This window comes from Dasypus novemcinctus, chromosome 12 (assembly GCF_030445035.2).
Source record: "Dasypus novemcinctus isolate mDasNov1 chromosome 12, mDasNov1.1.hap2, whole genome shotgun sequence".
Classification (NCBI taxonomy): Eukaryota; Metazoa; Chordata; class Mammalia; order Cingulata; family Dasypodidae; genus Dasypus; species Dasypus novemcinctus.
In genome coordinates this window covers 2,871,859-3,016,037 of record NC_080684.1, presented here as the reverse complement: position 1 = coordinate 3,016,037, position 144,179 = coordinate 2,871,859, and the positions used below count along the sequence as shown (strand labels likewise).

Genomic DNA, 144,179 nt, shown 5'->3' with positions numbered 1-144,179 from the left:
GCATCCTGCCATGTTGCATGCCAAGCTCCATATTCTGGTTGCACATCTTTTCTTGTGAGATTGTTAATAAAATTCTTTTCTCCTCCATAATCAGGTGAGCATTTATTCTCTTACAGTTACAGTTTTCTTTCTAACACCAGCAGTGAACTCAGGAGACTCTGGGTCATGTCTACTACCTTTCTTGCCCCAAACTGGCTGGATTAGCACTCTTGGGATAGCTTTTGTTTTCTTAACATTTTGTAGCTACATAATGAAATTTCATTTACCAATGTGGACATTCCATTTGGGGATTTGAACTTATTTATTTCTAACATCATATTGTTACACATTTCCCAATTTCTATGATTTGGCAATAAATATCCTCAACTTGTGCAGTTTTGGTCTGTGTGCATGGAATACACTGCCAGGTTTTAAAGTTTTGGGTTCAAAGAATATGTGCATTATAAAGTAATTCACATTCTTTTATTGTCCTTTAAATTACTGTACAAATGCAACTTCTTCCAGAGTTACACAGGAGTAAAATGGATTCACTTTAATGCCTTTGCCCTGAATTGTGACTGTTGTGGCAGCAGAGAGAAGTCAGTGATCATGGTATTGAAGGCCAGGACATGAGAATTCTCTGAGAAGGAAGATTTATTATGATTAGCCATGCCCAGTAGACTTCTGTCCAAAAAAACAAGCCTTGAACAAGAGTTTCAGACCCTTTGTATACAAAGGATTTAGGAGCATGGATCAAGCAGCACTTTTGGTGCAAAAAAAGACTTTCTTTGTTAGTTTTTCAGGGTTTGTTTGGATACCAGGTAAGCTTGAATTAACATACCGCCCACATTCTGTCTGGATGTAAGCTTGAATACACATGTAGTCTACATCCTTCCTGAATACACAAAGCCTGTAGAGTCTATGTCACTTAATTGGCTTTCCAGAAACTAGGCAAACTTGGATACAGAAACAGATAAGTTTGAATACACGCACAGGCCAATACACACACAGACCATATTATTCCCTCCTTTGATGCCTGCTTAAATTTGTTAAGCTTTGGCATCACTATTTTCAGAGTCATGAGGTGGGTGGCTGTCTGTGTTTTTACCACATCATTTATTAAAGCATGTACTTTAGCTATTATTAAGGGGAGGAGGCACAGAATTATGATGAGAGCATAGGAGGAGTTCCAGTTGCTCATTGCTTTGACTGCCCATTTTTTTTCACCAATTTTTTCAGGAGGGTTCAATGATAAAATCCTTGGGGGAGGGAAACGGACTTTGGCCCAGTGGTTAGGGCGTCCGTCTACCACATGGGAGGTCTGCGGTTCAAGCCCCGGGCCTCCTTGACCTGTGTGGAGCTGGCCCATGCGCAGTGCTGATGTGCTCAAGGAGTGCCGTGCCACACAGGGGTGTCCCCCGCGTAGGGGAGCCCCATGCGCAAGGAGTGCACCCATAAGGAGAGCTGCCCAGCGCGAAGGAGGGAGCAGCCTGCCGAGGAATGGTGCCGCCCACACTTCCCGTGCCGCTGACGGCAACAGAAGCGGACAAAGAAACAAGACGCAGCAAAAAGACACAGTAAACAGACAACCGGGGGGGGGGGGATTAAATAAATAAAAATAAATCTTTAAAAAAAAAATCCTTGGGGGAATAATTGGGGTCCCACCTGGCCTCAGGAGGAAGTCCCCTTCTGAGCAGCAGAATCTTGGGGAGGGTCTTCCTGCAGCCATCCTGGGGGCCATTGATGTCCATGTGGACTCCTTGCCAGGTTTCAGATCCAGCCACCAATTTTTTATCTTACTAGCCTGCTGTATTTTCTTTTTCAGAGAGTTTACACCTTTAAGTTTGAAGGGATGTTGAAAGGAGATGATCTTTCTCTTCTGTACCTATACCCTGCTGGTTAGGGGCAGTAGGCTCTACCTGACAAGGTGTAAAACTTCTCTTGCTATTTTATCTCAGTTGGGGGAGGATGGATCTGGCATCCTGGGCAAAGATGTATACAGTTTTGTTATGGCTAAGATATTGATTCTGGAAGAAATAAAACTTCATTAGAATTTTGAGAATATATGGTTTCATTAAGAGGACACTGGACTACTGAAGTAGCAAAGGCTAGGTGCTTGCAAAGGTTGAATTTTTCAAAATTGATGGGAAACAGTCCTTTCCTTTGAGTTATTTTAAGCTTTTGGTTAACTCTAGAAATTGTAATAGACAATGGAGTTAGGTATAATTTGCCAAGCAGTTCTCTTTTCAGTTAAGCTATATATGAAAACAGTTAAGGTATTTTATAAAGTGATTTGGTTTGTTTTGCCTTCAGCAATAGGCATTTGGGCTAGAGCTAGAGGGTATACCTGACTTTGACATAGACACTACTTAGCCTTTTCTTTGAAGAAGAAGAAGAATGCCAGTGACAGCATTCATGTATTTTGTTAGGTGCTTCTGGTGAACTGGCACATTTTTGGTCAGCTTGATTCATTCAAGATTAGTGCACCAAGCTGGACATTCTTTTAACTTTAATAGCTGTGGGAGTGATCAGAACTACAGAGTAAAGTTCTTTACATTTTTGGCTTTAATTAATTTCCAGTAATTTTTGTTTTGACTATTTTTACTAGGCTCTGTTTTTGAAAACCCACTTGGCTAAGCTGGTTAAGAGTTTTAAGGCAGAAGTGGAGAAGAGGGCCCTCAGGATCTGACTTTGGGCCCTCTACTAGTAGTAGTGCGGCTGGGTTGAGAGTCTGACATACTCTTATCTGCACTTCAGGGGTCTCTAGCAATTGAGCCTGGTATTTAATTAACAAGCTGCCTGTAAGCCACTGGTGGCCTCTGGCTTCAAGCATGTCTTTCACCTGGTGTGGGGTGAAGACTGTAAGAGGTTGCCCCCAAGTTAGTTTGGTGGTCCTTTCAATTAAAAGAGCTGTTGGCCTCACTGTTTTCAGGCAAGGTGGCCATTCCTTTATCTTATAGACATGCCCATTAACTACTCAGAAAATTAAGTTTATGAGGACTTTTAACATGTTCAATGTCCTTCTGCATTAGATTTAATAGAAATATTACCATAATCACCAGACATATATTTAGAATAGAATATAGGTGCAATACTTAATACTAATTAATGTACTACTCAATGCATACATTTCTCTTTGAGCTGCAATTAATAGCTTCAAGGTTCAGGTTTGCAATACCATACATGTTATCTCTCCATGGAGCAAGCTATAATACCAATTGTGTTTAAATTCTACTTACAGTACTCTAGTATTCACTGCTCCACTTAGTATGATCTTCACAGAAGCTGCAGCACCATTGACCCTAGAGAGAAGCTACAAAAGTATTTTCCAGTATTCCACCAGCCTGGTGCACAGTGCTCTTTGGCACAATGAAACAGTGCTAGTTTGGAGGTGATATCCATTGTACATTTGGCTGTACCAAGCCATTGTTGGCTGCTGCATGAGTTTGAAACTGCAACATAGTTTCCATCAACTTTAGGAGAAAAACCAGAGATGTAGTAGATACCTTTATTGGTTTAGGGGTCAGTGACCAACCTAGTCAATAACTCATATGGAGAGACAACCTGCAGTGTATTGAAGGCCTGGTTTGAATGCACAAGAGAGTTTGACAATGCTGAAGTCTATCTCTTGATTTTTATACACTTTTTAAACATTTTTAATGCAATGTGTTACATAGCAAATGAAGTTTTTATTACTTTGCTTTTTCTACACTTTTACCAGGAAGACATTAATTAGAAGGTATTTTACTTTAGCAGTAGAGAAAAAAACTACTTTTTCCATTTTTAAAATGAAAACTGAAGATTCCCAATGTAATCAAGGTAACGTTTCATTACCACCACTAGAATATGCACACTGAGGTGATTTTCAGACAGGTTTTATTGCAATAAAGTAACTTCTTGCCATTAATATCAATTTAGGTTTTTAGTTAATAATGGCTTCTTAGAACTAGCCATTTAAATGCTTCAGTTTAGAAGACACTTCTACAGACTCTTTATAATTAACCACAACCACATAGACTGATTAGTTTACCTTAGATTACATTTAGAAACTGAAAGATTTTACTTTATACATTTAAGAGAGGGCAGATCTACATTTCTTTAACTTAATTTCATTAGATATGAACTTATAATTTTTATCATTTTAAAGATTTAATACAGATAATGTTAATTTATTAGCTTGATATTTTAGAAACCAAAGAGATAACACCCAAGCTAAATAAATTGAAATTGTTATAGTTTATACAAAGAATGTTTTTTCATGTCTTTACAGGAGGCTAAATCCCTTTTTAATACAAACTGATTTTTAATTCCTTCTGTTTAGAAGAGTTTTAATCTGTTACACCTAGCCTCTCCCTCAGAGCTCTTGCAAAGAGAAGGCCCTGGGGGCTGGGTAGGTTAAAGAGCTCAGGAAAATCCTTTTCCCCTTTTCAATTGTTGTTATATTTAGATTTTTATATGACTTTTTTGTCCTTTTTTTAGCCTAATTGGGCTTTAGGAATATTCCTTACATATATAACTGCATATTTATTTATTTTTAACAATTTAATAGAGTTCTTTTAAGAATTATTTGTTAATTTGATATTATCATCCCAAAGTATGAAGATACACATTGAGCAAATAAGCAGACATGAATAGTTTCACAGAGAAACACAACCTAGTTACTTAAAACTTCCATTCTTTTACAAAACAAATTTAACTGTAAAACAACATTTGAAAGATTTCCCAGAAGGCTTTTTCTAATTTGCACTATGACCATGCAATTTTGCACAAGAATTTTGTCTTAATTAATGGCTTATAACCAAAATGCCCCCAAGTCTCTAATACAATTTGTTTCAGAACTTTATATTTTACTTTGACTTTTAGCAGACTTTGGAAGAGCAAGACTAATTATATGTACATTCACTGAAGCTATTAAAGCCTCAGGGGAACTGGTTTCTCTCATGAATTGCTACTGTTAGGAACCCTGACGGTCAAGACAGGAGTTTTCTTTTACTTCCCAGTCCTTGGAGATAACAGGACTCTGGTGGCTGCTGGACTGGAAGAAGGATGTCCAACCTTGAGGGTTAAGAATTCCACCAGGCAGCAATTTAGTCCACACTTGGAGCCACAAGAGAAAGCAGGGTTACTAATACCAGTAGAACAGGAGACAGGGATGTCTCAAATTTGCTTTTCCTGAGCCCTAGAAGGAGAAGTTGTTAAGAAATAACCATAAGTAGAGGCAAGGGGTGAGACCAGACTTGCAGTAACCATAAACAAAGGCAAACTCAGTTTATAACTGCTATCACAATAGCTGAAGTTTAAGAACTAGGTGAAGCTTGCTATAAAATAACCATAATTAAAGGTAAGTTTAAGTTATAATTACCATTACTATAGCAAGCACAAGATAGACTTGAAGTAGCTATAAACAAAAGTAAATTGGTTTGAGATTATCATTACAATAGCTGAAATCTAGGCCACATTTACTCAGTTATAATTTCAGTTCTTCTGCTGTTTTATATATAAAGGCATTTATACAATGATCTTAACTCTTAGTTTCTAGAAAGTTTTCACTTAAAGTCAATTTGGGCACCTTTATTTTTTAACTAAGCAATTAAAACAATTTTATTAGTAACTACTTTGTGAAGTTTTTCTGTTTTTTCAGCATTAAATAAATTTCATGTGTGATTTATGCATTAGATTCACTAGCAAGACAGTACTGACTTTAAAGATTTATTTTTAGATTACCTTTCACTGTTATTCAATTTTTAATAGGTGAATTCCAAATCTGATTTCCTAGGCATAAACTGACAAAGTTAAAAGCAGATTTTAAAGTTGAACACAGAGTTAAGCACAGATTAAAACAGAAGAGAAAATTCTACACCTTTACCATTTCTAGGAACTCTTTGCTTTTAATTGATGGCATATGATCTCTTTTTATCTTGATCACTATTCACACCTTTTATAGGCACAACCAAGTTTACACTAATGAAAGGTCAATGTTTATTTTCTTATTTCTTTAAGGAGATATGATATAAAGTTTCTTTTTTAAAAAGGATTTATTTTTTATTTATTTCTTTCCCCTTCCCCTCCGCCCAGTTGTCTGCTTTCTGTGTCCATTTGCTGTGTGTTCTTCTGTGACCACTTCTATCCTTATCAGCAGCACTGGGAATCTGTGTTTCTTTTTGTTGCATCATCTTGTTGTGTTAGCTCTCTGTGTGTGTAGTGCCATTCTTGGGCAGGCTGCACCTTCTTTCACACTGGCCAGCTCTCCTTATGGGGCACACTCCTTGCGTGTGGGGCTCCCCTATGTGGGGGACACCCCTGTGTGGCACGGCACTCCTTGCATGCATCAGCACTGCACATGGGCCAGCTCCACACACAAGTCAGGAGGCCCAGGGTTTGAACTGCCAACCTCCCATGTGGTAGGCAGATGCTCTATCCATTGGACCAAGTCTGCGTCCTGTTATAAAGTTTCTGGGCTTTAAATCTATCTGTTCTCTTTTTTTAAGCTGGTTTAACTGGAATTCAGGGTTTTAAACCAAGACTGCTCTGTGGCCATGTGGGCCAGCAGTAGGTAGAATTTCCTGATTCCTGAGAAGAAACTCTTATGGGGTGTTTGCTGGTATGCCAGAAACCATGTTTATTATTTTAGGAATAATGAAGAAGCACCTTTTTTAGTCAACTGACCTAGCATCCCAGAGTCCTAACTTGACCAAACTTTACCATTTTACATAATTTAATATTACCATTCAGAGGTATGAAAATATATACTGGCACTGAACAAATGGACAAACACAAAAAGATTTATGGCACACAGACAGAAACATAAAGTCATTAGTTTGACTCATAATTCTTACTCTTTTGGTATGGTTGTTTCCAAGCTTTCCATCATTTCATATTTTTTATTTTTATTGCTTGTAAGATTTTTGACTGGAGCTAAGGGGACTCACATAGCATTAATTCACAACCTTTGAGGAAGTGTCATGTTTTCAGACACCTAAGCTATGGGAGGGGGGTATCTTTCTTTAAAGCATATCAGGGGGAACTGAGTTACAGTTTGTTAATTATTGCAAACTTAGTGAGGGGGAACCTCTAACAGGACTCTTTGCCTACACTTGCTGTCTACAAAACTAGCTCAATTACAGTCCAGCATTAAAATTTAAAGGCCTACTGTGGGCCAAACTTCTCCACCACTCAATTTATATTCGGACCAAGCTTTATCACAAAAAACAATCCAAGATCTTCCAAATTTAGACTGATTCTTCAGGATGCTTCCCACTGGGATACTGATGAAGGAGTGGGACTTTAACCCATGAAACCTCTCTCACTATTGCCAAACCTCACTACTTTAGTGAAGGTAAACCAAAAATTAATTTGCTGTAGCCAAAACCAAACAGCAGGTCAGTATAAAGCCCTAACTTGGAGGAAAAGCCCCAGAGGGTGCCTTCACTTCCCTTGACCAGATGAAGTCACTACAGAACCACAGATTAGGACTCCACTCTTGCCCTGCAGAAGTATGTTTTTGCATCTCGAAAAAGCCCCAGAGGGTGCCTTCACTTCCCTTGACCAGATGAAGTCACTACAGAACCACAGATTAGGACTCCACTCTTGCCCTGCAGAAGTATGTTTTTGCATCTCACTCAGTTTCCACAGTTACATGCACACAGCCACCTGCTTTTCTTTCCTGTTCAGACCTAGAGAAGACCACTTCCCCCTGAACTTCCTGGGAGTACTAGGGTCCTCTCAGGAGTTGACCAGTCTCCCCTTCTAACATTTACAGTTAGGTATCTTCTACACTATGCCCCAGGGGACTTACCCATCTGGCATATGGAGTTCTTTTGTTTCATCCTCAGGGTTTCTTCTAAACCCTTCAGTGTCTCTGGTTTCTTCCAGGAGGGCTCTGGTTGAGTCCACAACCTCTTTCTGGACTAAAGGGGTCCAGGAGCACCCAGGGCTGGGGTTCACCTAGGCCCTCCCAGCTTCCTCAGAGGCATCCAGGAGGGGCAACCAAATGTTGCCAACTCTGGTCTTCACAGCCATCCCAGACAAGCCCCCAGAAATGTTGTGGCAGCAGAGAGAAGTCAGTGGTTGTGGTATTGAAGTCCAGGACGTGAGGATTCTCTGAGAAGGAAGATTTATTACAACCAGCCAGTTCTGGCAGGCTTCTGTCCAAAAAACCGAGCCCTGAGCAAGATTTCCAAGTCCTTTTTATGCAGAAGATTTAGGAGCAGGAGTCAAGCAGTGCTATTGGCATGAATAGGACTTTCTTTGTTAGTTTCTTAGGGTTTGTTTGGATACCAGGTAAGCTTGAATTAGCATACCACCCACATTCCATCTGGATGTTAGCTCAAATACATATTCAGTCTATGTCCTACCTGAATACATAAAGCCTATAGAGTCTATGCCACTTAATTGGCTTTCCAGAAATGAGACAAACTTGGATACAGAATTAGATAAGTTTGAATACACACACAGGCCAATACATGCACAGCCCATATTATTACAGTTTCTTCTGCCAGCTTCTCCATTGGCAAATAACTCCACCATTCCCTAATTTTCTACTGATATATGTGTGTTTTTAGGGAAAAAAATTAATAAAAAATTGACAGGAACTTTTTATGAGTTCTTATTTTCTTTTTTAATTAGTCCTCAAATGCACAGCCCTGTATTGCAGATTAATCATAATCCTCAATTCATGACTATAGTACAGTCACTTTTGAGTGTTGCAGAGTTAATTTAGACTTTTGACAATTAGATGGCATTAACAGAGAATTTATTTGTTGGCACTTGAACAGGCTGCCAGAGAGGGACAATTCTCCCCAAAACTGTACCCTCTGGCTGCTGCAAGGGACCATCAGAAAGGGAGGTGGGCAATGGGAGTGGAGGATTAGCACTCAACATGGTGGGGTGTCTTGGAGCCAGAGGTTTCCTAGGCATAGACTTTATAACAGGATTTTACATTTTCTATGACTACAGTATTGGAAGCAGTTTGGTGCAGTATGCAAAACAGATCAGCTCTAAATGCATAAGAAATAATTATTTGGGCTATTTTTAAACCAATAGGATGTGTAAAGATTTGAATTTCACTTAGGGATGGGTTTGGGAGGGGCTAAACTGCCCCAGGCTGCTGTGAAGTACTGAATAACACACAGTACAAACACAGGGGCCATCTTTGGCTCAGTTATATACCAATTAAACCCTTCCATCATGGTCTTGCCTCTTTATTTCTCTGCTCACAATCTCTCACTTTGAAATAATGTATGAGGCACCTGTGAGCTCTCCAACTGAAAAAAATCTAGGTTCTTGAACTTGTTTAGTTAACAACTTCAAATACACAGGCATAGGATATCTAATCCCTATGTTTAATTTTTCTCATTTCTGCCCTATTCATAAACTGATTTTTCTTGTTCATGCTTCATCTGACTTTTTTCTCTCTTTGAAACTATCCCAGTCATTATCTCAAACCTTTCTCTCCTTGCATTACTTTCCTATCTAACTCCAAGAAATGAAGTTGGAGAATGGAATTTATTATTTTTTATTTTTTTCCCTTTATTTTTTTAATGTTATATTTAAAAATATAAGAGGTCCCCATATACCCCCCACCTCACTCACACCACCCCTCCCACATCAACAACCTCTTTCATCATCATGGCACATACAATGCATTTGGTGAATACATTCTGGTGCACTGCTGTACCACATGGATAATGGTTTACATTGTAGTTTACGCTGTCCCCCAGTCCATCCAGTGGGCCAAGGCAGGATATACACTGTCCAGCATCTGTCCCTGTAGTACCACCCAGGACAACTCCAAGTCATGAAAATGCCCCCACATCATATTTCTTCTTCCCTCTCCCTACCGTCAGCAGCTTCCGTGGCCACTTTCTCCATATCAATGCCACAATTCCTTCCATTACTAATCACAATAGTTCCATGTAGAATATCAGTAAGTCCACTCTAATCCATACTCTATTCCTCCATCCTGTGGACCCTGGGATGGTTATGTCCACTCCACCTCTATATCGAGAGGGGGCTTAGATTCCACATGGATAATGGATGCAAGTCTTCTTCTTGCAGTTGTAGGCACTCTTGGCTCCCTGGTGTGGTGGTTGACCTTCTTCATCTCCCTGTTAGATGGCCAGAGTAAGTCCAATAAACCAGAGGGTAGGAGTTGCAAGTCTGTTGAGACTTGGGGCCTGGCTGTCACATGGACAGTCCAGAGATTCAGGTCTCCTGAGTAAACACCAATCCCAGCACCAACCACAGGTCCAGTAAAAGTGACAGAAGATGCATGTGTAGAAAGATCATATCTGAGTCCAACTCCATCACACTCAGAAACACAAACTCCAAAGTAGGGCCAACTGACATGGCACTGAACTCCTGAGCCATCTGCCATGACCATAGAACCTGTAGGTCTCCGTAGCCCTCAGGAGAACCAGTACCTGGGGCTGTAACTACTTTGGCTGTCTCAGGGACCCTGCTGAGGCATGCATAAGAGCAACCCATCTGATGACCTCCTGACTCTTTTTTGGAGACTCATAGCCATTAAACTCATTTGTCCTTTCCATTTTCCCCTCTTATTCAAGGCGAAAAAGCAGTTTTTAACACCTGATATTACATGTAAGCTGAGATATTCTGCTGATCTGAATTGACCCTTTTATTCAAGGTCTTTTCCTAGTTACATCATCAGTTGGTGCTTGGTAGTAATCCCTTGGCACCAGGGAGGCTAATTTCTAGGAGTCATGTCCCATGCTGGGGGAAGGCAATGCATTTGCATGCTGAGTTTGGCTTAGAGAGTGGCCACATTTGAGCAACATGAAGGCTCTAAGGAGGTAACTCTTAGGCACCCTGCAGCTCTAGGTCTAGTTCATACTTCAGGCACACAGGCTCATAAGCATAGTCATCAGTATCAAGGGCTCATTGTTGGACCATCCTTCTTTATTGATCTTTGCCATTACGCTCGGGGGATTGTTTTTGTTCCATTGCGGAATGTGATAAAGCTCCCTTGGCTCGAATCTCAGCACCCCCTCAGTTGTCATTTTTAATTGTGACTACTATGAAAATATCCAAATATGCTTATGTACCCTGTATACATGCCCTGGAGAACTCCAAAAAAGGATGTAGGCACTGAGGAGGAAATGAAAGAAATTGCCTTACCACTATACATACAGGGTAACACCTATTGCAGTGAGGAAAGGCAAAATGTCAAAAACAAATCTTTTTCATTTTTTTCATTTTTTGATACTCCGATTTATTTTTTCTTTATTTTTCTAAATTAGTATGTATTCTATATCTAACCTTTAAACCCATCACTATATTCCACTTTATTATTAATGGAACTTGGCAACATATTAGGCTTCATTTTTGAAGAAGTTTTGGACCACAGAGAGGTTCATCTATGGCAAGGGAGGAACACTTGTGTGGGGTGTTATTGATGGGGGAGAATGAAATTTAAATTGCAGTTCCCTGTGCTTCTCTAGGTAAGCCTAGACATCACTTAAGGAGTTCATTACAATGTACATTCAGGCAGCCCTCCTCAAGCAATTATGATTCAGTAGGCCTGGGGTGGCCCAAGGTAATTTGCATTTCAAACAGGCTTCTTTGAGAAGCACTAGTAGACAATACATGTAGACCAGATGATTCTGTATTTTGTAATTGTCATTTATACATGTTCCACTAATTTTAACATTTTTTCCTTTGAAGTAATTTACTTGTGGTTATCATGAGCAGACATGTTTTGTGTTGGATTATGACTATTTTTTTCCTTTTAAATACCTAATTTGTTTTTGCCAGAATTTTGTTGATAATTTTAAAAGAAATGCTAATCCAATGTATTACTAGGACTGCACTTAACTTCTTCTGATTTAAATCATAATTCTGTCAATCTAAGGAGACAGTCATTGCTAAGTTGTGTCATTATTTTATATATCTCTAAAAAAGATAATTGCTATTTAATAAACAATGCCAATATGGGAAGAAATAACTAATTTTAAGATACAATATATACTTATTTCAGAGATATTAAAATGAGAAAAAAACATTCATCTCAGATTTGGTTAAAGTCAGGTATACCTTTGTTTTCTCTTTTATTTCAGCTCCAGCATCATTTTATTTACCTTCTGAACATAGCATAGAATTTAGAGCTGTAATTTTTTATCCTATTAATATATTTTTCCTTTCTCAGAGTGCTCAATACACTGAATTGATTTTGGAAGTTGGAAAATCCCCTTTCCCACATCTCCAGTTACTATCAGTAACATTTTTCATAAACACTTTTAGTTTCATGCCCCATCTTTTAGTTCTCTCCATAGAGGTTGAGTGAATTTTCTGGTTGTAAATTTGAGAGGGGATCTGCACATGAAAAGTTCCATGTCTCCCCTTCCACCCTCTTTTTGTAATCCAGCTGCCATTTAATGTACACTTTCTACCGTTCTTGCCTCTCATGGTCTGCATCATAGACATACCAGTATAATTTGGGGAAGTCTAAGGTTATACAGCTCTGCCTGTGACTGAATGGGTATAGGCAGAAATGCAATTTTAAAATTCATTGTTAGGAAACCGATTGTTGTTGTAAATAGAAGGCCATCTTTGAATCCACTTTTTAGTGTATGTGTGATTTTCCTGTTTCCCAGCTTTCCAACCCTTAAGTTCAAAACAGCCAACCTAAATACTGAGTTGGGTATTCTACTACTTACTTTTATTTTTTAATTTTTATTTATTAATTAATTAAAGTTAATAGATCACAAGGAATGTTACATTAAAAAACATAAAAAACAAAAAACATAAGGGTTTCCCATATAACCCACTCCCCACCTCCCACATCAATTTGTAAATTGTATTTTTGAAGATATATACATCACAAAAAGTTACATTAAAAAATATGAGGCTCCAGCATGCCCCCCACCCCATCCCACTCCTCCCACACCACCAAGTACTTACTTTTAATTAGTTTTATTTTATGAATATGTAGCTATGTCCATTAATGTTTTCTCTTTATAAAATATAACCATGATCTAGGCAGTCTTTTGAACATTTTTGTCCCTCTGAGTATTATATTGCTAAAATGCTGCCATGCTTCTGAACATTGTTGTAGTTTATTTTATTTTGTGAAAAAATATTCCATACTGTGATGTGCCATAGTTGATTTCATCCCCTTCCTATTAAAGGTCATTGGTCCTTCTTCCCAACCAGGATTTTGTTCTGGGAACAGTAAAGATCTGAACTTTCTCTTACATGTTTCCTATTATACACTTTCGGGTGTACACTTTGGAATGGAACTGCTAGGTTTTGAGATATTTGAAATGCAGCTTCATAAAATAAATTTTCAGGTTCTAACGATTTATATTCTCAATGGCAATACATTAAAAAATTCTAAAGATTCACATATTGTCCAAAACTTGGTACTGGCAGATATTTTAACTCTTGTCCATTGAGTAGGTGAAAATTAGTATCTACTGGAGTTAAAAATCAGAAGCATAGCTAAAGTGGAGATGTTATTACAAAACTGGCATTTGCTGTGACTAAGATTTTGCAGACACTGTAAACCGTCATTTGTTCCACTTAAAATGGGACCTGCTGTTGCAGAGAAATCACATCCATGGCTCTATCTGCACTCCTGTTAGGTTAAGAAATAGCATCTAAGGCTAACCAGGACATGTTCTGCTTAAACCCAGGACTTGTTAAGATGAGGCAATTGCCCGCACCGCTAAAAAAAGTGCCATGATTGAGTGGTAATGCAGGGGTTCTTAACAAGGGGTCCATGAGCTTGAATTGAAATTTTAAAAAAACATTATTCTTGTGGGGATGTATTGCTGTGGATGTGGTATATTTAGTAAATAATACACTGTACAGCGTGGACTTAGTAAGGGGTCCATGTTTTTCACCTGACTGGCAAAGAGGTCTGTGGAACAAAAAAGGTTAAGAACCCCATATGGTACTAAACTTTGCAATCCAATGACTAAGTAATTGCAGGGCTGTGTAAACTACCCACCCTCCACATCTCTAATATAAGAACCTGTAATCTGCACTGTGTTCAGAATCCTGCAATTTTACCACAAAGTAAAAGCAAAGGTTGATATTCCAGGTAGTCCTATGACTGTTAGTAACATTCATGAGTTTAAAATACTTTCAAATACTATCCCAAAATCAAAGATACTTTAAAAGAAGTAAAAAAATGTACTGAAAATACTTTATAAATATATAGGGATACAATGTAAATTAAATAAAGGAAACTTGTGTGCATAAATATGTATCTGAAATTTAACACAAACCTTTCATGTAAGAGATATGTAAAGCAATAATATGAAAAATAAGTTGAACAAGATTAATAAATATATTTTGTCGCAGTGTGGGCTCGCCCGGAGGGCCGCTGCAGGGGCGGTGTGGGCTCGGGCGGAGGGCTGCAACACACGGAGGGGCCTTCCGAGAAGGCGCTCCGGGGCCGGCAAGGTGCGGAGGATGCGCGGTAGGAAGAAGACTACCGAGGAGACCAGGATCTGTGCGCAAGTCTGATTTATTCAGGAAGTACAGCGGTTAATATAGGGCGAAGATGGGGGAGGGGCAGGGGGCATGGCCGGGGGCGGCAGACGGCTGATAGGTTCGTGCAGGGGTGCATCACTGGTTGCGGGCAGAAGACGGGGTAGCCAGGGTTCTCCGCGGTAGTGAGGCGGGGCTGTCATGGCACGGCGGTGGCCCTCAGGGGAGAGGCGGGGTTAGGCCACCGAGGGGGAAGCGGGTGCAGCTGGGCAGAGGGGCGGGCAGTACACCCGAACCCCAAGCGGAGGGCCTTAACGCCCGTTCCCGCCACCCGGGTCCGACTCGCACCGGCGCCTGGAGACGAGCTGACCCTTGCTGTTGCCGCGCTCCCACACGGTGCCACCCTACAATATTTCTTAAAAGCAAAGAAATAAAAAATAATTTTGACAAAATTCTTAGAATAATTTCATTTCTCAAAACTGAAAAGGATAACAATATTAAAATGGGCTGTGATTGACACAAGCCACATATCATAAAGCTGAGTGGTGACAAATTCAAGCATATTGGTATCAATAATCAAATTTAATAAAATATTTGAAAACAATAAAATAAAATTCTGAAATGCGAATAGAACAAAAACAAAACACATAGCACACATCAATCTTAGCAAAACATACCAAAAGAAATCCAAAAGTAAACAAACCATACTGATCATTAGATCTTCAAAGAAAAATATGCAAACACTGCTTAACTGTGCAATCATATAATTATCATATAAATATTGATAAATTAAACTATAAGGTAACTAATGAAATAATCAACAGAATTTGGGCTGTTTACCTGGAATTGGAAAGTTGGAAAGGTGGGATTCAGGAAAATCACACACATACTAAAAACTAAATTGCTGAATAGACCTTATATTTACACCAGGAACGGATTTGTTAAAACTGAACAGCAGAGAGTGGATGTGGCTCAAGCAGTTGGTGCCTGCTGATCACATGTGAGGTCCTGGGTTCAGTTCCCAGGGCCTCCTAAAGAAGACAAGCAAGGCAATGAGCTGACACAGTGGGTTGGTGTGGTGAGCTGCTGCAACAAGATGATACAACAAAGACACAATGAGAAAATACAAAGAAACAAAAACAAGTGGGAGTAGAGGTAGCTCAAGTAATTGGATGCTTCCCTCCCACATGGGAGGTCCTGAGTTCAGTTCACAGTGCCTCCTAAAAACTAAAAAACAAAGGAAGATGGGGCACACAATGAGCAGAAAGCAAGGGCAAACAACAAGGCGGGGGGAGAAATAAAAAATAAAATAAGGCTTAAAAAAAAAGAATGGGAGGAGGTAGAGGCGACTCAGGTGATTGGGCCCCTGTCTACCATATGGGAGGCTCTGAGTTTGATTCCCAGGGCCTCCTGGTGAAGGTAAGCTGGTCCAAGACACCACAGAACACTGACAGCCCATGCTGCTACGGAGAGCTGAGAGCAGACAGCAAGTGCAAACAACAAGGGGGAGGGGCAATAAATAAATGAAGTAAAATAAATAAATCTTTTAAAAAATGGCAAATTTACTTGTACGAATCTACCCATGGGCAGAGTTGATTTCAAATCTCCCCAATGTAAAATGAGATTGATACATCTAGGAAATGCAGCACATGGAAAAGCAAACACACTTGAAAGCGTACTTAAGTTCACTTTAGAACAACAGATAGATTGAGAGGTTGTGAACTTTTCATGTCTAGAATTCTCAAACTCTACAATCAGATAATTCACTCAATCTCTATGGAAAGAATGAAAAGATAAGGAAAGAATGAAAAGATAAGGGAAGAATCTAAAAATATTTACAGGAATATTGCAACTTTATAGAAAATGGAAAAATGGGGAAGATGATTTTTCTCATTTACACAATGATTTCAAAGTATGGAGGTATTCTGTGAAGGGAAAATACAATCTTATTGTTAGGTTAAAAATAAAGCTCTAAGTTCTACACTATTTTCACTTGGTAAATAAAATAAAATGACACTAGGGTTAAAAGAAAAGAGTGGACAAAGATATATCTAAATTTAGTCAATGCTAAGATGATTCTCATTTTAACATTTCTGAAATAATATATATCTCGAAATAGTTTTTTAGCATGGTGGTATAGTTTAATTAGCAGCCATTTTCTTTTTTTTGTGATACATCTTACAATGATTGGCTTCTTAGGTGGAAGGAATTAGGATCCTAGGCAAATATTAAGCAAATAAAGTTCAGTGTAGCTCTGCTGGTTCATCCACCTTGGCCTCTCTTTAAAGACTACCCAGAAAAATTCTCGAAGAACTAAGGTTATTTGAGAGGAGATTAAGAGTCATAACTCAGCATAAAATATATGTCTGATCATCATAGCCTTGAGAAAATTAATTCAAAGGAAAAATGATAAAATTAATGGAAACATGAAAAATTACAGAATTAAGAATCATCTGGCCTATGTAATTTTATACTAGTGCTACTCAAAAGGTCTGCAACATTAGCACAACTTGGTTCTCTATAACGAAATGCAAAGATATCTGCCCTACCCAGATTTATTGACTCAGAATACCTGGGATTGAATACCTGAATCTACATTGTAATAAAGCTTTTAAGGGGAATTAAAATTTAAGGAAATTTAAATTTAAATTCCAGTGTTCTAAGTTCATTCTTTGCTGACAGTGAGGAAAATAATTCAAAGACAAAACCATTTGGGATTACAACTGAGGAGGATAATAAGAACAGAGTGGGGGAAGCGGACTTGGCCCAGTGGTTAGGGCGTCACTCTACCACACGGGAGGTCTGCGATTCAAACCCCAGGCATCCTTGACCCATGTGGAGCTGGCCCATGCGCAGTGCTGATGCGCTCAAGGAGTGCCCTGCCCCGCAGGGGTGTCCCCCGCATAGGGGAGCCCCATGCGCAAGGAGGGCACCTCGTAAGGAGAGCTGCCCAGCGCGAAAGAAAGTGCAGCCTGCCCAGGAATGGCACCACACACATGGAGAGATGACACAAGATGATGCAACAAAAACAACCACAGATTCCCGTGCAGCTGACAAAAAAACAACAGGCTAAAGGGTTTTTCTGAGAAAACAGACCACATCCTATCAAGTTTCAGTTAAGTAACACTGATGATAAACCAGTTCACTCCAGTAACTATATCTATATAGATGAGCATACCATATTAATCAATGTTTATCTGTTTCCTGCATGGAAAATTTGTTTGTAAGACTGTCCTATGTAATAAGGAGCTTTCATGATCCCCTACATGCCTTTATAAGAAGCTGTTATCAAGATGGCTTTTGAAACTCACTTCTCACAGGTCAGTAAAGGAAACAAGGGCAGGCTGCTGGTCAGAACACAGCCACGAGCCCTGCCTAGAAAGCCTATGTGGAGAGGCAGCTGCTTGAGAACAAAGCCGTAACCATTACAGCACAAAAGCCCACCAAGACCCTGATCCTGAGGTCCCATTTGAAACTCCCAGGTTCAAAAGAAGCCCTGGATAACTTCAAACAGATAGGCCCCCCATGGGTTCCCAGAAAGCTGACACTTGAAGGTAGAAAGGCAAACAATTAAGATAGCTCAGCTATTGAGCTCCCTCCTTAATGTGGGGAAAGGGGAGAAGGAAAGGCTTTAAAAGCCCTACCTGGGGCCCCACATTATGCGTCTCACCCTCTAGCATGCCTGCGCGCGTGTCTCAGGTGTGTACTATCTCATTTCTTGTTTCCTAATAAACTCCTTATTCCCTTGCATCCCCTATGGCATGTCCTTAAATTCCTTTATGTGACACAGCTAACCTAGGAGGCTAGAGTGCTCCTGCAACACCTCTTTGAGAGGTCCCTGCTCTAGCAATTTCTCCTTCAAAAAACCTGCATCTTTTATTATATAGGTGAGTTTTATCTGTTAATAAAGGGAATAGGGAGTATTTAGCAATGTAGAATTTGACAGAAAGCACTGCTGGGATTAAGGGTTAGGGCATTCAATTTAAACAAACCTTAGTTTTTAATCCCTTTCCCACAACTTCTTTCTTCATGTGTAACTTTGGAAGATAGCTGAGGTAATTCTATATGCCACACTTTTCAGTTGAGAACTAACAAGATTAAGTATAAGGTACAAAAGACATTGTGCCTGTCAGAAATAACGTTTGCATACAGACTAAACAATATTTTTTCTTATTTTTAGAACATTTTACTAAATTTTTTATTTCCCCAACTTCTGTCCTCAATTCTCCAGATGCAAAGTTGAATTTAAACTCAGAAACTATGAAGAAAAAAAGCCTGACACACTTAATATATAAAAAGTTAAATGTATCAAATTTTCACCCCAAAAGTATCCAATATAAATTAAGAGTTGAAAGGCAAAGAAAAATCATGGAATATTTAGTATTGTTGACAAAGTGCAATTTCTATAAATATGAAGAGTTTCTTCAAAGCAAAAGCAAAGATAAGCTTGGCCTCAATAATGTCAAAGACCTGCAAATTAAAACAATGAGATATAAGTGTGACTGAAATATTAGAAAATGTTAAGTATTTTTACTAAAACTCAAGTTGGTAAAAAAGCCTCCCAAATGCTGCTGGTGGAAATGAACTTGATTGTATCTTTGGAAATATAATGTAACATTAACATTTTAAATATAAACACCTTTCTGACCCAGGAATTCCACTTCTAAGAACTTTCCTACAGAATCCTTCCTAGAAACAAGAAATTGTATTAGGAAAAAACTGTGTTCTTTAGTAATGGGTGGTAAAAATAAATGATCTTCTCAATAGAAACTATGTAGCCTTTAGAAATAAAAAGAAACATATTACCTGGAGAAGATGTTTTTAAAGCATATTAAAAGTAAATCCTTGTAATCCCATTCTAAGAGGTAGACATTGTTAAAGGTTTGAAATATATGAGTGTGTGTTGTGCGTGTGCATATTTGTGAAAACAGTGGTTACTTCACAGAAGTGGAGTTATGAAGATGTCTAAGTAAATGCAATTGGTTTTTAAATTTTGTAATTTCTTTGGAAAAATTTATAATCTGAAAAAAAACTACAAAGCAAAATAAAAAAGCAAACTTATGTCCCTCATGTTTTTGTTCACTTTTTTTTTTGCTTTTGTAATAGGAATTTATTAGGTTAAAAGTTTACAGTTCTGGGGCAGTGAAGTAAGCGAGTCAAAGTATCACCAGGAGTTGCCTACATCCCAAGCTGCAGCTGCTGGCAATCAGGCATATGGTGAGGTCTGCTGTCTCTCCCCTCTTCCAGGCCTTGTTGCTTTTAGCTGTGGGCTGCTCAGTCTGTAGCTTTTCTTTCCAAGGTTCACTGATTTCAGCTTCTGGAGGCTTCTCTTTGTCTCTGTGGCTTTTTTCAGTATCTGTGACATTTTATTCCTTCATTTATATAGGACTCCAGTAAAAGGATTAAGACCCACCCTGGATCACACAATCTAATCAAAGGCTCTCAACTGAAGTAATTTAATCCTACAGTAGGTTTATACATACAGGAATGGATTAACTGGAAGGACAGGATTTTCTGGGGTCCACAAAAGCGTTAAACTGCCACATCCAGCAGTACTGCTTCTAAGTATATACACAAGAGAGTCAAAAGCAGGGAATCAGGTACCTGCACACTAATGTGCACAGCAGCATTATTCACAACTGTCAAAAGGTGGAAAGATGAACAAGGAAAAAGTGTCTGTGAGAAGAGGGTGGGGAAAGGAGGGAAAAGCTTCTGAGAGAGCTATCCTTCAACCACCAAAAAAAAAAAAAAAGTCTTACATTGTAAAACTAAGACTTAAGAGGTATAAGCAAATTAAGGAGAAACATGATGGCAAAGACCAGAGGATATAGTTAAGAGCTGACAGTGGCTGCTTCCTTTTTTTCACACAAATCTTTTAAAGCAAGTGGATGTACTGCTTTGAGAAAAACTTTTTTTAAGGCGGTACAGGGGATTGAACCCAGGACCTCATACATGTAAAGCAGGTGCTCAACCACTGAGCTACACCTGCTCTGCAACTTTTTTTTTTTAAATATTTATTTATTTTTTTTTCTTTTTGCTTTGTGTTTTATTTTTTTTTAATTTTTTAATTTTTTATTGACTTTGTAATAATATTACATTAAAAATATATATGTGAGGTCCCATTCAACCCCCCCCACCCCCCCTCTCCCCCCCCCCAACAACACTCGTTCCCATCATCATGACACATCCATTGGATTTGGTAAGTACATCTTTGGGCACCTCTGCACCTCATATACATTGGTTCACATCATGGCCCATACTCTCCTCTATTCCATCATGTAGGCCCTGTGAGGATTTACAATGTCCGGTGATTACCTCTGAAGCACCATCCAGGGCAGCTCCATGTCCCGAAGACACCTCCACCTCTCATCTCTTCCTGCCTTTCCCCATACCCTTTGTCCATTATGTGTATTTATTTATTATTATTATTTTTTAATTACATTAAAAAAAATATATGAGGTCCCATTCAACCCCACCGCCCCCGCCCCCCACTCCCCCCACAGCAACACTCTCTCCCATCATCGTGATACATCCATTGCACCTGGTAAGTTCATCTCTGAGCATCACTGCACCCCATAGTCAATGGTCCACATCATAGCCCAGACTCTCTCACGTTCCATCCAGTGGGCCCTGGGGGGATCTACAGTGTCCCGTAATTGTCCGTGAAGCACTATCCAGGACAACTCCACGTCCCGAAAACGCCTCCACATCTCATCTCTTCCTCCCGTTCCCCACACCCAGCAGCCCCCATGGCTACCGTTCCCACACCCATTTCACATTTCCTCTGTGGACATTGGATTGGTTGTGTCCATTGCACACCTATGTCAAGTGAGGGCTTAGATTCCACATGGGTACTGGATGCACTCTTCCCGCTTCTAGTTGTAGACACTCTAGGCTCCATGTTGTGGTGGTTGACCTTCTTCAACTCCATGTTAGCTGAGTGGAGTAAGTCCAATAAGTCAAAGTGTAGGAGCTGAAGTCTGTTGAGGCTCTGGGCCTGGGTGTCATATTATCAGTCCAGAGATTCAAATCCCCTACATATATCTTAAACTCAGCACCAACTACAATTCCAATAAAGTAGCATGCAAGTCTTGTGAAAAGAGATCCCCTCTGAGTCCATTTCCATCACGCAGAAACACCAGCTCCAAAGAAGGGCCATCTGTCATGGCAGTGAACCCCTTCTGCCATGACCATAGAACCCGTGGGTCTCTAACCCTCAAAAGAACCAATACCTGGGGTTGTATCTACCTTATCTGTCTCTTAGACTCTGTTCAGTTGTACATAGGGGTATTCCTTCTGACAACCTCCAGACTCTTTTTTAGAGACTCACAGCCTTATAATCTCATTTCTCCTTTCCATTTCCCCCTTACATTAGGTCAAACCGCTTCCCGAAGTCATGTTATTATATGTAGACAGGTATATTCTGCTGTTCCGCATTGAATCTTTAATTCAAGGTCATTTTCTAGTTGCTTCTTCAGCTGGTATGTGGTAGTGATCCCTCGGTGCCAGGGAGGCTCATCCCCGGGTGTCGTGTCCCACGCTGGGGGGAATGCATCACATCTACACGCTGAGTTTGGCTGTGAGAGTGGCCACATTTGAGTAACATGAAGGCTGTCAGGAGGAAACCCCCAGGCACAATGGTACTCTAGGCCTTGTTCTTATTGCAGGTGCATAGGCTCAAAAGTGTAGCCATTAGTATCAAGAGCCCACTGTTGGGCCCTCCTTCCTTCCTGGTTCTTGCCGTTGCACCTGGAGGATTGCCGCTGCTCTCCCAGGGCCCACAACAGTGACCCCCCGGCCAGGAGCCCAGTACCCCCCCAGCTGTTGTTTTTAATTGTTTCCACTATGAGTATATATAGACATTACCATATACCCTGGGCATATGCCCTGTATAACTCCCTGTCAACCATATATATCCTGTCAATAACATCCCATATCAGTATTCCTCCGCTGCCATTGTTGAACCACTCTGTGATCCAAAACTTCCCGTAAAGTGAATCCCAACATAATGTCAGCTTCAGAAGAGTCTTAGATCACCAAAATTCATATATACAATATACAGTATTTCCCCAGATCCACCATAAAACCTTTTCCCTTGCACAGCAATAATCTTTTAACTTATTCATATCATATTTCCTGAAACTGATGTACAGATTCCGAAACTATAGTTTTCAAACAAGGTAACATTTGTGCTTACTATGTGGTCCATACTTTAGGTTGTACAGTTTTCTAAATTTTTTAGTTATCCTATGTTTTGTCTTATGGTTTTCATTATTAGTCTGTCGTCCCCTATATGTTTTTGGTGTAATATTAGCTGTTTTATATTCATCCTCGTGTACTCTCACATAACTCCTCTTTTGCCCCCTTATTTACCTTTGTTCTATCCATTGCACGTCCATTTTCCCCTCCCCTTAGGGCCCATATGCCTGCCAATCTAATGCCCTGGGAGCCGTCCTTTCTCACGAGAGATACAGTTCTCTCTATTCGACGGCATTAGTCTTCCCCAGGATATGGGTCCACCCCACCCAATGGTAGAACCCACCTTGGCAAAATGAGCCTTCAGCTATTCCCTCCGGAGTCCGTCCCGCATCAGACCATACCCCCTGAGCGTCCTAACCAGGTGACCCTCCTATTTATACTTTGATACGTTTTACTCAACATTTAGTTCTCAACGAACTTCTGGCACTCTCCCATGTTTGTATGTTGCCCCTCCCTCCCACCTATTTCTTGGACCATATTACCCCTCTTCCCATCCCCAGCCCCCCTCAAACCCAGAAAACCCCACCCGAAGGTAACCCCTTGCCCCCATTTTGTCCCTTCTTTGTGCTCATACTTACCCCCAGCTCATCACAGATTCCACCCCTACAGACATTAACTCACATCCTTCCTCCACCCCCCGATTTCCAGTAAGCCACTTTTCCAGACTCTAGCTCTCTGAGGCAGTTAACTTATTTCATATCATTGAGGTCATATAGTATTTGTCCTTCAATGCCTGGGTTGCTTCACTTAACATAAGATTCTCAAGGTTCATCCATGTTATCACATGCGATTGTAGTGTATTGGTTCTTACAGCTGAGTAGTATTCCATTGTGTGTATATACCACATTTTATTGATCCACTCATCTGTTGATGGACTTTTGGATTGATTCCAACTTTTGGCGATGGTGAACAATGCTGCTATGAACATTGGTGTACATATATCGGTTTGTGTCCTTGTTTTCAGATCTGATGGGTATATACCCAGCAGTGGTATTGCTGGGTCATATGGCAAATCTATGGATAATTTTTTGAGAAACTGCCAGACTGTCCTCCAGAATGGTTGGATCCTTCTGCATTCCCACCAGCAATGGATGAGTGTTCCCCTTTCTTCACATCCTCTCCAGCATTTGTATTCTACTGTTTTTTTCATGGCTGCCAATCTTATGGGAGTAAGATGGTATCTCATTGTAGTTTTGATTTGTATTTCCCTGATAGCTAGGGATTTGGAGCATTTTTTCATGTGCTTTTTAGCCATTTGTATTTCTTCTTTGGAGAAGTGTCTGTTTAAATCTTTTTCCCATTTTTTAAATGGGTTGTTTATCTTTTTGTTTTCGAGATATATGAGTTCTTTATATATGCAAGTTATAAGTCTCTTATCAGATATATGGTTGCCAAATATTTTCTCCCATTGTGTGGGTTCCCTTTTTACTTTCTTGACAAACTCCTTTGAGGTGCAGAAGGCTTTAATTTTGAGGTAGTCCCATTTATCTATTTGTTCTTTTGCTGCTCGTGCTTTTGGTGTGATATTCATGAAGCCATTTCCTATTACAAGGTCCTGTAGATGTTTCCCTACACTGCTTTCTAAGGTCTTTATGGTCTTGGCTCTTATATTTAGGTCTTTGATCCATCTAGAGTTGATCTTTGTATAAGGTGTGAGATGGTAATCCTCTTTCATTCTTCTACATATGGCTATCCAGTTCTCCAGGCACCATTTGTTGAATAGGCCATTCTCTCCCAGTTGAGAGGGTTTGGTGGCTTTATCGAATATTATATGGCTATATACATGAGGTTCTATATCTGAACTTTCAATTTGATTCCATTGGTCTGTGTGTCTCTCCTTATGCCAGTACCATGCTGTTTTCACTACTGTAGCTTTGTAGTATGTTTTGAAGTCAAGAAGTGTGATTCCTCCTATTTCGTTTTTCTTTTTCAATATGTCTTTGGCTATTCGGGGCCTCTTTTTATTCCAAATAAATTTCATAGTTAGTTTTTCTAGTTCCTTAAAGAAGGCTGTGTTGATTTTTATTGGGATTGCATTGAACGTGTAGATCAGTTTTGGTAGGATAGACATCTTAATAATATTCAGTCTTCCTATCCATGAACAGGGAATATTCTTCCATTTATTTAGGTCTTCTTTGATTTCCTTGAACAATCTTGTATAGTTCTCGATGTATAAGTTTTTTACCTCTTTAGTTAAATTTATTCCTAAGTATTTGATTTTTTTATTTACTATTGTGAATGGTATTTGTTTCTTGATTTCCTCCTGATCTTGCTCATTATTGGTGTATAGAAATGCTACTGATTTTTGCGCATTGATCTTATAACCTGCGACTTTGCTAAACTCATTTATGAGTTCTAGGAGCTTTGTTGAAGATCTCTCAGGGTTTTCTATACATAGGATCATGTCATCTGCAAATAATGAAATTTTGACTTCTTCCCTTCCAATTTGAATGCCTTTTATATCTGGTTCTTGTCTCAGTGCTCGAGCCAGTACTTCCAAGACAATGTTAAATAGGAGCGGAGACAATGGGCATCCTTGCCTTGTTCCTGATTTTAGAGGGAAGGATTTCAGGACTTCGCCATTGTAAACAATGTTGGCTTTAGGTTTTTCATATATACTCTTTATCATGTTCAAAAAGTTTCCTTGTATTCCGATCTTTTGAAGTGTTTTTATCAGGAAGGGGTGCTGTATTTTGTCAAATGCCTTTTCTGCATCTATAGATATAATCATGTGGTTTTTTTCTCTCAATCTGTTTATATGGTGTATTACATTGATTGATTTTCTTATGTTGAACCATCCTTGCATACCTGGGATAAATCCCACTTGGTCATGGTGTATAATTCGTTTAATGTGTTGTTGAATACGATTAGCAAGTATTTTGTTAAGTATTTTTGCGTCTAGGTTCATTAGAGAAATTGGTCTGTAATTTTCCTTTCTTGTGGTGTCTTTGTTTGGCTTTGGTACTAGGGTAATGTTGGCATCATAGAAGGAATTAGGCAGTGTTCCTTCTGTTTTGATTTTTTGGAATAGTTTCAACAGGATTGGTGTTAGTTCTTTCCGGAATGTTTTGTAGAATTCACCTGTGAAGCCGTCTGGCCCTGGGCTCTTCTTAGTTGGGAGATTTTTAATGACTGATTCTATCTCTTTGCTTGTGATTGGTTTGGTAAGATCATCAATTTCTTCTTTCGTCAGTATGGGCTGCTTATGTATTTCTAGGGATCTGTCCATTTCCTCTAAATTGTCATTTTTGTTGGAATATAGTTTTTCAAAGTATCCTCTTATGATAGTCTTTATTTCTGTGGGGTCAGTGGTGATATCACCTTTCTCATTTCTTATTTTGTGTATTTGCATCTTTTCTCTTTTTTTCTTTGTTAGTCTCGCTAAAGGTTTGCCAATTTTGTTGATCTTCTCAAAAAACCAGCTCTTGGTCCTGTTTATTTTTTCAAGTGCTTTCTTATTTTCTATTTCATTTAGTTCTGCTCTTATCTTTGTTATTTCCTTCCTTCTTCTTCCTGTTGGGTTACTTTGTTGTTGTTTTTCTAATTCCTTCAAATGTGCGGTTAATTCTTCAATTTCTGCTCTTTCTTCTTTTTTGATATATGAATTTATGGCTATAAATTTCCCTCTCAGTACCACTTTTGCTGCATCCCATAAATTTTGGTATGTTGTGTTACCATTATCATTTGTTTCAAGGTAGTCATTGATTTCTTTTGAGATTTCCTCTTTGACCCACTGTTTTTCTAAGAGTGTGCTGTTTAATTTCCAAATTGTCGTGTGAAGTCTGGGTCTCTGTCCCTTGCAAATTTCCAGCTTGACTCCACTGTGGTCAGAGATATTGTTTTGTATGATTTCGATCTTTCTGAATTCATTAAGCCTTTCTTTGTGGCCTAGCATATGGTCAATCTTGGAGAATGTTCCATGTGCGCTTGAGAAAAATGTATATCCTGCTGTGTTTGGGTGTAATGATCTATATATGTCTATTAGATCCAGCTCTTCTAATATACTGTTCAAATGTTTTGTTTCTTTAGTGATTCTCTTTTGAGATGTTCTGTCCAGAGTTGATAGTGGTGTATTAAAATCCCCCACTATAATTGTAGATGCATCTATTCTTTCACTTAGTTTTTCCAGCGTTTGCCTCACATATTTAGAGGCGCCCTTGTTAGGAGCATAAATATTTATGATTGTTCGATCTTCTTGACAAATTGTCCCTTTCACTAAAATATAGTATCCTTCTTTGTCTCTCACAATTGTTTCACATTTAAAGTCTATTTTGTCTGATATTAATATAGCTACTCCTGCCTTTTTTTGGTTGTTGTTTGCTTGTATGATTGTTTTCCAGCCATTCACTTTCAACCTCCATGAGTCTCTGGGTCTAAGATGTGTCTCTTGTAGGCAGCATATAGATGGGTCGTATTTCCTTATCCAGTGTCCCAGTCTGAATCTTTTGATAGGTGAGTTTAATCCGTTGACATTCAGTGTTATTACGTTTAGAGAGTTATTTATGGTAGCCATATTTTGGTTGGATTTGTGTTTGTTATATTTTGTTTGTATTATTTTATTTTCCCCTTCTATTTTTGTCTTTCTTGTTGCTTTTACACTCTCCTCCATCTCTGACTGTCCTCTTTTTTCCTTTCTTCCTGCAGAATTCCCTTAAGAATTTCTTGAAGGGGAGGTTTCTTGTTGATATACTCTTTCAGTTTCTGTTTATCTGTGAATATTTTGAACTCTCCATCATGTTTGAATGCTAGTTTAGTTGGATAGAGTATTCTTGGTTGGAGATTTTTTTCCTTTAGTACCTTGACTATATCATACCACTGCCTTCTTGCCTCCATCGTTTCAGATGAGAAATCAGCACTTAATCTTATGGAGTTTCCCTTGTATGTGATGGTTTTCTTTTCTCTTGCTGCTTTTAGAATTTTTTCTTTGTCTTGAGCATTGGATAATTTGACAAGTATATGTCTTGGGGTGGGCCTGTTGGGGTTTATGACCAGTGGAGTGCGCTGTGCTTCTTGGATATGTACATCTGTCTCTTTCAGTAGATTTGGGAAGTTTTCATTCATTATTTCCTGCAACACTCCTTCTGACCCCTTTCCCTTCTCTTCTCCTTCTGGAATGCCTATAATATGTATGTTTGAGCGTTTTGCGTTATCATTCAGGTCCCTAAGTCCTATCTGGATTTTTTCTACCTTTTTATTGACCACTTCTACTATCTGTTTGATTTCCAATGCACTGTCTTCCACATCACTAATTCTCTGCTCTGCCTCTTCTAGTCTGCTGATATTTGCTGCAAGTGTATTTTTGATTTCTTGAATTGTGGTGTTCATTTCCATCATATCTGTTATTTTTTTGCGCATGTCTGCAATTTCCCCTCCAAGTGTTGTCTTCACGCTGTTAACCTCTTTCATTACTTCATCAAATTTGTCGGTGATAAATGTTCTGAGATCTTTCATTGCTTGTGCGAAGTCCTGCCCCCCTTCCTGATTTTCAGTTTGTTGATTGGATTCAGCCATGTTTTCCTGATTACTGGTTTGGTTTGTAGATTTTTGTTGCTGTCTTGTCAACATTTTTTCTTGACGGGTTTAATCAGTTCCTTAGCTTCTTTGTCTAGTCTTGGAGATTAATTAGCTGTTGTTTTTGCGTAAGTGTTATATCTTCTCTTTGTCACTTTGTTCTTCTTATTCCAATTTCTTATTGCTAGTTAAGCTCACTTTAAAGGAAAGTATTAGTGCTGGGGAAAGTCAATTGTGTAAGGAAGGAAAAAGTGTGAAGTAGTATTGGTGATATATGTTTACAAAGCAACAATATGAGTTCTGGGAGGATGGAGGTTAGATCATGTAAATTGTGTAGAGTTATAGTAGTAGGAAAGTACCTATAATGAGGTAGACGACTGAATATGGGAGGAATGTGGTACGTACTAAGAGGCTATTGTTTTCGTGGGAGAGGGAAAGAGAAAAGAAAGGTAATAGTTTCAGGGACGAATACCAGATGGAAAACTAAACAAAGGTATTAGAAATTAAGAGTTAGACACTTTGTGGATCAAAGAAAGGGAGATGGAATATAGGAGAGATAGCAGATGGTGGAGGATATCAAGTTGTAGGGGAAAGGGGATAGTGTAGATAGGCTAAATCTATTCACAGAGAAATGAGGCAGTGGAGGGTGAGGAAACCCAGCAAATGTGAGGTATTTCCTGTAGGACCTATTGTATTGTTAAGGTAAAATAGTATAAGAAGAATATTGGGGACAAGAAAGAGAGGATTGAAAAAAAAAAAAAGAACAACAAGAACAACAACAACAACAAAAAATAAAAAATAAAAATAAAATAAAAAAAAAAAAACAAAGAACAGAAACCCCGCCGCCAGGCTCGGCTGGGCTCAGCTGGGCTCCGGTCCCCCGCCCGCCGCCCGCCGCGGCTCGGCTGGGCTCGGCTGAGCTCGGCTCTCCCGCCTGCCGCCCGCCGCGGCACGGCTAGGCTCGGCTGGGCTTGTCTCCTTCGCCCGCCGCGGCACGGCTAGGCTCGGCTGGGCTTGTCTCCTTCGCCCGCCGCCCACCGCGGCACAGCGCGGCTCAGCTCTCCCGCCCGCCGCCCGCCGCGGTGCTAGCTGCCTCGGCTCCGCCTACCCAAGGAGGGAGTCCTCCACACGTAGCTGGGATCTCCGTGTATATTTCACAGATGGATCCTCTCTGTTACCTTCCCTCCAAATCGATGTCCAGACACCTCCGGACCAGGAAAAATCCCGAAACAGCCGGTCCCAAAGAGTCTCCGACGCCTCCCAGCCGATTCCCCCCAGGAGCTAGTAACCGGGAAGTTCACTCAGCCGCCATCTTGCCTCCCCCTCCTGAAAAGTCCCAAATTATATCTTATAGACCAGTCCTTTCCGTTACCTTCCCACCAAATCGATGTCCAGACACTTCCTGCCCTGAAAAAATCCTGAAAAAGCCTGGTCCCGGAGAACCTCCAGCTGTGCCCAGCTGCCTCTTCCCAGGAGAGACGGCAAGGCAAGCTCACTCAGCCACCATCTTGCCGGAAGTCGGACTGCAACTTTTTTTTAAACCACCAATAAAGTTAATGCTAAGGATCAGAGGGAGCAAATATACTTCAGGGATATTAAGCATCAACTTGTTTTTAATCAGTAAATATTGAGTGTCTACTACTTACCAGGAGCAACACACCAGATGCAATGAATAGTAAGAGTAAATAAGGCATGGTCCCTGCCTCAAGGAGCTAACATTTCCACATCGTAAAGTGCATCTCAGGTATTCAGATAACAGAAGTAAATCTACCACTCTGAATTTCTCACTTTTTGTATATAAGTAATGATCACATGACATAGGAAAACTACCAGTCAAAATGATAAACTGGAATTTTAGAACTCATAGAAACCTTTGGTATCAGTTGTAAAAAACCTCATTTAAGAGAAAAGAAATGGAAGGAGTGGCAATTTGTGCCTGAACACACCTGTTCTTATTTCAAGTTTGGTGCTTTTCCCATTATCAGGCTTTTCACAAAACAATACTCAGTAGATATTTATTTTGCAAATATCAACCAACTCCTGTGACATACCTGTGCAGTTGTTTCCTGCTGGACAAGGGCCTTATAATTTATACCCTGTTGAGATAAGCATGTACCCTATTTACCTCATCCTTCTCTGTGATAAACCACAGAGATCAGGATCATCAAAGTGCTGACTTTGCAAAAGCTTCATGCCTTTGGTCTTAAAGGCAATGAGGGTTACAAGCTGTCCGGCATCTGCCTGCCAGGACCTTACTTCCCTCGCACTTCCATTCTTCAGTGTTCCTAAACTGCTGGAAAGTACTTAGCTCCTTAAATACAAGCCCAGCACCTCAGTGTGTAAATGAATTTGTTTTTTATATGGCCATAGCCTGCATCCTTGATCTTGGCTATTTTCCAGACACCAGCACTAACCAGAAGGGGAACAAAGTACAGACTTGAGAGATACCATTTTCCCAGCTAACAAATATCCTGCTATTCCAACCATGAACATATTCTGAGGAGTACAGTGTGCCAGGTACCATACTGGGTATAAGGATATAAATACAAAAAAAGTCTCTGCCCATCAGGTATGACTTGGAAACTATGAAACAATGTGCTTCCCAGTAAATAATATTAGGCATATTGGGAGCACTAGTGTTCACGATACCTGAAAGGCACCATGGTATTAAGCCCTTTTCACCAGCACCAAATTTTTAAAGTGCTGGTTGTTCAATTTATTACATGAAAAAAATCCCCCCAATTTTAGTAATTACTAAGGACTATATTCTTCTGCCACACTAGCCAATCTTGTGGTGGACTGGGTAGTTTGAAAGTTCCTTTGCAGTTTAAAAAGTTTGCTTTTTAAAATTATCTGAAAGTCTTACAATAAGCTTAATTTTTAAATCCAGGAATACTTCCTTTCTCCCTGAAGAACCAATAACATTTTGACACTTCAACAATCAGATTTATATACCCAATAAAATTTTTAAAAAGTAATACAGTGGAGACATCTTTTACAATGCCTCTTAAAGTAGGTCTTTTTTTTAATGTGAATTTTTTCCTTTAATGTGTTGTGAATTCCATCAAATATAGTCATAAGTATTGTTTTTACTACTTATGCTATTGATCACCTCTATTATATTGGACAAATAATTTTATAGACATTTCAAATGTACTGTGACTACCTCTACCATAATTTCACTTAAGTCAGGTTTTCTATGTTGCCAATGTTAGCATTTTTCAGGAATATATGGGTATAGTATATCAGACAACCTTCTGGCCCTGTTGAGCCCTGTTCTCCCCTCATCAGGATGTGATTGTAGGCAAGCCAAAACATCAGAAGCTTGAGTCCACGTCCATTAAATTTAGACATTACAACTGTCCTACCTATCTCACAGGGTTCCTGGACAGATCGACCAGGTCATTATATGTTAAAATTTGTTTGAAAACTATGAAGTACTATAAAATGACAGTTACAGATAAGTCAGGAGAATTAACCATCAAAGTAATGATTTCAAATTCATGCCTATAACCAAAAGTTTTAAAATGAAACAGCTAAATGTAAAGTAATCAGTTAAGCAACTGAAGGCTATTACACACACTGTGAGCCTAGTCTACTAAGTCTAATCTTTGGAAGGACTAAATTCATGTTAGGGGGGGAAAATTTGAGTTAAGATATTTGTTAGTGTTTATACAAATAAGCTATAATCACTAATTCAGAAATAAGAGAGCACTTTACTCCCATCAAGAGGCATTTTTCAATAGGACTGCATTTGAATAAGAACTCCATTACAAATAGAATATATACCTTAACACAAGAAAGCAAAGAAGGAATATTTTATATTATACAGAACAGATATTCAGTAGGTTTAACAAGATGATCTCCCCCACCAACCAAATACTCATTTTTTATATTTATTAGAAATGATGCAGTCAGTCCAGTATATGCCAGTCATCATGTGGTTTTAACATTTAGCAGTGTGACACACAGCCTGACTGTTTCCAAAGGGATATGTGCTATAATCTTCATTTCAGAGGAGCAGAAACAGTTGAATTACTGTCTGCTTTTTAATGTTTCAACTAACCATTCCATTGCCTCATCAAGGCCAGTGCTTTGGTGGCTGAAGCTTTGAATAGTTGCCATTTTGGGTCCTTCAGGGCAGGTAACCCAAGTGAATTTGCCATCTCTGAGGGAGTCACGGCCTGTTCCATGTCCTGCTTATTTGCAAAAACCACTAAAACTGCTTTTCTCAGCTCTTCTTCCTCCAACATGGCAACTAAACTCTGATTTGGAAATGCCAATTGGGTCTTAGTCACAACTGCCTGCTCCATAAACAACTGCATCTGTGTTTGAATAATAACATCACCAGTACGGCCTGATACTTGTCTGTCCTCCTGAATCCCCAGACTTGGAATTCAGGGTTTTGGTACATTACCGTTTCAACATTAAATCCAGTGGTAGGAACAGTAGTAACAACTTCTCCAATCTGTATCTGTATAAAATTGTGTTTTTTCCTGCTCCATCTAATCCCAAAATTAAAACCCTCATTTCCCAGGTTCCAAACAGGCTGGAAAAAATACTTGAGAAAAAGCACCCACGATGAAGCGCCGGCACGCCCCCGCCTCCGGGTCCAGCCTCGCCGTCGCCACCCGCGGCTCTCCTCGGCCTCCTGCTCCTGCTCGGTAGTGGTTTCCTTGCACACCCAGTCCACCAGCAGTTTCCACGTTGTGAGCGACGTGGCAGGCAAGAGCCAGAACGTCACGACTCCCTCACGTTTTCAATTTCACCTTTTTTTACTTTCAGTCTTTCTTTTGGAAATTATTATTTTCATGGAGTGCAATTTTTTTGAACAGTTATTTAAAAAATATTTTGAAGTCACAAAAAATAAAAATTTTAGTAATATTTTATTTGTGGAACTTGACTACAAGTGTGAAAAATACAAAACTTTCAAATGAATAAAAAGACAAGTAAAATGGCAGAATACAGTCACGATTTTACACTGATCCGTCTGTTCTAACCATTCTTCATGACAGGTAAAATGCAAAGAGAGAAAACTCACAGGATATGTGGACTAAAAACCAAGAAAAACTGTTTAATCTACTGGAAACAGAACACATACACAAAACACTGAACAAAGCTGAAGATGAGAATCTGCTGAGTTGTGGATCCAGAAAGAGGCAGCAGGAAGTGTAAAGTCATTTTCTGAGAGATATTGAGATTATAACTGCTTCTCATAACGCATTTTGAAATGTAGTCCCTTTAATCTAAACCTAACCTATTTTCACTATTTCTAAGTGAGTTTTTCTAGGCAAGACAATAATATAATATAGCACACTTTCAACATCCAGTTCCATCAATCTATGGGCAAATGTTTTGAGTTCTGTACACTATTTCACTATTTACTTAAGTGCACAAGTATTCTCAGTCTACTTAGCTGGGCTCTACTACTAAACATAACTTATGGAGCACCCAAGGATTAACTATTTCACATTATAATCACTCTCAGGATATGACTCAGAGCTACCTTTTCACTTGTGACACTGCTTGTGTCAGTCAGTGCTCTACCATAAAGGAGATGCCCAGTATGAAGGGATAATTGAGAAGAGTTTAATGAAGTGGCTATTTAGAACATTGTGGGCAGGTGAAAGCAAATGAACAAAGTGTGGGGAGCACTCCAGAACTGGCACCAGAAGGGAGCATCACTACCCCAGATCAGAAGTGGCAAGACAACGTGGCATTGTGGGCCACCCCACACCACCTTTGGCGTTAGTAAAGTAATTCAGTCAAAGTGAGACCCAACTGAGACAGAGATAGTGGACAACATTGCCTACCTCACTCTCCTTCAGCTCTCTGACCTGTTACAGGTGCCTACGTGTGGCTGAGAAGCCAGTGGGCAAAGTGAGTCCTCCTGTGCAGGGCATAGAGCTCAAGATCTGGGGCAGAGAGCAGGGCTAGAAGGTGATGAATGGATCTGGAGGGGCAAACTGCCATTATCTCATTATGTCCCCTGTGGATTGACTTAGAGGAAATTTTCCTGGGACCCACACTGAAGGATCAAAAATGTTGAAGCACAGTTCCTCTGAGTGCTGAGTGAAGAAAATAATTATATGCAAATACAAAGGTTATTAGAGATATACCAATTTTTTATTTGTATAAAAATAGGGATATGTATTAATAATATGTATATATGCTAATATATGTAGGCAATATCTGATAAAATATAAATCAAACTGTGGAAGTTTACTTGAATAACATGGGTCTTTCAGTTTATAAGAAATTTCTGTTTTTAAATTTTACAAGAAATCTGCATTCATTTTTACATGATTTAATGTAACTGAAATCATTTTATTATTTGTTCTTCAGCTTCAAACTCTTTTCTTTTTATTGACATTTATCATTCATACATAAACATACATAAACCACAGGTTAAGTAAAAGTTGTGCACCTATAAAACAAACATGCATATCATCATACAGGGCTCCCATACTTTACCCCATCACCAACTTGCATTGATGTGAAACAATTGTTACAAACTATATAAAAGCATCATCGAAACATTACTACTAACAATAGCCGATATCTTACATTTGGTATATTTCTCCCTCAACCCACTCAGTTATTAAAACCCTGTATTAGAATAATACCCTTTTTTATTTCATGACAGAATGTTCTCATATTCTGTTAAGCACAGTCCATCTTCCACCATAGGGTTCACTGTGTTATACAGTCCCTGTTTGTACAATCCATTCAAAATGTACACTCACTGACTCTCATATTCATCAGAGTTATGCTGTCATTACCTCAATTTTATAACACTCCATTGCTCCAAAAGGAAAAATCCCATACCCCAATGTTCTGCTAAATAAAATGCTTTGCTAATGCTTTGCTGTATACACATGTAAATAGATTGATATGATGACTTCATTAACTCAAGCATAGGAAAGCAAGACAGAGACATTTATTTTTTATTAAACTTCTATTAATAACTGGGAAAATATGAAATAAGCAAAGGATTGTCTACAAACAGGGGTCCAAATGCTGGATCATAATCTATCAAACCCTGCCCAAAGTCAATATTGGTGTTGGCCACATGCATATAGATATAAGCTCACTGAACCAGAGGATGCACCAGCTTACCTGGCCCATGTCCAGCCGGAGTCCTAACTGGATACAATATAAATATATATCTAGTTAGTAAACTTTTGTTAATAATTGAAAGAACCTGAAATAAGTAAAGGATGTTTATAAACAGGCATCCAAATGCCATATCACAATCCCTCATGATAAACATACATATACATAAAGGCTCACCAAACCAGGGAATACACCAACTTGCCTAGCTCACATCCGGCCAGAGTGACTAGAGTCCCAGTTGCTTGTCATATATATATACATCTTTTTACTGGTTATGTTATTCTTGTTTCTCACTCTAGTTGTGTGAGAAACAAGAATAACATAACCAGTAAAAAGATTAAATCAGTATTGAACAAAGTCCCAAAGCGACAGAAAATAGAACAGTTTTACATACAAACTCACCAACATATGAATCACAGCTGGGAAGTCCTGAATCATCTCAATTGAAAACAATACCTGTACAGAGCACCATCTCCCAGGGTGGGACTTCAACTGGCCTGACCAAGAACTGTTCCTTTTATTGAGCTCTTAATCAATGACATCGATAAACAGATGCCAATTTGTGAGTACTGTGTCAATTCCCAAGGAAGTGGCCAGCCCCCACAGGAAGGAACACAACACTTGCTAGGCAGTACTTTCCAAGGTCCATGCGTCAGTCCACAAGAAAGTGGCCAGCTTTCCTAAAGAGGAACACAGTACTTCTGGGGATGTACCCTATCTGTTCTTATTTGTTACAAAACATTCCCCAATGTGCCCACTGTTCTAGCTCTCATTATTCCTCCTGAAATATGAAAAGTGCTGACCAGCAAGGCATTGGTTCGTTGATTAACACAGCTTCCTGTATGATGTTTCACTTTTAGATTTGAACAATACTCACTGAAGTTTTTCCCAGGATTGTTCAACCTTAAAACAAGAGATTTTTATAGATATTGCACAATATACATTTACGTGTCACAAGTATCAAATCACTTAATAATGTGTTGCATTATTAAAGTTCTAATTAGTATTCAAGCAGTCTGCATATAATCCATAACTACAGTAGATTATACAATAAACAATAACACGACTACCACTAGCAGACATTCAGTGAATAGACTTAGGTACAGGCAGCAAATTATTATTACTCCCCCTTTCTGGACTGTGGGGCAGCTGGCACTTTAACTCATAATATCAATGCCTGCATTGGTTTTGCTGCCAGCATCTTTTTTTTTTTTTTTAATTATTTGCTTCTCTTTATTTTTTCTTTTTTGAAGATTTATTTATTTTTTTATTTCTCTCCCCTTCCCCCCTCCCCTGGTTATCTGTGTCTATTTGCTGCATCTTCTCTGTCCGCTTCTGTTGTTGTCAGTGGCACGTGACTCTGTGTTTCTTTTGTTGTGTCATCTTGTTGTGTCAGTTCTCCGTGTGTGTGGCACCATTCCTGGGCAGGCTGCCCTTTCTTTCGTGCTGGGTGGCTCTCCTTACGGGGTGCACTCCTTGCGCGTGGGGCTCCCCTACCTGGGAGACACCCCTGTGTGGCACGGCACTCCTTGCGCGCATCAGCGCTGCACATGGGCCAGCTCCACATGGGTCAAGGAGGCCCGGGGTTTGAACCGCGGACCTCCCATGTGGTAGACGGACGCCCTAACCACTGGGTCAAGTCCGCCGCCTGCTGCTAGCATCTTAACTGGACCTGGGGATGCAACTCACAGTGCTGAATTTAAACTCGGTCCTTCATTGTAAGGATTCATTTTATAGGCAGAAAATAATAGCTGGCTGGTTACAAGGGTCCCAATGCAGTGTCTGCAGCAGTGAAAGCATACCTTGCCCCTTCCAAGAGCAGGAGGGGACTTACATTGCAGTTATTGGAGTGAGCATGAAGGACACTTATGGGTGATGTCCATGAGCTGTTGGAGAGTGACAGGCAGTTGGAATTGCTGGCCTAGGAACCACAAGGTATGGTGTCCATGATGTTCACCTTTCCAGTGGAGTCATTCTTCTGCTTCTCAGGTCTCAGTGTTACGGCTCTGGATCTTCATGAGGGCATCTGCCTCAGCGGTCCTGAGAGGGGTGTTAGAGGAATGGGCAGGGACATGACAGAGAGTTACTTGTTGCTGCTGATAGGGATGGCAGCCTTCAGAGTGACTGGACACTATTGGTTAAGACTTTCGCTTGCAGCAGGACTTCATATGTTAACACAATTGCTTTTTTTTTTTTTTTTCATCATCATGAGACATTCATTGCATTTGGTGAATACCACTGCACCTCATGGTCAATAGTCCACATCACAGCCCACTCTCTCCCACAGTCCACCCAGTGGGCCATGGGAGGACATACAATGTCCAGTAACTGTCCCTGCAGCACCACCCAGGACAACTCCAACCCCCAAAAGTGCCCCCACATCACATCTCTTTCTCCCACTCCCTACCACCAGCAGGCACCATGACCACTTTCTCCACACCAATGCCACATTTTCTTCGATTACTAATTACAATAATTCATGAATAGAATATCAGTAAGCCCACTCTAAACCATACTCTATTCCTCCATCCTGTGGACCTTAGAATGGTTGTGTCCACTCCACATCTATATCAAGAGGGGGCTTAGATTCCACATGGATGCTGGATGCAATTCTCCTGCTTTCAGTTGTAGGCACTCTTAGCACCCTGGTGTGGTGGTTGACCATCTTCTCCTCCATGTTAGCTGAGTGGGGTAAGTCCAATAAACCAGAGTGTAGGAGTCGCAGGTCTGTTGAGGCTCAGGGCCTGGCTATCACATGGTCAGTCCAGAGATTCAGGTCCCCTAGGTATACATTAAACCCCAGCACCAACTACAGTTCTGGTAAAAGTAACAGGAGAGACTTGTGGACAAAATTCACATCTAAGTCCAGCCCCATCACACAGAAACACAAATTCCAAAGTAGGGCCAACTGGGATGGCACTGAACTCCATCTGCCATGACCATAGAAACTGTGGGTCTCTGTAGCCCTCAGAAGAACCAATACCTGGGGTTGTATCTACTTTATCTGTCTCTGGGACTCTGCTGAGGTGTGCATAAGGGCAACCCCTCTGATAACCTCCCAGCTCTTTTTGGAGACTCATAGCCATATAAACTCATTTGTCCTTTCCATTTCCCCCTTTTATTCAGGTCAAAAAGCATTTTTAACTCCTGGTATTATATGTAGACTGAGATATTCTGCTGGTCTGAGTTTACCCTTTTATTCAAGGTCATTTTCTAGCTACATCATCAGCTGGTACTTGGTAGTAATCCTTTGGTGCCAGGGAGGTTCATCCCTGGGAGTCATGTCCCACACTGGGGGAAAGGCAACACATTTACTTGCTGAGTTTGGCTTCAAGACTGGCCACATTTGAGCAAATGGAGGCTCTCAGGAGGTAACTCTTAGGCACCCTGCAGCTCTAGGCCTTGTTCTTATTTCAGGTGCTCAGGCTCACAAGCATAGTCATTAGTATCAAGGGCTCATTGTTGGACCTTCCTTCTTTTTTGGTCTTTGCCATTGCACTTGGGGGTTGTTGCTGTTTCTTTAGGGACTGTGATAGAGCTCCCCTGGTTAGGAACTCAGCACTCCCTCAGTTGTAAACGTAAATTTCATGTCTCCTGGGCCTCACAGAATATAAAGAGAGGATGTGGTATTCTGTGCTGGCATTGCTGTGCAGGACTGGAGGCCAGCCTAACCTTCCCCTAACTCCTGTGTGACTTTGGTTCTGTCATGGGAGCTTGAACAAGTACTTCTTTCTCTATGAAGCTGAGACACTCGACTGAGGCAAGTTGGGACATCCAGCCCCCATTGCCCCTGGCTTAGGTTTCCAAGGAACACCATGGGCCCTGTGAAGACACAATTCTTTCCATTCCAGAGAAATTTCAGTGCTTCATCTGTGAAAGAAATTCTCTGTTTCATTTACAGGTACTCTACATCAGAGATATCCAACTGTCCTTATGTCAGATAGTTTTCTCCTGTTGCCAAATGTCTTTTCTATAATTGCTCTAATTTGCTTGGCTCTATCTTTTATCTGTGTTACTGTGATTTTCCCAAAATTTCCTCTACACTAATTTGACTTCCAGCTATGTCTATTATGCTGTAAACTATGGATTAGTTTTGTGATACTCCTGTATCAGTCCTCATAGTTAATCACCATTTCTATGTCATTTTGTTGTTCTATACCCAGGTCCTGAAATCCTTCACACAGAGTTACCCTTTAAAGCTGAATCCTTTCTTCTTGTACTTCCTGAAACTGAGGTCTTTGGGGGTGGGAAGCATTTGTGGAGGGGCCTTGCTTCCCTGTGATTGACTTTCACTGGAGGTGAAATTTTGTGCAGTTTCACATGATGCTTCCCCATGTGGGTGAATTTTTCCTTGTCATTCTCAGCCATCTATGGACACTGAGTCTTTTTTCATCCCAGGAAAGCCTTGGTTATTGACTCTTTCAGTCTACCTCATCACCTTTCCCTCTCTCCCCTTCTCCAAAAACTCTAATCGTACTTATTTTGGAGATTAATGTCATATTGTATATATATGATCCAAGACACTGAAAAGTGTAGAGAATAATAAAAACACATTGTGATTCTGTAGAGATTGCTGTATGTACTCCAGAGATCTGGAACCTGCAAGAAAAAAGTTCCTGAAGTTAATCCATTCTTACAGCTATGAGTCCATTGTAAATAGGAAAGAACTTTTGATGAGATCACTTCAGTTAATGTGTGACTGTTCTCAATAAGGATGAGTCTTAATCCTATTACTGGAGTTCTCTATAAAGAGAATGGAGGAGAGAGAGAGAGAGAGAGAGAGAGAGAGAGAGAGAGAGAGAGAGGGAGGGAGGGAGGGGGAGGGAGGGAGGGAGGGAGAGAGAGAGAGAGGGAGGGAGGGAGGGAGGGAGGGGGGAGAGAGAGAGAGAGAGATTCAGCTACTAGAAGCACCTGTCATTCCCAGGCAGTCTTCCATCCAAGTACTAACCAGACCCAAGCCAGCTTAGCTTCTGAGATGAAAGGACATCCGTCACATTCAGGGTGGTAGTGCAGAAAATGGAGTTTGCTACAGCTTGGACCTTGAAAAGCCTGTGCTAGACTGTGCTACAGGGCCTTGCCCAGCTTCAAGGGCTGTAGGATTCCTGTGCCTGGTTCTGGGATGACTGTCATGGCTCACCACCACCAGATACCTGGGCACTCCAGCTGCTATGGTACACCTCCCACTTGGCTTGTGCCCACACAGTGGGGTGACAGCAGCACTTGGAAGGCAGACCAGGTGGTGAGCCTGCCCTTGCAGTGTCCAGGTATGCACCTGGAGAACCAGAGGCCAAGGACTACAAAGTGTTCTGGGCACTCCACCAGGTGCATTCCAAAGAGGAGGGCCTCTGCTTTCCTTCCAACATCCCACCAGGTTGGGCATGCTCAGGAGGTGTGCCCAAAAGCCCTCAGTGCTGACCCATCCTGCCCAGCCCAGCTTGATCCCTGGAAATTCCCCAACCTACCAACAACCATGCACACCCCCTTTCCCAGTCCATGCTTGTCCCACATCCACCCCTCCTGGGACCCAGACTTTCCAAACCATCCAACCAGAACCACTAGCTTTCCTACTGGCTCCCCTCTTGCCCTTCCTTGCAAGTCATTGGGCTGCCAGGTTCATCCAGCAGGCTTGACTGAGAACACCAGTATAAGGAGGAAGCCCAAATTCTTGCTTTCTGCCCAGCTCTCAGGAATGTCTCTTCTCTAGTGAGCTAAGTCTTGACTGTACCCTTGCCCATCCTCCCATTGAGTGTACCCCTCCCACCTGGCATTTGACCACAGATGAGTCAGTGGCACTTCTGCTATTATCCAGCTTCATATGAGTGCAGCATCTGTTCAGTACCTGGCTTAGTCCTCAGCCCTCAAAGCCAACCTGGGAACCACCCAACACAGAAAGCTGATCCTTGCCCAGAGCACTGGAGATGCTAGAGTCATGGCTGAATCCTTTCTTCTTGTACTTCAGGTCCTGCCTGGCAACTTCATACAATAAAAAATATTCTCCATTAGGGCCATCCACTCAACTCAGCAGTTAGAGCCAAATTGGGAATCTGATCCATTCTGCTATGACTGGAAACCCCAATCAATGGTTGAGATGGAGCCTGGCAAGTCCTGGCCTTGGAGGCAGGCCATCTGGATGCATCATCACCTGGGGAGAGATTTCCTCAGAGCTAGGAACTGGGATCAGCTTTTTGGACAGGTAGATCATGTGGGATGTGGGTAGAGAAGTTGGATTCCATGAGCTGGGGCTCAGGCAGAGGCCACTTGGTGTGGTTGTCAGAGCCTCCACTCACACCTCCTGGGCCTTTGCTGTCTGTGGACAGGTTTCCTCCAAAAGGCCTTGGCAGCACAGAGCTAAGGGATTGGTGGTGGGGTTAGGGGCAGATGCTGACCCACCACCCCCACTGCCATCCCACCAGGATTGTTTCCTGGCTTCTTCACATTGGAGTCCTACAGCCCTATGCCTTTGCAATTTTTCTTGCAACTGTGTCTCAACTTTCCCACAGGTATTTACCCAAATACAACAGATGGTGTTGACAATGTTGTTTAGGATAAGCACAGCTGTTTCCAATAGAAGTTTCCACCAGATCTGGTGTCACAAAGGAGAAAAACATCTCAGTGAGGTGTCTTATTGCAAATGCATAAGCAAGAAATTGGAGGAATTTTCCAAAAACCAGTTCAATGTGAGAATGGGAACTAAGGGTTTTATAGGCAAAAGAAAAGGAAAATGGGATAGGTGAGGAAAAAAGTTAAAAAAAAGAAAAAAATAACATGAGAAACAAGTGATGCTTCTAGGGGTTTTGTGAGGAAGATATGTGAAAATTCTCAGTTCTCCATTGTCTCGAGCATATTAAACTTGCACTTGGTTTCAGTGGCTGAAAAAACCCAGTTTAGATATTATGTGGGAGCCTGTATGTAAGGTTGTCATGAATCCTCAATCAAACATTCAAGGATATCAAGCTTTTCTTGAGGGGAGGGTCTCTTTTGAAGGTTACAAATTTACAGAGTACTCCTGACACCATTCTGTCTGGTTTTGCTTTGAGACATTATCTTATTCCTGTAAACTAACCTGAGAAATTCTGGTTAATATCCTTCAGGAAACTAAGTGCAATGAGTAAACATAAAATTAGATGAATGGAAAATCAGCTCAATTAGTGTATTAGAATTTTCAGAACTGCTTAAGTGAAGAATTTTTAGTAAGTATATTTTCCAGCTATCAATATCAAAAACAAGTGCTTGTCCAATGAATATATAATCAAGTTTGGCAATGCTGTCATCTAAAAGAAGTTTAGATAATGAATCTAATGCTTGGTGCTGTACAGCTCTAGCTCTAGCAGTTGATTCAGTAGTTTGCCTCTTGTGATTGGTAGATTTCTAAAAATATTTCCATTTGTTTTAACCTCAAGCCAAGGAAGCAACAATCTGCCCAAAGAGGCAAACCCAGAATAATGAACTCCCTGGATAAATCCTTTTCTTTGTCTGATGTATTTTGTGAGGACTAGTCCATTAAGAAATTTCAGATTCATTATAAACTCCTAAAGTTGCTATAAAAAGACCAAATACACATTGCCCCGACCTTTACCAGCTATTAAGAGTTAAGGCATATACATTATCAAGGCCCCACAATTTTTATAGGAAGGAAAAATGCCTTTAAAAAATCAAGAAAAAATATTCATGTAATCTATCTGCAGGAAAGTCATTTCTAATATCATGTCATCAGTAAGCATCACGGAGTGACACTTAGTTCCCCAGATACCTGGGGATGGAATAAATTAGAAATTCAGTACAATCTACTAACTGTAATGCTTGTAGGGATTAAAAGTTAGAGCAGTAAAAATCTGTGATAGTTTGAATTTAGGGAAAAATTAACTGAATGTAAAACTCTAAACTGATTTCTTATCAAAAGATAACTGCATATGGGAACCTCTTATGTTCTTTAATGTAATGTTTTGTGTGATCTATTAACTTTGAAAAAGATAATATAAAAATTAAATTAAATCTAAAAAATATATTAACTAAAGTGTTTTAAGTATTTCAACAAATCTACTGGTACAAAATGTGTTTTCATAGTTTCATTTGTATAGTTTTGCTATATTACACAGAAAAAAACAAGGAATAATAGTAAAATATTTACCAACATTAATGTTCTCTGTTCTATTTTCATGTTAATTCTAATTAAACCTGGATAACCACATTAAAAAAAAGACAACTCATAAACATGGCTCACATACATAAATTGAAACATCTTGAATCTCAAAATTGATCAGATAGCTCTGCAAATGGGATGCTGTAATAAAACAAATCTGCATGTATGGAGAATAATGTGTATATAAAAGTAACATGGGGGGAAACGGACTTTGGCCCAGTGGTTAGGGCGTCCGTCTACCATATGGGAGGTCCGCGGTTCAAACCCCGGGCCTCCTTGACCCGTGTGGAGCTGGCCATGCGCAGTGCTGATGCGCGCAAGGAGTGCCGTGCCACGCAAGGGTGTCCCCCGCGTGGGGGAGCCCCACGCGCAAGGAGTGCGCCCATGAGGAGAGCCGCCCAGCGTGAAAAGAAAAGTGCAGCCTGCCCAGGAATGGCGCCGCCCACACTTCCCGTGCCGCTGACGACAACAGAAGCGGACAAAGAAACAAGACGCAGCAAATAGACACCAAGAACAGACAACCAGGGGAGGGGGGGAAATTAAATAAATAAATAAATCTTTAAAAAAAAAAAAAAAAAAAAAAAAGTAACATGGGAAAGATTTTAATTGGAGACTATGACTAGAGGATTAGTTTAGAATTCATATGTAGGGAAATGAAGACTTTCATATATATGAATGAATATTTGACATTCTCTCATCTAATTCCCCACAGCAGAGATCTCACACCCAAACCAATTCCTTTAAATGCAATTATTTGCAAGAAGATTCCACTTAGAGATACACAGTGACTCAACATGCATTAACTGACATGACAAAGAAACCATATTTCAGCAAATTACTTGGAAAATCTTCAGTGATGAGTCATCTTTTGATCACCACAAGTAGAATCATACTAGAAATAAACCATATGAATGCCATAGAAGCTCTATAGCCTTTATTAAAATCTCAGTCCACAGACAATATAATGAAACTCATTTCAGAGAGAAACCATGTGAATTACTTCTATGTGGGAAAGTTTTCATTAATTTTTTTCTCCTTAGGCAATAAAAGGTAACTCCAAGAGGACAGAAGCCCTATGAATGTCATCTATTTGGAGAAGCCTTCAGACAATATTCTTTTCTTGGACAACATGAAAGAACTAACCCTGGAGAGAAAGTCTTTGAATGCCATCTAGGAGAGAATACCTTCATTCATAGTTCTGCCCTCAGTCAACATGGAAGAACTCACACTGGAGAGAAAACCCATGAATGTCATCTATGTGGGACAGGCTTCCTTCACTGCTCTTTGCTTAAAGAACTTGAGAATGCACATTGAGAGAAATCCTAAAAATGTAATCTGTGTGGGAAAGCTTTCACTCATAGTTCTGCCCTCATGTAACATAAGAGAATTCACACTGGATAGAGACAGTAAGCATATATCACCTAAATGGGAAAATAACAATTTTTCCAACCTGAAACAACATGAGATTGTACAAACTGAAGAGAAATCCTGTGAAGGCATCAATGTGAGAAAGCCTTTAGTCAATATTCTGACCTTACATAGAATGGGAGAACTCACACCACAAATGTTTTGAATATGAAAGAGACTTCAGCTATAGATTTAACCTTTAAGCACACCAGAAAACTCACATACTGAAGAAACACTAAGTTTGCCATCAATGTGGAAGTGCCTTTATTCATCAGTATTCCTTAAGATAATCTAAGGAAATTCATAAGGGAGAGAATCCATATGAATGCCCTCTATGAAGCAAAGCCCTTAGAAGATGGTCTGATCATGTGCCATGTGAGAGAACTCACTATATAAATCTAATGGAAGTGGAGTGTTGGAGAAATCAAATGTGAGAAATTCTTTGTACTCAAAATGAGAATGCCTTCATTTGTAATTTAAATAAAATAAGTGAACTCCACAGGAATGAAACACTTGGTCTCTAATCACTGTGCAACATCATTCAGACAAACACAAGATTTGATGTGCTAAAGAAAACTCAGTTTAGGAATAACTATGAAAACACGAAGTAAGAGAGATATGTCTTTACTAGGAGGGTGAAACCCCTTGGGGGTGTTCCGGAAAATTCATACTGAAGAATGTGTTCAATGGGAAATCATTCGTTCAGTGATTTGAGAGCTTGTAGGCATCAGTTTTATTTAGTCTCTGTGAGAACTATTGTTTGAGGAATTGGAGCAAATGATTGGTATCTTAGGGTTCAGTTATGGAGGGCAGTGGTAGAAAAGGTACAGTTTTGGGAATAGGAGAATATCTAAAGCTTTTTCATTGGGAGTCTTCTAAGGTAAGTGAATATGGTTCTGTGGTTCCCTCTAACTGCTCAGTGACATACATTTCTTTGGGTCAGTGATTAAATATCTGAAGAATAGGACCAGATGTGGTTGCTTTTTTCCTGACCTTAGAGGAAGCAATACTTCATTTCAGTGACTAGAATCTTTGTAAGTGGGTGAGAGAATCCTGCAGTTAGTAGAACAATGAGCAAAGCAGAGGTCTAGATAGTTCTACTTGCCCCTTGCTAATGGCCCAATATGGATTATCAGTCGGAATCCACTGCAAAGATTATCTTGTTCAAAATAAAATAGGTAACAGGTTCTAAAAAAAATCTACAAGGCCCATAGGCAGTGCCAATATGATGTTCCAGATGTGGAAATTCACTCCTTAATTTTGGAAAACTTATAACTCAAAGTATCTCTATATAAGCAGAATATATACAATATAAAAACATTTTAGCTAACTTCATACATAATACTACTGTTTTCCTATGAAAATTGGGACCACTAGAAATATTTCTGTTCTCACCACTACACCTCATATTTTATTAGATATTGAAAGATGGAAGTCTTTACCCTAAATAGAGACCAAGAAAAGGATGTCATCTCTCATCAATTTTGTTATATATCCATATAATGGTGGATTTAGTGTAATAAGTCAAAGAGTAGAAAGAAAAATCAGAAAACTTGAAAAACTTTTAAAAAAAGATTTATATTATTTATTTCTCCCCCCCACCCTGTTCCCCTTGTTGTCTGTTCTCTGTGTCTATTCACTGTGTGTTCTTCTGTGTCTGCTTGTATTCTCATTGGGTGGCTCTGGGACCCCATCCTGGGACCTTCCAGAGAGGAAGAGAGGTGATTATTCTCTTGCACCACCTCAACTCTCTGTTCTGCTACATCTTATTTTCTCTCCTCTGTGTCTCTTGCTGTGCCAGCTCTTCACATCAGCTGGCACCCCTGTGTGAGCCAGCTTTCCCTGGACCTCCTATATGGTAGATGGGAGCCCAATTGATTTCCCAGAAAACTGTTTTTGATTGCAGATGACATGATTGGGTATATAGAAACCACTACTAAATTCACAAAAAATTAGAGGTAATTAATAACTTTACTAAGGTCACAGTGTCAAAAGTTAAAATAAACTTCAATTTCTATATACTAGAAAGTTAATGAGAGAGGTACTCCATGTTCCTGGGACCATAATTTCATGTCTGAATATCCCTTTCTAGTTCAGTTGTCAATCCACCCAGTAGCAGAAGAACTCATGGGAAATTTAGTTATTTCATGGATGTCACTGAAGGTAAGTTCATTGTCCTTGTCCTACAGGCAGGGATCATCCTCACCCTCTCTCTCACCAAGATCTCCATTCTTATTGGATGTGCAAAGCATCTTGATGCATCTTTCATTGTCTATGTCATTCCTATGATGTCTATCATGATAGAGCCCTTGCCCTGCACATCAACATGAGTAACATAGATAATGCCTTTTTTTCCAATTTAGATGCCTTTTATTTCTTTTCTCTTTTTTAATTTTTTTTAATATTACATTAAAAAAATATGAGGTCTCCTTGTACCCACTACTCCCCCCATAGCAACATTCTCCTCCATCATCATGACACATTCATTGCATTTGGTGAATACATCTCTGAGCATCGCTGCACCTCATGGTCAATGGTCCACATCATAGCCCACACTCTGATAATGCTTTTTACAATGCCCGTTGTCCCCTTGCCACACTTGAGAGCTTTTGATTCTACAATCATGTCCTGTCCATGTTTCTGACATGAATTTTTTTCTGACTCCCACCATGAAGCAGTAAACAGGTACTTTGGGGTGCTTCTGTCCAAGTGTTCCAGGTTAAGCAGATCACCCATTGTTCAGCCTACTGGGGACTTTTTCCCCAGTGCCATAGGTGGTTTATTGTCTTTCTGAGGTGAGGTAAACAGCAGCTCCTGCCCAATGGATGCCAAATGGCTTTACCTTGGCTTATCCATCAGTGAACCAGCACCTGGTGGTCATCCTTGATTCAGGGCCATCTGGATTCCAGTGCAGGGTGGAAAAGCCTTTATCTCATATTACAACATGATCATTGTTGAGGGATGCTTTTGCTGCCACTTCATGCAAGTATGTTATTTTGGAGGCCCACCCAAACAGTCTTTAATTTACTACTTCCATTTGATGATACTCTGTCATTGGGCACAGCCTGGATTAGTGTCCTGGATTAGTGTTCAGAATATGAAGGGGATTTATAGACTTAGGAGGATCTAAGAGCTCTTGGTAATCATTATCCTTTCCATGTCCACCACGGTCCAATAGCACACCAGAAGTTGCCATTCGAAGGACTTAGTTCTGAGTTGTGTCTGGGAACTTTCAGACCTAAAAGCATATAGCTCTGCTTTCCATATGACCAAATATAGAAGTACAAGGGTGATACCAACATGTGGAAAATGCTGGCACCAATATGTAAGTAGCCAAAAAAACCACTGGGCTTTTTTGGAGGTGGGTGACTTTATGTAGTAATTTCTCCTGTACTGGCTTAGGGATCCAGTGTTAGCCTGAGCTGATATACTACTGAAGAAATTGACCTGCAGGACTGGGCCTTGCAACTTGTTAGAATTTATGGCCCAATTAAATTATTCTATCTCAGTTAGCAATGCATGCACTACCTAGGAAGTTTGTTCCTCACACTGGTCCACCAATATGAAAGCATCAATATAATGGAGTACCAGGAGTTATTTATAGGGGTAGCTTACTCAAGTCCTGTCACACATATTGGTGGCAGATAGTGGGTGAGTTTAAATACTCATGTGACAGTTCAGTGAAGGTAGATTGTAGGCCTTGGCATTGGTGAGAAAATTGATCCTAGTCCTCCTCTCAGAATGGGAAGACAAAAAAGGCATTCACCAGATCAACAACTGCATATCAAACAGTGGATGCCATGATGGTTTCCAAGAGAATTGCAATGTCTAGGATTGCAGGTGTCAAAGGCAGCACTTCTGCATTCAGGTGCCAATAGTCTATAATTTAGTCACTATGCTCCACTTGTCTTTTCCACTGGCCACACCAGGCTATTATTGTCAGATGGTAGAGCAGAGGACAGCTGCAGAAAGATCATTTATGAGTTCCTTTTCTCCACCAGGAAGGCAGTATTGCCACTGTTGAACAATGCAATGAGGTGGGAGCACTGGGTGTGCTCAGTCCATCTCTCTCCTAATTATGATAGCCATAATTTGTTGGGATGGGGATATTATACTTGTAGTCACCATTGGGAAGTGCAGTGGTGCAATGTATCAATTGCTGCAATGTATTCCCTGGCATGAAGCATGACCATAGAGATGGTCAAAGGCCACATGGAACAACCCACAGGGTAACAGTAACCTCCCATCCCCATTCCATTGTGGAATGCACAAAATCTTCCAACATCTCCCCTGTGCATCTAGTTCATGATGATGACCTGGGTGCCTGTAACCAAAAATGCTATAACACTTTGTCCAATTCCCCCAAATTGGATATGACTTCGGGAATATGGCCTAGGGTACTGGAGGATGGTTGGGGTTCTTGACTCCCATTTTCAGTTATTTTCAATTTGGATATGTCTTGGTAAGGAGGTCCCTCTCAGGGGCCAGATTCCTTAGTCAGAGTTGTAGGTGGAGGCAGAGATCAAGTACACTTCCTCTGCTGCTGTCCATATCTGGTGATAGAAGGGATGGAATATGGAAGAGGAAGATTGTCCCGATTGAACCTGTGGCCCTTCTTCAATTTTATATTTTTCCCAAAGTTCTCCATTAGAGATCTCATGTATGTTGTCTTTTGGGACCCCTTATTCTAGTAACCACAAGAACACAGCTTTGTGAGAGGTGGACCCAAGGAAGTGGTGGCTGCTGAAGCATCCTGTGCATCTCTGGGCTTACTGGGTTAACAGTCAAGCACCTGCTGCCCACCCCTGGTTCCTTTCTCAATTACCTCAACAGACACCCTTTTATTGTGAAGTAGGGAGGGTATGATAAAGCTATTCAATAGGAACTTGCAGGGAAATCCCTGGGGTGAGGAGTAAAACTGGCTTGTCATACCACCCAGAAGGACATTTCCTAATGAAATTATCAACGTCCTACCACAAACCTGGAACCTAATGTGGGACTAAATTCCTGTTTGAAGTGGAATATCTACACACCAAACCCCAGTTGAACAAGCATGACCCCAGCTCCCTCTTCACTATTCCAAGGGTTACTTGCAATTCAAGGGGAGGTCATGCAAGGTGGTATGTGTTCCTCTGAATCCCTGAAGTATTCAGTTAAATAGAGGTTGCAGCTAGACCATCATCTGCTCCCTCCCCAGCTCCCATCTCCCAGCTTAAGTTTTTTGGAAGGCTGGCTTGGATGTGAGTAAGCCAAGACTCCACCATTCAGTCTGCTTGATCATGGTGGTATTGTTATCCTAATTGTAAAGTCAGGACAATTACGAGGGAAGTTCCTCTCTAGGCTTCTCTCCATACCTATTTTTCAAATCCCACATCTCCTCTGTAAAATCTCAAAATTTCATTTTATCATCCATGTCCCCATCTTTAGTTCTAACAGGATGTTGAATAATGACCAGCCTCACACTAACCACAAGATCAGTCTGTGTGATCTGACTGAAGCATTTCCTGGTTCCAGAATGAGAACAGATATAACAATCCAAGCACTGGAGTAGTGTATGCTGGGTAGTAGAAGCCCCAAACTCATTCATCTCAGTGTGTAACTATCTAGTCAACTCCCTGGAATTTATGAGGAGGTTCACAAAGTCCCATTTATTTTTTTAAAAGACTATTTATTTTATTTATTTCTACTCCCTCCCTCCTGTTGTCTGCTCTCTGTGTCCATTCACTGTGCCTTCTCCTGTGTCTGCTTGCATTCTCATTAGGTGGCTCTGGGAACAGATGCTGGGACCCTCCAGAGTGAGAGAGGGGTAATCATTCTCTAGCACCACCTCAGCTCTCTTATTGTCTGTGTCTCTTATTGTCTCTCCTGTCTCTTTTTGTTGCATCATTTTGCTGGGTCAGCTTTCCACATGGGCCAGCACACCTGGGTGGGGCAGCACTCCTGCATGGGGCATTACTCTGTGCAGGCCAGCACTCTAAACAGGCCAGCACTCCATGTGGGCCAGCTTGCCACATAGGCCAGCTTGCCTTCACCAGGAGGCCCTGGGCATTGAACCCTGGACTTCCAATATGGTAGAGAGGAGCCCAATGGCTTGAGCCACATCTGCTTCCCCAAAGGTCCATTTACTGCCACCTTTTCTCCATAGAATGGAAACAGCATGCTCTAGGTCCCCCACCTGTGGGCCATTACCTCTACCCTGCCTGTCAGGGCAGGGGTGAACCTTCAGTTTAGCCCACAAAGACATCAGTTCTATTTTGTCCAAGATGCTCCTGTACAGAAGGAATTGAAGAATGATGGAAAGAATGATCATGAATTCAACCCACTCCACTCCATACCTCTTCATGCACTCTACATGCATGACCAAATGCTGTGGAGCAATTTACTCTATGGTGTATCATGGGAACAGTCTCAGGAAAAAGAAAAACTTTTAGTAAATGAACACATTATTCCTTGCACAGAACAGTGTCCAAAAGAGCAGGGGGAAAGATTCCATTATAGCCAGTCTTCCAGGGAAGCCAACTGCTTGTGTTACTGTTGGAAGCTGGCAGCCCCCACTCCCCACTTCTCATTGAAGAGGAGAGACTTGTGCTCTTTGAGTGTTCAATATTTATAACCACAGCATGTGGGTATCTGCCAATGAGAGTTCTCACCCTGATAAGCAGCTGGGGCTATATGTTTCCAGTTTCTGGTTTTAAGAGGTGTTCAGGCCTTTCCATTAGACCTAACATATGCACCAGGCTGTGGAATGGAAATATACTGAGGCATGTGGCACAGAAGTGGCAGTAGGCAAGGACTGGGAGATGGCCTCTTGGTGTGTCCCTGACTTCCCCAGCATATTAGATTCTCCAATGTGCCCCCTGTAGGCATCAGTTATTGTATATTGGGCTACACTTTCATTTCTTGAAAAGGTACTATTGCCTATAGTAACATTAATTCAGGTGGGCTCAAAAGAAACAAGACTCAGAATCTGTAGCAGTTTGAGATAGTTATGAATTCCCAAAATATATACTGGATAATGTATGTAAACTGATCTGTCTAAAGTTTCACAGTTACTTAATTAAATTATGATTAGGTCTTTGATTGGACCATCAAATGCCCACCTCTTGGTGCCTGGGGACTCATAGATAAAGATATGGCAAAAGAAGACTGTTGGAGCTTTGATGTTGGAGTTTTCTTTTCTTCTCCCCTCCTTCCCCCTCGCTGTTTTTTTGTTTTTTTGGTTTTTTTTTGCTTCTGTGTCCATTCGCTGTGTGATCTTCTGTATCTATTTCTCTTTATGTCTTCTCTTCTCATCTTTCTCCTCTTGGAGTCACCAGGATTTGATCCTGGGAACCTCTGATGGGGAGACAGGTTGCCTGTCAATTGTGCCACCTCAGTTACTGGTCTCTGCTGTGCTTCACTTTGACTATCCCTTTCATCTCTCTTTTGTTGTATTATCATCTTACTGCATGACTCACTTGTGCAGACACTGGCTAACCATGCAGGTACCCAGCTTCCTGCACAGGCACTTGGCTTGCCACAGGAGCACTGGCTCAACACACAGGCACTGGCTCACCACAGGCACTCATGCAGACACTCAGCTCACCATGCAGGCACTTGGCTCACCATGTGGGCATTCATGTGAACTTGGTTCAACATGCAGGCACTGGCTTGCTGTATGGGCACTGGCTAACCACACAGACACTCACATAGGCACTCAGTTCACTTTACAGGCACTTGGTGCCCCACAGGGGCACTTGTGTGGGCACTCAGCTCACCATGCAGGCATGCACATGGGCACTTGGCTTGCCATGTGGGTGCTCAGCTCACCACATGGGCACTTGGCTCACTGTGGGCACTTGGCTCACCACACAGACACTGGCTTGCCATGCAGGCACACTTTCTCTTCTTTTTTTACCAGGAGGACCCAGGGATTGAACCCAGACACTCCCATATCATAGGAGGAGGCCTTATCACTTGAGCGACACCTACTTCCTGATGTTGGAGTTTTTAGCTAAAGCCCAGGGAAGTAAGCACACAGATGAGCTTGGTTATGAAGAAAGAGAACTGAGCCCTGCAAAGAGAGGAACCCTGAGCTCAGAGAGAAGCAAGCCCCAGGAAGAGGAACCCAGGAAGCCTGAAACCTGGCAGACATCAGCAGCCATCTTGCTCCAACACATGGCAAAATGCTTTGGTGGTGAGGGAAGTAACTTATGCTTTATGGCCTGGTAAGTGTAAGCTTCTACCCTCCCAAAATACCCTTTATAAAAATCAACCATTTCTGGTATTTTGCATCAGCACCCCTTTGGCTAATACAGAATCAAATCACAGCACTTTGTTACCATAGTCCTTAGGAACTACTCTCAGAATGGCCTGGTGAAATTTATGCTTTTAATACAAAGGAAGCATTTCTTCCCCAACATTGGGACACTCTGTATGGGTAGACTTTAAGCTTCAAAAGAGGTCTCTCCTGGCCAGTGGACTCTATCCTGCTTGCCTATAGAGTGGTTTCCTTGAGACAATAGGTAATATATCCAGTAGGCTGTTGTGGTTCACCATATTGAGAGTTCGGCTGGAACAATGCAGAGTGACGGCTAAATGCTGACAGAGCTGACAGATTTGCTTAGGTTGGTGGCTTCAGCAAACGCTGGTATCATTGTACCTATTGAATGAGGGGATTGTCCATCACTGTGACATACCTGGGGAGAGAAATAGATAATACCATTTAACACCCCTCCCCTTAAGTCCTGGAGGCCAAACTGTTTTTGCCCAATAACTTGAGACGACAATTGCCAAGATATGGCCACCCAGTCTGTCTGTTAGAGCCCTGAATCCAACAATTTCTGCAGGGACCCTCTATCACTTTTATTTTTACCCAGACCTTCCAGTCCTGATCATCCAATCTTGGGAGGGAAGTCATATCCTGAACAAATTTGTTAGAGCCAATGATGTTGCCCACCTGTACTGGTAGGTCAGGAGTTCCAGGTACAACAAACAGATCCTAGTGCCTTGACATTTTGTTGCACCAGTCAATGTTCTCATGGAGTCCCACAGGAGGGAGGCACTAGCATCAACTCCAGGTTGGAGTTGTGGGGCCCTTGCAGTAACACCACTGCTGCCAGGTCACAAATCACCCCTCTGTGTTTTGTTCTCAGCTGAGTACATTGAGATTTAGATTCCTTTCCAAAGACAGAGCCTAATCCTGCGACTGTCTGAACTTTTACTCAGCAATCAGTATTTCCCAAAATGTTGTATTGTCATATTTCTTCCACTTGAACGTAGTGTTCAATGTGCAAATAGCTTTAATTATGCAGGGATTCACCCAAATACATTTTTCCTCCTAGTAGCCTTTGTGTAGTTGCTACTTGAGTCATCCATTCCAATGTGCTATCAGCCCATTTGCTTGGAGATCATAGTGAGCATGAAAGGCCAATATCATGCAATGGGAACATGCCCATTGCTGAGTCAAGTATGCTGTCATTGAGGTACATGGATCTGATTGGAGTCTTGTATATCAGATCACATAGCCTAGGGGTTTCACCAAGATTGCAACAACGGTCCCAGCATAAATATGGGGCATGTAAATTGCTGTCCCATATCTAGTGTATGTGCCTAAAGTGGTGAGACACTATTGGAAACCTTGACTGTTGAAAAGCATTCTATTGTGGTTGAGTTGCCACTGTCATGCAGGGTATAAGTCTCAGATGATATAGCACATCACAGTGTTGTATATCCTGAACTCAGTTCATGAGTCACATGACTCTGCTATATCTTTGACCTCTGTCTCTTTTAGAATGAGTCCTCATGACTTGCCCATTCTTGAATCTGAGTGGGACTTCTGTGTTCTACTCTGTGGTGGATCCATTGGGAAATCATTGCAACTTGTTGGTCAGCTTCAAGTGGCCTTTTGCAATGGATGTCAACAGTGGTGACAAACTGGTCTTCACCCCAGCACACAATGTTGCCATAGCCCTAGTGACTACAAGGAGGAGCTTCTTACAACTCAATCATTGATATGCCAGTCACTAGACAATATGGTAAGCTTGCAAGATCCCAAGGATCTATAAATATATAGCAGAAATTTTTGTTGAAATAACCTGCACAGCCAACTCCACCACAATAGTTCAACCCATTGGTCAGAACACCTCATCCAGTCTCAGTTAATGTGTCCATTCTTGGGGTAGATCACCATAATAGCCCAGCGGATTCTGTCAGCTATGTGTTTTGCAGTATGATCTGTGAACCAAGATATAATATCAGATGGACTACCCCCACTTAGCCAAGGGAGGGGCAGAACCATCCCTGTGGGCTGTTTCACCCCATCCAGCAAAGTAGAACTTTATTCATGGAGCTGGCTAACTTCCTGAGATCCCACTGAGGATTTCTCTTGGATGTATCATTTCCATTTAGTGATGGAGCTCTGTTGAACATGTCTTACATTATTAATAGGATTAGTGAGTATTTACATGGCTATGGTCGGTTTTGGTCTTAAGAGTCACAGAGAAGCAATCAGTGGTTAGATGCTCAGTCTCCATTAAGGCCCAAGAGCAAGGTGAAAGCTGCTGATCAAGAGGTGGAAGGGCAACAATGGCAATGGAGGGATACTGGTATGGGATACCAATGACAGGTGATATATGACTGACAGGGAGCTGTACAGAACATATGTCCAGGGTGCATGGTAATGTTTGGATATACTCATAGTGGCAACAATTAAAAACCACAGTAGGGGGGGTACTGGGTTCCTGGCCAGTGGTGCTCTGTCGTGGTCCCTAGGGGAGCAGCGACAGTCTCCCAGGTACAGTGGTGGGGACCGGGAGGGAGTGAGGGTTCAACAGTGAGCCCCTGATACTAATGACTATGCTTGTGAGCTGATAAACCCAAAATAAGAACAAGGCCTAGAGCAACTTTGTGCCTGGGAATGTCCTTCTGTCAGCCTTCATGTTACTCAAATGTGGCCAGTCTCGAAGCCAAACTCAGCATGTAAATGCAATGCCTTCCCCCCAGCGTGGGACATGACACCCGGGGATGAGCCTCCCTGGCAACAAGGGACCACTATCAACTACCAACTGATGATGCAACTGGAAAATGACCTTATACGGAAGGTTCAATGCGGATCAGCAGAATATCCATGTCTACATAAAATACCATGACTTTAAAATGCTGTTTGACCTAAAGTAAGGGGGAAATGGAAAGGAGAAATGAGTTTATATGGCTACGAGTTTCTAAAAAAGAGTCTGGAGGCTGGCAGAAGGTTTGCCCTCATGCACAACTGAGCAGAGTCAGAGAGACAGATAAAGCAGATACAACCCCCAGATATTGGTTCCTTTGAGGGCTAAAGAGACCCATGGGAGTTATGGTCATGGCCGATGGGGCTAACTACCAGGGCAGATGGCCCCTCTTTGGAAATGGTGTTTATGTGTGATGAATCTGGACTCAGATGGGATCTCCCTTCATAAGACTTTCATGCTAATGTGCTGGAGGTGCAGTTAATGTTGGGGTTTAAGATATATTTAGGGGATTTGAATCTCTGGACTGACAATGTGATAGCCAGATCCTGAGCCTCAACAGACTCCAGCACCTACAATCTGATTTATTGGACTTACCACACTCAGCTAAGATGGAGTTGAAGAAGGACAACCACCACACCATGGAGCCTAGAGTGATTACAACTGAAAATGGGAGGATTGCATCCAGCATCCAGGTGGAATCTGAGCCTCCTCTTGACATAAAGGTGCAATGGACACAACCAATCCAGTGTCCACATAGAAGAGGTGGCATTGGATTGGGAAAAGTGGACATAATGGACAAAGGGTATGGGGAAAGGCAGGAAGAGATGAGAGGTGGAGGCGTCTTCGGGACATGGAGCTGCCCTGGATGGTGCTTCAGAGGTAATCACCGGACATTGTAAATCCTCACAGGGCCCACTGGATGGAATAGAGGAGAGTATGGGCCATGATGTGAACCAATGTATATGAGGTGCAGAGGTGCCCAAAGATGTACTTACCAAATCCAATGGATGTGTCATGATGATGGGAACGAGTGTTGTTGGGGGGGGGGAGAGGGGGGGGTGGGGGGGTGGGGTTGAATGGGACCTCACATATATATTTTTAATGTAATATTATTACAAAGTCAATAAAAAATAAAAAATTAAAAAAAAAAGATAAAAAGTTAATTAAGGAATTAGAAAGAAGAAATATATTGCAATTAACAATCCAAAAAAAAAAAAAAAAGAGGTGGAAGGGGTATTTAGTGGCTGCCTTGGATAGTTTGAGTATTTGTCAACTAAAGAGGTGCTGATGCAAAGTACCAGAAATCTGTTGGCTTTTATAAAGGGTATTTATTTGGGGTAGGAGCTTACAGTTACCAGGCCATAAAGCATAAGTTATTTCCCTCACCAAAGTCTGTTGCTATATGTTGGAGCAAGATGGCTGCTTGTCTCTGCAAGAGTTTGGTCTCCTTCTTCTTCCCAAAGCTCCAAGGTCCCAGCTTCTTCCAACCTCAGTCTTAGGCTGGGATAAGTCTTATCTCTCTTTTGGGGGTTCATTTCTCCCTGGGGTCAGATGCTCTGCTCTCTCTGCAAGGCCAGCTGTAAACTGCCAGGCAAATAGCATGTCTCTCTTCCTGGGGCCTCTGGTGTGTCTAATGGAGCCTTCTCTCTTTCCTCACATATCTGCTTCTCTGTTTGCTTAATTCCTGGGCTCCAGGATCAAAACTCCAATCAACTCCTCTGCTTTGTCATTTTTCTGTGAGTTCCTGCCCACCAATGTGGCCCAATCAAAGCATTAATCATAATTGTATCAAGTAAGATACAATCTCATGCAATATAAAATATGCCTGGAAGAACAGACCAGTTTACCAACATAATCCAATATCTATTTTTTGAACTCATAAATATTACCAAACTGCTACAGTTTGCATGTCTAAAATTCAAGTCCTTGTACATCCAACAGAACTTTCTTTTTGCAATCTGTTTAGGTAGGAGTCACTGAGACCTGTACTTCCCTAGGTCTAACAAGTTCCACTGGCCCTAGTGGTAGAGGTTTTGTCACTGCATGTTCCTGACAAATTGGTCACCACAGGGTCAGACATGGGCTGGGAATGGGCATATGCATGGTAGTTTGAAAGGTGCTGGAGGCCTTCCAGGACTGAGCCAAGCTGGGAAGGATAGGCCATTGCCAAGGGCCCTGAGGGAATGTCCCAAGGATGCCTTACTTGGTGGTGTGTCAGAAGCCAATCAGAGGTATGCCTCACTGGAATTTGCAAGGGCCTTTGACCCTTGGCCTCTGGCCAGCCAACCACATGGTCTGGCACTGCCAAGGCCAGCTCATATTCCAGCCACCATGCTGACACTCAGGGGCACTGAGGGAGCTGGTGGCATCAAGAAAGGGCCCATGGACTGGAGCTGGGTACTGGAGAACCTCAGCCCCTGCAGCTGGGCAATGCTCTACTGTCCCTGATGTGCAGCATGATGCTTCAGGTTCCAGGCTGCAAGAACAGGAATATATGGAATAATACTTGCCTGAAGACACCTGATGTCCACTTATGTCAGAAGGTAAGTTCCGGCATGGTTAGTACTTGCATGTGAGACTGCCTGGTAATACCAGGTAGTGAAAGCTTTTGACACCTGTGTCTGTCTTTCTCTCTCTTCTTTTGGCTGCCACACCCAGAGCATGGCTCCCTCCAGTGAAGGCTTCCAGGACCTCTGCCCCTGCAGTGCACTTGCATGGTGGCCTCCACTGTGCCACCTGGCCACCATGGCACTGGCAGGTGTCACCAACGCAGGCCTGGTGAGGGTGATGGTGAGCCCAACTGTGGATGCTAAAATCCCTCACCTGCTACAAGTCTTCTCTGCTCTGGGACCCTTAGCCCTTTGTACCTGCTAGCAAACAGTTCACACCAGGGGTTGCCCACCTATTCCTGCCACCCAAGATCTTCACTGCCTTCCCTAGAACAACAGGGATGAGCCAAGGGAACATGCATTCCCTTTGTCCCTGGAACCTATTCTACAGACTCACTGTGTTCACCATTCTCCAGTTGACTGGACCTACCCATCTACCCACACATTAGGCCCCCTTGAGCACATTCCTGGTCAGTACTTTCAAGAAACCATGTGGTGGGAGCAGATGTGGCTCAGTAGTTGAGTACTGGCTTCCCACATGGAAGTCCAAGTTTCAATCTCCAGTCCCAGTTCCTCACACACAGCAAAGAAACTGAAGTTGGCTAGTAAGATAGGGAATCAATAGATGGATCTGGAACCTGGCAGAGAGCCCATGTGGACATCAGTAACCTCAAGATGGCTGCTGGAACCCTCCCCCTCACCAGATTCTGCCACTCAGAACAAAATATCCTCCAGAAGCCAGGAGAAGCCCTGGATATTCCTCAAGGATTGTGGTGGGGTGATCAATCAAAATAGCAAACAGCTGAGACTCCTCCTATGCTATTAGCAAATGGATGGAATAATTAACAGTTCAAAAAAAGGAGGCAGAAGGCCTGAACGCATGCTTTCTTGCCTTTGGACCCATGTTCCTGCCCTTTGTGCCCTGCTCTTGCTGTTTTTCCTCTGCGATGATGGCCACATAAGTAAAACCTAGACATTTATAATCTATAATGGGGAATTGTAGTCTGTAAATCAGCCCACTTTATTACTTTTCAGCCCCTTCCTCTTCACCTGACACCCATGGTCTGTTATTTTCTACCATTCCTCATCCCTCCCTGCTTGGCCTAAGTCACCCACCATGCTCTTGAAATTCTTTTCTGCAGCATAGTCAAGAACCTAGTCAAAATCCAGTAACAAAATCATGTAGCACTTTTAGCCACTCCATGGTCCCTCAACAGATTAAGGAAAAACAAAAAATTGCCCAGGAAACAGATAGGCAGGCAAAGAGACAGACATATCCCAGCAGCCCATCCTGCACAGCACACAGGATTTGGGCATTAAGATGCCAAAAGAAACCACCAGCACCAGCACCATGTCTTCCAACCTTGGCTAATTCTTGGGTAGGAGGCTGCATTTCCTGGACCTCCTTCCCTGGTGTCAGAGGGCCTATGCGGACAGCAGGTAAACCTTGGGCTGGGATCTCTTCTCTGAAATAAGGGGAAAGAGGGCTGAGTGGTCTGCTCTAATGGAGTTTAGAGTCAAGTGGGTGGAAACAGCAGAGCCAATCTATTCATCAGGGATGTTTGCAGAGGGAGTGCTCACATGCAGGGGAGAACTCTGAAATGTCCCTCTAAGAGATAGCCCATTGGGAAAAGGAGCCCCCAAGAGGTGGGAAGTGACTGAATCTTTCCTGGTATCTTAGAAACAGCACAGAATGTGTTCCAGTTGCCCTTGGAAGGATCATCAGGAGCTCTGTGACTACCCAGGGCAGCATCCACTATGGTATGGAGGCCTCGTGAGCTGACACATAATGGGAGCTGAGGAGTGGGTGAGGGCTTTCAGGGGGTGGGGTGGGGTGGGGTGAAGGTCGGCACAGCAACTAACCCAACCACAACCCAGGTCCATATCTCTAAGCCTCAAGTGCCTTTCCAAGGAAGCCTGCCCTCAGATAGCAAAGTCACAGGAGATGGGAGTGGAGGCTATGCCCATTACATTGGGATGTGGAGTTACTGGTGCTCAGAAAATTATAGGGAATCTCCAGAGCCCTGCTTCTCCTTACAGACACCTGGAGATCTGCCTGTCCAAGGTCATTCCAGTTTCCAATTCCCAGGGTATCTCCTCCTAGTTGATAATGACTTCAGATGGCATGCGTCCAAGCCCGTGATATGATAGTCTCTATCTTGGCCCCTGGATGGGGTCTCCCATGATAGAAGACCAGATCAGAGCTACAATTTGGCTCCTACTGCTGAGCTGGGAAGATGCCCCAATGCACAGTATGTACTATTTGAAGGTGCATGGGTAGGCCAGTCAGGACATTGGTGCCAGTGGCTCTCCTAGCCCTCTAGGTGGATATCAGCTTTCTGCCTTGGGCAGTTACAATTGGGCACTGAGGGCTGATGATGGAGCCTGGCCCAGAACAGGGGTACTCATTTTAGGGAGGTCAGTAGCAGAAGTGCTTGTCCATGTGGGTAGGATGATATGTGCACCCTATGGAAAAATAGGCCCGGGGACCACCTGGACTAGACTCCTTGAGGAGAAACATTCCTGAGTGTTAGGCAGAAAACAAGGCCTTAGGCATTCTTCTCATCCTAGCCTGGTGCACTCAGTCAAGTCTACTGAATTGGGAGGGCCCTGATTAAGCAGGCTGCCCTAAGATATGAAAGGAAGGGCCTGCTGGGATGTGTGGGCTACCAGGGACAGACTTGGGACACAGGTGAGCTGTGAATGGGGTGTACATGGTTGTTGGGTGGAGGAGGGGTACTTTCTAGGGACTGAGTCAACCTGGGCAGGGTAGGACAGTGCAGAGGGCCTGAGGGCACATCACCCTAAGCATGTCTGACCTGGTGGGATGTTGGAAGCCAAGGGGAGGCAGGCCTCTTTAGAAACCACTTGGTACCCCAAGGAGCCTTTGGCCTCTAGTCTGCCATAAGGGTAGCTGGACAATGTCAGGGCCACCTTAATGCCTGGCCTGCCTTCTGGACACCACCCTGGCTCTTGGCATGTGGGCCCCATCCTACATATGCCCTGTGTCCTTTAGTCCCCAGGGGACAGCCCCACTTGGGCATGTTTAACAACCATGTGCAGTATTTTCAGCAACTCCAGGAGGCCCCTAAGTAGATGAAGAGGAAACAAGCAGTCCAGGACACAGGCAGAGAGACTCACACCAGGAACCCATCAGACCTCCTGCATGAGACAGCAGAATTCAGCAGGGAAGATGCCACAAGATACTGCTGTTGGTGGTGACAGCACATCCTGTGGATCAAATCAGCTGATTACTGGCCCGGGCCAATGTCTTCCACTCTGGGCCCAGTCCAATCATGAGCTTCTGGCTCCCCAGCCCTTCTCCATCCTGAGCTCTCTTCCTTGTCCACCAGTCACCCACCGGATCAGAAAGCCCAGGTCCAAGACCTGTGGTCTCAAACCCATCTGGCTAAATCCCTGAGTCTTATTCTCTCCAGCTCAGAGGCCCCAGGCTGCCTGCAGATCTGCCCTGTGCCAGAATCCATTCTCAGGGATGAGAGAAATGGTTAACCCTGCACCCAACAAAGCAAAGTACATATTCTTCTCAAGTGCACATAGGTCATTCTCCATGTATTTTATATGTTGGGTCACAAAACAAGTCTCAATAAAGTGAAAAAAAAATTGAAATCATACAAGGATTGAAAAAATATTTTATGCAATTTGTAACCAAAAGAAAGCTGAGGGGGCTACATTAATATAGGACAAAATAGTCTTTAAATCAAAAACATATATGACAGACAAAGATGGTTATTACATACTGATAAAGGGAATAATTCAACAGGAAATTGTAACAACTCAATATATATGCACCTAAAAGCAAAGCCCAAAATTATATGAAGCAAAAACTAGCATATTTGAAGGGAAGAATTGGAAGTTCTACATTAATAGTAGGGGATTTTAACACAACACACTCAATAAGGGATAGAACATCTAGGGGGTAGATCAATAAGTGAGTACAGGACTTGAATGATACATGAAACCAAGTAGACCTATAAGTCATGTATAGAACCCTGCACCCAACAAAGCAAAGTACATAGTCTTCTCAAGTGCACATAGGTCATTCTCCATGGTATTCTATATGTTGGGTCCCAAAACAAGTCTCAATAAATTTAAAAAAAATTGAAATCATACAATGTATACTCTCTGACCACAACAGAATGAAGTTAGAAAACAATAAAATAAGGAGAAAGGGGAAATTCACAAATATGTGGAAATTATAAACAATAGTATCTATAGCAACCAATGGAATAAAAAGAAAATTAGAAGCATAATTAGGAAATACCTTGAGGTTAATGAAATTGAAAATACTGCATATCAAAACTTTTGGAATGCAGCAAAGGCAGTGCTGAGAGGAAAATTTATAGCTCTAGATGCTTAAATTTAAATTGAAGAAAGACTTCAAATTAGACAGCTAACCTCAAAATTGGAAGTACATGAAGAAGAGCAAATTAAACCAATAGCAAGCAAAGGAAGGAAATAACAAAGAGCAGAGATAAACGAACTAGAAAATAAGAAAACAATAGAGCATTAATGAAATAAAAAGTTGATTCTTTGTAAAGATCAATAAAATGGACAAACATTTAGCTAGACTGAAAAAGAAGAGGATACAAATAAAATCAGAAATGAAATGGGAGACATTACTACCATCCTTACTGAAATATAAAAGGGCCATAAATGGGTTCTATGAACAGATGTGTCTTAATTTGCCACAGGCTGCTGATACAAGATATCAGTAATGGTTGGGTTTTATAATGAGGATATTATTAGGATAAAAGCTTACAATTTTGAGTCCTTGAATGTATTAGCAGTGACGTTTCCTCAGTAATGTTAGCTACTGATGACACTGGGGTCCTCCCACATTGCAAAGCAAGATGGTCACCATTTTTGTTGATGTTCCTGCTTTCCCTTATAGAATCTACAATCTCCTGGATCTCAGCTGTGGACAAGCAGTCATAGGGCTTATCACCTTCAAGATCTCCTTTCCAGTCTGGGCTGCTCTTTTTCCCAAGTTTATCTTTGGGCTATCAGGCATTTGGCTTCCCTCTTTAGCCCTGGACTGTTGTGTAGGCTTTTTCTTGTTGGGCCATTTTACTTAAATTTTGGCTGCTATTGATCTGAGTCCTCTCTTACATGGCAGGATAAAAAATGACAGCTTCCTTTTCCTTTGTGTCTCCACTCATATAAGACACAGCAAGAGGGCAGAATCCCAACCTCTGTCATATTTCACTGATGTAGTCCAATCAAAGAGGTCTCACACCCACAGGAAGAGATTAGGTAAAAAACATAATCTTTTACTTTTTGAGAGGCATTAAAAAACTTCAAGCTGTCACAAGATGTATGCTAATAAATTACAAAACTTAGAAGAAAAAGACAAACTCTGAGAAGCACATAAACTACCTACATCAACTGAAGAAGAAAGAGAAATGTTGAGAAAGCATATGAAAAGATGCTCAACACAACTAGCTAGCCATCAGGAAAATGAAAATCAAAACCACAATGAGATGCCTTTTCATTCTCATTAGAATGGATGCTATTTTATAAATGAAAGAAAAAGAGTTTTGGAGAGGATATGCAGAAATAGGAACACTCATTTTTTTGTTTGTGGCAATATTAAATGGTGCACCCACTGTGGAAATTACTTTGGTGTTTCTTCAGAAAGCTAAGTATAGAATATCATATGACCTGGCAATCCCAATGCTAAGTATATACCAAAAAGAATTAAAAGCCGCAGCTCAGATAGTGACACACTGATGCTCATAGTAACATTATTAACAGTTGGCAAAAGATGGAAGCAACCCATGTCCATCAAACAATGAATGCACACTAAAATATGTTATATACACACAATGGATTATTTTTAAATATATAAAATGAATTTAAATATATAAGAAGGCATGAAGTTCTGATATATGCAACAACATAGAAGAACCCAGATTATCACATTGAGTGAAATAAGGTAGACCTAAAAGTAAAAATATTGTAGGATCTCAGTGATATAAAGTAATTATAATCAATACAGTTGCAGAGAAAAAATAAAATGGGCTACCAGGGAACAGGGTGGTGATAGTTAATCCATAATTAATGCTTAAAATTTATGGAATTTCTATACATTTCCTTCCTGCATCACTTCACATCCCAGTAGTGATAAAAATTGTTATGTTTCCCATCCCAAAAAATTCTGGTCATCATGTCTGGGAGTGTGACAAACCATGCATTGCCAAAGCTTGCAACTCCTTGCACTGCCAAAAGCAGAAATACTGCCTTTCTGGTGGAGAAAAGAACCTTATAGAACTCACAAAAAAACTTCTATCTTTGGCTGAACCAGCACTACACCTTTGATAGGCAATGTCTTGTGTGCTGTGAGGCTTGTTTGGAAATGTGGAGGGGTACCAAGAGCTCTCAGCTCTTCCTTAGGCTAGAAAACTCCATCTCATGCTGGGTCCTGGGTAATAAGAACAATTTCAAATGCACTGCCCAATGACAGGGTATCATCAATTGGAGGTGGTAAATTCAGGACCATGCTTGCCATGGCCCTCAGGAAGTGACACACTTGCATGAGTTGGTAGTGGAGACAACCATCAACAATAATCCTGCTGCAATAACAAAGACCTTGCCTTCCCTGCACTGGCATCATGAGGACACCAGATACTCAGTACTGATTCACAGATGGATCAGCCAAGCCGAATCCATCTGGCATTATATCTACAAATAATGGAAGTGATGAGAGAAGCATCCTTTTATGGATTAAAGTAATCCATAGATTCACAATCTAGAGTAACATATGCTATCTTTCAATATTACATACAACACAAGGTAAAATGGTGAGAACAAATATTTTTAGTTGATCCAATTTTAGTAGGACAACATTCAGCAGACTTTTAAAACTATGTATTCAATTAGCTGTAAGTTTTCCATATTTGCATGTTCTGGATCTTAAATTTTAAATAATTAATTTCAGGGACATGAGTTCCAAATGTCAAACATCATAATAGCATTGTGTGGGCTTGCTACTTTGAGTTAGCAACCCACGAGGACCGGGCGGGCTTCCACGGCTCGGCGGTGAGCCCCTAGGCCAGCGCGTAGGCCTAGGTTTTCCAGGTGTGGGGGACGCGCGGTAAAAACCACGGAGACAGCCTGTGAGAGTGAGCTAGTCTACTTTATTGCGGAAATACACTTGATTATATAGGGTCGGGTTAAGGGAGGGGTAGGAGCTGGGGCGGATGAACTACGGGGCGGTAGTGGATAGGCGGAGCTGTGCAGGCAGCTATGAGGTAGGCGGTGACTAAGAAAGGGGGCAGATTATGAGTTGGCTAAGTGGACGGGACTGGCGGGAAGGATAGCAACGGCTGGAAAAGGGAGATAACAAAGGCTAGGAGGAGGGGTGAAGGGAGGCAGCAACAATTGCTCCTTTTGTTTTATAAAAAAAAAGGGGCGTGAGAGAGTAGAGGGATGGGCTGTGGAGGGTGAGAGAAAAAAGGGGTAGAATTGACTGGCGATGGGCAAATGACATATCATTTGGCCAGAATGTATGCATAGCCCTTAGGGTCAGTGCGTGCCGGTGCTAGACGAAATATCTAACATGATGTTGCGCACGCTTTTTTGGGGTGGATAGCGCTGTGGCTGGCTTAACCGCGAAGGACTCTCAGACGTATAGCAATAAAGGGGGGCGGAGGGAAACAAACCTGTGCCGGCGGCTAAGGTCAGGGAGTTTCACAGCAAGCAGCTTCACAGGCGGGAAGTACGGTGGGAAAGGGGGCGAGGACAAGGGCGAGATTGAGGAGCGAGATCAGAGGTAGCAAGACGGTGGTAATGGATTTGAACAAACGAGGAAAATACACTGTCAGCGTGATCTTTGGCAAGGCGGATGATTCGTCGAATGGCCCAAGGACTAACGGTGAGACCTAGGATGATGAGCAGAACTGGGGTTAGTTACGGGAGGAGATAGGGGAGGAGGGGCTGCAGGAAGCCCCAGGAACCAGCAGTTTGGGCTCGTTCAAGTCGGTGTTGGTTGAGACCTTTTTTAAGTTCTTTTAAGCTGGAGTCTACTAAACCGGTATAGTTGGCATAGATGCAGCATTCTTCTCCCAGAGCTGCACATAGGCCACCTTCTTTGAGGAGGAGGAGGTCAAGGCCTCGGTGGTTTTGCAGGACAACTTCTGAAAGGGAATTGAGGGAGTCTCTAAGATACTTGACTGCATCTCGGAGGTAGATGATATCAGAGTCTACTGCTTGTCTGAGGTTTTGGAGGGCGGAGGCTTGTGTGGCTAGGGCTGCAACACCAGTGGCAGCTCCAGCTGTAGCTAGGAGGGAAGTGACAGTGAGTACAGCAGTAATAGGCTCGCGTTTGTGGAGGTAAATAGCTTCTTGAGTGTGATCAAAGGCTTCAAAGAAATGTAGAGGAGTGTGATAGATGACTCGAGGCGTGAGGAGGATGAGAACACACGTTTCTTTGGTCTTGTTAAGTGTGGCAACAGATAAGCATGGGGTAAGTCCGGTGGAAGAGCAGAGCCATTGGGTGGTGTTTAGGGGAACTAAGTATTTGGCAGAGATGTTTGGGGAGGTATAGTTGGTACAGGCAGTAAGGCTAGGAGTTTGGGAAGAACGGGGGTGAATGCATAAACCTTTGGAAGAGATGTGCGTAAAAGTGAGTGGGACATGAGTAGACTGATTCCAATTGCAGGAAGAGGGGGAATCGTCGGTGGAGGAAGTAAAGAGTGGTGAAGGGATAGCAAGTGGATCATAGAGGGGGAGGCTGGGGGAAAGACACAACCAGCAAGAGCGAGTGAGGTTGGGGTGGGAGGCATTGAGAGAGGAATAGGAGGCGTTTAGGAGTTTGAAGTAGGGACTAGAGGGGATGAGAGGATGTGGTTGTATACCTGAAGCGGGGGGGGGGAAGTGGGGCTTGTAGAAGGGATGACGGCGGCCGAGGTGGAAGAGATTTTGAGGGGGGTAGATGAGGACGGAAGAAGGTGAACAGTGGGTGAGGGAGGAGGGTTAAGGATGTGGTTGGGACCAATAGCAGAGGGTGGGGTGGAGACAACACGCTTTTGGATTTCAAACAAAGCGCCACGATCATAGTTGCTCATATACAACCAGAGTCCACAGGGGCGAGCGGCCAGCCATGTATCGTCGTTTGGGTTTTTACTGTCAGCCAAATGAAGTCCTAATGGGAATTGTTGACTACTTGGAGAGAGAGATACAGGTCTCTGTTGGGGGTGCCGGACCATCCATGGGCCATGGTCACACATCCCCAAGAGGGGCAGTAGAAGTGTGATGGGTCATGACAACCTCGAGCACTAGCAGGACAGATGTAAAAACCAGACACAGGGTTGAATTGAGGGCCAAGGAGATGGTTGTTTCGAGAAAGCAGGCATGCTGTATTCCCGCCTCGACAGGATGAGGAGGAGTGGTGGCCTACCTTCGCTTTTCTGATGTTGCTTACTTGGCATTCGGGATGGAAGGAAATTCCAGCAAGAGGGCAGACGTGTGTGAGAAAGGAGGGAGCGACACTAGTAACATTATAAGCGAGAATGCGTTTTTCCGGGAATGTCTGCAAGGTCCAGTTGAATGGCTGATGGGATGAGGAGCTTTGGGCAGAGGAGGCTAGAGACAACATGAGAATGAGGAGATGGATGAGGTAGGGAAGGGTAGGGGAACAGGAGGTGGGGGTGTGAACAGAGCGGGCCTGTCGGAGGAGCTGGAGAACTTGGCGCTCGATGGGGTCATCATCTTCAAGGGAAAGACGGCTTAGGCGGCGGGCAAGGAAGCGTTGTCGACGTCGTTCGCGGCGAGAAGGAGCTGGTGTGGTTCTCACGGACGGTGGTGTTGGAGAGGTAGGCTCGAGTGAATTTGCTTGGGGGCGCATGGTGGTCATGGGAGGAGGGCGACGAGGGAGGTGAAAACGCCAATTAGAAGTAGAAAGGCGACAGCAAGGAGAAAGCGTTGGCGGAGGTTCCAATCTGCTGGGGCTGTAGCCGCGAGACAGACAGCTGAAAAGATTGTTAAAAAAATGAAGACTATAAAAAAGAAGTATAAAAGTGGGTGAGGGTGCGAGAGGAGTGGGAAGAGCATCTGCACTGAGAGTTCTTCTCTGATAAGTTGTAAGGCACGTTTCGGTGGAGGTCAGGCACTTGTCAGCAGCAGGTTGTAGAGGCGGCAATAAGGCTCTTTTTGTAGACTGTGCAGAGGTGAGTCTTTTGGGGCATCTGTAAAGACAAAGAAAGGAGAAGAGAGCCCTCATAGGGGAGGGACAATCAGCAGAAAGAAACTCGGAGAGAGCACTTATCTAATATAAACATTTCAGGGAGGGGCTGGTTGGTGCTGGATTTGAGCGAATGGGGCGACATCTGGGCCTCCGCAGTCAATGTTGTCTCTTACGGAGGGCATAGTGTGTTCATCATTCAGTGGAACTTTGGGGTCGGTGGCAGGCCGGATGTAGTGCCCAGGAACCCAGAGCGGTTGTGGCTCGGAGTCTGGGAAGACACAAGCAAAACCTCTCCCCTGTGCTAGCAAGGGAGCTGGATCTTGCCAAAGGTTTGTGGCGGGGTCTTTCCAATGAACAAGAGGAACTTGCGAAGGTTGCCACATGGGTCCCCAATGTTTATGAGTTGGGGAGAGTCCTTTGTCATCGAAGGTCAGGAGATTGTGATGGATAAGGCAGGCAGTAATGATGTCGGCAGGGGCCTTGTGGGGAGAGGAAGCTTTTTCTTTTTGAATGAGTAGCTTGAGCTGCTGGTGAGTACGCTCAACAATTCCTTGCCCTTGCGGGTTGTAGGGGATGCCGAAATGGTGTTGATGTGGTACATCTGCACAAAACTGGCAAAGGTGGCACTGCGATAGGCTGGTCCATTGTCGGTTTTGAGATCCCAGGGAATTCCCATGAATAGAATGGCTTGCCGAAGCGCTTTGATGCAATGTTTGGCACTCTCTCCTGTGAGGGGCACGGCATAGCATAGGTGCGAGAAGGTATCAACTGCAACATGAAGATATTTAAGGCGCCCAAAAGCACTAACATGGGTGACGTCTAGCTGCCAGCGGGAGTTAGGCCGCAGGCCACGGGGATTAGCTCCGCGGGGCTGCAAGGGTCCAAGGGGTAGCAAAGGTGCGCATGTTCGGCAGGAACGCACAAGATGTTTGCATGTTTCGATGGGGAGGTCTGGAAAGAGCTTCTGGATAGATCGCGCAGAGAAGTGGAATTGAGAGTGTAAAAGTTTGGCTTGGTTGACGAAGTCTCCTAGTCTTGTTTTGTCAATGGAATCTTCTCGAATGGCAGCTGGGTATACATGGCGGCCGGACGCTAAGGCGTCAGCAAGGGCATTTCCTTGAGTCAGTGGTCCTGGCAGGCCAGAGTGACTTCTGATATGAGCGATGAACCAGGGTTGTTGCCTTTCTTCAAGCAGTCACTGTACAAAGGCGAGTGCTTGGTCTATAGATGAGTTGCTGGGTAGAAAGGTAGCAAGTGGGAGGCTGCGACATACCTGTAAGGTGTACAAGCTGTCTGTAAAGATGTTGAGAGGCTGGTCTGGGTAAAGATTGAGGACTGCAGCGACAGCTAAGAGTTCACCCACTTGAACAGAAAGGTGATTGGCAAACATCAACTGTCATGGCTCAAGCTTTCCTGGCACATATATGACAGCAGCGAAGCCCCTTTTTGAGGCATCAGTGAAAGCAGTGATGGCAAAGGGGATTGGCTTTCTTGCGGGCAGCGGACGGAACGGGTTGAAAAATGCTAATTGAGATACACCTTGCAGCAGTGGATGATGAGGATAGTGGTTGTCGAAGGAGCCACGAAAGAACTCTATCAGGCTCTGCATTTGAGCATTATTCATGATAAGGGAAGTAACTTCTTTTGCATCAAAGGGCCAAACAATGGTGTGTGGCGGGACGCCGTACGTTTGTATGGAGAGAAGTACTAAGTCAGTGGCTAATGTGATCCAAGCCCTTGTAAATGGGCAGATTTTTGGGAGTTTACTTTTTGACGTGTGTAGAAAAAGAAGAGGACCATCTTGCCATAGGAGACCCGTTGGGGTGACTGGTGTTGGCAAAACTAAGGCAAGGATTGGGAGATCGGGAGAGAATCGCTCTAGGCGGCATTGCTGGAGTGCAGCATTTACTTGTTGGATGGCTTCTTTGGCAGCTGGGGTGATGGTGATGGGGCGAACGACTGCAGCGGATGGACCGCACTTAGTCTGCAGGAGCTCGAAAAGGGGTTGCATTTGCGCTGTTGTGATGGGGAGTGCTGATCGAAGCCAATTGATCTGTCTGCAAAGCCGTTGGAGCTCAGTCAGCGTCATGTGATCAGAAACATGGATTTGCGGGCTGGTGGGCTGAATATATTGATGAAAATGAAAGCCTAAGAACTGGAAAGGTGGCTGGGGGTTGACTTTGTCAGGTTGCACTATTAATCTAAGACTTGAGAGGTTCGTCATAACTGCAGAGAGTAAATCATTGAGAAGTGTGTTAGAACTTGCTGCTAAAAGAAGGTCATCCATATAGTGGATGATGTATGTGTGCTCTGGATGGAACTTAGAGCGTAGCGGCTCAATGGCATGATTGACATAGAGCTGACATATAGTTGGACTGTTCCACATGCCTTGTGGTAGTACTCGCCATTGGAATCGGAGTGCTGCTCCTTGATTGTTGGTACGCGGGACTGTAAACGCAAATCGTGGACAGTCTCGCGGGTGAAGAGGAATGGAGAAAAAGCGATCTTTGATGTCAATAGTGGCTGCATAAAAATGCTGGGGGACTGCAGTGGGATGCGGGCAACCAGGCTGAGGTGACCCCATTGGCTTAATATGCTTGTTAATTTCTCGAAGGTCGTGGAGGAGGCGAAACTTGCTTGTGTTCTTTTTGTTGATGACAAAAACTGGCGAGTTATAGGGACTGGTAGATGGCTCAATATGCCCTGCCTGTAGTTGCTCTTCAACGAGGGCAGAGAGAGCTTGTAGTTTGTGAGTTGGCAAGGGCCACTGCTCGACCCAGATGGGCTCCTCTGTGTCCCATTCCAGAGGGATAGGGTCAGGTTTTGAAACGGGAGCAGTGGCCCCTATAAGGGGGGGGGCGGCGCAGCTAAGAAGGCTTCTGTGGTGATTCGAGCTTTTAGCTGGCTGAGTACATCTCTTCCCCATAGGATGGTTTGGACTGAAGAGAGGACGAGTGGACGAATTTGGCCTTCGTGACCCTCTCGGTCGCTCTAATGCAGGGGCTGAGATGTTTTCTAAGAGGTAGCAGCTCCCGTGGCGCCGATGACTTGAGGGCCAGTTTCAAGGGGCCAGTGATTAAAAGCGGCGATTTCGAAGGGAATACAAGAGATTTCGGCACCTGAGTCCAAGAGTCCGTCAAGCCATTGTCCCTCTATTTTAAGTTCTAGTGAAGGTCTTTGGTTACGTTTGATAGGCATGGTTCACATTAGGGTTTTGGAGCTTTGTGGAGGGCCTCTTGGGGGAGGGGCTGAGGCTTGCCCCGCTGGAAGTTTAAAGACTGAGAAAAACGTTGCGCTGAGCGGCAGTTGCGGGCCCAGTGATACTCTTTACCACAGCGCGGGCATGGCGTGGGGGGACTTCTTGGTCTGTGCAGTGCTACGGCAGGGCGGGGAGCTGCCGGTTGAGGGCACTCGCGAACAAAATGACCGGGCTGACCGCATCGAAAGCAGGCAGAAGTGGAGGCAGATGAGACAGCCATGGCGGAAGCGAAGGCAGCAGTAAGTGCTTTAGTGTGTGGGTCAATGTCTCGACAAGCTAGGACCCATTCGTGCATCGGCTTGTCGCGGATAGGAAGGATGACAGCTCGGAAGGGTGCGAGGCACCCATCGAGAATGAGTTCTTTTGCTAACGCAAACTGAGCATCTTCGTTAGTAATTTTACGTTGGCATGCTTCGATAACGCGGGCGACAAATGCCGGAAAGGTTTCTTGCGAGTCTTGAAGCATTTGCGCGAACTTGGTGGATTGTTTGGTGGAAATTAAAGAGAATGACCGCTGAACGAGAACTTTCACTCGGTGCCAAAACCCTGGGTCTATGTTCACATAGGAACGAGGGTCAGCATAGTTGTTAACCCCTGTGTAGGCATCAGCTGGATCTTGGACACCCGCTCGAACATTTTCCACTACTTGTTGATCAACAGCTACTTGATAGTGAGCGCGCCATTTAAGGAACTGGCCTGGCTGAAGGATGGAACGGGCTAGAGAAATCCAATCATAAGGAAGAACAAGCTGAACCCCCAACTCTTCTATTAGTTGTTGAACATATGGGCTATCAATGCCGTCTTTTTTAACGGCTTTGCGAAGAGTTTTAACTTCTTCTGCTGTGAAGGGAAGCCAAGTCTGAGGGCGTTGCTGCGTGGGCAGCGGGTTGAGCGGGTATAGCTGGGGGGCGGGAGAATGTGCTTCGCTAGAAGCAGGTGGGGGGCTGCTGCCATACGGTGGTGGCGAGGGATGAACGGTAGCGGGAAACAGATGAGAGAATGATGGCTTAGCAGTGTCAAGGCGGCAACAAACTGGCGGTGGGATATTTTTGGGCGCTGGACAAGATGGTGGAGCGGTTACATCACTTCTGGGCGCTTGCCAAGATGGCGGTGTAGTTACGTCATTTCCGGGCACCGGCCAAGATGGCGGCGAAGTCACGTCATTTCCGGGCGCCGGCCAAGATGGCGGCGAAGTCACGTCATTTCCGGGCGCCGGCCAAGATGGCGGCGAAGTCACGTCCGGTGAGGGACAAAATGGCGCAGAAGGCATTTCCGGTTTAACGGAAGATGGAGGCTGCATTATTTCCGGGGCAGGGCCGGAAGATGACGGGACAGGAAGGGGCGGGTAAAGGCGAGAGGAAGCGCCTTTGTTCCCGCCGGCGGGCTCGGATATAGGTGAAGAAGAAGCCAGAAGTGCGCCATTTTGGGCAGAGGTGGAAGAAGGAGAAAGTCCGCTATTTTGAGGAGCTACTGAAGCGGCTTCCGCGGGCCGTGGGGAGCGCGGGCAGGGAGGTTCGCGCTCGAGAGCGGCGGCAAGCTGGTCAGACAGAGAATTTGTGTCGCCAGGATCATCGGGCTCATAGTCATTGGGTTGCTTAACCGATTTGTCTCGGATGGCTTCTGACGGCGCACCAAGGAGACAGGCGCGTATGGCTACTAGAGCAGGCAGCAGGCCGGGTGGAAAAGACCGCTTTTCATGCTCTATGGCGGAGGTGACTCGATCTATGAGTCGAGAGTATGTGTCCGGGCTCCAGAGCTGGCAGGTGGCGAGCCACGGATTAAAAGGGAGTAGCAGGTCCCAGTATTTTTGGAGCTGTTTCAGGGAAACTCGGACTCCATTGGTATCAAGCAGGGCGGCTAAAAGCCGAACCTGAGGGGTATGGTGTGAGGAGAGAGAGGCGCCCATAGTGGGAGAAGAAAAGACGGCGATGGGGTCCCTACCTGGAGAGCTGAAATGGTCGCCTGTAGACAGCAGCAGCAGCAGCAGAGAGGGGCCGGAGGGCGGTGGAAGGAAAGGATCCCGGACGAGCCCCCAACTGTGGGCTTGCTACTTTGAGTTAGCAACCCACGAGGACCGGGCGGGCTTCCACGGCTTGGCGGTGAGCCCCTAGGCCAGCACGTAGGCCTAGGTTTTCCAGGTGTGGGGGACGCGCGGTAAAAACCACGGAGACAGCCTGTGAGAGTGAGCTAGTCTACTTTATTGCGGAAATACACTTGATTATATAGGGTCGGGTTAAGGGAGGGGTAGGAGCTGGGGCGGATGAACTACGGGGCGGTAGTGGATAGGCGGAGCTGTGCAGGCAGCTATGAGGTAGGCGGTGACTAAGAAAGGGGGCAGATTATGAGTTGGCTAAGTGGACAGGACTGGTGGGAAGGATAGCAATGGCTGGAAAAGGGAGATAACAAAGGCTAGGAGGAGGGGTGAAGGGAGGCAGCAACAGCATTGCAGGTTTTGGAATCTATTAGATACTTGATTATTAACAAGATAATTATTGCAGTGCCTTTTGAATGATCTGACATACTGGGACATTAGTGAGGGTCAGTGGGAATGATCTGGACCTCTGCTTGTGCATGATTCTCAAGCCCACTGATAAAGATTCAAGTCTTTACCACTGAGGTTAAATATTGTCTGCTCTAAGATCAGGAACAAAGGGACCATATCTGTTCCTCCCTTTCAGATATTTAATCACTGACCAAGAAAGGAAACCAGAGACCAATATTCACTTGAGTGGGAAAGATCCCACAACCACAGAATTCACACATTGTTCTATCCCCAAACCTATAGCATTTCTACTGTTGATAATACTAAAATCAGCTGTCATATACCCAATCATTTGCCCAAATCACTTAAACAATATCCCTCACTGAAACACAATTACTGATGCACACCTCCTCAATCTCTGAGTAAATGATTTCCCATGATTTTTAATGGAATGCATTCTCTACCATGACTTTTCTGGAAATCTCTCAAGGAGTTTTAGCCTCCTAAGGACAAATTCTCCATCTTAATTCATGTTATTATTGTTGTTCTTAAATTCAGGTTTCTTTAGCACACCAAGACTTAGGTGTGGCTGAATGATAGTGCACAGTGATTACACATCTAGTATTTCACTGTTGTGGAGTTCACTCATTTAATTTAAAGATTTAGAAATCAGCATAATCTCACATTGAGTACAGGCACAGGATTCCTCATGTGTGATTTCTCAGATTAGCTTACTAGAGAGGTAGATGAAGCCTCTCCAATTTCATTAAATTTACATTATGAGTTCTTTCATGTGGTATATCATATAACCATCTACTAATGGCTTTGCTACATAGATGGCATGCATACTGATTCTCTCCAGTATGAATGTCCTCAGATTATCTGAAGTAGTAAAGATGACTACTGAAACTTCTGAACTGATTGAAAACAAAGCATTTCTTCACTGAGTTTTTTTGCTATGTTTAAAGGTTAAGTCTATGGCTGAATTCTCTTTCATATCCAAAACCTTTATAGTGTGAGTTGTTTTATTTCAGAAGAATATTGACTGCTGCTTTCTGAAACTGTTGGCATTCACAGGAATTCTCTCTCATTTGAGTAATCTCATTTTGTCTAAGACTAGAAAAATTAAGGTTTTCCCATATATATGGTATTATGATTTCTGTCCAGCATGAATTCTCTCATGTTCCTGGAGGACAGAACTATAAGTGAAAGGTTTCCCAAACAGGTGACATTCATGGGGTTTGTTTCCAGTGTGGGTTCTCTCATGTTGTTTAATATAAGAATATCAACTGAAGGTTTTCCCATGTAAATGACAGTCATGGAATTTCTTTCCAGTGTTAGTTCTCTCATGTCTTCTATGATTAAAACATATACTGAAGGCTTTCCCATGTTGATGACAATCATAGCTTCCTTCCAGACTGAGTTCTCTGATGTGGTTTAATGAAAGAATGATGAAAGAAGCCTTTTGCACAAAGATGGCATTTATAAGATTTCTCTCCAGTGTGAATTCCCTCATGTTCTTTAAGATGAGAATATTAACTCATCTTAAAGATGACATTTATGGTTCATGGTGTTTCTCTCCAGTGTTGAGTTCTCTCATGACGTTTTAGGGAAGAAAATTGACTGAAGGCTTTCCCACATAGATGACATTCATGGGGTTTCTCTCCAGTGTGAGTCCTTTCATGTTGTCTCAGAGTAGAATACTGCTTGAAGGCTTTCCCACAGAAAGGACATTTATGAGGTTTCTCTCCAGTGTGAGTCCTCTCATGTTCTCTCAGAGTAGAATATCGACTGAAGGCTTTCCTACATAAACGACATTCATAGGGTTTCTCTCCAGTATGAGTTTTCTTGTGTTTTTTAAGATAAGAATATTGACTGAATGCTTTCCCACACAGGTGACATTTATGGGGTTTCTCTCCAGTGTGAATTCTCTCATGATATGCAAGGGAGGAATACTGACTGAAGGCTTTCCCACATATGTGACATTTATGGGGTTTCTCTCCAGTGTGATTTCTCTCATGACGTTTAAGGTAAGAATATTGACTGAAGGCTTTCCCACATAGGTGACATTCGTGGAGTTTCTCTCCAGTATGAGAACGCTCATGTTTTCTCAGAGTAGAATACTGACTGAAGGCTTTCTCACAGAGATGGCATTTATGGGGTTTCTCTCCAGTGTGAGTTCTCTCATGTTGTTTAAGATAAGAAAATCGACTGAAGGCTTTCCTACATAAATGACATTCATAGGGTTTTTCTCCAGTGTGAATTTTCTTGTGTTCTTTAAGATAAGAATATTGACTGAATGCTTTCCCACATAGGTGACATTTATGGGGTTTCTCTCCAGTGTGAGTTATTTCATGACGCTTAAGGAAAGAATAATGACTAAATGCTTTCCCACATATGTGACATTTATGGGGTTTCTCTCCAGTGTGAGTCCTCTCATGTTGTTTAAGATGAGAATACTGACTGAAGGCTTTTGAACATAGATGACATTCATGGAGTTCCTCTCCAGTGTGAGTTCCCTTGTATTGTCTGAAGTCAGAGTTATGCATACTGGTTTTAGCATTGTGGTGACATTCATATGATTTATTTCTAGGGTGAATCTGCTCATGTTGATTAAAAGATGAATGGTCACTGAGGACTGCTGCAAGTGGTTTACTGAAACATTGCTTCTTTGTCTTGTGAATTATATCATCCTGGGTCACTGTTGCTGTGTGAGAGGAATCTTCTTGCAAATAATTACAATGAAAGGAATTCCTTTGGGTGTGAAATCTGTGCTGTGGGGAATTAGATGAGAGACTGTAAAACATTTTTCCATATACATGAAAGCCTTCATTTCCCTCTATATGAATTCTAGTTTTATTCTATAGTGATAGACTCCAATTAAAATATTTCCCATGTTAGTTTTATATATACATTATTCTCCTCCATACATGGAGATTTTTTCTATTATAGCAATCTAATTGTAGAACTATTTGATAAAATTTGAATTTCATGATAATTCAAAGATTTTATAAGTGAAACCTGTTTATGCAATTCATTTTTTATATAAACTCATATTTGAGATTTGTGTTTAGGTTAATTTTCCTCTAAATTCAAACTCTCACAGAGATTTGCTGGATTAGCATTTAATCCCAATATTAATTACAGTGTCCTGACTTTACTGCATTTCTAATTCATTCCATACCTGGTATCTATTTGGAATACTAAGGTTACACAATGAAGCTTACCATTGACATAATTTCAGAAGTGAACTTCCTACAGATTCGTGGGTTGCTTATCATTTCTATCATTTTCCATGTTTTAAAGGTATTTTTCCTGCCTGTAGCATTTGGAAAAACAGAATAAATTGTTAGAGTAGCACTAGGGGGATGAAAATATTGGAACATTCTAAGTATCCCTGTTAGTATGTTTCCAGCATTCACAATGAGCAGAAAAAGAATATCAAATTAATGAATACTCTAGGCACAAGAAAACATTATAGGACATTACAATCAGAAAAGGATTTCAGGCATGTAATATGAGAAAAAAAGAAGTTGGGATGTCAGGGAGATAAAAAAAAAGTGGGAAAAATCTTTCAAGAAAATGACCACGATGAAGATCATTATGTGAAAATTTAATTACAATAACCAATGAATATCCCTTTCCTAAAGTGAAAGACACTTGAAAAGAGCTTGAGAAGTGTGTGGAATAGCAAGCACATGTGACTTAAATTTCCCTAATATCCTAAGCCACATTTCTGACATCATAACTCACTGGAAATGAAAACTATTTGCTACATCAGCTTTTGCTGTAGCATACATTTCACTGAACCTGTTTAAAATAAAGTTTTTCTTCTTAAAAAAATAAAGTAAACCTGATGATATCATAACTCACTTAAGGAACCCTGAAGTTAAAGCTTTAACTTACTCTACCACAAGACCCTACTTCTAATGATGCACAGGTCCTTAGAGTTCACCAGGACTCAGGAATTGAGGAAATCCTATTTCTTCTCTCAACACTTCTTGTTCCAACTGAGAAAGCATGTTTGATTTACAGACTTGATATCCAGTTTATATTTTTAAAATCTTGATTTTGAGTAGAGACAGTAACAGTGATGATCATGATGTACATGTACAACAAATAAGGTAAGCAATGAAGATCAGCAATACAACAATACTTTGAACTCAGATCATTGATAATTTTTCAACAAAAAGATGTAACTTTTGACCTTTTGCCCATTTCAGTGAGGACCACTGGTTGTTGCTACCAGTGCACAAGTTCAAATAAACTGTAGAATACTCTATATTATAAATGAGTAGAAATCTATGTTTCTACAGTGATTTAATATTGTGTTCAAAAATATTCCAGTGAGCATAAATTCTACCAGAACAATTTAAACTCTGTGGACAAGGATATATACAATGTTTTTACTATGGTATTCTGAAGCCTCAGCATAGTGCTTGGAGCAGAACACTTATTTCAGCACAGTCAATTACTTATCCATTCAAAGAGTATTCATTGAGTTTTCAACTCAGCCCTGAGTGTTGGAAATTGAGATTCAAGAAAGACATTATGTTATTGTTAATAAAATTAAATTCTATTGGGATGAAGTAAATATACATAAAAATAAGGAAATAAATTTCATTTAGGTAGTTGTATGTTTCATAAAATGATATAAATGTATTAAAATCATAATATACAAAATATAATAGAAGAGGAAATAAAGATTATATAATGTGGAGAAGTTGGTCTAGATATTTAAATAAATGGAAGATGATATAAATGTATCAGTAGATAGTAGATAGGTAGGTTAGATAGATGGTAAATAGATACAGATGGTAGATAAATTTTGAGAGTCTCACCCACTGAGGCGAGGTGACTGATAATCTCCAGCATCACTTCTCTGAAGAGCTTTCTCTGGGACGTGTCTAACAGGTCCCACTCTTCCCAGGTGAAGTCAACAGCCACATCTTTGAAGGTCACTATCTCCTAAAACATCATAGAAATTTGAATTCATAAAGGCCTATCTTTACCTATGTCCTGAATGTAATGCTCAAAATAACCTCACTAAACAAGCAGTGTGCATATAAAATTCAAAATGTGCATGGGATTCTAGTAACACCATTACCAATGCTGAACTGCCACCTGCCTTTCAGGTACATCCACAGACACATACAGAATCTTAATTCAAATATCCCATTGTAAAAGATAACCACACAACATGTGGTGGGATATACACCTGGAAATTTCCCAATAAACTTGTAATTATTTCTTCTGCTGATTAAAAAGTTTTCACTAGAGCATTCATAACTGAAACAATGTTTCCCACCAATTTTCAGCAAATCTACAGACTTATCTTAAGTCAACCAATATCCATGACATATCATTTAAAATATGTATGGTTAGATTATTCCCCTATATATATGAACTCATTTTCCTTTCATTTATAAAATCATTCAAGAATATGTTATGCATTTTGACAAAGCCAATGAAATAATACATGAAGTGGTTTTTATTTAAATTCAATTCACAGGTTTATTATTCATTAAAATGGAGGGAACTTTGAATCAATGCCCAGAATTCTGCAGAACTAACCAAGTTTCATACAGAACCCAGGATCAGAAAGGCCCTAAATATCTCAGATATTCATTATAATGTGTAAGTACAGATGGTTCAGGGTTACAATCCAGGGACTCCTGAGACCATTTTACTGAAACATGGCTATAGACTGATCATTCATGTGGTAGAACGCCTCCAATTTCAACATTTTCTGGGGCCTACAAATACTAGTTTTCACTGTCTGTTTCTTAAAGATAAAAGTATCCTACTCATTGCTCTGTTCTCTCCAAATCTTCAAAAATTTTCACAGGGACATAAATTTTATTCCATCTATTTTAGAGTTTCATCACCTCTATCCACCACAAGCCTAGATCAATCTCAGGCACTGACATGATTCATGAATATTTTATTTCTCCAATGAGGCCACTGATTTGGATGAGAAAAAGAAAACATCTCTGATATATTCGGAGACTATATATCCTTTATGGAAACTGAAGCTGATTCTTTTAAAGGTTGGAAGGAGATTACTTACTGATCAATCCCTAAAATACCATAATTATTCAAGAGTCTTACATAAATTTAAGCTCAGAAACTAGAATAGCTCCTGAATGCAGATAAAATATCCACATGACAGGAGAATTTTTCCCATCTGATAGCAACAGAGGTGCAATTTCAGTTAAAGAAGAAACCCTTACTCACCTGTGATTGCATTGTCAATACTTCAGCTGGCATCTTCCTTCCTCTGGATTTTTATTCATAACCAAACAGAAGGTGAACAAACTAAAAATGGGGAAAGAAGCTTTAAGATTCAAGTCTTGATCAGAATAATCATGACCACCTGTCAAGAAGGTTGGAGGAAACCCCAACGCAATCAATAACAGAAACATAAAGGGTGCTCTAGCGAAATGAGGGGCAGACTGCCCTTTCCTAGAGTCAAGACGCTGGCATTTTGTCTTTTCTGGCTATTAAAGATGAAAAGAATGCACAACATTGTGATTATATAAAAAGCCATTGACTATACACTTTGGATAGATTGTATAGTATGTGAATATATCTCAATAAAACAGCTTTAAAATAATTAATAAATAAGCAAGAATAGTGAGAAATAGCAGCTACGTACAGCAGGAAAAGTATAGAGAGACTGAGAAGTGATGAAATTTTTTGTTGTTTGTTGTTGTAGCAGTTTGATATAATTATGAATTTCAAAAATAGATATTGGATTATATTTGTAAACTGGTCTGTACCTGGGCATGATCAGATTATGATTAGGGTTTTTGATAGGGCCACATCAGTAGGGTGTTGCATCCCCATCCCTTGGTGGGTAGGGACTCAAAGATAAAAGGCATGGAAAAGGACAGACTTGTAGGGTTTTTAATGTTGGAGTTTTGATTTGGAATTTAATGCTGGAGTCTTGAGCTGGAGCCCTGGGAAGAGAGGACCTAAGCCAGGAGAAGAACATAGAGGAATAGAGACAGCTCCTTAGAAACAGCAGAATCCCTGGGCAGAGATACAGAGCCATTCTCCTGATAGTCTACAGCTGACCTTGTGGAGAGAAGATGGGAAGAGAGGAACCCAGAGCCTGGAGATAAGCAAGACCTGGGAAGGGAGGCACCAAGAAAGCCTGAACCCTGCAGCAGTCATCTTGCTCCAACATGTGGAAACATGTAGAATTTGGTTAGGGAATTAAATTATGCCTTATGGCCTGGTATCTGTAAGCTTCTACCCCAAATAAATACTCTTTATAAAAACCAACAGACTTCCAGTATTTTGCATCAGCACCCCTTGGCTGACTAATACAGAATTTGGTACTGAGGAGTGGGGAAGTGCTTTTGCAATTACCAAAATGCTGGAATGGTTTTATAAATGGGTAAGGGGTATTTTTTGAGGAATTGTCCAATGCTTGATGGAAAAGGCCTAGATCACTTTGAAGAGACTGTTGATAGCAATATGGATACTAAAGAGACTTTTTATGATGCCTTAGAAGTAAATGATGAAACTATTATTGGAAACTGGAGGAAAGGCAATCCATGTTTTAAAGTTGCAGAGCACTTAGCAAGATTAACTCCTGGTGTTTTATGGAAGGAAGAATTTGAAAATTGTGGACTGGGGCATTTAGCTAAAGAAATTTCCAAAGTAAACCCAGAGAATACAGTTTGGTTTCAGCTTACGCTTATAGCAAACTGCTAGATGAGAGATACGCTGAGGACTGAACTCTTGGGCACAAAGAAAACAGAAACTGAATCTGAAAATTCCAAGCCTCTGGAAATCAAGCTCCCAGATGAAAGTGCCCCACTGGAGGACTTAACTAAACATGGAACTTGTAAATCAGGATCGAAGATACAGTTATATTGGAAAGACTTGTGGAAAGTCTGTCTGATGGCTTGGACCCCGGCTTCCTGCATGCTAAACCAACAGATTTTAGAGAGAGCTGTATGAAAAAAACCACTGTCAACCTGGAATAAAAGGGACATGGAAAAGAGACATTGAAGGGGAAACAACTTCAAGAGGACTCATGTTTCCCTCCCAATTTCTCCTTATTGTAATGAAAATGTTAATCCTTTGTCTGTCTATTTATGTATTGGAAATAGATGAATTGTTTTTTAAGTTTCAGAGGCCTATAGCAGACAGGACTTTGCCTCAGCACAAACTGTATTTCTTTAAGATGATTGTGATATGATTTAGTACTTGCATTGTTATTGATGTAATGTTATTCTGAATGATGTAATTTAGTCTTTTTGGAATTTAGAGGGTGGAATGTAACAGTTTGAAATGGTTTACAAAATGAATTACAAAAATAGATATCGGATTATGTTTGTAATCTGGTCTGTACCTGGGCATGACTGAGGTATGATTAGGGCTTTGATTGTGCCTTGGTGGGTGGGAACTCACAGATAAAAGGCATGGCAAAGGACAGATTTGGGGGGGGGGTGATGTTGGCATTTGATGCTGAAGCCTTGTGCTAGAGCCCTGGGAATTAAGCTCACAGTGGAAAGAGTAGCCAGCCCCAGGAAGAGAGGACCCTGAGCTCAGGGAGAAGCAAGCCCTGGGAAGAAAGGAATCTTGAACCCAGAGAGAAGCAAGACCCTGGAAAGGAGAAACCCAGGGAGCCTGAAGCCTTGCAGCTATCAGCAATCATCTTGCTCCAACACATGAAAATAGACTTTGGTGAGGAAAGTAAACTTTATGGCCTGGTATCTGTAAGTTCCTACCCCAAATAAATACCCTTTATAAAAGCCAACCAATTTCTGGTATTTTGCATCAGCACTCCTTTGGCTGACTAACATACCTATAAAGAGAAATTCAGAAGCAAGGAGTAGGAAGGTAAAAACATGGGTAAAGGTTAATTATGCAAGGGTATCCTGGTTTGTGACACCCCTGGGGAAGGGAACTCCCACAGCATCCATTTTGGTTCTACCCATCACCTGGTGGGCCTGCAAAGGCATGGACTCACTGCGAGGGGCAAGCCCCCAGCGCTCTGCCATTGTCATGCATGCCCTAGTGGAGAGGTGGGAGAAAGCAATGGCCACAAGCCCTGAGAGCAGAGCCTCCGGCTGCTAAAAGGGCTTGAAAAAGAAGCTTTGCAGGGCCCAGTGCTTTGCCAGGGAACCTCTGCCTTGGCAGGGGTATGATTTGAGCCACTCTCCCATCACCCAGTCATCCTAGCTGGGGTCAACTTTCACAAGCCTGGGCATGTGGTGTGAATGCAGAGAATTCCCATGGCCTGGCCCCTTCCCTCCTGGGATTCTATCCTCTGGGGGATCATAGGCTAACCCATTTAAAATGGAGAACCAAAGGAAGGCATTGAACAGGCTGTAGGTCATAGCTTCACTCACCCAGAAGCTCCTGGCTGGCTTGCCAAATATGTTACTGGATTTTGTCTAGGTTCTTGACTACACTGCAGAAATGAATTTCAAGAGTACGTCAGGTGAGTTAGGCCAGTAATTTATTTAGGTAGGGAGGGAAAAGAAATGGAAGAAAATAACAGATCATGTGTTCCAGATAGAGAGGAAGGGGCTGAAAAGTGATTTACAAACTACAATTCCCCATTAAAGATTATAAATGCCCAGGTTTTACTTGCTTGGTGACCACGGCAGGGGAAAAATGGTGAGAGCATTGTGCAGAGGGCAGGAAAAGGGGTCCAAAGAACACAGACTGTGTTCAGGCCTCACACTACTTTTTGAACTGTTAATTATTCTACCCCTTTGCTAATGGCATAGGAGTCCCAGCTGCTTATTGTTTTGATTGATTACTCCATCAATCAATTTCCCATGAGGGTCCAATGATAAAGTCCTTGGGGAATATCCAGGGCTTCTCCTGGTTTCCAGAAGAAGTTTTTGTTTTGAAGGCAGAATCATGGGGAGGGTCTTCCAGCAGCCATTTTAGGGGTTTGATGGCCATGTGGACTCTGCAAGGTTCCAGATCCATCTATTGATTCCCCATCTTACCAACCAGCTTCAGAAGCACAAAAAACAAATACAACTCAAGACATTACCATCACCACCTCAGAAATCTAAAAAGTCCTACTGCTTACCCTTTGACTAACCTAGATGTCAATCAAGATAAATATAATCAAGGTATGCCACTTTAACAAAATATTTTTTCAAATTCAGTAAATTTTGATTTGTTTTCCGAGGACTGAATAAGAAATCATCACTCAGAAACACATAAATTCATTGATTTGTTTGTTCATGTGTCTGTCTCTCCTACTGTTACAATGGCATAAAACTCTTTCCTGAATGGTAATATTAGATAAGTTTCTCTTAAAAATTAATAAATAACTATAAATTCACAGATAATGTATTCCCACAATAACTTAGGCTGACTTCACATGACATGGGTCCAACTGTCTGCAGTCAAATTAAATACCTCCTGAATAAAAAGAAAATCACTTACACAATAAATTAAGCATCTCCTACCTGGTTAAAATTCTCTCCCTTCCTCATTAGAACACAAACAGAGTGAGAAGGCAAAGATTCAAAGTCTTAAAAAGGCTGCTTTCACCACATTCTGTAGTTTAGTTTCCTTCTCTCCAGGAAAAGCACCATTTTGATGGTGAACTCTCTTTTGATGCAGTTGATAATATCATCAGTCCCATAATTCCAGAGAAATACCTTAATTAACTCATTTTAGTCAAGATAATCAAGGCTTGCCTTTTGTCATTCAATTCCTTCTAAAGTCTCAAAATCCTAAAACTTTATTTTTGACATTTTGCCTTTCATCACTGTAATAGGTTATTTTTATTACTTGCCCTTTATCTACAATGAAAAGGCAATTTCTTTCATTCTTTCCTCAGTGTCTACACCTTTTTTTAAATTTTGCCTTCAAAAAAGTTTAGATCACAGTAAAGTCACCTATACAATATAGGGGACTCCCATTTTTACTTTATTTTAGTTTTTCTAAATTAGTATGTATTCTATTTCTAATCTTTAAATCTATCATTAATATTTCATTTTCCCACTAATTGAATTTAGCAATATATTAGGCTTCATTTTTGAAGTTTTGGACCACAGAGGGGTTCAACTATGGCAGGGGAGGAACACTGATGTGACCTTTCTATCCATGTCTCTTCTGTCACCTTTACTGAACCTGTGGTTGACACTGGAGTTGGTGTATACTTAGGAGACTTGAATCTCTGGACTGCCCATGTGCCAGCTGGGCCCTGAGCCTCAGAAGAGTTGCAACTCCTACTCTCCGGTTCATTGAAGTTACCCAGGTCAGCTAACAGGGTGGTGAAGATGGTCAACCACCATACCAGGGACCCGAGAGTGCCCAGAACTGCAAGCAGGAGAATTACATCCATTGATCATGTGGCATCTAAGCCCCCTCTTGATTTAGAGGTGGAGCAGACATCACCATCCCAGGGTCCACAGGATAGAGGAATAAAATACAGATTAGAGTGGATTTACTGGTATTCTACTATAGAACGATTGTGAATCTAACAATTGAAGAAATTGTATCATTGATGTGGAGACAGTGACCATGCAGTTGCTGAGGGAAGGGAGAGGGAAGAAGAGATGTGATGTGGGGGCTTTTTTGGGAGTTGGGTTTGTCCTAAATGATATTGCAGGAACAGATGCTGGACATTACATATCCTGCCATAACCCACTGAATGTACTGGAGGAGAGTGTAAAGTACAATGTAAACTATAATCCATGCAGTGCAGCCGTGCTCCAAAATTTACCAAATGCAATGAATGTGCCACAATAATGGAAGAGGTTGTTGATAAGGGAGGAGTGCGGTGAGGTGTGGGGTATATGGGAACCTCATTTTTTTTTTAATGTAATATTTTTTGTGATCTATGTATCTTTTAAGAAAGGCAATTAAAAAAATTTTTTTAAAGTCTTAAAATCAACCTTTCTGGCTTTTCAAAGAGACATCACACTTTTACAGATTTTTGTTGTGTTGGGTTAAGTACTGTAGAGCACCTATAGCAAGATGATTCTTACTAATCTGTTTATCTAAGAAGAGCTGTAATCTACCAATATTTTCTCATTCTGTGACTTGATACAAGTAGAAGCATTTGTGTTGAAAGAATTTTGCAAAGAAAAGTTTTAATTGTTCTAGTGTGTGTATATTTTATTATCAAGTAAGAGAAAGACCATCCAGTATATGTCTCATTATGTCAGATCTTGCTTCAAACTTCAAAATATTAGGGGTTCCCCAAATAAATGATTAAGTTTCACTGTTGGTTTTCTATGAATAAGATGTGCTTTAAAGAATTTTTAAAATTAAAATTATAAAATTATTGCTATATCTTGAGCAATATAGGAATAGCTTCTGTTGTAAAAATCAAGCAATGTATTTCCATTTTAGGTATAGGTATTCATACTGAAATACATATTATGTCATTTTCTATTTAAATTCATTCTTAGGAAATTAAAAATGTCTTATTTTTGTTGCAAGCATTTTATATAATTGCTCAAGTTTTATAATTTTCTTATATAGTCCTATGTGATCTCATCCTAGTTTCTGTAGCATAAAATAAAATGTATGTGTACATGAACAAGCAAAATAGGGTGAACAATGTTTCTGGAGGAAAGCACATAGCCCTTTCTAATTTGATGTTAACCAGACCTTTTTCTTCTTGTTTATAATGAAAAATGTACAACGTATACACGTAATGCTTCACTGACTCTTTTATTCTTATCACCATAAGAATCAGAGACACCAGATATGATATGTATCTTGATGTTAACCAGAACAGAATAATAGAGAAACTCCTTGTCCATTCCCATACATCTCAACTCAATGATTAGCTTTCTTTGTTTCAAACCTGTAAAAAATGTAAAAAACCTGTAAAAAAAACCCTCAACAGAAAGGTAGATGTAAGATTTTTTCAATCTCCTGTCTGTGACCAGCCAATACAGCTACTTTTACTTCCTAGCCTAGTTCAGTATGTCTGTCAATGAGCCCATGGACCATTTTTGTTACCTTCAATTTGGCAAACTAGATGGGACAGTTGTCCTTGTGAGAATGATACTGCTTTGTGGACTCCTGGATTCCAGATGTAAGATGTTCATGGGTTCTGGTTCTGTGTCCATAGGAGTATTTTATTCCAAGATTTGGTAAAGGAGTCTTTTGCCCTAGACATCTGGGATCCCTAAAGGTGGGAGATTATGAAAGAAAACAGGTTCTCTTCTGTGTGAGAAAGTTGTACTGTCCTTCTCAGCAACACAGTAGCTCCTACTGAAGTGCTAAGTGGCAATTTGTCATGCTTGGTATTTGGGCTTGAAACAGGAAAGGGAGCAGCCTCTGGTAGAGGGTGTCTAGGTCTTGGTTTCTTGGTACTTGTTTAATCAAACTTAACTGAAATGGGAAATAACCAGAGTTCTGTGGAAAAGAATAAAAGCAATTTACTAGGTTGTACTATTAAGCATTGGGGCAATTTGTATATGAACCTATGACAAAAATGAGAGTGATCTTTTTCTGGTCTCAATATGCATCAGAGGATGAAAAGAAATGACCAGCACAAGGGTCCTTAGAGAACAATACTATTCCGTAATTGGATCTATTCTGCAGAGATTAAGTAAATGGGATAAGAATCCTTATATTCAATGTTTTAGGGAGTTAGCCCCAAATGAAAAACTTCTGAGAGAATGTTTCAGACATGGTGTAATGTCAGTTCATCATGCCCTGGTTCCCCAACTTTGGAAAGACAAAAATGGTAAAGGTTTACCACCCCAGTTAGCTAAGGAATTAATCAACCCTCTGAACCAAAGCAGAGTTAAAAAGCTGTAAGGATGGGTGAATAAAAGTGAGAAAATGATCCCTTCCTATTCTAATCCCACTGATGATGTTTTTAAATACCATCACTTCAAACACCTTGAGACTTGAGATTGCAACATCTCCTATATCTCTTCCATCCCCAAATCAGTGGGATGGAAAAGTATTTGAAAGGGCTTACTCACCCCACACCCAGAGTGGTGTGACATTTAGGCATGTTGCCTGTATCTTAGGGGAATAAATTCTGGGCCAATTTCCTTTTTAACAAGTATCTGCAGGAATAGATGAACCAGGACAACCAAGGGGTTGTCTATATGAGCACCCTCCATCTTCAACACTGGCTCTATATAATTAGAAAGATCAAATCCCTAGCTATAGAGAGGACCCCAGAAATATGGAAAATCTCTGCAAATCTACATTCAGAACCTACAACCTGCATTGGGCAAATAGTCAGTCTTTACTGAATATAATTTTTTCAGAGGAAAAGCAAATTGTACTAGAAAAGGATGAAGATCAGGCTGATTTTCTAGCCAATAGTAATCCTCACTATCCTAGTCATGTCCTGGGGGGTCTGGCAGTTCTAATAACTGGCTCCAATTGAAATCCAAACGAACAAGAGGATTGAGCTCAACTGGATCATTACAAAGCTTTTATAATTGTTTGACTCAGAAATGGGGTCCCCAAGCAAAACAATTTAAGCAAAATTCAAAAAATTGTCCAAGAGCCAGATGAGAATCCATCTATTTTCCTTGAGAGACTCCTTGAGGTGAATCACCAGTTCACAGACATAGCCCCATTAGATCTTGTTAATTGGTGGAAAGCCAATCAGTCTTTCATCTGTCAAAGCACTTCTGATATTTATTGCAACTGCAATAAGTAAAAGGAGGACCAGGATTGCCAATTTCAGGTCTCATAGAGGTTGCTTCCAGAGTGTTTTATAACTAGGAAGAGGCCTAAGAAAAGCACCATAAGAAAATATTTGCATATTGGACTAACTTAACTGATCTTTTAGGAGCAGTACTGAGCAAAATCCTCCAAAAACAATGGGAACCAATGAAAGGTGAGATTTCTGGGACCCCCAGAAAAGCTCAATGTACTCATTGCAAACAAGTGGAGCATTGAAAGTGGTAAAGTCCTCATCTCATAAAGAAGGAAGCACTAAAGTCTCATCACCATGCAGCTCAATGCACACAGCTTACAGGGGGCAAAGACAGTAATACCAATGCAAGGACAGATGCTGAACATTATATATCCTGCCACAGCCCATTGAATGGACTGGGGGAGAGCATGGACTACAATGTAAACTATAATCCATTTGGTGCAGCAGTGCTCCAAGTGTATTCACCAAACGCAATGAATGTGTCACAGTGATGAAAGAGGTTGTTGATGTGGGAGGAGGGGGTGGTGGTATGTGGGGTATATGGGAACCTCTTATATTTTTTAATGTAACATTTTTTTGTTATCTATGTATCTTCAAAAAAATACAATAAGAAAATTTTTAAAAATGATCAACCTAACAATATAATAGGAACAGCCCAAGCAGTCAAAAAATAAATAAAAATAAAAAAGACAGTAATATGGAATATTGTGGCCCAGGGACATTTTTCACTGGTTAGGAAATAATCCTGATCATGCACAAAGAACCTTGGGTCTCTCTCCAAGTACGTAATAAATTAGTAGATTTTCTGTGGATACAGGGCAAATTTTCAATTTTGAAAAAAAGCTTACTCATAAGTGAAATGAGTCTGTCTCTGTTTTTGGATTGCCAGGAATTACCAATGGTCATTTCTTTCTACAGCTTCTCCAATGTCAAGCTGGAGACCCAAATAACATACATTTCTCCACATGCCTGAATGCCCCATTCCCCTTCTCAGACAGGACTTGCTTCCAAAGCTACAAACTTCTCTGTCACCCACTGAAGTTAACATGCAGATGTTGGCAGCACATACCTGTACCTTCCAAGTGAACTTGCTGGCCCGGACAGAAAGCATCAATAAGTTTGGAGTGCCTGAAGAAATAAAACATGAACCAGCAAAGTGCAGGCTGCAGGGGTCCTCTGGGATAGGTGAAAAATGCACAAGAGGTAAAGGTAAGAATGCAGCTGAATAGCACTCCTGTACTCTTACGAAAGTGCCCAATTAGATACAAAGCAAAAGTAGGCATCACAGTTTTTTAAAAATTTTCTTTTAAATGTTACATTAAAAAAGTATGAGGTCCCCGTATACCCCCACCCCCCATACCCCACTCCTCCCACATCAACAACCTCTTCCATCATCATGGCATATTTACTGCATCTGGTGAATACATTTTGGAGGACAGTGGTCAACATTGTAATCCACACTCTCCCCCAGTCCACCCAGTGGGCCATGGTAGGGCACACAATGTCCAGCATCTGTCCCTGCAGGACCACCCAGAACAACTCCAAATCCTGAAAATATCCCCACATCATTCTGCTTTCCCCTTCTTACCATCAGCAGCTACTGTGGCCACTTTCTCCATATCAATACTACAATTTCTTCCCTTACTAATCACAATAGTTCCCCAGCAGAACACCAGTAAGTCCACTCTAATCCACACTCTATCCCTCCATCCTGTGGGCCCTGGGATGGTTATGTCCAGTCCCCCTCTATGTCAAGAGGGGGCTTAGATTCCACATGGATGATGGATGCAATTCTCATGCTTTCAATTGGGACCTAATTGGACCTTGCTTGTCAGACTTTAACATGCCCATCTTACCTGACCTGGCACACAAAAGGAGAGATTTGTGTATGACTTAAAAACTATTAGCCACCTGATAGTAGTGACTAATCCATATACACTCTGTCAGTACCTCAGATGCCTATGCTTGGTTCCCTGTTTTGAACTTCAAAGATGCTTTTTACTGCATACTCTTAGGGAAAGAATCACAAAAGTGTCTTGCTTTGAACAGGAGGATTGCAATACTGGAATAAAACAACAATATTGTTGGACCATCTTGACAGGAGGATTCAAAAATGTCCCAAATCTTTTTGGGCAGACACTGTCCAGGAATACCACCCTAAGAAGGACTTTTCCTTCAGCCTGTTGGTGTTATATTCATGGTAAGCAAAACTCAGGAAGCCTGAAATCAATACACAATAGTAATGCTAAAGAGGCTAGCAGAGAAAGGATACAAAGTATCTGAAAAGAAAGCTAAAATAATACAAAGTTATGTTAAACACCTTGGGTTTGAATTGTCAGAAGGAAAACAAGCCCTGCTACCTAGCAGAAAGGAACTTTATAGTGAGTGCTGGGGCCCAAATACAGAAAGGAAGTTAGAAGGTTAATAGGTATGGCTCATATTTGCAGGATCTAGATACCAAATTTTGGGCTCATTGGTAAATCTCCATAAGAAGCCTTAAAGGGGAAAGAAGATGATTTAGAATGGCTTCCAGAATATTCCCTGGAATTTCAAGAACTTAAGGATAAGATCCTCTCAGCCCCCTCCCTAGGACTCCCCAACCAAGTGAAAGAATTTGCATTGTATGTATATGAAAGGCAAGGCATTGCATTGGGAGTATTAGTACAAGAATTTGGAGGAAACATCTGGCCAGTTCATTTATCAAAGCAGCTTGACTCTATAGGCCAAGATGGCCAGCCTGCTTGCAAGCTGTGGCTGCCACCTTTCACCTTCTCTAGGAAGCAGAGAAGTTTGTTCACATTGGGCTCTCCCTTTTGAGTTTCAACCCATTTTCCATTCTTACTATATAGGGAAAAAAGGGGGTTAATTTGTTGTAGAATTTGAGAGAGGTTTAATTATTTGCGTATAGAGAGGCCAGGACTCAGGAATGATTTTGAGAAGGAAAAATGGTTTATTGATGGCCGGCCGGACTCGGGAGTTTTCTGTTTCAATCCCAAGCCTGGAACAAGATTTTTGACTCCCTTTTATGCAGAGGAAAGGCTAAATGGTTCTTTTGTTTTAGTTCTCAATAGGCTTGAATTAGCATATATATCTTCCACATCTTAGGTAAGCTTTTAGCATGGACCTTAGGTATTCTAGGTAAGCTTTTAGCATATTTGGTTTGCATTTCCCCTGACTACTTAAAGTTTATAGACCTTGCATTGTTAAACTGTTTCCTGGGACTGGCGTCCTTGTCATGGGACTGCAGCCTTTTATCATCCCACACCCACAAGTCACAGATAGTTTAGGTTATCTCTGAAGAGACAAAGAGCCTCCCACCCATAGCCCACATCATTTCCCCCCTTTGCCAAAGTTTAACTTGTTAAGCTTTGGCATAATTATTGTTGGAGCTATGAGGTGGATTCATCAATTTTTAGTGTAGCTTCCAGGACTGTTTTTAGAAGTTTAGAAGTTTTTATTCTGGACAGCAGAATCCTGGGGCAGGGACCCCCTGCAGACATCCTGGGGCCACTGGAGCTCAAGTGGATTTCTAGTCAGGTTCCAGATTCATCTATTAATTTTGTTTTACCCTTAAAGAGTTTACACCTTTAATCTAAAAGGGATGCTGAAGGGAGATGATCTCTTTTCTGTAACTGCTTCCTGCTGGCCATAGGCTGTAGTCATTGCCTAACAAGATGTAAACTTCTTATTTTATTTTAACTGGAGGAAGATGGATTCGGCATTCTGTACAAAGTTGGATGAAGTTTTTATATGGTTAATAAGATGTTCACTCTGAAAGAAACAAACTTAATTAAAATTTTGGAATACCCGTTTTTAAAAGAGGACATTGGATTACACAGGTAGACAAGGTTCGGTGCCTATTAAAGATGGCACTCCTTCTTAAAAGCTGGTGGGAACAGCATATATATTCTTTTTTAAATTATTTATCTTTAAAGAGAAATTGCAACAGACACTTAGCTTTGTCTTAAGACACATTCCAAGCTGTTCAATGATTGGCACTCATTTGCTCCGTTAGATGCTCCTGGTGATCTGGCACTCCTTGGGCAACTGGCTTCATTCAGGATTAGAACACTAAGTTGGAAATTCTCTTAAGTTTTCAAACTGTGGGAGTGATCAGAACTACAGAATAAAGGTTTTTTTACACCTCAGTTTTAATTGTACAAGTTCTAGCAATTTTGACTTGTTCAATAGGTGACTCACCATCAGCAAGCAAAAGCCTCACCTTTGCTACACAGTAGAGTACAGCAGAATATAGTAAGTTGACTGAGCCTGGCTGAGACTGCCACCTTATTCCATAGACATGTTTATTGACTGTTTAAAAAATGAATTTACTAGGAATTTAACATGTCCAATATACTTTTGCACTTGATCCAAAACAGAAAAGATAACGTTATAATTATTAGGCATACATTTAGCACAGGATAAGAGTATAGTACTTAATATTAATTAATGTATTATTACTTAATGCAAAGGATTTAGAGTTGCAATTAATAGTTTTAAGTTTCAGGTTTGTAATACTTTACATGTTATCTGTCCATGAGAGCAGGCCATAATGCCAACTGTGTTTAAGTTTCACTTACAGTATCCTGGTATCATGGCTCCACTTAGCATGTTCTTCACGCAGTGAGCAAGTGGCAGCATCATTGATCCTAGAGAGATTTTCCAGTATTCTACTAGCCTGGTGCATAGTGCTCTCTGGCACTATGGAACAGTGCCAGTCTGGAGGCTATGTCCATTTTACACTTGGCTGTATTGAGTCATTATTGGCTGCTGCAGGAGCTTGAAACTGCAGCGTAGTTTCCATCGACTTCAGGAGCAGAACCAGAGGCTGATATAGCAAATATTTTTAACTGAGGTGTCAGTGCCCAGCCTAGCCAATAACTCACATGGAGAGGCAAAATGCAAGGTATACAAGGCCTGGTTTGAATGCACAAGAGTTTGATAATGTTAGTTTATTCCTTGTTTTTATATATATATTTTTAAACAATTTAATGCAACACATCGTGTATCAAATGACTGTTTACTTACACAATTTTACCATGAAGATAACCGTAGGTACTTTACTTTAGTAATAGAGGAAAAAAAAATTATTTTTCATTGTTAAAATGAAAATAGAATATTTCCAATAGAATCAAGATAACCTTTTATTACCATTTACTTAAATATGTACCTTGCAGTGGCCTTCAGACAGGTTTTCTTATTACGAAGTTATTTTTTTGCAGCCAATACCAATCTAAGTTTTAGTTAAGAATGACTTTTAGAACTAGAACTATTTAAACATTTTCAGTTTGGAAGATGTTTTACAAACTCTTTATAATTGACTATAACCACATTGACTAGCCACCTCTTGTTTAAATAAATTTGATAAATTACAATTACCAACCAAAGAAATTTACTCTATTTACTTGAGAGTATATCTACAATTTTTTCTTTTAGCCTAATTTTACCAATGTGGACTTTTATAATTTTATTACTCTAAAGATTTCGTACATATAATGTTAATTTAGTTTATAAATTAACTATGGGAGATTACATTCAAGTTAAATAAAATTGAAACCATTATAGTTTATGCAAGGAATGTTCTCTTTTTCCCTTACAGGAAGCTAAAAACTTCTTTTCTTTAAGTTATGAAAACAAATAATTTAAAAGCATACTGACTACCAGGTTTTAAAACACATTACAGAATTACTTAATTTGTTTAATCATAATCCAGGAAAGATCTCTCCATAGTTTTTATGGACTTTATTTACTGAAATTTGTTAATAGAGCCACTAATTACCTTTATTATGTTGGAAAGAAATCTTCTGGAAGAAAATAAGGCTCACCAGATTGTGGAGAAGAAGAAGAAAATAATTTATTCTCAATCTGCAAGAAGGGGTGCAGAGCCAGATATGGCTGGCGCCCCAAACAAAGAAAAATGACACAATTTATACCCCTAAGCATAGCACGCAAGCTCTTCCTCTGTTTCTCCATAGATTGGATACTTCAGAAGTTACAGCTTATCTGAGAAGATCTAACTTTCCCATGCAAAAGTTTGTGATTTAACTGCTTTCTCTATCACATTCTAACCATTTTAGTTCCCCTTTGTTAAATAAGGAATAGAATTTAGTGCTGAAACGGCACCGACCTAGCTCCTTCTTGGGCATCCTTTCACTGCCCATAGCACTGGCCTAAACTGATCTTCTCCACTGCTGTCCAACCTGGGAGTGGGAGACTGAGGCAGCAGGCCAACAGGTTACACCAATCAACATTTTTTTTTCTTTATGTGAAAACTAACCTAATCCTTGTTTTTTTTTACATTTTACGGCTGACAAAAGGTTTAAACTGGGAAATTACCGGGCAAACTGATTCTTAATTCCCTAGCCTAGTAGATAGGTTTAATCTACCACACCTAGTCTTGCCTTTAAAACTTTTGCAAAGAGGAGGCCCTTTCCCAATTGTTTCTATAATCAGATTTCTATATGACCTTTTCATCCTGCTTAGTTTAATTTGGGCTTTAAGAATATTTATCTACATATATAACTGCATATTTAATTTTTAACAATTTGAGCAAATAGGCAGACATGAATAGTTTGACACAAAAACATAACTTTAGTTACTATAAACTTCTAATTTTTACAAAACAAGTGTGACTGCAAAACATTTCAAAGACTCCTGAAACTTTTCTTAATTTGCACTATGACTGTGCAGTTTTACACTATGACCATGCAGTTTTACACAAGAATTTTTTTAATTAATGGATTGTAACTAAAATGTTCTCAATGCTTTAGCACTATTTTTGTTTCAGAACTTTATATTTTACTTTGAAATTAGCAGAATTTTGGGTAAACAAGATTAATTTTATATATATTTACTGAGGCTATTTGAAGCCCCAGGGAGACAGATTGGTTTTTCTCATGAATTACTACTCTTAGGAACACTGACTGCCAGGGCAGGAGACTTTTCCCCCTCCACCCCCCCTTTTGATTTTGGAGATAATAAAACTCCAGTGGTCATTTAACCTTATTCCATCAGGCAGCAATTTATTTAGTTTACACTTGAATTCATGAGAGAAAGGGTTACTAATAACAGGAGAGGAGACAGTGCTGTCCCAGCTCTTCTCAATTATGAAATAACCATAGGCAAAGGCAAGGGGTGAGGTTAGGCTTGAAGTAACCATAAACAAAGGAAAGGTTAGTTTAGAATTTACACTTAAATAATAGTTTCAGGCTAAATTCACTCAGCTACAATTTCAGTTATTATCTTTTCACTGTTTTATAATATAAATGCATTTATAAATGATTAACTCTTAATTACAGTTTTTATTAATTTTTAAAAAGCCTGTTAATTTTATAACACCTTTAAATACCTTTCATTTGATTTATAACATATTAAATGAACTTAACCATTACTTTAATTTTTCCTTTAAAGTAAAAGAATAAATCTCTTGCAGTTAGTTTGAAATAAAAAGCTACTTTTCAGGATTTGATTTCTAGAACATTATGTTCTTTTAAAAGAGGTAAGACTCTTCTTCAAACACTGAGGAAATGATGAGGTTAAAGCACAAGAAGCTATTTTGATAAAACAGATTTTCTTTGTATACTGATTTTACTCAATTTTAATCATAAAATTTTCCTTCCACAAACCTTCTACACTTTCAGTATTCATTCAGGTTTTGTCCCATACTCTACTCTTTCCAATAATTAATCATTTTATCTTAGGGACAAAATCATCTTCTGTTTCCTTAACAATAAAAACACATTCCATATATTCCACATACTAAGTTACCAGGCAAACTTCTTACAACATATAATTGCCATTAATACTAAACAAGCTTGTTAAAATAATGAACTTTTCTTCACTTTAAATATTTAGTAGCATATAATACCAGAAAGTTTTTTTGGAAGCAAGTTGGCAGGGGAGGCTTACTGCCAAAGAAAAGTTTTCTTGTTATAAAATTACCTTTTATTATTATTATCAATTCAGTTTTTCTTTAATAATAACTTTCTGCAATTAGCCATTTAAATACCTTAATTTAAACAATGCTTTGTTAAACTTTTATAATTATTTATACCTTTAAGACAAATTTTACCTTCACAGAACACATTCTCTTACTTAAAGTTACTACAATACCTTCTAAGAACCTGGGCAGAATGCAAACATATTTTGGCTTTGACACCCTATGGAGGGAACTTTACTGCATTTATTCTGATTCTGCTTTTCACCTCCCTCACTTCCCCCCCTTGCAGGCAGTCAGGTGCACAACAATCAAACAAGAATGTGGCTTATGAATAGAAGGTGTGGACTCACTGGAAAGGGGCAAGCCAAGCCCCCTTTCCAGCTTTCAGCCAAAATGGGCAGACAGAACTTACTCAAATTCGGCATCTCTCCCAGGGTGCGTGGCATGGACACAGATGGCCTCCAAGCCCCGGCAAAGGGGCAGACCAGAGACAAGACAGCAGAGCATGCACAAACATCTAGACTCCGCAAACATCCAGATTCCTCAGTTTTGCCCCATAATCATTTCACCCCCTTGCCAATGGCAAGGGAGGGCTCCAGCTCAGCTGAATTCTTCTTTACATAACCACACAATTCCAACACTAGCATTGAGCTGACAAAGACAGAAGCACAAAGGTCACTAATCTGAACCACAAGTTCTATATATATTTTCAGCATGGCTGCCCCCACAGCCATCACAAACCTTAGAACACTTAACATTTGGTATGAAGCGAATTCATTCACAATTTAGCACCATAACAAAAGATTTCAGCTAGACTTTTTCCACTGTTTAACTTTACACCCAGACCAACCTCCACTAGAAAAGCCAATCCATTTTTCTGTAACCAACCAAGTTTTTTTTTTTAAATCCAGACCAATTTCCAGGACGTTAGGACTGGAACCTATAAACAGCCCTTCCTATTAAAATCAAGTCTCCATTCCTTTAGTGGATATAAGGCTAGTACCAGATTCTAACATGCAGTTAGACAAACTCAAAACACCAGGGCTTTTTCCCGGTTTTTCTCCAGGACATTAGGACTCGAACCTATAAACAACCCTTCCTATTAAAATCAAGACTCCACTCCTTTAGTGGATGTGAGACTAGTACTAGCTTTTAACATGCAGTTAGACAAACCTAAAACACCAGGGCTTTTCCCTGGTTTTTCTCCTTTTCCCAGGCCTAGAGAGAACGGCTTCCCCCCAATTTTCTGGGGCTACTAGGGTTCTCTTGGGAGGTGATCAGCCTTCCCTTCCTAGCAATTAAAGCTAGGACTTTCCAGACTGTGCTCACCCGGGGAGTCTTACCTTCTTCCATGTTCAGAGTTCTTTTTCGTTCCCAGAATCTTTCTCTTCAGACCTTCCATTACCCTCGATTTTTGTCGGGAAGATTCTGGTGGAGCCCACATCTTTTCTGGATTAAATTTAATCCAGGGGCGCCCAGATTTGGGGTTCACCCGAGTCCTCCCGGCTTCCTCGGGGATTTGGAAGGAGCAGCAAAATGCTACCATCTCTGGCCTTCATTTGCCATCCCGGCGGAGTCGCCAAAAATGTTGTAGAATTTGAGAGAGGTTCAATTATTTGCGCATAGAGAGGCCAGGACTCAGGAATGATTTTGAGAAGGAAAAATGGTTTATTGATGGCCGGCTGGATTCGGGAGCTTTCTGTTTCAATCCTGAGCCTGGAACAAGATTTTTTTTTTTTTTAAATTAATTTAATTTTATTTTTTTTTAAATATTACATTAAAAAAATATGAGGTCCCATTCAACCCCACCACCCCCACCCCCCACTCCCCCCACAGCAACACTCTCTCCCATCATCATGACACATTCATTGCACCTGGTAAGTACATCTCTGAGCATCACTGCACCCCATAGTCAATGGTCCACATCATAGCACACACTCTCCCACGTTCCATCCAGTGGGATCTGGGGGGATCGACAATGTCCAGTAATTGTCCCTGAAGCACCACCCAGGACAACTCCACATCCCGAAAACGCCTCCCCATCTCATCTCTTCCTCCCATTCCCCACACCCAGCCACCATGGCCACCCTTCCCACACCAATGCCACATTTTCTCTGTGGACATTGGATTGATTGTGTCCATTGCACCTCTATGTCCAGTGGGGGCTTAGATTCTACATGGATACTGGATGCACTCCTCCTGCTTTCAGTTGTAGACACTCTAGGCTCCATAGTGTGGTGGCTGACCTTCTTCAACTCTATGTTAGCTGAGTGGGGTAAGTCCAATAAATCGGAGTGTAGGAGCTGAAGTCTGTTGAGGCTCTGGGCCTGGGTATCATATTGTCAGTCCAGAGATTCAAATCCCCTAAATATATCTTAAACCCCAGCACCAACTACAATTCCAGTAAAGTAGCATGCAAGTCTTGTGAAAAGAGATTCCCTCTGAGTCCAGTTCCATCATGCAGAAACACCAGCTCCAAAGAAGGGCCATTTGACATGGCAGTGAACCCCATCTGCCATGACCATAGAACCCGTGGGTCTCTTTATCCCTCAAAAGAACCAATACCTGGGGTTGTATCTACTTTATCTGTCTCTTAGACTCTGCTCAGTTGTGCATAAGGGCATTCCTTCTGACAACCTTCAGACTCTTTTTTAGAGACTCGTAGCCTTATAAACTCATTTCTCCTTTCCATTTCCCCCTTACATTAGGTCAAACAGCATTTTGAAGTCATGTTATTATATGTATATGTAGACAGGGATATTCTGCTGATCCGCATTGAACCTTTAATTCAAGGTCATTTTCTAGTTGCATCTTCAGCTGGTATGTGGTAGTGATCCCTCGGTGCCAGGGAGGCTCATCCCCGGGTGTCATGTCCCACGCTGGGGGGAATGCACTGCATCTACATGCTGAGTTTGGCTTTGAGAGTGGCCACATTTGAGTAACATGAAGGCTGTCAGGAGGAAACTCCCAGGCACAATGGTACTCTAGGCCTTGTTCTTATTGCAGGTGTATAGGCTCACAAGCATAGCCATTAGTATCAGGTGCCCACTGTTGGGCCCTCATTCCTTCCTGGTTCTTACCGTTGCACCTGGGGGACTGCCGCTGCTCCCCCAGGGACCACGACAGAGACCCCCCGGCCAGAAACCCAGTACCCCCCCAGCTTTTGTTTTTAATTGTTGGAACAAGATTTTTTACTCCCTTTTATACAGAGAGGAAAGGCTAAATGGTTCTTTTGTTTCAGTTCTCAATAGGCTTGAATTAGTATATATATCTTCCACATCTTAAGTAAGCTTTTAGCATGGACCTTAGGTATTCTAGGTAAGCTTTTAGCATATTTGGTTTGCATTTCCCCTGACTACTTAAAGTTTATAGACCTTGCATTGTTAAACTGTTTCCTGGGACTGGAGTCCTTGTCATGGGACTGCAGCCTTTTATCACCCCACACCCACAAGTCACAGATAGTTTAGGTTATCTCTGAAGAAACAAAGAGCCTCCCACCCACAGCCCACATCAAATTGTTAACCATGGACCATTTGAGCAAATATGAAGCCATTTTACTAAACAACCCAAATGTCACTCTGAAAACTATAGATAAACTCAATGCAGGCATATTACTACCCAAATTTAATGTAAAGGCAGAATGGAAAACTCCTAGACATGATTGTGTGCAACTTCTTTATGGCATAGACTCTAGCTTTCCAGGATTGACTGATGCCCAACTATCAGATCCAGAGTTAGAATTATTCTCTGATGGGAGCAGTTATATGAATCATGGAAAGCATAAGATAGGCTACTTACTCAGTAGTCACTCTCACTGAAATACTAGCAGCAGAGACTTTTCTCTCAAGAACGTTAGCACAAAGCAATAAATTAGTTGCTCTCTTAAGAGCCCTACAATTGCTTGCAGGTTAAAAAGCAAATATATATACTAACTAGAGATATCCTTTTTTTCCCCAATTTTTATTTTTTAACTGTCTTTTTGTTTTTTAAAGATACAGATCACAAAAAAATGTTACATTAAAAAATATAAGAGGTTCCCATATACCCCACGTACAACCACTCCCTCCTCCCACATCAACAACCTCTTTCATCATTGTGACACATTCATTGCATTTGGTGAATACACTTGGAGCACTGCTGCACCACATGGATTATATTTTACATTGTAGTCCACACTCTTCCCTAGTACATTCAGTGGGTTATGGCAGGATATATAATTCGATATCCTGCATGCCCATGAGGCTATATGGAAAGAGCATCATTTGTTAACCACTATCAATAAAGATATTAAATCCATAGATTTAATTTTGTAACTGCCATATACAATTTAACAACCAAAGGAATTGGCAACCATTCACTGTAAAGGACATCAATCTACTAACAGCAAAGAAACTAGAAGAAATAAGCTAGCAAATAAAGCAGAGAAGGAAAGGTCCAAGATGGAAACCTCTTCTGCAACTCAACATGTTTTACCCAAAACCCCAATGTTACCTCACAGTGAAAGGTTATCTGAGCTTGAAAAATTTGGGAAACCTCAATTTTCAGTATAAAAACCTTAGCAAGGGCAAGAGAATAGGGATTCATAAATTTAACAGAACAAGGATTATTAGAAAGTAGAAATGAACATGATGATATGCATAAAATTCTTGTCCCAGGGGGACTCCTTAAAGCCATCATAACATACTTTCACCAAATTACTCATTATGGATGTGAAACACTGTATAAATGGATTAGTCAGTTCCTGGTGAGGCCCAGTTTATGCTGAGCCATTCAAAATATAACTAATCAATGTGTGACTGTGCACTCAAGTAAATCCTTGACCCCACCCCAAGTTCCCCACCTTAACAAAAGGAGTGCACTATCAAGGGTTGGGCAGAGCTGAAGACTGGCCAGTTGATTTTACTGTGATGCCAAAAGCCACCAAAAATTTTAGATACCTGTTAGTGTTAGTTGATTCTTTTACTGAATGCAAAGAAGCTTTTACTTGTCAGACAAAAAGGCCATGAAGTGGTTAAATGTCTACTAAGGGAAATTATTCCTAGGTTTTGACTCCCTCTTTCCATTCAAAGTGACAATGGTGTCACTTTTGTTTCTAAAGTAGTCACAGCTGTTTCCAGTTTACTGGGCATTGATTGGCAACTACACACTTCTAGGCAGAATGCATGCACTGAACATAAAATAACATCTAGCAAAAATCTGCCTAGAGAGAAAACTAAAATGGGTTAAAGTCCTACCTATTGCACTCCTGAGGATAAAAGTAGCACCCTGAAGTGGGCTAGATTTAAAGACTTTTGAGATGACATATAGAAGGCAATATGCATTCTATTTCTGAATTAGCCACCGTACAAAATGTGAAATGCTTAGGAGCTACCCTGCCTGAAATTATACTCCCAAATATTTTTAAGTTCCCCACCGATATTCCCTTACAGAATTATCAACCTGGGGACTAGGTGTGGTTGTGTATATGGAAAGACAAACACATCTGAGCACAATTAAACTCCAAGTGGGTAGGACCATATCTGATATTTCTTGTCACTCACTCTTCTCTTAAGATAAAAGGCATCAAACCATGGACCCATTGTATTAGAGTCAAGCCACAACTAATCCTGCAAGGTGACTCTCCACCACTTAGTCAAAAAATAGCCATTACCACTGACCCACCTGAAGTATCATAACATAAGTATACTTGTGAACCTCTGAATGAACTCAAATATTTGTTCAAAACATCTTCATGAGTGACTGGTGGTTATTGTGTTTACTGTTAATTGTCCCTTTTTCTTATTTTTCTAAGATTGTGAATTCTAGATAATTTAATTTTTCTTACACATTTGGGATTCACTCCCAATTGAATCCTCTGGACATGATTACTCAACTATTTTATGCTCTTTTTCCTGTTCTTAACTGTACTATCACAAGATAATAATTTGTTTCTCCAATGGGCTCATTCTTATGCTAACTCTGTAAACCAGTCTAATTGTTGGGTCTGCAGGCAGCTGCCAACTTCAATTATTTCTGAATTACGCTGGTGGATAGCTCCTGTACAAAGTACTGATTGGAAAGCTTTAAAATATTTTATAAAAGAAATGCAAAATGGGAAGGAGCATTAAATATTAAATACCATACATATAACTAGAGCCAACCCTGACTATTTGCCAGTAAACTTAACAAAACCTGGTCACTGGCCCTGATTCTCAGATAAACTGACTACTAGAACTGCTTTGAAGTATTCTCAATTAGATGATCAAACTGAAAATTTAAGCATAAGAGAAGAGTTTGGACATTCCCACTTTGGGACAGAATGTTTTGGCTCACCCCTGGTTATGGTAAATTAAGTCAAATAGCACCGCTGTGAGGGAAAAATAGAATCACTCCCAGCAGCACAATCCCTCCCTTAGTAATTAATTAGGGCACATGTTAACTGAAAATTGCTGGCAAACAATCACTTTACAGGCTGGTGATTGGGAAAACAGAATACACTGGGTAGCACCAATGGTACACAATGGATTTGTGTAACAGGCCTGTGGCCATGGTTACCCCCAGGAAGTTGAGAAGATATACCATGGGGGTACCATGGGCCCAAGTAACTGTTCATACTTCCCTCCATCTACTGCAGCTAACTTACCCCTGCTATAAGCCAGATGGCTCCATTCCATCTTCCATTGGCACAATCACCTTGCAGCAATTTTTGTTCCTTAGGAATTGAAGATGTAATTGCTAGAGTGGAAGCTCTAATTAATTTTATTCCTCAAGCTCTAAATGATAGCCCTTATTAACACTGAAATGACCCTGTTGGGTAAAGCCATTCTACAAAATTGAATGGTGTCAGACATTGCAACAGCTTCTCAAAGAGCTATATGTACTCTAATACGATCTGAATGCTGTGCTTACATTCCTGATGATTGTAATAATAATTCTACTCTTTTAACGCATATAAATTTAAAAATTCAACCTCTGTCATCCCCATCTGCTCCATTCAATTTCTCTAATTTATTTATTTGGTTTCCATCTGTTGTTGGACAGGGCTAAGTATTCAGGCAGGTTAGTATACGGAAAAGGAAATATGAGTCACAGGAGGTGCCTGGCAGAGACCACAGCCATGAAGCCCTGCCCAGAAACACCCTGAGGAAAAAGTCGGTACTAAAAACAAAGCTGAGATCCTGGCCATGAGGTCCCATTTGGAACCCTTTGTGAGTCAAAGGAAAGGTCTGGATAATTCCAAAAATATGCATAATCACCACTGGCACCCTGAGAGCTATCAAGAGGGAACCAATCAAAAGAGCAAACAGCTGGGCCCCTCCCCAACATTAGGAACGGGGAGGAGGAATGGTCTTAAAAAGGCCTAACCTAGAGGCTCACATGTGCGTCTCACCCTGCAGCATGCCCATAACCATGTCTGGAGTTGCATAAGCTTTTCTTTCTTTCTTTTTTTTTTTTTTAATTATTTATTTATTTTTTAAAATTACATTAAAAAAATATGAGGTCCCATTTAACGCCACCGCCCCCACCGCCCACTCCCCCCACAGCAACACTCGCTCCCATCATCGTGACACATCCATTGCACCTGGTAAGTACATCTCTGAGCATCACTGCACCCCATAGTCAATGGTCCGCATCATAGCCCACACTCCCCCACGTTCCATCCAGTGGGCCCTGGGGGGATCTACAATGTCCCGTAGTTGTCCGTGAAGCACCACCCAGGACAACTCGACGTCCCGAAACCGGCTCCACATCTCATCTCTTCCTCCCATTCCCCAAACCCAGCAGCCACCATGGCTACCCTTCCCACATCCATTCCACATTTTCTCTGTGGACATTGGATTAGTTGTGTCCATTGCACATCTATGTCAAGTGGGGGCTTAGATTCCATATGGATACTGGATGCACTCCTCCTGCTTTCAGTTGTAGACACTCTAGGCTCCATGGTGTGGAGGTTGACCTTCTTCAACTCCATGTTAGCTGAGTGGGGTAAGTCCAATAAATCAAAGTGTAGGAGCTGAAGTCTGTTGAGGCTCTGGGCCTGGGTGTCATATTATCAGTCCAGAGATTCAAATCCCCTAAATATATCTTAAACCCCAGCACCTACTACAATTCCAATAAAGTAGCATGGAAGTCTTGTGAAAAGAGATCCCCTCTGAGTCCAGTTCCATCACGCAGAAACACCAGCTCCAAAGAAGGGCCATCTGCCATGGCAGTGAACCCCATCTGCCATGACCATAGAACCCGTGGGTCTCTTTATCCCTCAAAAGAACCAATACCTGGGGTTGTATCTACTTTATCTGTCTCTCAGACTCTGCTCAGTTGTGCATAAGGGCATTCCTTCTGACAACCTCCAGACTCTTTTTTAGAGACTCATAGCCTTATAATCTCATTTCTCCTTTCCATTTCCCCCTTACATTAGGTCAATCAGCATTTTGAAGTCATGTTATTATATGTAGACAGGGATATTCTGCTGATCCGTATTGAACCTTTAATTCAAGGTCATTTTCTAGTTGTATCTTCAGCTGGTATGTGGTAGTTCTTTTGTTTCTTAATAAACTTTTTACTCCTTTGCCTACGCTATGGCATATACTTAAATTCTTTTATACGACATAGCTAAGAACCTAGAAGCCCAGAACCCAGAGCATTCTAACATATTTGGCAAGCCATGGCAGGAGACAAAGAGGCAAGTAATGCTTCCTGACCCCCACCAAAAACTGGTGAGTTTTTAAATTAAGGCTTATCTATGCCCACATATATTTTATTAGTGAGACCCCTGAGACTCTCATCCTGTGCTGTACCAGAGGTTTGTTCCTTACTCAGGCCCCAGATTCCTAATGCATTACTTCTGGGGACCCTGAGGCTGTTTGTCTGTAAGCTGCAGAGTAATTGGTCTTTGCTTCTCAAAACTTGGTCCCTGGCAGTTGCCATAAAATGAGTTCTCTCTCATGGCCACTTTCTAAGACCTCTGCAAGAGTAGGCCAAAAGAAAGGTCCCTAGCCAGTACCTTTTCTAGTGGGGAAGCCAGGATTGGAAGTTTAGGTATGGAAACCAGACCCAGACATTTCCCAAGGCCTCTAAGGCTCTGGGGATGCCCAAAGACTTAATGCTCCCAGTCCCCAGGGCATGGGGACAGTGAGCAGGGTTCTCAACTTCCAGGATGCTGGTTCAATGAGCAATCCATTCAATCAGGTCTAGCAGTGGGATGCCCCAAGACTGAAAAACATGTTTAACCTCCCCTAGGATAATGGGCAGCTTCTCCAGCATTCCAGCAGACACCCATTGTGGTTTCTTAGGAGGGACAACCTACCTAGTCTTCACTAAAATGGAAGAGGCTAATCTTTTCCAGCCATACCACACGGCTGCAGTATGGTTGAGAGTGGCCTCTGTATGAGAACGTGAATTTCAGCTAATTTTCCATAACAGAAAAGAAGGGTACATGGAGATCTGAGGGCCAGAGACTCTGTGGTCATAACTCCTTAAAGGGATGAGGAAATGCACTACAAAACCAGTCAATTTTAGTAAGCTCAGGGAAATTACTCAGAGGCATGATGAAAACCCAGCCTTCTTTCATGGAAAGCTGTTTGAGGCAATAAAAATGGCCTCTGGTAGATCCTGACTCTTGGTAAGAATAGAGCCTTTATCAGCCAGTCTGCCTTGAATATCTGTAGGAAGCCACAAAAAACAAAAAAACTTTTCCTGGGCCCCCAAACTTCCATTAACTCCCTTTCAGAAATAGCCTTCTCAGTTTTCCACAATCAAGACCAAGCCACCAAGATGGAGAATGTAAGGAGCAGCAGGCACAGGGTCCAGGACAGACTCACCTTTTAAATGCCACCATCAAAGGCATTGTGACCTCAGGGCCATCTGAATCCTGGCTCCACATCTGTAGGAACATGTCCCCAAGCTGGCTCACCACTCAGACCACCAGGACCTTGCCCCAGGGGAGGAAAGAAGGGGCCTGAAGCCAAATGTGGACCGTCAACCAGGAGGGGACTTGGGTGAACCTTGAAATGAGAGGTAAGATTATTAAATTTCTTAATTAACATGGGAGCCAATTACACAGTCCTGGCCTGCACTCCAGATCTCTCTAGCCTCAGTTGTGTGTAATAAGGGAGGGAATCAAGATCTAGGCCAGTTACTAAACATCTCCCTGCCTCTGGCTCATGTTTAATTAAAAAGGTTCCTGGCTATTCCGAGCCCACTGAATATTCACTTGCAACACTCCAGTCCTTCCAGTGAAAAAGCCTCACCAGGCTTTCCCCTTGCAGGAGGTAAAAATGGGGTGCAGCCCCCAAAGAAGTCCCAATTCATGTCTCATCATGGGCAGGGCTTGTCTGGACACCCTAACTCTGTAACTAGCAGATGTCCAGGGAATCTCCTGCAGGAGTGATGCTGGAGGGTCCTGCACAAGGTTTCTGCCATGGGCAGATACTGGGAGCTTTGTATGAAGGTAATTCTAAAGACAGGTCTTTCCCTAAACCAAGTAAGTGTGTAAAATTCTCTCTTTTGTTCTAATCTGTGCTTGCTTTAACTTTGTCAGTCTGCTTTTGTCTAGGAAATCATAAAACAGATTTGGGATTTGCCTGTTACAAGTTGGATAATGGTGAAAGGTAACCTAAAAATGAGTCTTCAAAGTTCAATACTATCTTGCAATTAGATTTGATGTATAAAAGAATCTCATGGAATTATTCCAAGTGCTGGAAAAATGGGAAATCTTAGCAACATTAATGTTACCAATAAAATAGTCTAGTTGCTTGATTAATAAACAAAAGTGCCCAATTTGTTTTGAAGTAAAAATTTAATAGAAACAGTAACTAAGAGTTAAAATCACTATATAGATGTCTTTATATTATACAACAACAGAACAATATATCTGCAATTGCTATAACTGGGTGGATTTAGCCTAGATCTACTATTGTGATGATATTAGACTAATGTACCTTGTTTATGATTATTTCAGTCTAGCCTCACCTTTACTTATTCTTGCTATAGTAATGGTAATTATAAACTGAACTTACCTTTGATTATGGTTATTTTGAGACTAGATTCTCTCTAGATGAATATTGTGATGGTAACTCAAAATTAAACTTATTTGTTTATGATTAAAGTCAAGCTTCATGCTTGTATATGCTTGCTATTATGACAGTAATTCTTTTTTCCTGAGTATTAAATTTATTTCAAAGAATTATTTTATTCAAACTTACATTTTACTGTCTTATGTGAAATAAGTATGATTAAAAAAATCTTGGGGGAAGCTGACTTGGCCCAGTGGTTAAAATGTCCGTCTACCACATGGGAGGTCCATGGTTCAAACCCTGGGACTCCTTGACCTGTGTGGAGCTGGCCCATGTGCAGTGCTGATGTGCGCAAGGAGTGCCGTGCCACACAGGGGTGTCCCCCGCGTAGGAGAGCCCCACGCACAAGGAGCGTGCCCCATAAGGAGAGCCGCCCAGCGTGAAAGAAAGTGCAGCCTGCCCAGGAATGGTGCCGCACAAACGGAGAGCTGACACAACAAGATGACACGACAAAAAGAAACACAGATTCCCATGCCGCTGACAACAACAGAAGAGGACAAAGAAGAAGACGCAGCAAATAGACACAGAGAACAGACAACCGGGACGGGGGGGGGGGGGCGGCGAAGAAGGGGAGAGAAATAAATAAATCTTAAAAAAAAAAAATCTTGGGAAGTGGGACAAGATGGCTTCAGAGTAAGTGCACTCTCATCATCTTTCTCACAAAAAAAATAGCTGAGAGGGACAAAATCCTGCCTGAGTGAGCTATTTTAGGAACCCACAAAGCAGGAGGCTTCTGGACATTAATCTGGAGAGTGCGACAAAAACTGTGATTGCTCGAGATAACCTTGGGTTTTTGGCACTTGAGACTGGACCTGTTGGAAGGCTAAGCCCCTCCCTTAGAGCAGGTAGCCACAGCATTACCCAAACACTGCCAGTCACACAGCAGTGTTCCCAGAACCCCAAATTCTCTGACTCTGTGGTCCCCAAAAACCTGCGTTACCTGAACCCCATGTTTCCCAAACTCACATTCCCTGAAACCACATTCCCCAAGCCTAGCATTCCCTGAACCCCACTGGTCTCAAGACAATTCCAAGAGTGGGACAGTTCAGGTGAAGGGTGCAGAGGGGTCTGACAAGTGGGGGTTCAATTGTCTGGACCCCACTTTTTGAGCTTTGATGAGCAAACCAGCTGGCTTGAGGAGAAATTAGGAAGAGGTGAGAGGTGAGTCTCCTGAGGCTGGGATAGGGAAAACTGGTCTGGGTAGAGTCAGGCAATTAGCTGTGCAACACACCTAAAGGAGGGGGACAATAGGAAATGCTTGGTAGGCTTCCAAGAGTGTATTTAGGGTTCTGGCAAGGTGTGGGTGCTCTCTCTCAAAGAGTGTAAGAGTCCTTACTTTCCATGCTGAGTTGATTCACCAGGGTCCCATTTGAATCTTGGAGGAGGGGAGCCCTCACGTGGGCTTCCTGCTGCTCTGCAAGAGAGAGAAGTGAGGAAGGGAGAAAGGAGGAAGGACAGATTCTTAATCAGTTTGTTCACTTGCAAAGTGTCAATCCTGCCCCAGGAAGGGGACTGTTTTTGAGGAGCAGATTGACCCAGAATGAGGGTTTGGTTCAGTTGAGGACTTTCAGCCTTGAATGTGCAAGGTCTCTGGTTCAGTTCCCAGCTCCTCCTAGAGTAGTGACCCACTGGGATATTAAACATCTAGCTGATACTTTGAGATAGGGAAAACATAGACGTTATCCTTGTATTAGCTTCCCTTAGGTCTCTTATTTTTCCTTAAAAAAAAAAAAGACTACTTTTGTTACATAATTTACAGTTTACTGACTAAAACCCACTCCAAAATCTACAGTGAGAAAGGTGCAGGGTAGTTGATTGAAAAACACCAGCGACCTGAAAAGCTCCACAGGGGCATAAGAGGGAAGTCTGTTTTGTTTTTTGTTTTTTGTTTTTTTAATGCTTGTTGATTCCTTGCTTGAGGGCTCATCTAGTTTTTTTTTTTTTTTTTTTTTTCCTTGTCTTTTCTTCCTCTTTATCCCCTTACCTATTTTTTCCTCTATTAGGTGATGCTGGCTTGTTTTTTATTTGCTGTGCTTCTTCAACCTCAATTTCCTGTTTTCTGTGTGTACTGATTTTGGTTACCAATGATCTTTTCCTTCCCACATCTTTCTATCTTCCACCTTCTGTTATTGCTCTTATATTCCATCTCTCTTTTTTTTTGCCCTCATTTTTTCTGGCTTTTTATTTCCAACACTTCTAATCTGTTTTTTTCTCTTGTATTAACTCTTTCTGTCATTGTCCTTTCTTTTCTCTTCCCTTTTCTCCTGATCAACCTGGCCTTTTAATTCATACTATATTCTTCTCCATAATCAGTTTCCCATCTAACTGTAGGTACCCTACTTTTTTATTCCTATAACTCTACATAGCTTACATGAGTTTAATATTCATTCTCCTAGGTCTTATACGGTTCTTCTGCTAATATTTTACCATCAATACAACTATTTCACTTTTTCCTTTCTTATCTCTTTGGCTTTCCCTAGCCATAATCTTCTTCCTTCAGGGGAACATAGACTACAACAAAGGAAAAGAATAAGAAGAACAAAGTGTCAAAGAGAAAACAACACACACACATACACACACACACACACACACACAAAAGCACCTAAATAAAACCCAAGAATAGATGGAGAAGCTTATCAACTGAACAAACCCATCAAGATGAAATGATGACTAGAAAGCAACCAAAAATTATGAATCATACCAATAATTAGCAAAACATGGCCCAATCCAATGAACAAACTAAAAACCAGGAAGAGGAGCAGAACACCTAACAATTAACCAAAGCACTCCAAACAAATAATGTGGACCAACTTAATGAAGTGTAAGAACAAATTAAGAATATTAAAAAAACACTTGAAGAGCATAATGAAGAAATTGTAAACATACACAAAGATAACAGAGATGATGGTGATGAATGGCACATTCCAAGAAATCAAAAATACTTTCTCAGCAAAAAACAGCAGATTTGAACAGGCCGGGGAAAGAATTAGTGATGTGGAAGTCAGTACATCTGAAATCCAAAACTGGAAATGATAAAGAAAAAGAATTACAGATTTGAATGACAACAGAAAATGCACAAATACATGCATTACAGGCATCCTAGAAGGAGAAGAGAAGAGAATGGAAAGGGACAGAAGGGGTGTTGGACAGAAATAATGCCTGAAAACCTCCAAAACCTATTGAGGGAGGTGGATGTACATGTACAGGAAGCACAAGGCACCCCAAACAGTAAAAATCCCAACAGGTCTAGTGAAAGATATATACTTGTCAAATTAACAAATGCTCAAGACAAACAGAAAATACTGAAAGCAGCAAGAGAAAAGAGAAGCATCACATACAAGGGAAGCTTGATAAGATTACATGCTGATTTCTCATCTGAAACCATGGAGCCAAGAAGGCAGTGGTATGACATAGTCAAGGTACAAAAAGAAAGAAATTTCCAGCCAAGAATACTCTGTCCAGCAAAGCTGTCATTCAAAAATGATGGAGAGTTCAAAATATTTGCAGATAATGAGAAACTAAGAGAGTATGCCAATAAGAAATCAGCAGTTCAAGAAATACTAGATGGTAGGCGGGGCAAGATGGCATCTGAGTGAATGCACCTCATAATCTTTCCTGCAAAGAAGCAGCTGGGTAGGATTGGAGTCCTGCTGGGCTTGCAGGGCAGGAGGTGTCTGGACGTCGATTTGGTGAGACAGTGACAGAAGAGATTCTTGCAAGAGAAGGAATTTTGGGACTCTTACATGGAGGTCAAAAGTTGTGGGCAGGACCCTTCCCCCTTGGGCTGGACCCCAGCTGCGGTGATCCCTGAAAACTTTGCTGTGCTGAAGTATTCCCAAAGCTTGAGCGGGCTGTTTCGGGGGCTTGCAGGGTAGAAGGTGTCTGGATGTCGATTTGGTGAGACAGTGACAGAAGAGATTCTTGTGAGAGGTAGAAATTTGGGTTTCTTACACTGATGTCAGAAGTTGTGGGCAGGACTCCTCCCCCTAGGGCTGGCGGCCTGGCCACGGTGATCCTTGAAAACTTTGTTGTGCTGTGGTGCTCCCAAACCCTGTGTTTACCGGATGCGTGGTTCCCAGGTAGTATCCCCTAAACTAGGTAGCTCATGCTCCAGAGACTCACATACCTTGAGTCTGCAATACCATAGACTTCCCATTCCCAAATCCACCGCACCCTGAGGTCCGTCTGAGGTCCTTGATTACCCTAGCCCTCCACGTTTTTGTGGGGTTTTTTTTCTCCTTGAGCTAGGAGGAGTGTGCCAGGTGACTTGGGGAGAGTCTGGGAAGAAAGGAGAGGCAAATCTGCTGAGAAAGCCCAATTTACCTAAACTTCCTGGGATAGGAAACTTGGTCTGGGAGAAGGTGGGGTCAGAAAATCAATTAGACCTTTCCTAGCACACCTAAGGGGGAGGGACTGTAGAACGTGCTATCTAAGCTTCCAATAGAATATTTGGGGTTTCTGGTGAGGTGTAGGTTCTCTCACCCTGGAAATAAAGAGTCATTGTCTTCTGTGTTGAGTTGGTTCAACAAGGACCCACTTGAATCTCCTACTGGACCTCTCAGCCAGCTTTTCTGCTGCCCTGGGAGAGAGAGAAGTGCGGAAGGGAGAAAGGAGAATGTCATATCCCTAAGAGTTTTATTTAACTGCAAAGAGGATTCGCACCTTGAAACATTGATTCTTTTCTTTTTTTGTCATGGTTGCTACTATTGCATTGTCTCCTGGTCTTTTCTCCCATTTTCTCCCCCAAGGTCCTTTTTCACTTTTTTAGTTTTTTTCTCTTTTTCTTTTTCTTGCTTGTTCCCCCCCCCCCACCTCCTCCCTTTTTTGCTCATTTTTTTCTCTCTTTTTCTTCTTTTTTATTTTATTTTCTTCATATAATAGGTCCTGCAGGGAGCACTTCACATTTGCTGTGCTTCCTCATTCTCTATTCCCTCTTTTCTGGGTGTATTGATTTTGGCGACTGACACAATCCCCTTTCCCTACATCATTCTATCCTCCATCATCTACTGTTTCTCTTACATTCCACCTCCCTTTCTTTGGCCCCCAAATTGTCTGACTTTTTATTTCTAATACCTTTGTTCTGTTTTCTGTCTTTTATCCACTCTTGGTATTATTGTCTTTCTTTTCTCTTTCCCTCTCTCATGAAAACACTGGCCTTTTAATGCATACTATATTCCTCCCCATATTCAGTTGACTGTCTCATTATAGGTACCCTACTTGATGCTATAACTATACACAACTTACATGAGTCTAATATCCATTCTCCTAGATCTCACATTGTTGCTCTGTTAACATTTATTACCAATACTACTTTATACAGTTTCTTTTCTTATTCATTTTGCTTTCCCTGGCCCTAATATTTTCCTTCAAAATGAACTTAGCCAGCAAAAAGAAAATAGAGTAAGAACAAAGTGAAAAAGAGAAGACATAACACTTAAGCATGAACAACTAATTAATCCCCAAGACTAGATGAAGAAGCAAAGGAACTGATTAAACTCATCAAGATAAAATGATGGCCAGAAAGAAACAAAAAACTACAAACCAAATGAATAATCAGGAAAACATGCCTGAATCCAATGAACAAACTAAAAACCAGGAACAGGAACAGAACATCGGACAAGTAATTAAAGCTCTCAAAACATATATTAGAAACCAACTTAATGAAGTAAAGGGAAGAGATTAAAATATGAAGAAAACACTTGAACAGAATACAGAAGAAACTGCAGTCATACATAAAAAGATAACAGGTATGATGGTGATGAACACCACAGTTCAAGAAATCAAAAATACACTCTCAGCAAATAGCAGCAGATTAGAAGAGGCAGAGGAGAGAATTAGTGACGTGGAAGACAGTACATCTGAATTTAAACAGATAGTAGAACTGATCAATAAAAAGATAGAAAAAAAATCCACCTGGGACTTAGGGACCTGAATGACAATGCAAAACGCACAAACATACGCATTATAGGCATCCCAAAAGGAGAAGAGAGGGAAAGGGGACACAAGGGATGTTGGAGGAAATAATGGCTGAAAAATTCCCAAATCTAATGACGGAGGTGGATGTACAAGTCCAGGAAGCACAATGCACCCCAAACACCATAAATCCCAACAGGCCTACCCCAAGACATATAATTGTCAAATTAACCAATGCTCAAGACAAAGAGAAAATTCTAAAAGCAACAAGAGAAAAGAGAACCATCACATACAAAGGAGGCTCCATAAGATTAAGTGCTGATTTCTCATTTGAAACCATGGAGGCAAGAAGGCAGTGGTATGATATAGTCCAGGTAGTAAAAGAAAAAAATTTCCAACCAATAATACTCTACCCAGCTAAGCAAGCATACAAAAATGATGAAGAGTTAAAAATATTCACAGATAAACAGAAATTAAAGGAGTATGCCAACAAGAACACCGCCCTTCAAGAAACACTAAAGGAAGTTCTGCAGGAAGAAAGAAAAGAACAAGACATGCAGAGTTGGAGGAGAGTGTAAGAGCAACAAAAAAGACAAAAAGAGAAGGAAAAAAACAAACAAAATATGACAAACACAAGTCCAAAGAAAATATGGCTAACATAAATAATTCCTTGAAAGTAATAACACTGAATGTCAATGGTTTAAATTCACCTGTCAAAAGATTCAGAATGGAAGATTGGATAAGGAAATATGACCCATCTATATGCTGTCTACAAGAAACACATCTTAGACCCAGGGATTCAAGGAGGTTGAAAGTGAAAGGCTGGAAAACAATCTTACAAGCAAACAATAGCCAAAAAAAGGCAGGTGTAGCTATATTAATATCAGACAAAACAGACTTTAAATGCAAAACAATTGTGAGAGACAAAGATGGATACTACATATTAGTGAAAGGGATAATCTTTCAAGAAGAATGAACAATCATAAATATTTATGCTCCAAACAACGGCGCCTCAAAATACATGAGGCAAACACTGGAAAAACGAAGTGAAAGAATAGATGACTCTACAATTATAGTGGGGGACTTTAATACACCACTATCAACTTTGGACAGAACATCTCAAAAGAGAATCAATAAAGAAACAAAAACTTTGAAAAGTATATTAGAGGAGCTGGACAGAATAGACATATACAGATCATTACAAGCTAGTACAGCAGGATATACATTTTTCTCAAGTGCACATGGATCATTCTCCAAGATAGACCATATGCTAGGCCACAAAGAAAGGCTTAATGAATTCAGAAAGATTGAAATCATACAAAATAATTTCTCTGACCACAGTGGAGTGAAGCTGGAAATCTGCAAGGTCCACAGGCCCAGATTTCACACCAAGAGATATGAAAGTTAAATAGCACACTCTTAGAAAAACAGTGGATCAAAGAGGAAATCTCAAAAGAAATTAATAACTACCTTGAAACTAATGAAAATAACACAACATATCAAAATTTATGGGATGCAGCAAAAGCAGTACTGAGAAGGAAATTTATAGCCATAAATTCATACATCAAAAAAGAAGAAAGAGCAAAAATTGAAGAACTAACTGCACATTTGGAAGAATTAGTAAAAAAAACAACAAAGTAACCCCACAAGAAGAAGAAAGAAAGAAAGAACAAAGATAAGTGCAGAACTAAATGAAATAGAAAATAAGAAAGCACTTGAAAAGATAAACAAAACCAAGAGCTGGTTCTTTGAGAAGATTAATAAAACTGACAAACCCTTAGCTAGACTAACAAGGAAAAAAAGAGAGAAGATGCAAATATACAGAATAAGAAATGAGAAAGGAGATATCACCAAGGATCCCACAGAAATAAAGACTCATAAGTGGATACTTTGAAAAACTATATTCCAACAAAAATGACAATTCAGAGGAAATGGACAAATCCCTAGAAACACAGAAGGAGCCTATATTGATGAAAGAAGAAATTGACGATCTCAACAAACCAATTACAAGTAAAGAGATAGAATCTGTCACAAAAACCTCCCAACTAAGAAGAGCCCAGGGTCAAACGGCTTCACAGGTGAATTCTACAAATATTCTGGAAAGAACTATAACCAGTCTTGCTTAAACTCTTCCAAAAAATTGAAACAGAAGGAACATTGCCTAACTCATTCTATGATGCCAATATTACCCTAGTATCAAAGAGAAACAAAGACACCACAAGAAAGGAAAATTAGACCAATTTCATTAATGGACATAGACACAAAAATCCTCAACAAAATACTTGCTAAATGTATTCAACAACACCTTAAACAAATTATACACCATGACCAAGTGGGATTCATTCCAGGTATGCAAGATCGTTCAACATAAGAAATTCAATCAATGTAATACACCATATAAACAGATTGAAGGGAAAAAATCACATGATTATATCTATAGAAGCAGAAAAAGCATTTGACAAAATACAGCACCCTTTCTTGATAAAAACACTGCAAAAGATAAAAATACAAGGAAATTTTCTGAACATGATAAAGAGTATATATGAAAAACTCACAGCCAACATTGTTTACAATGGTGAAATCCTAAAATCTTTCCCTCTAAGATCAGGAACAAGACAAGGATGCCCACTATCACCTTTTCTATTTAACATTGTCTTAGAAGTACTTGCTCGAGCACTGAGGCAAGAACCAGATATAAAAGGCATTCAAATTGGAAAGGAAGAAGCCAAAATTTCATTATTTGCAGATGACATGATCCTATACATAGAAAACCCTTAGAGGTCTACAATAAAGCTTCTAGAACTCATAAATGAGTTTAGTAAAGTTGCAGATTATAAGATCAATGCGCAAAAATCAGTAGCATTTCTGTACACCAATAATGAGCAAGCTCAGGAGGAAATCAAGAAACAAATGCCATTTACAACAGTCAATAAAAAAATCAAATACCTAGGAATAAATTTAACTAAAGATGTAAAAAACACAGAGAACAACACAACACTGTTCAAGGAACTCAAAGAAGACCTAAATAAATGGAAGAATATTCCCTGTTCATGGATAGGAAGACTAAATATTATTAAGATGTCTATCCTACTAAAACCGATCTACACATTCAATCCAATCCCAATAAAAATCAGCACAGCATTCTTTAATGAACAACTAGCTATGAAATTTATTTGGAAAAGAAAGAGGTCTTGAATAGCCAAATACATATTGAAAAGAAAAATGGAATTGGAGGAATCACACTACCTGACTTCAAAACATACTACAAAGCTACAGTAGTGAAAACAGCATGGTATTGGCACAAGGAGAGACACACAGACCAATGGAACCGAATTGAGAGTTCTGATATAGATCCTCATATATATAGTCATATAATATTCGATAAAGCCACCAAACCCTCTCAACTGGGAGAGAATGGCCTCTTCAAAAAAATGGTGCTTGGAGAACTGGATATGCACATGCAAAAGAATGAGAGAGGATTACCATCTCACACCTTATACAAAAATCAACTCAAGATGGATCAAATATCTAAATATAAGAGCAAAAACCATAAAGACCTTGGAAGACAATGTAGGGAATCATCTACCGGACCTTGTAATAGGAAATGGCGTCATGAACTTCACACCCAAAGCACAAGAAGTTAATGAAAAATAGATAAATGGGACTTTCTCAAAATTAAAGCCTTTTGCGTCTCAAAGAAGTTTATCAAGAAAGTGAAAAGACTGCCTACCCAAAGGGAGAAAATATTTGGTTATCATATATCTGATAGGACCCTAATATCCAGCATATATAAAGAAATCTTATATCTCAAAAATAAAAAGACAAATAACCCATTTAAAAAATGGGCAAAAGATTTGAACACATGCTTCTCCAAAGAAGAAATACAAATGGCTATACCCACATGAAAAGATGCTCAACATCACTAGCTATTAGGAAAATGCAAATCAAAACTACAATGAGATACCATCTTACACCCATTAGACCAGCAGCTATTAAAAAAAGAGGACAACACGTGTTGGAGAGGATGTAGAGGAATGGGAACCCTCATCTACTGCTGGTCGGAATGTAGAAGGATCCAGCCATTGTGGAGGACAGTTTGTCAGTTCCTCAAAAAACTAGCTATAGATTTGCCTTCAAGTAGTGAAGCTTGATTGAACCTGTGGGCCCCAAGGAGAGGGTGAGAGAGGAATAGAAAAAATGAAAGGGTGGGTAACTGGGGGACAATGGAAGTGTTCTGCAAGATCACATAATGATGGATATAGGCCAAGTTAAATATCACCAAAAATATATAGTAAAGTGTTTAGTCTAAAATGTAAACCATAATGGAAACCAAAATGTTACCAAAAATTTATACAAGTGCACAGTCCAAAATATAAACCATAATGTAAACCAAAATGGAGCCATGATTAGTATCCATGTTTCAGTATTAGTACATCAGTTGTAGCAAATGTAATATCTACATGTAAAAAGATCATTGCTGGGAAGGGGGAAAAGAATTTGATGTTGGGTATATGGGAGTCCCCTACATTCTATATGTGACTTTACTGTGACCTAATTAAGACATAATTAAAATTATTTTTTTATTCCTCCATTCCGTGGGCCCTGGGATGGTAATGTCCAGTCCATCTCTATATTGAGAGGGGGCTTATATTACACATGGATAATGGATGCAGAATGGAGGAATAAAATAGGGATTAGAGTGGACTTACTGATATTCTACTATAGAACTATTGTGACTACTAATAGAAAAAATTGTATCATTGACAAGGACAAAGTGGCCACAGTAGCTGCTGAGGGCAGGGAGTGGGAAGAAGAGATGTGATGAGGGGACATTTTTGGGACTTTGGAGTTGTCCTAAATGATATTGCAGGGTCAGATGCTGGACATTATATATCCTGCCATAACTTACTGAATTTACTGGGGAGAGGGTGAACTACAGGGTAAACTATTATCCACATGGTGCAGCAGTGCTCCAAAATGTGTTAGCCGAGTGCGATGAGTATGCCATAATGATGGGGAAGGCTGTTGGTGTAGGAGTGGGGTGGGGGATGGGGGTATATGGGAACCTCTTATGTTTTTTATAATGTAACCTTATTTTTGATGTAAGTATCTTCAAAAAAATACAAATTAAAAAAATGATGGGGTGGGGGTTGGGGTATGTGTTATATGGAAACCTCTTATGTTTTTTAATGTAATGTTCTATGTGATCTATTAACTAATAAAAAAAGTGTTATTAATTTTTTTTAAAGGATGTAGACTGAGGAAGAAATGGAAGAGATTGCCTTGCCACTGTATATACAGGGCAATACCTATCACAGAGGTGAAAGGCAAAATGTCAAAAAAAAGGTTTTATAATATTTTTCCTTTTTTAATATCCCAAGTTATTTTTTACTTTTAGTTTTCCTAAATTATTATGTATTCTATTTCTAATCTTTAAACCTGTCATTACTATTTCATTTTCCTAATAATTGAATTTGGCAATATATTAGGCTTTATTTTTGAAGAAATTTTGGATCACAGATGGGTTCAACCATGGCAGGGGATGGGCACTGGTGTGAGTTGTCATTGATGGGGGATGCATGGGTGGGAGGGAGTTCTCCAGGACATTCATATAGGGTATATAGATATGTTTGGACATTTGTTGTGTATTGTCATAGTGGGTAGAGTTACACAAGACAACTGAATGAGTGCTGAGTTCCCATCCTGGGGAGCTCTGTCACATTCCCCAATGGAATAGCAGCAATCCCCAAAGTGCAAGGGCAAAGACCAGTGAAGAAGGATGGTCCAATGATGGGCCCTTGATACTGATGACTATGCTTATGAGCCTATGTGCTTCAAATTTCAACTAGGCATGGAGATGCTGGGTACCTAAGAGTTATCGCCTGAGAGCCTCCATGTTACTCAAATGTGGCCACTCTCTAAGACAAACTCAGCATGTAAATGCATTACCTTCCCCCCCAGTGTGAGACATTACTCCGGGGATGAGCCTTCCTAGTGCCGAGGGAATACTACCAAGCATTAGCTGGTGATGCAATTTGAAAACGACCTTGAATAAAAGGGGGGAATGGCAAAGACAAATGAGTTTATATGGCTAAGAGACTTCAAAATGAGTCAGGAGGCCATCAGAGGGGTAGCGCTCACACACATCTTGGCAGGATTCCGGAGACAGCCAAAGTAGATATTGCCCAGGTAGTGGTGCTCCTGAGGGCTACAGAAACACCAAGGTCCTACAGGTCTACGGTCATGGCAGTTGACTCTGGAGTTCAGTGCCTTGCCAGTGGGCCCTACTTTGGAAATTGTTCTCCTGAGTGTAATGGAGTTGGACTCAGATGTGACTTCTCTACATATGCCTCTTCTCTCACTTTTTTGAGCCTGTGGTTGGCACTGGGATTGGTGTATGCTCAGGAGACATGAATCTCTGGACTGTCCATGTGCCAGCTTGGCCCTGAGCCTCAGCAGAGTTGTAACATCTACTCTCAGATTCTTTGGACTTACCCAGGTCACCTAACAGGGAGGTGAGGATGTTCTACCACCACACCAGGGAACCAAGAGAGTCCACAACTGCAAGCAGGAGAATCCCACCTATCAGCCATGTTCGTTCTAAGTCCCCTTTCACTTTAGAGGTGGAGTGGACATTGCCATCCCAGGGTCTTCAGGATGGAGGAATAAAATATGGATTAGAGTGGACTTACTGGTAATCTACTACAGACTTATTGTGACTCTAGCAATGGAAGAAATTATATCATTGATGTGGAGACAGTGGCCACAGTAGTTGCTGAGGGCAAGGAGAGAGAAGAAGAGGTGTGATATGGGGGCATTTTTGGGACTTGGAGATGTCCTGAATATTGCAGGGACAGATGCAGGACATTATATATCCTGCCATAACCCAGTGAGTGAATTGACTGGGGGAGTGTATAAATTACATTGTAAACTATAATTCATGCTGTGTAGCAGTGCTCCAAAATGTATTCCTCAAATGCAATGAATGTGCCACACTAATGAAAGAGGCTGTTGATGTGGGAGGAGTGGGGGGTGTGTGTGGGGAGTGGGGTATATGGGAAAGTCATATTTTTAATGTATCATTTTGTGTGATCTATGTATCTTTAAAAAAATGTGAATTACAATGTAAACTATGGTGCACGTGGTGTGGCAGTGCTCCAGGGTGTATTCACCAAATGCAATGAATGTGCCTTACTGATGAAAGGGGATGCTGATGTGGGAGGAGTGGGGGTGGGTGGAGAGTAGGGTAAATGGGAACCTCTTATGTATTTTAACATAATGTTTTATGTGATCTATTTACCTTTTAAAATAAGACAATAAAAAATAAAAAATATTTTTTAAAAATCTTTTTGATAACAAATATGTAAGGTATACAGGATGTGTTTTGTTAAAGGAAAAGAAATAATTTTATCTTAAACTAAAGTGACAGGTTGCAGCAGAATGAGAAAAAGAATATGTAGGATAATCTTGAATAGACAAAGAAGTTTATACATGTCAAGAAAAGGGAATTTATCCATCAACATCATGTTTGGTTAAGATATTATTGGTTTATAAGATTTTTAAGAGTCTTCTTATTAGATAATGTCTTAATGTAAAACCCTTATTTGGTTTCGTTCCATTAAAATCACAAATAATCCTTGAATTATTGGTCTGCTCTTAATAAGAATTAAGAAGGGAATTGTCAGAAGGTGGCATTGAAATAGGCAAGCAGGGCTCAGCTCTCTCACAAACACAATGGAGAAAGAGCCAAAAGTTGTCTGAGGGACCTGCTTTGGGGATTAGAACACCAGGACAGTGCCACACAACTCCTAGGAGGGTTAGGGACAGAGAGATGAAGAACCCAAAACAACAAACATGACTTACCAAACTACCATGGTAGATGGAAAGGACTCCCCTCCCCCACCCCCATGATATTAAGTTGGAGTAAGAACCCTGGCTCACTTCATCTGACTGAGAAGGCAACAGTCAGGGGGAGTCAAGGGGTTTTACTTTAGTGAATTCAGCCAGCAGAGCTCACTTTGAATGTCAGTTATGGCCAGACCTAAACACAGGAAAAGAGATTGAAACACCTCCATGGAAAGGTGTTCTGATGAAAACCACCTGCTGGTCAGTCTAGAAATTAAATGAACAAAAACTGTTTATGGTTTTCTCTGTGCTCTAACCACTGGGAGAAAATATTCATGCAATTAGTGAATGCCTGGCCCATTTTTGATAACTTAAGTTGGGAATTTTAAAGATGTAGAATAAATTGAACCAAATATCAAAGAAGAGCTGTTAGAAAAAAACAATAGGCAAGAGAGAAAAATTGGCCATGAGAGTAAATTCACCAACATATGCAGATGTCTAGATAGCAGCAAAAATTACAAGTCATATTAGGCAATAGGAAGCAATGGCCCAGTCAAAGGAAGAAACCAAATACCCTAAAAAGTTACAGAATTAAGAAAATTAATCAATGATAATCACACAACTATCAAATCAATTCAAAGACTTGAAAGGAAATATAACTAAATAGATAAAGTATATTAAGACACTGGGGTAGCATAAAGAACAATTTGAAAGCCTAAAAGGAAAAGTAGCAAACCTTATGGGAATTAAAGACATAATGGATGAGATTAAAAACACATTAGAGGCACTTAAAAGCAGATTTGAAAGGCTCAATGACAGAATTAGTGATTTTGAAGACAGAACATCTGAACTGGAAAAGACAGGAGAAGAGAAAGAGAAGACAATGGAAAAAATGGAACAGGGGACCAAGGAATCAAAACACAATGTGAAATGCACAAACACACATATTATTTGTATCCCAGAAGGAGAAGAGAATGGAAAAGGGGTAGAATGAATATTTGAGGAAATAATGAATGAAAACTTCCCAACCCTTATGAAGGACATACATATATAAAAAAGAAGGACAAAGCACCCCAAATAGAGTGAATCCAAATAGACCTACCTTGAGACACCTACTATTCAGAATGACAAATATCAGAGATATAAAGAATTCTGAAAGCAGCAAGAGAAAAGCAAAGCATCACATACAATAGAATCTCAGTAAGATTAAGTGCTGACCTTTCATCAGAAACCCTGGAGGAGAAAAGAAAGTGGTAATGATGTATGTAATATACTGAAAGAGAAAAACCACCAGCCAATAATTCTGTGTCTGGAAAAGCTGTCTTTCAAAAATAAGGGTAAAAAGTGGACATGGTGGCTGATGGGTATGGGGAATGGCAGGAAGAGATGAGATGTGGAGGCGCCTTTGGGACTTGGAGTTGCCCTGGATGGTGCTTCAGGGGCAATCACCGGACATTGTTAATCCTCCCAGGGATCACTGGATGGAATGGGGGAGAGTGTGGGCCATGATGTGGACCAATGACCATGAGGTGCAGAGATACCCAGAGATGTACTTACCAAATGCAATGGATGTGTCATGATGATGGGAATGAGTGTTGCTGGGGGGGAGGGGTGCGGTGGGGGTGGTGGGGTCGAATGGGACCTCATATTTTTTTAATGTAATATTTTTACAAAATCAATTAAAAAAAAAGAAAAAACAAACAAACAAAAAACAAAAATAAGGGTAAGGTCAAAGTCTTCACAGACAAACATAACCTGGTAGAATATGTTACCAAAAGACAAGAATAGCAAGAGATATTAAAAGGAGTGCTGCAGCCTGAAATGTAATAACAAGAGTGAGAGACTTGGAGAAGAAGTGAAATGAAGATTATTAGGAAGGATAAAATAAATGGTAAAAAGACAGACTATAGTATGATATGGCAGCAGAAAGCCAAAGGAAAAAATGGATGAAGTAATGCCTTTACAGTAATAACATTGAATATCAATGGCTTGATCTCCCCAATCAAGAAATACAGATTAATAGAATGGATAAAAATCAAGAGCCATCTAGATGTTGACTATAAGAGATTCACCTCAGATGTAAACACACAACCAGGTTAAAAGTGAAAGTTTTGGAAAAGATATTCCATACAAATAGTAACCAAAACAGAGGTGGAGTAGTGGAACTAGAATAAAACTAAATAGATTTTAAAAGCAAAACTGTTATAAGGGATGAAGAAGGTCATTATATTTTAATAAAATAGCAATAGCAATTAACAAGAGGAAATATTCTATTTATGAAACTAACACAATTACCCCAAGGTACATGAAGCACACACTTGGAAAGTTGAAGGGAGAAATAGATATTTCTACAATAATAGTTGGAAACTTCAATACACTGCTCTCAGCATTAGATAGAACATCTGGACCAAAGATAAACAAAGAAATAATATGAAAAATGAACTAGATCTAATAGACATCTATAAAGCATTGCACACCAAAAGAGCAGATTACAGAACTTTCCAAGCGCTCTTGGATTATTCTTCAAGATAGACCATATGTTGGGTCAAAAGTAAAGGCTCAATGCCTTCCCCCCAGCGTGGGACATGACACCTAGGGATGAGCCTCCCTGGCACCGAGGGATCACTATCAACTACCAACTGATGATGCAACTGGAAAATGACCTTGAATTGAAGGTTCGATGCAGATCAGCAGAATATCCCTGTCTACATATAATAACATGACTTTAAAATGCTGTTTGACCTAATGTAAGGGGGAAAAGGAAAGGAGAAATGAGTTTATATGGCTACGAGTCTCTAAAAAAGAGTCTGGAGGCTGTCAGAAGGATTGCCCTTATAAACAACTGAGCAGAGTCTAAGAGACAGATAAAGTAGATACAATCCCCAGGTATTGGTTCCTTGGAGGGCTAAAGAGACCCACGGGTTCTATGGTCATGGCAGCTGGAGTTCACTGCCATGTCAGATGGCCCTTCTTTGGAGCTGGTGTTTCTGCATGATGAAACTGGACTCAGATGGGATCTCTTTTCATAAGACTTTCATGCTACTTTACTGGAATTGTAGTTGGTGTTGGGGTTTAAGATATATTTAGGGGATGTGAATCTCTGGATTGACAATATGATAGCCAGGCCCTGAGCCTCAACAGACTCCAGCTCCTACAATCTGATTTATTGGACTCACCTCACTCAGCTAAGACGGAGTTGAAGAAGGACAACCACCACACCATGGAGCCTAGAGTGCCTACAACTGAAAGCAGGAGGATTGCATCCAGTATCCATGTGGAATCTGGGCCTCCTCTTGACATAGAGGTGCAATGGACACAACCAATCCAAGGTCCACAGAGAAAAGGTGGCATTGGAGTGGGAAAAGTGGACATGGTGGCTGATGGGTATGGGGAATGGCAGGAAGAGATGAGATGTGGAGGCGCCTTTGGGACTTGGAGTTGCCCTGGATGGTGCTTCAGGGGCAATCACCGGACATTGTAAATCCTCCCAGGGCCCACTGGATGGAATGGGGGAGAGTATGGGCCATGATGTGGACCATTGACCATGAGGTGCAGAGATGCCCAGAGATGTGCTTACCAAATGCAATGGATGTGTCATGATGATGGGAGTGAATGTTGCTGGGGGGGGGAGTGGTGGGGTGGGGGTGGTGGGGTTGAATGGGACCTCATATTTTTTTTTAATGTAATAATTTTACAAAATCAATAAAAAAAAAAGAATAAATGTATGGAGGTAAAAGTTAAAGTACAGGTTATTAGGAGATAAGAGGAGGGAGGAGAAGGATTACTGATGCTTAATATATGTAGAAGTTTTAATTAACTTGACTCTGAAAGTGTGGAAATGGATAGAGTTGATGGTAACACATTAAAATGACTAATAGCTAATTTATAAAGGGATTGTGCCTGAAAAGAATAGTCTAGGAATATAAATTTCAATTGAAAGAAAGCTAAAGAATAGTCTAGGACTGAAAACACAGTAAACTCAGAGTCAGATGACAATTATGGTTGATGGTACACATGCAAAGTATCTTTCTGTGAGCTAGAGTTGATGTGCATCTCTATTTCAGTGTGGTGGGAATGTGGAGAAGCATGGGAAAAATGCAAGAGTGTGACCTTTTACTTTGGTTAACAGCATTACTGTAATATTCGTGCATCCATGCCAAAGATGTACTCTTTTGATAATGGTGGGGTATGGAAAAAGTGTACCAAATGTACGCTATGGACAATGATTGGTGGTAATGGTCTGATGAAATATCTCATAATCTGTATCAAATATTCCACCACTATGTTGTGAAAAGTTGTTGTATGGGAATTCTAAACATGTGCATGATTGTTTTCTAACTTCACAACCTCTAATAAAAACATATAAAATTTAAAAAAAAAAAGCAAAGGCTCAATAAATATAAAAAGAATGAAAACACTTTCTCTGAGTATAACTGAATGAAGTTGGAAATCAACAATGGAGGAAATAAGGGAAATTTCAAAATATATGGCAATTAAACGCACTCAAATAATCAGTGGGTCAAAGAAGAAATTGTAAGAGAATTCAGCAGTATTTTGAGATGAGGGAAAATGAGAACACAACATTAAAAAAACCTATAGGACAATGCAAAGACAGTGCTGAGAGGGAAATTTATAGACCTCAATGCTTACAATGAAAAAAAAAGAAGAGCAAATATTAAAGATCTGCACACTTGGAGGAACCAGAAAAAGAATCTAAAGAGGAAATCAGGAAAAAAATTCCATTTATACTAGTGACTAAAACAATAAAATATTTAGGAATAAATTTAACCAAGGAAATAAAGAGCCCGTATTAAGAAAACTACAAAACATTGCTAAAAGAAACTGAAGAAGACTGAAATGGAAGGACATTCTGTATTCATTGGTTGGAAAACTAAATATTATTAAGGTGTCAATTCTACCCAAACTGTTTTAAAGATTGAATGTAATCCCAATAAAAATCCCAACAGACTTTTTTGCAGATACCAAAAAGCCAATAATCGAATTTATGTAGAAGGGTAAAGGGGCCCAAATAGCCAAAATGTCTTAAAAAAGAACAAAGTTGCAGTACTCTCACTTCCTGACTTTCAAGCATATTACTTAGCTACAGGGTAAAAAAACTCACAAAAAACATGGTATTGGCGTAAGAACAGATAGATTAACCAATGTATCTGAATCAAGAACTCAGAAATTGACCTTCAAATCTATAGTCAAATGATTTTTGACAAGGCTGATAAGTCCACCCAGCTGGGCCAGAGCAGTCTATTAAGCAACTAGTCCTGGGACAAGTGGATAGTCATATTCAAAAGCAAGCTTATACAAAAATTACTCAAATAACTAAATATAAAAACAACAACCATAAAACTCCTGGAGGACAATGTAGGAAAACATCTTCAGGATCTTGTGGTAGGTGGTAGTTTCTTAAACCTTACACTCACATCATAAGGAACAAAAGAAAAAAACAGATAAATGGGACCTCCTCAAAATTCAGCAAGTTTTTACGTAAAAGGACTTTGTCAGAAAAGTGAAAAGGGAACAGACTCAATGGGAGAAAATACCTGGCAATCCCATATCTAATGAGGGTGTAATACCCATGATACAAAAGGACAACATACAACACAACAATAAAAAGACAAACTATCTGATTTTTAAAAATGGGCAAAACACTTGAAAAGACAACTGCCCAAAAAATAATACAAATGGCAAAGAAGCACATGAAAGAACGTTCAACATCACTGGACTAACGGGAAATGCAAATCAAACCTACAACAGGATATCATTTCACACATATTAGACTGGCTGCTATTAAAAGTCAGAAAATGAAATGTTGAAGAGGAAGTGGAGAGACAGGAATGCTTATTCACCCTTGGTGGGGATGGAGAATGGCACAGTCACAATGCAGGACTGGCAGTTCCTAAGGAAGTCAAGTACAGACTTGCCAGGTATTGCCAGGTAATATACCCAGAAGAACTGAGGACAGTGACATGAATAGACATCTTCATATCAAGCTCATAGAAACATTACTCACAATAGCCAAAGTTGGAAAAAACAGGTGTTAATCAACTGATGAATAAACAAATTGTGAAGTATACACATGATGGAATATTATGCAGTGATAAGATGAAATCAAGTGAAACATGACAACATGGATGAATGTGGGGGATATTATGTTGAGTGAAGCAAGCAAGACACAAAAGGACAAATACTTTGTGATTGTGCTATTATGAACTAAATATATGGGAAATATGAATATGGGTAAAATGGCATATATAAGACCATTTTTCTTTGAAGCTGAAAAAATGTAGTTTAATACTACAAAATGTTAATACAGACACACAAAAAAACACATACTATGTGAAGGAGACCAGACACAGAGTATGACATATTGTATGACTCCACTTATATAAAATGTAAATATATCAATTTGAAAGGACAAAATTAAATTAGTGATTATGGAGGACTGGGGGTGTAACGTTAAAGGGCACATGGTCTTTCTTTTTGGAGTAATGAAATTGTTCCAACATTTTTGAGATGGTGAATGTATAACAATGTGATTATACTACAAGCTATTGACTACACACTTTGGATAGATCATATGGTATGTGAATATATCTCATTAAAACTACTTAAACAAATGAATAATTGTGTAAGAATAGCATCTATGTACAGCAGGGGAAACATAAGGAGATTGAGAGGTGAGGAATTTCCTTGTTTGTTTGTCCTTTTTTTATTATTATAATTGAAATAATTAAAATGCTCTAATAATTGAAGTGATGAATGCAAAAGTTGGTGATTTTACCAAATACCATCGATTGTATACTTTGGATGAATTGTATGCTTTATTAATATGAATCAATAAAATTGATTTGTTTAAAAAAAGAGATGCTTAACCTTCCACAGTTTAAATATACATAAGATATTACTAATACAAATACTACAGTTAATATATAAATTCCTAGGGATTTGTCAATATCTTCACTGTCTGTATGTCCTGAACCTGCTTTGCTTGATATTAGACATCAACATAGTGTTACTGGGCACAATTTCGGTTACATGTGACAAAAACAACAGATTTTCTTATCAGTTACATTATTTTTACAATCAACTCTCATTAGGCATTTTACTTTTGTGAACAAGTAATAAATTAACCATGTCCATTTAAAAAAAAATCTATGGGACACTGCAAAGGCAGTGCTGAGAATGAAATTTATAGTACTCAGTGCTTATATTAAAAAATAAGAAAGAGCTAATACTGAAGATCTAACTGCACACTTGGAGGAACTAGGAAAAAAACAGCAAACTAATCTCAACTGAGCCAAATGAAAGAAATAAAGATCAGAGCAGAAATAAAAGAAATCAAGAACAAAAAACAATGGAGAGAATCAACTAAACCAAAAGTTGGCTCTTTGAGAATATCAACAAAATCAACAAACCCTTAGCTGACAAAGAAAAAAGAGAGAAGACACAAATAAATAAAATCAGAAATGAGAAAGGGCACATTTCCACTGATCCTGCAGGAATAAGAAAGATAATAAGAGGTACTGTTAGCAACTTTATGCCAAATATCTAGACAATGTAGACAAGATGGACAAATTCCTAGAAACACATGAAACACCTACACTGACCCTAGAAGAAACAGAACTCAATAAACCAATCACAAGTGAAGAGATTGAAACAGTCATCAAAACCTTTCAAAGGTATGCAGATGTGGCTGAGGCAGTTGAGCACCTGCTTCTCACACGGGAGGTCCCAGGTTCAGTTTCCAGTGCATCCTAAAAACAAAAAACAAGCAAACAAAGAAAAAAACAACTCAGGGGAGCCAAAGTGGCTCAATGGTTGAGTGCCTGTTTCCCACATATATGTTGCCAGGTTCAGTACATGGTTTCATACCTCTCAAAAAAGAAAACCTCCAGGGAAATGGACTTGGCCCAGTGGTTAGGGCATCCATCTACCACATGGGAGGTCTGCAGTTCAAACCCTGGGCCTCCTTGACCCATGTGGAGTTGGCCTACGCACAATGCTGATGTGCGCAAGGAGTGCTGTGCCATGCAGGGGTATCCCCCACATAGGGGAGCCCCACACGCAAGGAGTGTGCCCCATAAGGAGAGCTGCCCAGCGTGAAAGAAAGTTCAGCCTGCCCAGGAATGGTGCCACACACACGGAGAACTGACGCAACAAGATGACTCAACAAAAAGAGACACAGATTCCCATGCCGCTGACAACAGAAGCAGACAAAGAAGAACACGCAGCAAAATGGACATAGAGAAAAGACAACTGGGGCAGTGGGGAGAAATAAATAAAATAAAAAAGAAATCTTTGAAAAAAGAAAAGAAAGAAAAGAAAACCTCCAAAAGATTAAAAGCCTGGGGCCAGAAAACTTTACAAGTGAGTTCTACCAATCATTCAAAGACAGTCTAATATCAATTCTGCTGTAGCTCTCCCAAAAAGTTAAACAGGAAGGAACACTACCAAATTCATTTTATGAAGCCAATATCACTCTAAAACCAGAACCAGATAATGATGCTATGAAAGAAGAAAACTCAAATATCTCTATTGAATATAGATGCAAAAATCCTTAACAAAATATCTGCAAACTGAGTCTAAAATCACATTAAAAGAAGTATACACCACAATCAAGAAGGTTTTATCCCAGGTATGCAACAGTGGTTCAACACAAGAAAATCATTTAATGTAATAAACTACACTGATAAATTGAAGAAGAAAAATCACATGAATGTTCTACGACAAAATACAGTATCGTTTCATGATAAAAACATTCCAAAAGATAGGAATAGAAGCAAGAATTCTCAATATGGTAAAATGAATATAAGAAAAACCTACAGCTACCTTTGTACCCAATGGTGAAAGACTGAAAGCTTTCCCACTGAGATCAGAACAAGTCAAGGATTTCCATTGTTACCATTTATCACCATTGATATTCAATATTGGGCTAGAAGATATAGCTAGAGCAATAAGGTTAGATAGATAAATAAAAGGCAACCAAAAAGAAAGGAAGAAGTAAACCTTTCACTATTCACTGATGATATGATCTTATATCTAGAAAATTCTGAAAAATCCACAACTAAAATTAATAGAAGATTTCAGCAAAGTGGCAAGAAATAAGATTAATATGTATAAATCAATAGTGCTTCCATACACTACTGATATGCGATCTGTGGAGGAAATTAGAAAAAAAATTCATTTATAATAGTGACTAAAAAATAAAATATTTAGGAATAAACTTAAGCAAGGACATAAAGGACCTGTATTCAGGAAGCTACAAAATATTGCTAAAAGAAACCAAAAAAGACTTAAATAAATGGAAGGACATTTCATGTTCATGGACTGGAAGACTAAATATCATTAAGATATCAGTTCTACCCCAAATGATTTACAGATTCAATGCAATCCCAATAAAAATCACAACAGCCTTTCTTTGCAGAAATGAAAAAGCCAATATTCATATCTAATTGGAAGGGCAAGAGGCCCCAAATAGCCAAAAATATCTTAAAAAGAACTAAGTTGGAGGACTCTCATTTCCTCACTTTCAAATATATTACTTATCTACAGTGGTAAAAACAGCATGGTACTTGCATAAGGACAAATAGATTGAATGATGGAAGTAAAACAAAAATACAGAAATAGATGTGGGAAAAAAAGTTTAGATTGCATTTAACTTTGTATGACCTGTTCCTTATTGTAGATGTTGCAGTTGTTCCCTATTATTGTAGATGATGTTACTGTTCTGATAGAAAATAGCTGCTTAGTAGTTTCCAATAAATACTATGTGGAAACTAGGGTCAAGGCTCTCGGTTCCAGTAGCTGTGTGTCCCCTGGTCCCACCTTTATCTCCTCTCTTGTGTTTCTCTCTGTCCTTTATTTCTTTAAGTTCTGCATCACCTTCCCTTCGAGGTAACTGATTGCTGACTTAGCGCAGCAAATAGACCTTCATATCTACAGTCAAATGATTTTTGACAAGGCTGATATGCCCATCCAGCTGGGCCAGAACAATCTATTCAACAAATGGTGCTGGGAAAACTGGATAGCCATATCTAACAGAGAGAAAGAGGTCCCCTATCTCACACCTTTTACAAAATTTAACTCAAAATGGACCACGGACCTCAATATAAGTGACAACTGTTAAATTCCTAGAAAAAAATGAGAGAAAACACCTTCAAGATCTTGTGGCAGGTGGTGGTTTCCTAAACTTTATATCCAATGCATGAGCAACAAAAGAAAAAAATAGATCAGTGGGACTTCCTCAAAATAAAACACTTTTGCACCCCAAACAATTTTCTCAAAAGGGTGAAGGGGCAGCAGACTCAATGTGATAAAGTATTTGACAATCACATACCTTATAAAGGCTTAATACCCATTATATATAAAGAGATTATACAACTCAACAATGAAAAGGCTACCCAATTAACAAATGGGCAAAAGATTTGAAAATACAATTGTCCAAAGAAGAAATACAATAGTGAAGAAAAACATGAAAAAAAATTTAACATCACAACTGTGAATCACAACTACAATGAGATCATTTCACTTCTATTAGACTGGTCACTCTTAAAAAGGCAGAAAATTGTAAATATTGAAAGGGTGTGGAGAGATAGGAACACTTATTCATTACTGGTGGAATACAGAATGGTATAGCCATTGTGAAGGACCGTTTGACAGTTCCTAAGAAGTTGAATACAGACTTGCCATGAGACCCAGCAATACTATTACTAGGCATATATCCAGAAGAACAGACACCAGCAATACAGACATCTGCACACTGAAGTTCATACAGACATTATTCACAATTGCCATAATTTAGTAATAACCCAGGTGTCCATCAACTGATGAGTGGAAAAACAAATTGTGGTGTATATACATGATGGAATAAAAAGAAATTAAGTCTCGAAGAGTATGACAACATGGATGAACCTGGAGGACATTATGTTAAGTGAAGCAAGCAAGATACAAAAGGACAAATACGGTATGATTGTGCTATTAGGAAATAAATATATTATGTAAACTTATGGAATTAATAATTAGAATATAGAAAATAGAATGAGCATAGAGAATAGAAAGCTGATGTTTAATTTGTGAAGATTTGGTTAAAATGTACATCTCTGGAAATGAATCAAAATGGTGAGAGAATATCACGTTGTTTGTGATTAGCAGGACTATTATATGGGCATGACAGTGGTTGAAAGAGAAATTCTAAGAACATGTATATTATCAGAAGAAAAGCTAACATATGTAACAAGGGACTATATAACAGTGAAACCTCATGTAACATGAATATGGGTGATATTGCCTATATAAGACTTTTTTACAAAATTTATAAATAAATAATCTACAGCAAAGGAAACAGAATAGCAGCTATATATGGCAGCGGAAGCATCGAGAGATTGAGAAGTGATGAGTTTTGTTGGTTTGTTTTTTGCTTTTTACTATTGTATTATTACTGGAATAACAAATATACTCTAAAAATGATTGAAGTGAATGAATGTGCTTATCCTGTACACCACACCACTGATTGTACACTTTGGATGGATTTATCCTTTATTAATATGTATCAATATAATTGATTTGTTAAAAATTTAAGAAAAGCCTTTTTAAAAACCTATGAGTAGCCTGCCTAGATGGCAAAGATTCTGAATCTTATCAGAAAAATCTCCCATGCTTTATACTGATCTTATCACCTTTCCTTGTTTTAGAGAAGAATCCTTCTTACTTTTAAATTAATTAAGTATATTTTACCATAATGCTACCTCTTGTCTTAACTTTTTAAATATTTTATTCTCACTTTCATTAAGTGGGGAACTAAATATTGTTTCAGAGTTTGCCATGTTTTATTTAACAAGCTGTTAAAGTCTGACAAGTTTTGATGTTTTCCTTTTAAAAATTGAACCATAAATGATATCTTCTTGATCTTAAACTCTTGTTTGGATTTTCCAGAGCACCACTAGAAAATCACTAAGTACTTTTTCCTTCACCTTATACAAAGAGATGTGGTAAATTTTATTCAATTTATTATCAGTTGCATAGTAAGTGTTATCAAATTAAAAAGGATTTTGTAACATTCTATTGATTAAATTTAAAGGATAAAGTGCTATTAATATAAACATTTCAGAAATTATGTAAAGTTCTTAGAGACTTAATAGCCTCACTGTTCATGAGTTGTTCAACTACTGAGATGTCTGATATGGGCAATAGTTTTATTGATCATAAGGTCAGTTGTTCTTAAAATAATGTTTCATGAACTTTCAGCTGTTCACTTTTGTGAAACAGCAGTAAGTTAATGATGGACATTTTAAATTCTCTGTCATCTAGAGATAGTTTTTATTCTGATGCTTTCCTGAAAACACGTACAATCAGCTACAGGCCAGGGCATTCCTTAAATAACTGTACTGAGGCAAGATCCCCAGAATTCTAGTGAAGAAGCTGATAGGTTCATAAGATTGATAATAAAAAATCTAAATGAAAAAAGAATTATCTAGGGTCAAATAAATTGATAAAGAATTATTATAGTTTTATTTAAATTACTGCTAATATTTTATTGTTCTATTTTCTAGATGCAAGGGAACTCTTATTGAATTAAAATATCTGTAATTCATAAAACATTCTTCTTTATCTCCTTGCCTGACACATCTAGAATTTGGAAACTCCTACTGAATATTCTTATATTTATGATAATATAATTATTTGCATAGGTTCAATCAGGCTCTGTCCTCCTTGCTAACTGGAAATGATTAGAGTCAATGGTTATATAACCAAGTCTTAGGATTGCTAATTCAATAACAAAATCTATTGCATATTAGAGCCCCCACCTTGAAGCAGTTTCCCATGCTTACCCAAAATTGCATTAAAGCTTCAGCAGAAACTGCAAAATTAAAGCCTCAATATACTGAGACCTAACATTTTTCCTCCAGAAAACTGACTTCTTATGAGATCCTTCTACTTCACCTTTTAACATTCACCTAAAATTCTGCAATATTCTTATCCCTGCTATTCTGCTATCTTTATCCAATGAGGGGATACCCCATGATTATAAACTGGTAACTTCGAAATTAATGACTCCATTACATGCTCTTATGTTCAACCCAGATGACATTCTATTTGTTAATGCTTCTTTTATTTTTTATTTTTTTGGAGCATTTTTTACTGTCTTTTTTTTAAAAAAAGATACATAGACCACAAAAAATGTTACATTAAAAAATATAAGAGGTACCCATATACCCCACACCCCACCCCACCCCCACTCCTCCCAATCAACAACCTCTTTCATCATCGTGAGACATCCACTGCATTTGGTGAATACATTTTGGAGCACTGCTGCACCATATGGACAATGGTTTATACTGTAGTTTACACTCTCCCCCAGTCCACCCAGTGGGCCATGGCAGGACATAATGTCCTGCATCTGTCCCTCCAATACCCAGGACAACCCCAAGTCCTGAAAATGCCCCCACATCATATACACTTGATTATGGTTAATTCAACATCAGGATCATACTTGTGTATATTTAGTATCGTGATGGTAACCATTCCACCTTTCCCTGTTTGAATCCATAAAAGCCCTAAACTCCTAAAACTCAGGGAGACGGATTTTGGGACCCTTGGGCCAACGACCTCTTTGCTAGACTAGCAAATAAACTTTCTCACTAGGAATGCCTGTATCAAAGGACTTGGTCTTTAAAGTGCGTTGGGAGGAAAGAACCTGCTTTTGCTCAGTTTCAGCCACACTATAAACATAACTGGTCTACGGAATGATACAGATATCATAGAAGAGTTCAGAAAACTTACTATAATAGTCCACATGCCTCCATGAACAAGTTTTCTTAACAATGCATGTAGACTTTCAGGCTTAAGGCACTGGATCTGAAAAAGATTCACAACACAAATTTTAGTCAGTTCTTCATTTGTACTCTCAACACCTCAGACCCCTGTATACTAAGGACGAATGATAGTATTCCTAATAACAGATATCTAAATGGCATCACCTTGGCTGTAGTTAAATTGTTCTGCCAGGCAATATTTTTTTGTAGAAATTTTATCAGATATTTGCCAGGGTAGTAAGTTGCCTTAATAGCTGATAAATATCTGAGCAATGTGTATTTGGTCTCCTCACAGCCACTTAGGAGTCTATAATTAATCTGAAACTTCACAATGCACTACTTCACTCAATCGACAGTCTCAGGCAACACAGGATTTACCCAAGGAGTTAGTGATTCTGGTTTTGCTTCTTTTGGCAGATTGTTGCTACCTTGGCTTAGGGTTAACACAAATGAAAACAGGATTAGATATTTGTCAATCACAATAGGAGAAATTTCTGAACCTACTGCTAGAGCTATAGCTTCCACAAGTCATTTTTTAGATTTATTAGCTAAACTTAATTTTAGACAAGAGCATTCCCAAATTTAATTACCTATTAGGTGAATGAAGAGGATTTTTTTCCATTGTCAACGCCACCTGCTGTACTTGGGTCACACTTCTGGGGAAGTTGAGACACAATTGCCTGAAATAACTTAAAAAGCCACATGGTTTAAACAGGTAAGGCTTTGCTCAAGGCCCTGATTATTTGATCCCTTTCATTTCAGCTGGTTTAAATCATATTATTAGGTGGGGATTTTATCACTCATAGTACTCATTATAGTCTCCCTGGTGTATTGTTTTCTCTCAGGAGTTTTGAATGTGGGTCCCCAGCCACTGGTGACCCAGCAAATTATTTCTTTAGCCTGGGATAACATAAAAATGAAGATCATGGAAAAACTGACAGCATAATGACCACCTATGTTCCCAACATGAAAACAACCTGCAAGTACTACTCCAAGACCTTAGGCAGTAACTGAAAATGGGCTCAAGAGCTTGCGTTTTGAGCACAACTCTCAATGGCTGAGAGCCAGATCAAACTGGGGGAAATTGTTAAATAAATTAAATAGGCTCTAGTTGGAGAGCCTCATGCTAAGACCTATATCAGCAAAACTGAAACTTAACTTAGTTCTTATCTAAGTGCTCCTTTCCCCAGAATCTTAAACATGAGAACAGCCTGCCAAAACTTGCCAGCTTCTTTCTTCTCTACTTTCTCCAGGAATCTTGATCTATTCTATTTGGTTTTGTGCAGAATTTTGTCCCAGAGCCAATGATCTATTTAAATTATCTTCCTCACTCACTACTCCAACTTCCTTACACTTTTCATTTCTAGGACTCTCTTGTCTCCCAACGGTTCGGTTTAACCCTCCCCTGTTTTTCTCTGTGAGGCTTTTCTGCCAAAAGTTTCTTCCCTGCTAGGTTTTCTTGCCTCTGAGAGTCAGTCCGTGTAATTCCAGAATGGTGGGGTCCCCAGAAAAGCCCACTGTGCATTTAGAGAATTCCACCCGCAGTAACCGGGTAGAGCGAGCGCACCACGCACCCACAGGCATTCTGTGGCAGTTTAACTCGCACCCCCAAATGGGGCCCTTTTTTCAGCACTCCTCAGCTGCTTATTTTCATCCCTGGGTCTCTGTGGGTTGGGTCTCAGTGCCTGGTTATACGTGGGGTTCTAATTCATTTCTTTGAGGGCCTCTAAAATCTGTTTCCCTGGTGAGAGGGATCCAGGCTGCTGGCTGCCTCTGGGGAACTCCCGAGCTGTGCACCGACCCGTGGAGAGGGAAGGCGAGAGGACCGGCAGGTCCTGGAGGGAGTTTCCTACCTGATGTTTTCCTCTTTCTTCAATTCAGTGCTTGGGGGGGGGTCCTTCTCCAGTCTCACCATCCTTCAGATTTTCGGGACAGGTTTTCTTCTGGGGCTGTTTTCTGTCGCTGTGTTGATGACGTCACACCTCTGCCGTTTTTTTTTCCAACTTCAAAAATAAAATGAAAGAGAAAAGGCAGTTTAAGAAATTATGGAGCCATTACTCTAAAAAATTCTTTCCAGTCACATTTAAATTATTTACTCCTGAAAACAAACTCAGTTGTTTCTTTGGTGTTCAGAAAGATACACAAATAAGCACAGTTTGGTTAAACGACATGACCAAGGTCTCTTTTGAAGAAAATGAAGAAAAAAATGTTTACTCACTCCTATCTTGAAAACTAAACCCCACATTTTTTTTTTACCTTTAGCATTTATACAGTACATTCTTTGCCTTTTCAACAAAAATATTACAATATTACTGGTAAATATAGTCTATATGTTACATTAGATGAATTTTTCCCATTTATCACTGTGTTCTTAATACCGTGTAGTAGAACATTCTTGTATCTATATTATTAACCACAATCCTCATCTACTACCAAAATCACTATGTTATACAGCCCCTAGATTATCCTATAGCTGCCTTTCAATTAATATTAACCTCCCTAGACTATAACTTTCAAGCATAATCCTATTTATAAATAAGCAGTATTTGTTATACTCTTTATAATGTGCTGCCATTAACTCTATCAATTACAGTATATTTACAATTGACCGTATTAAACATTCTACATAGATTCCTTATCATCTCTCCTCCCTTAACCAGCATTTTGTCTCCTACTAACCTTGACTTTATAGTATAATTACATGTTTACTAATCAATTATTTCGTATCAGTGAGAACATACAATATTCATCCTTTTGTGTCTAATTTCAAGGTTCATCAATGCTTTCATGAGCTTCCCCTGTTCTTTCTTCTTACAGATGATTAGTAGCCCATCATATGTATATATCACGTTTTGTTCATCCATTCATTGGTTGATGGTCACTTCAGTTTTTTCCATCTTTTAGCAATTTTTATCAAAGCTGCTATGAACATGGGTGTGCAATTATCTGTTAGCATCCTTGCTGTAAGTTCTTCTGTATATTTACATAGCAGCAGTACTGCTAGATCATAAAGCAGTTATATAGTTTGCTTCCTGAGGAACCACCAAACCATCCTCCACAGAGGCTACACCATTTACATTTCCAACAACAGTGAGGAAGTATTCCTGTTTCAGCACATCTTCTCCAGCACCTATACTTTGTGTGTTTTTTTTAAAATTGCCATTCTGTAAGGTATGAAATTTTATCTCATTGCAGTTTTGATCTGTGTTTTCCTAATAGCTAGTGATTCTGAGCATTTTTTTTTTTCATGTGCCTTTTGGACATTTGTATTTCCCCTTTGGAAAAAATACCTACTCAAGTCTTTTTAAAATTAAGTTGCTTGTCCTTCTGCAATTAAGTTATGTGATCTCTTTATATAATATGAAAATAAAACCCTTGTTTGATATGTGGTTATCAAAGATTTTCTTCCAGTGAGTAGACTGCTTTTCACCTTAATAAAATTGTTTGAAACTCAAAAGTGTTTAATTTTTTTGAGGTACTGGGGCCAGTGATTGAACACAGGACCTCATAGGTAGGAAGCCAGTGCTTAACCACTGAGACACATCTGCTTCCCAAAAGTGTTTAATTTTGGAAGTCCTATTTATCTGGGTTTTTTTTCTCATTGTTCATGCTTTTGGTACAAGGTTCAAGAAAACAATACATACCACAATATCTTAAAGATATTTCAATTTTTTTCTGGGAGTTCTATGATTCCAGTTTTTTCCAGTTTTTATATTTAGGTCCTTTACCTATTTTGAGTTAATTTTTGTATAAAGCAAGATAGGGATGCTTTTCTTTGTTTTAGATATGGATATCCAGTTTTCCAAGCATCATTTGTTGAATAGGCTGTTCTGAAAAAGATGGGTTCATTTGACAGCCTTGCCAAAAATTACTTAACTGTAGATGTGAGGGCCTATTTCTGGACTCTTCATTCAATTCCATTTGTCAATCTGTCTATCCTTATGCCAGTACATGCTGTTGTTTTTGTTTTTCTTTTTACCACTATAGCTAAAAAATACGCTTTAAAGTTGAAATGAGAGTCCTTCAACTTCATTCTACTTTTTAAAGAGACTTTTTGCTATTTAGGGGCCCATGTCCTTCCAGATAAATTTGATAATTGGCTTTTCCAACTCTACAAAGAGGCCATTGAAATTTGGGTGCAAATTCCATTAAATCTATAGATAATTTTGAGTATAATTGACATCTTAATGACATTTAGACTTCCAACCTATGAACATGGAATGTCCTTCAATTTATGGAGGTCTTCTTGGTTTCTTTTAGCATAGTTTTGTAGTTCTCTAAGTTTATTGTTTTGTAGGTCTTTGTTAAGTTTATTCCTAAATATTTGATTCTTTCAGTCGCTATTGTAAATGGAATTTTCCCGATTTCTTCCTCAGTTTGCTCATTAGTAGTGTATAGAAACACCGTTGGCTTTTTGCATATTAATGTATCCCACCACTTTGCTAAAATCATCTATTCTAGTAGATTTTTTGTAGTTTTTTTCTGGATTTCCTCAAAATAGGATCTTATCATCAGCAAATAGTGAATGTTTTACTTCTTCCTTTCCTATTTGGGTGACTTTTATTTCTTTTCTAGCCTAATTGCTCTAGCAAGAATATCTAGCACAATACTGAATAGCAGCAGAGATCATGGACATCTTTTTTTTCTTTCCTGATCTCCATGAGAAAAATGGTCATTCACCAGTCAGTACAATGTTAGTCATGGGTTTTTCATATATGCATTTTATCATATTGAGAAAGTTTCTTCTGTTTCTATGTTTCAGAGAGTTTTTTTAATATATAAAAGGATATTGTGGGAAGCGGCTGTGAGTCAATCAGTTGGGCTCCCATCTGCCATATGGGAAGCCCTGGGTTTGCATCCCGGGGCCTCCTTGTGAAGGCAGGCTCACGGGCACACTGCAGAGAGCTGTAGATGTGTGGTGCACCACTGGGCCTGCCAGTGCTACAGAGAGCTGAGTCCGCAAGGTGATGCAACAAAAAAAAGGAGACAAGAAAAAACACAGAAGAGTACACTTGAATGGACACAGAGAGCAGACAGCAAGCAAGTCACAAGGGGGGAAGGGAAATAAGATAAATAATACAGACACAGAAAAACACACAGTGAATGGACACAGAGAGTGGACAGCATGCAAAAAAACCACAAGTGGGGGGATAATTTTTAAAAGAGTATTGTATTTTGTCAGATGATTTACTGTACCAATTGAGATAATCATGTGATTTTTCGTCTTCAACTTATTAATGTAGCATATTACAATGATTGATTTTTTTATGTTTACCTAAATCTGCATACCTGTTATAAACCTGTATGTTCATGGTGTATAATTTTTAAGGTGCTTCTGGATTCTGTTAGGACATATTTTGTTGATGATTTTTGCATTTATATTCATTAGAGAAATTGTTCTATAATTTTCTTTTTTCATAATATCTCTCTTTGGCTTTGATATTAAGGTAATGTTGGCTTCATAAAATGAGTTTGGTGGCATTTCTTCCAGTTCAAATTTTTGGAAAAGCTTGGGAAATATTGGTATTAAGTTGTATTTGAATGATAGACATAATTCAACTCTGAAGCCATCTGGTCCTGGGCCTTTCATTTTTGGGAGCTTTTTGATGACAGTTTCAATTTCTTTATTTGTGGTTGGTTTCTTGGGGGTCTTTGATTTCTTCTAGGGTCACTGGGTTTTCATGTGTTTCTAGGAATTTCTACATTTCATCAATGTTGTCATGTTTGTTGCCATCTGTTTGTTAACAGTATCTTCCTATGATATTTTCATTTCTGCTGGGTCCGTGTTAATGTGTCCCTTCTCAATTTTTATTTTATTTATTTGCATCTTCTCTCTTTTTTCTTGTTAGACTAGCTAAGGATTTTTCAGTTTTATTGATCCCAGAGAAATAAATTTTTGTTTTGTTAATACTCTTTTTCCTTTTTTTATTCTCCATTTTATTTATTTCTCACCTAATATTTATTGTTTATTTTCTTCTGCTTGCTTTGTTATTGGTTTGCTGTTCTTTTTCTATTTCCTCCAGGTGTAAAGTTAGGGCTTTAATTAGCTCTTTAATTTACAACTTCATTCCACTGTGACCAGAGACATTGCTTTCTCTAATTTTAATCTTTTCATTTTTTTAAGATCTGACTTATGTCCCAGAATAAGGTCTATCCTGGAGAAAGATCCATGAGCACTGGAGAAGAATGTATATCCTGCTCTTTTGTGGTGGAATGTTCAATAAATGTCTGTTAGGTCTCCTTCATTTATCATATTATTCAAGCTCTCTGTTTCTTTATCCTGGGTCCAGATGCTGATAGTAGTATGTAGAAGTCTCCAACTATTATTGTAGAGATACCTATTTCTCCCTTCAATTTTGCCAGTGTGTGCATCACGTGTTTTGTGGTACCTAAGTTAGGTGCATAAACATTTATTATTGATATTTCATCTTGGTGAATTGTCCCTTTTATTAACATATAGTTACCTTCTTCATCCTTTATAGCAGTTTCGTGGTTAATATCTATTTGTTTGATATTAGTATCACTACTCCAGATCTATTTTAAAATTATTATTTGCATGGAATATCTCTTTTCAACCTTTTACTTTCAGCCTGATTATGTTCTTGAATCTATAGTGAGCTCATTAGTTAACAAATAGATGACACATATTTTTAATCCATTTTGTCATTCTTTATCTTTTGATTGGGGAGTCCAATCCTTTAACACGGAATGGTATTACTGTAAAGGCAATACTTATGTCATCCATTTTATCCCTTGGCTTTCCATTTTCATATCTTACTATATTTTTTCTGTTAACACTTCATCACTTATCTTAATTTTTACATTCTTCTCCAAGCCTTTCACCATTGTCTTTTCCTTTCAGGCTGTAACACATCATTTAATCTCTTTTAAATCCAGTCTCTTGGTGGCATAGCGTCTAATTTTTTGTTTCTGAAAACTTTAAACTCACCTTCATTTCTCAAGGATAGTTTTTTCAGATAAAGAGTTGTTGGCTGAAAGTTTTTCCTTTCACTATTTTACCACTGTCTTAATCTCCATGATTTCTGATGAGAGATCAGCACTTAGACTTATTGAGGGTCCCTTGCAAGTGATACATTTTTGTTTTCTATCTCTGGTCTCAGAAACATCTCTATCTCTGGCATTTGATATTCTGAGTAGTAGCTGTCTCAGAGCAAATCAATTCAAATGTATTCTATTTAGGGTACATTGTAAATCTTTGATAAAGATATTCATGCCTTTCATAATGTTTGGAAAAATTTTGATCATTATTCCCTTAAATACTCTTCCTGTCCCTTTTCCGTTCTCTTCTCCTTTTCAGATACCTACAATGCATTTGTTTGTGTGCTTCATGCCAGCATTCAATTCCTGGAAACCCTGTTCATTTTTTTCCATTCTCTCCTCTTACTGTTCTTTTGTCTTTTCAAATTCAGATGCTCTGTCTTCAAAGTTACTAATTCTATCCTTCAGTCAATTCAAATCTTCTTTATATGCCTCTAATATATTTTTAATCTCATCTATTGTGTTTCTCATTCCAATAAGCTCTGTACTTTACAGGCTTTCAAATTGTTCTTTATGCTCACACATTGTCATCTTAAATATCCTTCATCTCATCAGTCATATTTTCCTTCAAATTTTTGACTTGGTTAATATTTGTGTGAACATCACTGATTAGTTGTCTTTACTTCTGTGTGTCATATAGATTATCCGTTTGTCTCTGCCATATTCTTGTCTTTGTATGTCTTGTTATTTTTTGTTGATATCTAGGCATCTGATTGTGTTGGTGGCTTTACTGTTGATCGGTTACTTTTTCTTGCCAGTGGTTTTACTTCATAGCTTTTCTTTGATTTCTGGTTCATTTTTTTCCTAAAAATTTAAGGTTTCCTTGTTTAAGTTATCAAAACAGGGGCAGACAGCCATTAATGGGGCATAAACCAGATCTAAGGTGACTGGGAAAGAAACAGAAGGCAAGGTTTGTCTTCACTTTCCTCACTGGCCATCAGATGATGCTCTTTGGAAAACCTTTCCACTGTGACAAATCCTTCAATTTCCATTGACTTCTGAGACAGAGATTCAAAACTTGCTTATAGTGGTTAAACTCACAGAGCAGAATCCACTCTCAGGCCTCTGCTGCATCCTCCTTCTTCCCTAAGGGGAATATGTCCTTCCTCTCTCTGTAGGCTGCTCAGCTGCAGGTTTTATGGAGGCTGTTCACCTCAAGGGGAGATGGCTGCCATTCCAAGCTGTGGGGTCAGTGACTCAGTTTTCCTTTTGACCTCTTAGTCTCTCCATCCTCAGCTGCCCTTGGAGGATGCATACAGGACACTCCTCTTCTGCAGTTCCCCAAAGTAGCATCCTGGGATGTCTTCTATGCTTTTCCCCTATTTTGTGATAGCTTCATTCCTGTATCAGCTACTCTGATGCCACCGTCCAAGACCTCCCACCATTGATACCTGTTGCTTGGGTTTCACTTTTTCCAAAAACTCTAATTTCGATAGGTGGGGCAAGATGGCATCTGAGTGAGTGCACCTCATAATCTCCCCTGCAAAGAAGCGG

At 40.4% G+C, this 144,179-nt stretch overlaps 1 protein-coding gene and 1 pseudogene across 30 annotated transcripts; both read right to left on the bottom strand.

Annotated features, from left to right (window-relative positions):
• Positions 1–32,204: 32,204 nt before the first annotated feature.
• Positions 32,205–33,420, bottom strand: LOC101422914 (ADP-ribosylation factor-like protein 1 pseudogene; annotated as a pseudogene).
• Positions 33,421–74,103: 40,683 nt separating this feature from the next.
• Positions 74,104–137,629, bottom strand: LOC101422035 (zinc finger protein 596-like). 30 transcript variants are annotated; one of them, XM_023585566.2, is made up of 11 exons: positions 137,480–137,595; positions 136,217–136,315; positions 135,595–135,669; positions 129,486–129,569; positions 109,379–109,456; positions 106,789–106,971; positions 90,119–90,225; positions 80,646–80,726; positions 79,250–79,376; positions 77,636–77,727; positions 74,104–77,182 (listed from the first exon to the last, which is right to left on the bottom strand). In XM_023585566.2, the coding sequence occupies exons 8-11, from the start codon at positions 80,676–80,678 to the stop codon at positions 75,974–75,976; spliced, it is 1,461 nt and encodes a 486-aa protein (XP_023441334.1). In that variant the 5' UTR covers positions 80,679–80,726; positions 90,119–90,225; positions 106,789–106,971; positions 109,379–109,456; positions 129,486–129,569; positions 135,595–135,669; positions 136,217–136,315; positions 137,480–137,595; the 3' UTR covers positions 74,104–75,973. The 30 variants fall into 30 exon arrangements, with proteins under 30 accessions (XP_023441334.1, XP_058163729.1, XP_058163731.1 ...); XM_058307746.1 differs by lacking the exon at positions 90,119–90,225 and adding an exon at positions 112,525–112,621 and having other exon boundaries at positions 137,480–137,590; XM_058307748.1 differs by having other exon boundaries at positions 90,119–90,177; positions 137,480–137,587.
• Between the last annotated feature and the right edge of the window lie 6,550 nt (positions 137,630–144,179).

Bases quoted from the DNA above. Each gene is read 5' to 3' on its own strand.
- LOC101422035 (XM_058307735.2), bottom strand. From the start codon at position 80,678: ATGCCAGCTGAAGTATTGACAATGCAATCACAG. The intron at 79,377-80,645 runs GTGAGTAAGGGT...ATGATGTTTTAG, and splicing joins TATTGACAATGCAATCACAG to GAGATAGTGACCTTCAAAGA. The intron at 77,183-77,635 runs GTAAGCTTCATT...AATTCCCCACAG, and splicing joins CTTCTGAAATTATGTCAATG to CACAGATTTCACACCCAAAG.